At 32.4% G+C, this 144,179-nt stretch overlaps 8 protein-coding genes, 5 long non-coding RNA genes and 1 other non-coding gene across 17 annotated transcripts in view; 8 read left to right on the plus strand and 6 right to left on the minus strand.

Annotated features, from left to right (window-relative positions):
* Positions 1-2,951, plus strand: part of LOC123888001 (expansin-A4-like) — a 3,741-nt gene extending 790 nt beyond the window's left edge. Inside the window, exons 2-3 of the mRNA XM_045936933.1 lie at positions 1-249; positions 2,143-2,951. The exon at positions 1-249 is cut by the window's left edge and continues 70 nt beyond it. Of these exons, the coding sequence (XP_045792889.1) occupies positions 1-249; positions 2,143-2,452 (559 nt within the window). The 3' untranslated portion in view covers positions 2,453-2,951. The remainder of the gene's footprint in view (positions 250-2,142) is intronic.
* Positions 2,952-14,319: 11,368 nt separating this feature from the next.
* Positions 14,320-18,173, minus strand: LOC123888002 (probable serine/threonine-protein kinase PBL11). The gene is made up of 7 exons (XM_045936934.1): positions 17,925-18,173; positions 17,729-17,795; positions 16,615-16,937; positions 15,994-16,129; positions 15,724-15,866; positions 15,502-15,625; positions 14,320-15,006 (listed from the first exon to the last, which is right to left on the minus strand). Exons 2-7 carry the CDS (start codon positions 17,778-17,780, stop codon positions 14,561-14,563), a joined length of 1,224 nt encoding a protein of 407 aa, XP_045792890.1. The 5' UTR covers positions 17,781-17,795; positions 17,925-18,173; the 3' UTR covers positions 14,320-14,560.
* A 6,551-nt stretch (positions 18,174-24,724) lies between these two features.
* LOC123888003 lies at positions 24,725-25,388 on the minus strand. The gene is made up of 2 exons (XR_006801912.1): positions 25,280-25,388; positions 24,725-25,166 (listed from the first exon to the last, which is right to left on the minus strand). It is a non-coding gene; the product is annotated as an uncharacterized LOC123888003 (long non-coding RNA).
* A 4,927-nt stretch (positions 25,389-30,315) lies between these two features.
* LOC123888004 lies at positions 30,316-31,433 on the minus strand. The gene is made up of 3 exons (XR_006801913.1): positions 31,194-31,433; positions 31,007-31,109; positions 30,316-30,498 (listed from the first exon to the last, which is right to left on the minus strand). It is a non-coding gene; the product is annotated as an uncharacterized LOC123888004 (long non-coding RNA).
* Positions 31,434-36,076: 4,643 nt separating this feature from the next.
* On the minus strand, positions 36,077-36,606 carry LOC123888005. The gene is made up of 2 exons (XR_006801914.1): positions 36,474-36,606; positions 36,077-36,377 (listed from the first exon to the last, which is right to left on the minus strand). It is a non-coding gene; the product is annotated as an uncharacterized LOC123888005 (long non-coding RNA).
* Positions 36,607-48,014: 11,408 nt separating this feature from the next.
* On the minus strand, positions 48,015-50,369 carry LOC123892323. Its single transcript, XM_045942114.1, has one exon. It carries the CDS (start codon positions 50,367-50,369, stop codon positions 48,015-48,017), a length of 2,355 nt encoding a protein of 784 aa, XP_045798070.1.
* On the plus strand, positions 49,768-49,874 carry LOC123893315. The gene has a single exon (XR_006803423.1). It is a non-coding gene; the product is annotated as a small nucleolar RNA R71 (small nucleolar RNA).
* An 18,336-nt stretch (positions 50,370-68,705) lies between the features above and the next one.
* On the plus strand, positions 68,706-71,642 carry LOC123888006 (transcription factor AS1). 2 transcript variants are annotated; one of them, XM_045936936.1, is made up of 2 exons: positions 68,706-68,978; positions 70,117-71,642. In XM_045936936.1, the coding sequence occupies exon 2, from the start codon at positions 70,152-70,154 to the stop codon at positions 71,241-71,243; it is 1,092 nt and encodes a 363-aa protein (XP_045792892.1). In that variant the 5' UTR covers positions 68,706-68,978; positions 70,117-70,151; the 3' UTR covers positions 71,244-71,642. The 2 variants fall into 2 exon arrangements, with proteins under 2 accessions (XP_045792892.1, XP_045792893.1); XM_045936937.1 differs by having other exon boundaries at positions 68,840-68,978; positions 70,082-71,642.
* Positions 71,643-81,240: 9,598 nt separating this feature from the next.
* On the plus strand, positions 81,241-82,565 carry LOC123888007. 2 transcript variants are annotated; one of them, XR_006801915.1, is made up of 4 exons: positions 81,241-81,314; positions 81,435-81,511; positions 82,200-82,269; positions 82,481-82,565. It is a non-coding gene; the product is annotated as an uncharacterized LOC123888007 (long non-coding RNA). The 2 variants fall into 2 exon arrangements; XR_006801916.1 differs by lacking the exons at positions 81,241-81,314; positions 81,435-81,511 and adding an exon at positions 81,781-81,873.
* Positions 82,566-83,513: 948 nt separating this feature from the next.
* Positions 83,514-84,298, plus strand: LOC123888008. Its single transcript, XR_006801917.1, has 3 exons — positions 83,514-83,606; positions 83,933-84,002; positions 84,214-84,298. It is a non-coding gene; the product is annotated as an uncharacterized LOC123888008 (long non-coding RNA).
* Positions 84,299-87,063: 2,765 nt separating this feature from the next.
* Positions 87,064-101,812, plus strand: LOC123888009 (E3 ubiquitin-protein ligase PRT6). The gene is made up of 19 exons (XM_045936938.1): positions 87,064-87,470; positions 87,737-88,786; positions 89,017-90,104; positions 90,194-90,334; positions 91,655-91,898; positions 91,977-92,693; positions 93,034-93,222; positions 93,361-94,043; positions 95,473-95,524; positions 95,658-96,285; positions 97,148-97,356; positions 97,436-97,977; positions 98,478-98,582; positions 99,014-99,080; positions 99,275-99,352; positions 99,617-99,685; positions 99,774-99,880; positions 99,974-100,117; positions 101,411-101,812. The coding sequence occupies exons 1-17, from the start codon at positions 87,399-87,401 to the stop codon at positions 99,846-99,848; spliced, it is 6,009 nt and encodes a 2,002-aa protein (XP_045792894.1). The 5' UTR covers positions 87,064-87,398; the 3' UTR covers positions 99,849-99,880; positions 99,974-100,117; positions 101,411-101,812.
* Positions 101,813-105,542: 3,730 nt separating this feature from the next.
* On the minus strand, positions 105,543-114,532 carry LOC123888010 (transcription factor MYB3R-5). The gene is made up of 9 exons (XM_045936939.1): positions 114,204-114,532; positions 113,656-113,823; positions 113,409-113,460; positions 113,128-113,185; positions 110,817-110,911; positions 110,632-110,735; positions 110,286-110,414; positions 108,851-109,989; positions 105,543-105,920 (listed from the first exon to the last, which is right to left on the minus strand). Exons 2-8 carry the CDS (start codon positions 113,808-113,810, stop codon positions 108,861-108,863), a joined length of 1,722 nt encoding a protein of 573 aa, XP_045792895.1. The 5' UTR covers positions 113,811-113,823; positions 114,204-114,532; the 3' UTR covers positions 105,543-105,920; positions 108,851-108,860.
* Positions 114,533-122,842: 8,310 nt separating this feature from the next.
* LOC123888011 (heat shock cognate 70 kDa protein-like) lies at positions 122,843-124,840 on the plus strand. Its single transcript, XM_045936940.1, has 2 exons — positions 122,843-123,062; positions 123,160-124,840. Exons 1-2 carry the CDS (start codon positions 122,843-122,845, stop codon positions 124,794-124,796), a joined length of 1,857 nt encoding a protein of 618 aa, XP_045792896.1. The 3' UTR covers positions 124,797-124,840.
* Positions 124,841-126,559: 1,719 nt separating this feature from the next.
* On the plus strand, positions 126,560-132,349 carry LOC123888012 (kinesin-like protein KIN-10B). Of its 2 annotated transcripts, XM_045936942.1 has the most exons (13): positions 126,570-126,916; positions 127,024-127,192; positions 128,344-128,737; positions 128,819-129,024; positions 129,454-129,773; positions 129,866-129,929; positions 130,088-130,157; positions 130,495-130,733; positions 130,815-130,861; positions 130,965-130,986; positions 131,477-131,539; positions 131,629-131,667; positions 132,052-132,346. In XM_045936942.1, exons 1-13 carry the CDS (start codon positions 126,699-126,701, stop codon positions 132,121-132,123), a joined length of 1,923 nt encoding a protein of 640 aa, XP_045792898.1. In that variant the 5' UTR covers positions 126,570-126,698; the 3' UTR covers positions 132,124-132,346. The 2 variants fall into 2 exon arrangements, with proteins under 2 accessions (XP_045792897.1, XP_045792898.1); XM_045936941.1 differs by having other exon boundaries at positions 126,560-126,916; positions 128,344-129,024; positions 132,052-132,349.
* The last annotated feature ends 11,830 nt before the right edge of the window (positions 132,350-144,179 follow it).

Raw genomic sequence — 144,179 nt, forward strand, 5'->3', positions numbered from 1 at the left:
ACTATTCAACAATGGCTTAAGTTGTGGTGCATGTTTTGAGCTTAAGTGTGACCAAGATCCACGTTGGTGTAACCCAGGAAACCCATCAATCTTAATAACTGCTACAAACTTTTGTCCTCCAAATTTTGCTGAACCAAGTGACAATGGTGGTTGGTGTAATCCACCTAGAGAACATTTTGATCTTGCTATGCCTATGTTTCTTAAGATTGCTCAGTACCGTGCCGGAATTGTCCCCGTCGCTTACCGCCGGTGAGTTAAAGTTACCCTTTGTTTGTGTTTTGGTTTTGCTTTAATGGGTTTGTTTCAAGTTTTCATCTTTTTGAGTTTTTCACTGTTTGGTAGCACAAAAAATAAGAGAAAAACATGTGAAGAATTGAGGTTCTTTTTTTCCTTAATAGTGTTGTCTGTCTAAATATATAAATTTTAGGCCTAAATTTTATATTTAACAATAAAAAAATTATTCATTTACTTATTTTTTTAAAAAATTGAACATACAAATTTTTAGAAAATAATTTTACTTTTTTTTTTAGAAAGGAAAGTATTTTTACATTTATCTTCTTTAGTATGTACTTGCATTTTCCTTAAAAATATTACTAGTAAATAAGCTATTATTTAAATTTAATATATTTAAATATAATTTTTTTATATGTAATAATAATAATATAAAAAATGTTTTTTTTACAAAATATAAAAAAAAATTGTTTAAAGATTAAAGTTTACACTTTTATACAAGTTTTTTTAGATAAACACTTTTATACAAGTTGAATGCACATGTAAGCATTTGTCTTATATTTATTTATTTATTTATTTTTGGTGTTATATTTATTATTTTATCATGTATATAAATTAAAGTTTGACACATTTATACATTAAAAGTTATTAAATAATTCTATTAAATGCACTACTAGTTTTACATTTATCAATGAATGAACAAATGACTTGTAATAAATTAATAGTAATTTTTTTTTGGAATTTTCTGAAATTATGAGCTTGCACACTTATGGCACCTCCCCCACATATTCAAGTATATTGTTGATTTCACACACACAAATAGGAACCGAGATCCATTTTTCCTTCTAGCCATGTTAAGTAATGTATATTTTCATAATTTTGTTTTGTAGTAAAATTATCATGAGAAACCATTAAGGTTACTAATACTTCAATTATATGCATATTTCATTTATAGACATTAAGCTAATTTGGTGAAAGTCGATTTTAATTTGATCCATATGTGTGAAATTAATGTGTTACCAAAATTCATTTATCGCTTTTGTGCTCTTTATCACTTTTGTGTTCTTTCGGTGTTTTGGTACATATGCTTTAGTTTTGGTGGTCAGTGCCAAATGACTAAAATAACATCAAATTAGTAACAATAGTTCTTTTAGGGTATTATAGTCATTCTAACACTTTTTGGAAATTCCTTTGTACTTTGAGGGTATCCTAGTAATTATATACCATATAAAAATATTAAATTTCCGCAAGATCTGAAATTAAAGTCAGAAAAAACATCTTTCAGAGTTCCATGCTGATGTTAGGTCACACATCCTTAGAAAAAGGTTCATTTTTTGGGGCTTTGAAACAACAAATAAAAATTACAAGTACCTTTATTATTCAAATATTGTTTTTATACACTAGTCTCATATTTTTAATAGTCACTTATCAATAAAAAATATTAATTAATATATCATTTAATATATTAGTAGTTAGTTCTCAACATTTGAATTAACATAAGTATCCTTAAAAAAAAGTGACAAAAGTAGTAGATAATTGAGCCTCTTAAATATTTGGTCATGGGTTTAATCTCCGATTGATGGGTGTGGAAAAACATTTGAATTCTAATATTACTTTGAGAATTCAGTTCAATAAATATAATTTTTTTAATATAATTTTTGTATTATTGTACATTTTTTTGAGAAAAAATATTATTATACATTAATTGAACAGTATGGCACATGTCATATCAATATTTATGACTTTGTTTCAAAATGACTCAAATTTTAACTTGACACATTGCATTGGAACAAAATATTTCATATTTTTTTATTGAATTAACCGACTAAAACATCAAGAATAAAAAACATAAAATTGAAATTATTAAATTCAATAGTATTTTTATAACATTTTATTTGATTGAATTTGCAGGATACCATGCAGAAAGACAGGAGGCATCAGATTCACAATCAACGGTTTCCGTTACTTCAACTTGGTTTTAATCACCAACGTCGCGGGTGCAGGTGATATAGTGCGCGTGAGTGTAAAAGGAACCAACACTGCATGGATGACAATGAGCCGTAACTGGGGGCAAAATTGGCAATCCAATGCAGTTTTTGTGGGCCAGGCTTTATCTTTTAGAGTTACCGGCAGTGACCGTCGTACATCAACGTCATGGAACGTGGCACCATCTAATTGGCAGTTTGGACAAACCTTCACCGGGAAGAATTTCCGTGTCTAAAAAGAAGGAAAAAAAAAAAGCAAAAATCAAATACTCTACTATATTTTTGACTTTTTTGTTTTTAAGTTTCCCTCCTTCAAATTTTCCTTTATTTTCCCGGGAAAATTTTGAAGTTAGGGGGGGTATAGTAGTAGTATTAGTAGGGTTTAAAAAGAAAAGTTGGGTAGTTTTAGGAAAAGTAAAGGTGAAAGTGAAAGTAAGTTTAATTATATTATTATTAGTAGTTAATTAATTAATTAATATATGAATGGGGGAGGGGGGTGTTTGTATTAAAATATTAAATGTGAAAGTGTTACTACTAAAGTGTAATGTGATGGGTGATGCTGGTATATTAATTACCCAGCATAAGAGACCCATCTCTTTATGTTTTTTTTACTCAAAGTGTGTAGGGCTGAAGAGGTTGCAAGGGTAATGAACATGTAGCCCGCAGCTCTAGTTATTATTATTATCAACTAAAGTTTGCTACCATATAATTAATAATATATTTAAGTTATTATAATTGTTCTTTTTTGGTTATGATAGTTATTGAGTATTTTTACTGGTTGTTGCTTGTTAATTTTGACTTAATTGTTAAGTTTTCATTTATAAACTATAATGAAATAATATTCAAAGAGTGTTTGTATGAGATAATAATTGTCACTTCTAGTTACTAGTAATTGTGGTTCTGTACGGTTTGAGAGATTATCTAAACAACATTGATAAAAAGACTATTTTTAGTTGCATAGTTACACTCTTAAAGGTTTTACTTTTTGATAATAAGTTACACTTTAGGATATTGTGTGCTATAAATGTAAAATATGTGACTTAGAAGTTTCATATGGTTGGGATAGTCTTTACATAAGACCTTCATTTAAATAGTAAAAATACAATTTACTATAGTTGTTGGTTTATTTTGGAGACCGAGTGAGCGTCAAGAGTAACAATGAGTTAAACGACTCCAAGGTTTTTAAGAGATTTTAAAACGACATATTTATTCGAAATCTTAAAGACATTGGGTATAATATATACATGTTACCTTTCTTATGTATATAACATTTTTTAGTCCATATGAGACTAATCACTCAAACTTGAATTCCAACAATTCCTCCTCCTCAAGTATCCACTAAACCACAATACTAAACTACACTAGGCGATGGGTGGCCGTTGGTTCTACTTTGGTTTATGCTTACTTGACATACCGAATCTAGGTTTGTCGCAAAGTTTGGGATCATTCCTTTGTACACTTGGGTTTTAGCTTGGATTCGATTTTTTTTTTCTTTCGGAATTTAAGTGGTGTTTTGCTTTAACCGTTTTGTTGAACGGTTCAAGCTGGCTCTGTTTGATCTAGAGTTTCTACTTCTGAATTTATTGGCTTGAAATGGCTTGTGTTTCATTTTTGCAATTTGGTTTCGTACTCGTAAGCAGGGACGAACATAAGAAGGAGGCTATATGTGGGCTTGTGCCCCCACTTTGCTTTGATTTTTTATTTATTACTACTACTATACATACATATTATATTATATATAAAACAAATTAAATTAGAGGTAAATTTGATATTAGCCCACACTCACTTAATCGAAAACTTACTAGGTGAATTAGAGAAAGCTTTTAATTTACATCATTTTCGAGTTCAATTATTCTATGAAGTGATTGATCGATTTTAATATATTAAGTAAAGTAATAGATGAGTAACAAATTTGTTTTCAATCTCAACAGACTCAGTAATAACCTTATCACCAATAGTAAGAGCTAGACAATTTGTTTTACAATGGTGTGGAATAATTGTGTGTTCCTATCTCCTTCAACTGTTCAACATGTATTCTAGAGTTCTCATAACAAGTTAAGTTTGTATTGCTTCAAAATAAAAATTACAATTTAAATTATTTAAGCTCTTTCTTTATAAGAAAAAACAAAAGAAAAAGTTAGCATGAATAATATTAGTGAAACTATCGTTTTCTTGTGTGGTCATTCTCTATTTCCACAAACATGATCTATTGTGTTGCCACGCGATTTTTCAGTTAAAAAGCAAAGAACAAAGAATCTATGGGAAGCTATGTTTGTCCCAAATTTTGTACTAGCTAGAGCATGGTAATTAATGATATGATAATGGTAATGTTATCCATATTTTTGGCATTTATATATATATATATATATATATCTTTTTGAATTATGTACCAAAAAAAAAATATACTCCTATGAGACAAAAAAAATTGTGTTAAATGTTTATTAATTTTTTTCCGTCTTGAGGTATAGTAACAATCATCGTAAAAAATTGACACACACAATTGTAAGAATATGAATTCGAATTTAGATAAAAACGTCTAACTTATAGTAATATCAACATTGTTAGCTGGACACACGGAAAAAAGTGTCAAAGTCTCATTTTGTAAAATTCTTAACATGTACACCCAAATTAATTTTGTTCTCCCTTATTGCCATAATTCATTAAGCATGATAACTAATCATCTCAAGGAGACAAAAATATGTATAGCACCTACTCAAAGGAATAAAGAGAGAAAAATGTGCATGCATATAACTAGCTAGGCTATAGCCAATTGTTGTAAATGGTTGATGAGAATCACATACACATGGTGGTAGTGATGGTGAGGTTGAAAAATATCAAAGCACTTGTTCTTCAAAAAGAATTAATATGATAATCACTAAACGGCTAGACCAAAGTCCAAAGCATATATTAGTATAAAGTTATTATTATTTGTTTATCCACAAAAAAGTTATAAAGTTGTTACTAAAAAGTTTATGCAGCAAAAAAAGAAGAAGAGTTGCTTGTATAATACTCCTTTCCACAAATTAAACTGATTCATTCATCCTTTTCAAATATATCTATCTTGACGGTTGCTAAATGTGAATATGAATTAAAGTGGACAAGAAAGAATCGTGTGTGTGATATTTGGAAGTTAAAGTTAGAGGAATATTTGGGTAGTGTGTGTGACTCATGAATCTTTTACTTATCTAAGCTTTTTCACTGCATGGTCCTTGTTTCATTTCAAAATTTATTTATCTAGTTTGAAGTTTAGATGATTTATGACACTTATCCTATGTCATAGCTATCTATATGGTAAGTGTAACTTTTACAATTACAAAAAAGGTTGTTTTAATTTAATTAAATGAAAATTCAAAGGATAATATATTGTTAGGAAGCCGAGGGGACTATCGGGAAGAATTGGATTTGACGCAGTTACTACTGTCAGCCATCCGATTTAGATCGACAACTAAGATTGTATTGACTCTGTTATACAACAACAAATGAACGTTTGTGATTGAATACATCGTGAAACCGAGTGAATATGCTACAATAACAAATCCAAATCCCTATCGGAAGCAACAACAAATCAATAAATCAAGATCACAGAGAACAAGGCACCATATTTCCACTTGAAGTTAATTTTCTCAAGTTATTTGACATATAGGTAAAATTTAGTACGACTAATATTTAACTCATGTAGTTGATGCAACATTTAGCCAATTTATGTTCAATGTAAGACTCGCCACAACACTTGAAAGTTGAACGAACAAAATCCCCTCAATTGTGAGTTTCCTACATCCTATACAATTGGACTAACGTTACAACCAACATAATACACCTCCTAATTGACACGAAGACTTTCAATACAAAGAACCCACACATGAATTCACCCATGAACCAAGGCTCTTGTATTAATTCTTTGGTCTATTTTCTTTCCTTGCACATCTTGTGATAAATTAGAAGTTTAATATCAAATAAAAAACCATGCAAACGTATATACTTTATCAAATTTTCAAATATTTTGATAAAAAATTGACTTCAACGGATTCATATCAAAGAAAATTAATGGTATGGGATCGTATAATATCGTATTTGATTAGACTTTAGAGAAACCAAAATTGCACATAGCTAAAAAACTAGATGAATTAAAAAGTCTAATTAAACCTAGTAGTTAATTTTTAATTAACTTCTCATCACTTTTGTTTGAATATGATATCAATGTAAGCTTTGTGAGAGCTTTTTCTTTTTATCCATGCCTTGTTACATACATCTTAGGAACTTTCTTGTAAAGTTTATGTTAGTTTTACTGGTCCATCGAATAAAAGATTTACGCATAGAATACACTCACACTTGTTAGTATGTGGTCCAACTTAAAAGTAACACATATATAGGTATTTTGTATTTCTGCCTCTAAAGTTAGAGAATACTATGCAAATTTAATGTGTATGTATCAACTGTAAAATAGTTTAATCAGATTTTTAAATTTAAATATTTATGTGGATATTTTGATAAATGGTATTATGAAAGATCTAAATAATGAGGTTTCACAAAAAAAATCTAATAGTTAGGTTTGATTTTTTGGTTAAATAGTTTAGTGGTTGACTTGGTTGACTACACAAGTGTGAAAACTCAAAAATCTCCTACTTGAGTTTAAAACTTGAGGGATGTTTTACTTATTTTGAGTTCTAGAATTTACACCGGAGAAAAACACCATTCAAATCCATCTTCGATCCCAACCTAACCCCTCTAAAAACCCAAAAAAAAAATCGAGTCCTAAAACTTGAGCTAGGTATGTTGTGCTTATATTTTTCGATTTTCAAACGGTGAAAAACTTAAGCTCAATAATATTCAATTTAACCCTACTATTTTATTAAAAACTGCACCATTCCAATATTTACTAATTTGGACAGAAACAAATTTTAAGAAGCTCTCTAAAAAGTATGGTAAATGCGTCTTTATGAATTAAAAATCTCTTTTATGTAATTGTATATTTATTAATTTTATCAAACTCTTAAATTAATTGACCAGCTATTAACCTATAAGTTATCGATCATCAGCCATCAACGATAACTTACTTTGGACCTACATACGTGACTAATTCAAGACCAAGTCCGTTATTTTTACTAAATAGAATCTTATTTGAGAGGTGAACAAAAATTACTTTGGGCATACGTGACCAATTCAAGACCAACCCTTGAAATTATGTTCTAAATTGATACCAAAATGAAGAAAAAGATTTGGTATGCAAACCAACGCAATGAATTTTAGTATGCATTTGTTGTGTCCACAAGTTGCATGCATATTCTGTTCAATTCATTCCTATCAAAAAAACATGCTCCAACTTAACGGCTAATTTGTTGTTGCATAATCGGTTTGTGGGCCTTAAGTTTTATGTGAAGATATGTCTTTTTTTAGCATATGTGAAGATATATCTTGATTCCATATGAATATTAACACACCACTAATTTTGACCTAAGCATAATGATAATGAAATGGATGGTAAAGCATATAGTTTGTCATTCAACTTTGAAGTAAAAGTGATTTAATTTAGCAATGCTTAATTGGTTCAGAGGTGATTGACGCTAGATCACAGTTCGATCTCCGCAACTACGATCAGAAGAGATCTGAAACCACTTGATGTCAAACTAACACTCGAACATGAAAATGTTAAAATAAAATAAAATTAAGCACTGAAATAAAAAAAGTTATTATATTGTTATTAAAGTATTGCTACATGCATAATTTAATAACTTACTCTAAGAAATATTTCCTCCATCTCAAAATATAAGAATTTTTTTACTACTGCACGTATGTCGATACATACTTTTGATTACGAATATTTTTAATTCTCTATTAGTTAAAATTATAGAAATTTGATATTTTAAAAATATACATCGAAACAAATCAAACAAAATCTTATATGAAAATATTCACATTTATATACTTTAAAAAAAATACGGCCAAAAATATGTTTAACTGTGGTCATTTAAATTACAGCCCAATTAAGATTAGCCGTTGAAGTAACTTTGCATTGAGCCCAACCAATGTGTGCTATAGCTTTCTCACATCTAGAATCTCGTTTGTGCAACACACTTTTCCTCTCTCAAATAGCTTAAGTTGTACACAAGGAATTAGTCTCATGAGATTGAGACCCTAGATATGATATGATGCATGTACTAGTACTAGATAGCTTGATTCTGATCAGATAACGTACAAATTAAAGTACACAAGTGCATTAAGAATCCTCTCTTGTCTTTAAGGTGTGTTTGGATGAGAGTTTTAATATAGATGAATTATTAATTATTTTTATTAAATTTATGGTTCTTAGAGGGATGACACTCCAGTAATCTAGAGTTCGGCTGCGTGGTAAGTAAAGTCTGACCATAAAATTGTTCTACCCAGAAATCGAATTCGGGTTTTTCCGAACAATTTTTTCTTTGATGAAGTTCATTAACCACTTGAGTCCAATGACTTGATTGATTTTTAAAAAAAAAAAATGAAAGAAATATTAGTTCTATATTATTTTTTTTTTATAAATTAAGAGCATCTAGATATCAAGGTAGGAATAGACACTCAACTTTAGTGGCATCCCTATTCTTCCCCATCCTCCACCTATAGCTCATATTATTATTAAAAATAAAATAAAAATATATACATAAACTGGGGGACATAGACCTAACTCAGTGCGTCCACACAAAAGCGTGTAGGACAATAGGTTATACCAACTTCTAACTAATCCTAAAAGACAAACTATAAGTCTTAGAAAGTTAAGGCAAATGAACCAATTGTCAACACGAAACGGTCCACGTACCGCTACTCCCTGCAACAAGTAGCAAGCGATAATGACTTTTTCAAGCTAAACAGTCTAAAATCAATGAATGATCCAGATATTGTATTACACCCGACAACGTAGCTCGCTCTCAACCCTTTACAAAATAAGTCTTGTTGAAAACCCAAAATAACAAAGGTGAATATTATTATATATGAAATACAAATTAAGTTTAATGTCCCACTCTCGATCTTATATTATTTATTATCATACAATTCTTTAAGAAAGTTAAAAAATATTAATTCTCTATATATTATTTTTCTCAAAAATTAATTCGTCATCCAAACAAAGAAAAATAGGTGGCATTTTACTTGAGGCTGTGAACAAGTTGATTAATTTGCTAAGGAAAATATCTAGATCAAATATATGTTGGTATCAGAAACTCTGAATCTGATTTTTTATCAAGCACCAATCGTTCAAGAGGTGCTAATGTTTTCTTGGAACAAAAACGATCAAAGATGAATATATGCAAAGGCTTTTTGTTTGACCTCATTTTTGTTTTATGGCTTTGTATTCCACCTATGGGGAATGGGGAATTCATCAAAATATATCTATTATGTCATGGTGACAGAACATATACGTACTAACATACTAAAAGTTTTAGATTTGATTTTTATTCTTTTATTTATCAAGGGTATATTCTCAAAATTCTCATTTTTATCGCATATGTTACTTAAATAGCAGATATTATAAAAATCTTGAAATTCATGTGAAGGGAGTGTTTTTTTTCCTCAAATTTATCATTTTTATAACGTCTGCTATTTAAGTAGCTAACAGATTCACTACTTAAGTAGCAAACATGTAAAAATCTTGAATTTCATGTAGAGTGTTTTTTCTTCAAAATTTCTCATTTTTATAACTTCCGCTACTTAAATAGCAAAATGGTAAAAATGAAAACTGATAAGACACAAAAAAAACTAGTAGATGACAAAAGAAAATTTCATGAAAAATTAATTGAATGGTAAATAGCTTATCAAATCATATACTCCACATTGAGCTCCTTGATGGACCTAGAATAGTTGGCTTCAATTGGGCTTATTGGATCTTCATGATATTTTCACCATCCAACACTTGGAGATTTTCTTTTCGCCTCCTCCCCTCAATTGCTTCTCACACACTCTTTTACAAAAGAAAAAACATCTACTCGAGGACTAGGGTTCAAACATTGATAAAATAAATTTCACTAAACTGTCTTATCCCACTCCCCTGGATCCAAAACAATCCTCTATTTTTGGTGAAATGTTGCTCCTAACACCAAATCAAAGCATGTATTGGTCCTGCTCAAGTTTTAGGGAACAGGATTTCCTGCGGTAATATTTTCACACAGTTTCACGCTGTGTTAAATCAGGATCGTCCGATCTAATCTGAATGGTTCAGATTGATTTGGACTGATTTTGTATAGATGAAATATGAACTGACCGATCTGAAATGGACAGATGAGATCTAAAACATCGTGTAACTTTGTGATTTACAACTGCAGGGCATCTTGATCCAAGTTTTAGAACCATTCAAATATATATACCGCTAGAGTTTTTAGGTATATTTAAAGTCAAACTGTTCATTACCTTCTACTAGTTCAATGTGAGGAAAATACTCTCCTGAGGATACATTAAAGTCTTTTGTTTGGTAAAAATATGTTATAAGCTAGCTGATAATTGATAAGTTAGTTTATAGCTGGTAGCTTATAGTTGAAAAACAAGTAGAATAAAATTAAAGTGTTTTGCAATTTTAGCCGTCGTAAGTACAAGATGACATAAAAGTACATGGTTAGTGGTTTTTTTTTTTTTTTTGTAAGTGTTAGTGGGTATTTATTACATAAATTAAAAAAAAAACTAATAAGGGTTTTTTTTATATATAAAACACTAGTCCCGCACCCGTGCGATGCACGGGTGTTATGCGGTATTTTATATTATAATGTTGAAAAATCATTCGTATAAATTGAAACAATAAGTATTATAAAAATTATAATAATAACATCAACAACAACAAAATAATAATAATAATAATAATAATAATAATAATAATAATAATAATAATAATAATAACAATAATAACAATAATAATAATAATAATAATAATAATAATAATAATAATAATAATAAAAGTGATGTAAATATAAGATAGATATTTAAGATGTATTTATACATTTTGAAAATATTACAATGAATCCTATTGCATCTACCAAAATAAGTTGGTAATCCATAAATTGTCATGTCACTATGAAAACGGTTTGTGGTCATACTCATACACTGTGCATTTGATTCTTAATTGGACACTATAATTCAATATATAGTATAAAAGATTAATTAGTGCGTATAATTTAGTAAAAACTATTATTATTAGTTGAGTGAGTGTATAATGAAAAGTCATAGGTATATATAAATGTAGGCATATGAAAAAGTGTATATAAATGACAATGATGTAAGTAGAAGTGATGTGGCATTATTGAGTGATTTAATTGTATATAAGTGGCTGACGTGGATTAGGGTTAGATTAGTGGTTGCACAACTATCTAGGAATTATATATATAGATAGATATAGATAGATGTTTATACATTTAAAAAACTTATTTATACATCACATTTGAAGTTACTTTGGTATTTTCTTCATTAACATTGATTAGCAATATCTTTAACTCATTCTTCAAAATAACTATGAAAATGACAACATATAATTGACCATGAAAAACAATCGATGTTGAAACATAAGTTTTTATTTATATTATAAATCTCATTGGAGGATTCTGAGTTGGATAAACTACTTCATTATCTCTTACCAAAAAACTACTGTATTATCGAATTTGACATTTATATTAATTTGAAACTGATTGCAGCAAAGATAAACTAACTTAACTCATATTCAAATATCGAATATGATAAAAATCATACAGGGCATAACAACCATTAGTAAATTTTATTTTATCTATTTTTTTTTTTACTAACATTAGAAAGTAGTCCTGACAATCGACCAACTCCTTATATTTACAAAGATTAGACAAAAGATTATTAGCAAAAACATTAACTTTTTTGAAAAAAAAAAATAAAATACACAAAATAATAAAATGAACAAAAAAAATTAAAATGAATAACCCAAAACAATAATAATAATAATAATAATAATAATAATAATAATAATAATAATAATAATAATAATAATTAGATTTAGTACCCCACATTAAATGGATGTAAGTGGATGATGTGGCTAAATGAAAAGTTTTCATTGATTTGTGGATTAGGGTTTAGATAGGCAATTCCACAACTATCTAGGATTTATATATATAGATTAGCGTGCACAGGCATCACATGATAACTATAAAACTCTCTTCTCACTATCAAATGAACTAAGTTAAATATTTTTTAATAAGGGTAAATATGAAATAAAATAAAAAAGCTATAAGCTCATACGCTACTTGAAATAACATCTCAAAAAAAGCTATACGCTGGTTAGAGAAGCTCGTTACCAAACACTTCACATTTTTATCAAACAAGCTTATAAGCTACCTTATTGGACTTACCAAACAGTGTCTAAGTTGACGGAATAAATATATTCATAGAATTGTGAACATTATTGATAATTTCTCAAAAAAACAATAATACTGAGTTAGACTTTCTTTAAAGACATTATTAGTTCTTTCTTTTTTTATTATAATATATATTAATATGAAATTTCAGAAATTAAATTTCTGACAACTTGCTTAAAAAACCTAAATCTCTTATCATTTTAATCAATTTATTATTATTGGTGGAGACATTGGTTTTATTTTATGAATAAATTGACAATTCAAAAGATATTAATGGAAAAAAATAGATACTGTATAAGTTGCGACAAATGCCAACCACTAAGAAAAGCTTTATTATTTAAAAATTCAAAGGATAATGCAAAAAATGGTTGAACTGCACACGTCGAAGACCTACAGTGCTAACATGATTGATGAAAAAGCAGTATTTGGTATTTGAAATAGAACTTACTACTTAGTCAATAATTTTCATTATTTCATTTTTGAATCTTTTTGAATTTCTAAAATAGAAAAAGAAAGAAAAAAAAAGCAAATAATTTCCAGAAATTTTTGTAGGAACATAAAAGATAGGAGGGAAGTACTATTCAATTTATTTTTGATTTTTTCTAATATATCCCTCGATAAGTTGACATGTAAAATAAAAGTTGGTTACAAGTTAGGCGTGGGTATCACATATAAATCTACTTATGTGGCTTGTTTTCATTGGTTGTGTGATAAATACCACCAAATTATAAAATGGCAGAGTATGTGTCACATTTATTTATCTTTTTTCTTAAAAGAATTGTAGAAACATAGGAGATAGGAGTATTATTTGTTTATTTTAAGAAGAAAAAATTCAATTTTAAATCTTAACAAAAGAGATAGTAGAGGAGTATTATTAAATTTATATTTTTTGAGTAGATAAACGAAATGATAATAGTCATTGTAAACCCACACACAAAAATGAAAGAGTTTGAGTTTGTACTTCAACCTCAACATACAACCTAATAATTTCGTCATTTTTATCGGTTGAACTTGAACTGAAGTATTATTCAATGAATTATTCTTATATATGGTCATGTGACCAAATATAATTCTTTTAGTCGCACTCACAAAATTTACCTTTTATTTTATTCTTTTAATTATTTCATAAATAATCAAAATATCATGTAAATGTGTTTATATGATCACGTGACTATGAAAATCTTGCTCTTATTCAATTTATGTAAAACTATGGAATTTACTCTATAATGAAAGCAATTGATGTCAAATTATTTGCAAATAGAACCCTCTGACTTTCCCTCAGCCGCCAGACCCTCCACTTCATGAATGAATCATAATCATCTCACCCACCCTCACACAGTCACACCAAAACATTAACTTTCAAGAACCGTTAACATTTAAGAATAAAATTCATTCTATTCATCATCTATTGACTGAAATCCAATCCACCAATTGACAATTTTTTATGGATGGATATTCAATATATCCATAAATATTTAAATTTGTATAATTCTAAAAAAAATCAAATATAATAAATTATTTTAATCATTATAGGGTCTGCTAAATAGTGCTCCCGACCCTTGTTAATCATACTAAAAAAGGAAATTAAAGATAAAGTTAATACTAGAAAGATAACTTTTTATGTTTTTAATGTATTAAATGCACAAGTTTCAACAGAAAACTTTCATATTAGTATGCTTAATTAGTGTCCGTGACACTGTTTACCATTTTCCTAATTTAATTATCTACTAATTAAACCTTTAAATGATTTAATTACCACCACCTATGACTGAGTGTTAAAAGCAAGAACAAAAAGTAGAACATCATCAACATAGATCATGATGTAGTTTTATACATACATGGTTCAAAAGGAATAAACAACTTAAGGACCACAACAACTGAATTTTCTAATGTGTCTCAAGTTACAAACATACAAAACAACATAAACTATACATTGTTAATTACTTAAATAAATATGGTTTCATAGTAAAACATCTAAACCTCTGAACTTTTTTGCATTCATAGTACAAAACTCTCTCAAACATTAAGGAGAGAAGCAGAAGGTCTAGGATAAGCGGAAGCCTTTTTAGTAGCATTTGCATTACCTTTACCGGATGCATTGTGGCCCGGGTTGGAATTGCGAACGCGGTGATCAGAACCTTTCTTCTGTGTATCCTTTGATTCTTGAAGCTGCTCCAATGTTTTCACGACCTCATCCATAGTTGGCCTGACTCTAGGCTCTACTGAAAGACATTGTGAAGCAAGGGCTGCTGCAGCGTGAGCTCGGCTATGTGAATATTGACCTTCAAGTCGTGGATCCATCACGCGGAAAACTCTTCGTTTGTTGGATAGGTAAGGCTTGGCCCATTCGACTAGGTTGTGTTCTCCGGCCGGTAGGTTCTTGTCTATGGCTCGTCTTCCTGATATCATTTCCAGAAGAACTACTCCAAAACTATATACATCACTCTTTGCAGTAAGATGGCCTAGCAAAACAATAAAAATATTCCATGATTAAAGTTTAATTGGTATCACTTGTTTTCATATTAATTAATACGGAAATCTATTAAACAGCTCAAATGTAGTCAAATGCATGAGACTGCAAGAAATTCTAAGAAAACCATAAGGATTCAGGGCACTATTGTAAAAAAGCCTGCTGATAGAATAATGTGTAAAGTCCACGTTAGAAAATTTGAGCAAAAGACAAAAGTGATCATAAAAAAGTCTTTTGAAAATATTGTCTATCAATTAGAATGTTGTTAATGAACTCTGAAAAACCAATGCTTCTGATCGAAGGCCAACAAGTGTCAGTGTGTTCGACATGGCACATGTAATTATATTCAATTAATTTATTTCTTTTAAATTATTATCAATGTCAGTGTCCCTATCTGTGCTTTATAGTTTATGAGAGGAAACTTGTCGGGGAAACTCCACAAACTACATTGAGAATACATTATGTCAAACACCAGAGCTATTAATACCTGTTGCTAGATACTCTGGCGCTGCATATCCACGGGTTCCCATGACCCGTGTAGAGACATGACTTTTATCACCAGTTGGTCCATCTCTTGCCAACCCAAAATCAGAAAGTTTGGCATCATAGTTCTGCAAAGCACAAGTCATGAAGAAGCTCAGTAATCAACTACTAAATCCATCGTATTCAACCATAAAAGAACCATGCTAAAGTTTAAGTATGTACATACAGAATCAAGTAGTATATTCGAAGTTTTGAAGTCACGGTATATGACTTTAGGTTCTGTACTATGGAGAAAAGCAAGACCTTTTGCAGCACCAAGGGCTATTTTCATTCGCAAACTCCAAGAGAATGGCTGAAAATAAGAACCTCCTGTATTAAACATGATGATTTAAGGCGACATTAGTATTAGAACATGGAGGATTAACTCACTATTGACAGGGGCGAAAATTACAAGGAACAAGGAATTATAAATTCAACTGAAATAGAAGATACTCACGTCTGAAAAGATGATTCTCCATACTTCCCTTAGGCATAAACTCATAAACCAGAAGCCGGTGTTCATCCTCACAGCAGTATCCTATTAATTTGACAAGATTACGATGCTGAAATTGCCCGAGATAGTTGATTTCAGCCTGAACCAAACAACACAAAACATGAAGAATGTTAACTATATTGTACATTTCACAATCATTAATGGACATTGGACATCATCTGAACTTCAGTACGATAGTCAAATCCATCCATAAGAAATTGTTAAAGTTATTGCATTTGACCAATAGTGCCAATGAGATCAAAGGGAACAAATATAGAGTTCCACTGAAAAGTGATAATCCCCTAACAGTGTCAGATAGTGTAAGTGAAAAAGGATACTAAGACGTATGCAGTCTATGAAGCACTGACACAGACACCGGACACCGATAATAACTTGAAAAATGGAAGACATTGAATGTAACTGCATGTATCGGACACGTATTTAATCTGAAGTCTCGGCACTAAATAGCTTGTGGTTGCCTAGAATTCCGTTAATATACAAAGAATCAAAATATATAGCCAAAAGAATATGCATCTGCATCAGCATCAGAGAGAAAACAGTGTCTAGAGAAGAATTGATACTAACCAACCATTCTCTGTGACCCTGAAACCCCTCTTGATTAAGCCTCTTCACAGCAACAATAATACCCATTCCAGGTTTGGTTGCAGCATGTGATTGCTCATCAATCCAGCCCTTAAAAACTGAACCAAAACCACCCTCCCCCAAGACACTATCCGGCCGGAAATTTCTTGTTGCAGCTCTTAACTCATTATAGCTGAAGCTTTTCAAGTTGGAAGATTGCAAAATTTCACCCTCACTTCGAGAAGTGACCGATATGGAGGCTGATGAGTTCCTGCTAGTTGAGCTGATGTCATGGCCACTTCTGCTTACACTTCTAGAAGTGAACCCTACATCAAAGTCAAGAAAGAAAACAATTCTTACAAATATTCACTAATCATCATTGGCCTTAAATTAAACCAAACAAAATAATCATAATCACTCTTAATACCAAATTCACATGAACTCCAACAAAAATCCAAATCATCCTTATGTTGTCTCAACATGAATTTCCCTCACTCATATCACTGTGATTTCTTTCCCTAGAGGAATTTTTATTAAAATTCAAATGACACTAATGACTATTTTACAACTGTCTCTGACGGGATTGGAACTCAACACCTTGAGGCTACAAAGCTAAACTCTTACCACTGAGCTAACACCTAGAGGAATCATGTTGCAGAAAAGAAAAAAAATTTCTTCTAATTAGTTTCAAATAGGATTAAAATCCAAAGAAATGCATTTATTTATGGAATATTTGTAAAATTATTGGGAAATTATCCATAATTTTTTCACCCTCAAACCAAATTGACCTTGAGTAGGGTTTTAAAAAGGGGTAGAAAAGCTAAAATCCAAAAGGGTCTCTCAAAATCAAAATCATTTTTGCTAAAAAACCACAGATCACAAATTGAGAAAATCCATAGCAACCTAAATTTGCAAGGATCTCAAGAATATTCCATAAATTAAGGTACAAACATACATGAAAATGATTACAAAAGTATATCCCTAAAGTTAACAACTTTAAATCACTTTCTCTCTCTCTCTCTCTCTCTCTCAATCATTACAAAACCTCAACAGAATCAAAATCTAAAGAAAAATAATTTCATAATCATAATTCAAGTATAAGAAGAAGCTAACAAACCTGTGTTTGAAGGACTCACAGACTTAACCCTATTACTCAAGCAAGCACCCATCAACAAAAATCAAACCTTCCTATGATAAAAGGTTAAACCTTTTCAGATTCAATCATGCAAACAAAAAGATTTAAGGGTGAAAAAAGCAAAATTTATGAAATGGGGATAAAAGGGTAAACAAACACTATGTAGAAAATAGAAAACCTTTATTTTTTTATATATTTTTCTACTTTTGATGATTTGGGTTTTGATGAGAAGGATCTTGGAAGCAAGAAGAAAGGGTCAAAAGTGTGACTTTGGTAAGTTTGTTAATGGGGGCTTTAATAATTTTGTTTAGCCTTTTTGGACTTGTTTTGCTAACAAAGAGAGAAAAGTAGAAAAAGAATAGAAGATTGACTTCACTTTTTTCCTAAGTTTCTTTTCCTTTTGTCTTTTTTCTATCCAACAAACATGTTAACTTTAATTCATGAAATGTAATAATCATGTTTATGTGAAAAAATGACATCAATCTAGTTAACTATGTACGGGTTACCGACCATTTATTTGATTAACTAATTGGTAAGGGAGTTTACCACTTAAAAATAAGTAGTTAGTGGTTTAATTTTTATTTGTTGAAAGGGAAAACATATTTTATATGTGAGTGATTAGTCGAATATCCTCTTGAAATTTTTGAATTATCAAATATCTTTGAAATATTAAATTGTCTCTACATTTGTTTATTGTGTTTGTGTTGATAATGTGATTGTTAACTGCATACTCTCTCCGTGACAATATATAAGTAAAAATTATTTTTTTATGTTCATTTCATATTTCTGGTCTATAGGACAAATACATTAAATATGCAATGAACGTAAAAAGTTAATTTTTGCTTATATATTATCACAGAGGCTGTATGTGGTATTTGCAACTTTAATGATGTTATGTCATAGGAGGTAATTGACTAAAATTTGCAAAATCATTAAGTTAATTGACTGAAATTTAATTTGCATAAAAAAATGAGAGAGAGAGAGATAGGGAGATGGAGAGAGAGAGTTAGACACATGGAGTGTGAAAGACGGAAAGAGAGGGAGAACACGTTGCAAAAACAACAACAATAATCTTATAAAATATTTAAATTAGTCTAAAGGAGAAGAAGAGAGAAGGTTAGGAGGAGAGGGTGTCGCAGCAACAACAACAACAATGATAACCTTAAAAAAAATTAAATTATTGGCAAATTGCTCCCTCAACTCTTCTTTCTTCCCATTTCACCCCCTCTCTCTCCCTATCTCTCTTCGTCTCTCTCTTTCCCTGTCTTTCTCTCTCCCTAACCCTCTCTCTCTCAACTTCAGAGATAATTAAGATAATTATCTTATTTTGTATACTCTTTTAAAAGATAAAACTATAATCTAAAACAAAACAGAAAAGAAAATAAACTATAATCTAGACCAAATGAAATAAGATGTGCTATAATCCGTTAATTTTTTTTATTATAAAAAAAATCTGTTGATTTAAATATCTAAATATTTTTTTTGAATAATAATATTTAATTATATTTACTTTAATAGTTTGATCTTGTAGTAAAAATATATATTTTAGATTTGCTCTTGGCGTGCTATAATTTCCTGTATTGCACTGAGATATAATCTCTACCCAACTCCCGGCGCTTAAACATACTCTATCCGTTTTTTATGTGTCTTTTTAGAATAGTAATGCCAAATTAACAAAGGGTATTTTTGCACTTTATCTTCTTATTATACCCTTATTTTAATCCACCAATAAATTCTTACTCACTCTGTTCTTTTTTATTTGTCGTTTCAGAAAAAAAATTGTTAATTTAAGGTTATATGTTGTCTATTATAGACTCCTTTCAATAAAATTAATTAATGCTATATATTTGGAAAACTAAAGATTTTTTTAAAATTGTTTTGGTACATAACATATTAAATTTGTTTTTTTACATAATATATTAAATTTATTGGAAAGAGAAAGTTTGTGAAAAATAAATAAATTTATTGGTGGATTAAAATTAGGGTATAATAGGAAGATACAGTGCAAAAACACAATTTCTTAATTTTGGTTGTTTGGATTAGCTTATTTTTGAGCTTATGCAAACAGTTTATGCAATTTTTATATATTATTATAAGTTTGTCAAGGTAGTTTATGATAAAATAGCTTATAAAATTATAATTTTCACTAGTGTGAACTTATAAAATAGCATAAAACCTAATTTATATTGTATAAGTTGTTTGCATAAGCTCAAAAATAAGCAAATCCAAACGAGGCCTTGGTCTTTTTTTTTTTTTTTTTTTTTTCTAAAACGACAAATAAAAAGGAACGGATGGAGTATATGTTATTAAAGATAAAAAAAATCTCAAAGTCCAAGTGAGTACATAATATGTCTTTTTAAAAAATGTGAATACATACTATACTATGATGAACTAGCCTAATCAACTACGCGGATTCAATTTTTTTTTACGGCGAAAAACATCTAGATATTAGGATATAAAACATGTTTCCCTCATCCAATGTGTGTGAAGTGAGTTAAAGTCTTATATTGCTTAAAAAACTTGATGTTATATACTTTATAAGTGAGAGGGTCCATAAACTCAATGCCTTAAAATTTTGGGTAAAAACGTGGTGTCCAATTCACTTGTATAGTTGCTTTGAGCTCAATATGGATGATCTCTCGGCTACCCCTCGTGACCCTAGTGGTATCAGAGTCGATTGTTTGACGAAAGGTTCGACTGATTCCTTGTATCGAAAGTCCTCTTGACAAAATGTGGTCAAGAGGCATGTCCTGTTGAATGTGATCAACGACGGTGCAAGTGTATTGATGAAAAGAACGTTTCCACTTGAGAGGGGCATAAAGAATTGATGACTCATACTTGAGGGGAAGATTGTTATTATAAGTGTGAGGTGAGTTATAGTCTCACATTGCCTAAAAAAGTTAAGGTTGATCACTTTATAAGTGAGATGACTCATAAACCTTAATGCCTTAAAATTTTGGATAAAAATGTGATATCCCCAATTCACTTATATAATTATTCTGAAATCAATGTGAATTATCTCCGACTATCCCTTATCACAACCTCCGATATCATTCATTGTAAATATTCACTTAATTAAATTCAGGCAAATATTGTACTAAAAATATAACATAAAAGTCTGACCAATATACTTTGTTCACTAATATTGTTAATAGGAAAATCGATTGAATAGTATAATGCCAAAAAGTTAATTCTGTACCACTGGAGTCCCTTGATGTGTGTCTGAAATTCTTACTAGAATATTGAGCTGTCAATGATGTTGGACTTTTTATTATAAATGCTGCTTTTGGAGCCAGTCAAGTGAGCAGTATACATAATCATAATTTCTAATATAAAAATCTCAATTAATTATTTTTATAGTAATAGTGACATAATTAAATCTTTAAATGAATGATGGATTTGTTGAAAAATAAAAGGTGATGTATTTGATGTTAGAATTTTAGGCCACCCAAATATCATTCAATTCTCAAAACCTATCCAGTTACTGGTTGAAAAGATTCTGTCATGTGGGTTATTCATAAAATAAAATAAAAATTGTCATGTGGGTCAAAATGTTTAATTACAATATAGAACTTCAGTTATCTTAACCAAGATTCTGAGTTCGATCCGTGATTTGGGCATGTAACAGTGTTAAAATTTTTGTGGAGAGTTTGCCACTCATTTGAGTCTCACAAGGCTCGAAGAATTAGTCTCTACAGTTACGCGCAGATGATACCCAATTTATACCCAAAAAAATATACAACTCCAGTTAAAAAAATTGGAAAGAAAAAAAAAACTCCGGTTAAAAATAGTTTTACAATATTATAATATGGTATTAGGCACATGCATTGTCTGTTCCTGTTTTTATGATTAGAAGAAGTGAACAACTGATATATCAATGATTTGTCAAACTTGGCCATGCTTAACTTCAAAATTACATATCTAATAAACCCTATATTCAACGATGTAAAATATTTTTATATATAGACAGTGGCGGAGCCACACTAGGGGCAAGGGGTGGCCACAGTCCCCCCAACATTTCCAACTTTTTTTTACACTATATTGATATACTATTAAATTAGGCTTATGTACATTTTTTATTTGCCTGTATACATATTTTCTTTTTGCTGATAAAAAGCCATATCCTTGATCATATAAAAGAATATTAAAATAGACATATATGAAAGATTACTACTCCCATTTTATCATAGATTTAATTTGTATTTATGAATAGATAAAATAATTCTTACACCAACATTAATCATAAATGTTGAATTATTAAAATATGATTTTTTTTTACCGTGATATTTAGTTAGGTATCAATATCTCATAGACAAAAATGCATTTAAAATGACATTTTAATATAATTAATATAAAATATGACATGACATTCAATTTTACCTATGAGAGTATTCAACTAAATTCCGAAGTACCGAAATATTCACCTTATTAAAAAAATACTCATCGTTAATAATATCTTTCTAAAAGAGATACGTTTACTGGAAAAATATTGTATCAAAATGAATTTTTTTTACTATAATTTTTATAATCTCTTTTTAAGTGTGTTTTTGTCTTTTCACATGATATATTTCTTCGCACTGCTATATTCTAAATGTAATTGAAAAAATTAAGTTTAAAGATGGTTAGGTAAAAAATAATTCACTTATTTCATTTACTTATAAATTCTAAAATTATTTGTATATATTGAACACTTAAAATTTATTTTTTCTCTTCGAAATTAAACTTGTTGGACTTGGTCCCCCCAAGTTTTAATTCCTGGCTCCGCCCCTGTATATAGATATAATTAAATCACCTTATCGTATCACTTTTATGGATTTGTTTGTAAAATATCTCAATAAATATCAACATGTCGTGATTTAATTAATACACGTGTAAAAATATGTTACATGTATACAAATTAAATCCATTTATAAGCAAACAAAATTATATATAACAATCAATTAAAAATAAGGTCCGCTTACAAAGACAAAAAGTTTAAAGTTATGAGGGAAAAATCTTTAAAAATACAGAAAAAAAAATAACGACACATCAATCATATATAAAATCTAAATAAGATAGCAAATTAGCCCATCAAATATTCAAATCATATCTAAAATATTCATTTTTGCTTTCAACAATTAATTAGCATGAATTTTAGATTTTAACCAACAATTGCTCAATCGAAACATCTTATTACCGGACAATTTTTTATTTATTTATTTTTAATTCATACGAGAAGTTACAAGCTACTCAAATCATCTGAAACATTGACATGAATGTTCTTACCAAATAAATAATTACTACAAAATTGAAGAACATCAACCTCAACATCATTAGGTAAAACACAACCACTTCAGGAGAGCACTCCACACAATTTTTATCTTTTTCGCATCCACTTGTGCAAAGTAATGGGCGATAAATACCAGGACAAAACAGATCGTCTTTCATAGAAACGCTACACAATTAGAGAGACTTTAAAATGAACTAATTTTTTTGAACAAATTTTCTTATACACCGAAGTATCCACCTGAGTAGCTTTTGAGTAATGAAGTGATAAGCTCCAATAACAAAATGACCCTTGTCAAGGTCAAGGTTCCACACACATCCATCTGATACATCAACATACAAAACAAAAGAATCCAACAAAGAACAACACTCCACAACTTTTTTCTCCCCCGAATCAAATAATCGCCGATGCCACTTCCAACCACCACCATTAACTCCTCACCCCCAATCTATACATCTCAACCGCCATAATTTTACTAGATACATCTCATATCAATAGATGATCGAATATGTTTTGGTGGAGATTCTGATATCATTTTAAAAATTAAACTGACTTAACTTTATAAAAAATAATTTGTAAGTAATAATTACCTTTACTTATAAATTCAGGTTCAAACCATCTTACATTAAGTAAGAGACTGACTCTTAAATACTTTTTTTTTTTTACTAACTTAAATACTCCATTTAAAAACATGTATTTTTAATTAGCAGAGCTCACCCGCCTCATCGTCACGTTTTTTATATAACATCAACGTCAATAATCTTCTATCCAAAAAAAAATTATAGGACCTGCAATCTGTTATTTAGAATATATAAAACAAATTTAAAGAAGTGCATATTTCAGAAAAATATGAAGTTTCGCTGAAATTGTGTCTTAAAAAATGAAGTTTCGCTGAAATATAATTGAATTAGTCAAAATAGAATAGTAGTTGTTGTGAATAACCGGAACAAAGACTCGTAAAGGAAAATGAAATAGTCAAAATAATGTGCCAATTTTGGGAAAAGCAACTTTTACTTTTTAATTGAATACTATAGCATGTGTGTTTTGGACTTTGCCTTTGCCTTTGGAGATGCACCTCTTATAAAATTGACATTGACATAGAATTATTTTAAATACTATATTAAAGAGAAATATTAACACATATAAATTAGTGATCCAGCTGTAAATTTATCGATTCTTATGATTGATGTAAATATGGCCACCGACAAATTTTAACTGTCATTTTTCATGATCAATTCGGATAAAATTTACAAAAAAAAAAGACAAACGATAAAATAGTTTTAGATGTGTTAATTACATTATCCTCACGAATACTCTCATCCTTTCAGGGACGGATATAGAGGGGGCAGGCAGTGGCCAAGACCCCCCCTCCCTCTCACGTATCATTTATATGTATACATTACTCCGCTCCAATTATATATGTATGGAAAATAATGATATTGTGAATATACATATAAACTCTATATTAGCATATAATATATACATTAATTAAGTAAAGACAGTTTTATTTTGGTTTGAACTCTAAACTTTGCGATTATGTGTGAATTTCGGTAGTGTTTATTATTTTGTCTACTGTCTAAAAGGATATGATTATTTGTATTTGATCGACAAAAAAAATTTTACACCAACATCCAATGAAAATAAAAAAAAATTGTTTAAAGTGGGGTGTACTAGAGTGATTTGGCAAAATAAACGGTTGTTTTTTTTTTTTGATAAGCAAAGAATGAATTATAAGGAGTACAAGGGGTACCCAACCCTTACAATTCTAAAAGAAGCCATTAGATGCTAAAAATGCAAGATAATGGATCTTTACACCAATCTGAAAATACAAGAGAAGACTTAGAAGCTATTCTACCAACAAACCAAAACCAGGAGATATAAATAATTTGATTCATTAAGGATTGCAAGTTAATGACATCTCCTCTAAACATTATATTATTACGGGCTCGCCACAAGCTCCATGTGGTTGCCAACCAAATTACATGTCGAGCTTTTGCATAAGACTTATTCTTCACCAAAGCACCAAAGGATATAAAGTGCTGCCAACAAACTTCATAGGGGATAAAATCCACATTCAGCCAGACGAAAATTCCCTTCCAAATTTGTTGCGAAAAAGAACAGTTGAAAAACACATGGTCAATATCTTCCTCTTCTCTGAAACAAAAAGCACAACACAACTCACGCGGATTAACAATAACACCTTTTTTCGCCAACGCCATACGAGTTGGTAGTCTAGATAATAATAATCTCCATCCAAATATACTCACTTTAGATGGCATGTCATTTGTCCATAATTGATTCAAGGCTTCCACCACGTTCTCGTCAATTGCCAAAGTAACCACACGAGATAGTAGGAACACATACGTCGAATGGACTGAGAACTGGCCAGTTTGATGTATGTTCCATCTAACTCTATCTTTGTCATTCGGGTAAGGGAAAAATCCTGTCAACAAAGTGTCTAACTCTTGCGCTAATTCCTGCTCAGCTGCAGATAATACCGAACTCCAATCCATCTTCCACACCCAAGTGTGATCTTGCCACATACCACTAGCACCTACCACTATATTTGGATACAAAGCTTTATTGAACAAAATAGGGAATAAACTCTTAAAACAAACTGGTCCCAACCAAACATCATGCCAAAATCTCAAAGAAAGACCATCACCCAACACATTGCTCACGTTTTTTTTGAACCAATCCCCATTCACAACTCCCCCAATCTTCATGATATCGCGCCACCACAATGAGTGTCCTATTACATCGTTGGTTGATTGCGACATAAAATTATCTACCATATTCCCATATCTATACTTCAACAAAGTGGACCACAAAGCATTTTCATCACTAATTCCTCTCCATTTCCATTTACAAAGTAAAGATTGATTGAATAAATCAAGATTTTTAATACCCAACCCACCTCTGTCTTTTGGTAGGCAAATAGTGTCCCAACTAACCCAGCAAATCTTCTTTGTATTGGAACTTCCACCCCATAAAAACTTCCGTTGAATGTTAACCAATTCTTTTAAAACACATGACGGTGCCTTAAAAAAAGAGAAAAAATAAAGAGGTAGACTAGAAAGTACCGAATTGATAAGCGTTACTCTTCCACCAATAGATAAATGCCGACCATTCCAAGCATTTAGACGCTTCTTCATTGCTTCCACAATAGGATTCCAGGTTATCTTCCTCCTTGGGTTGGCACCCACCGGAATGCCTAAAAAACGGAAGGGAATAGAATCTACCTCACAATGTAGGAAAGAGGATGCGGCGGACAAAAAATTATCATCAAGATTAATTCCATAAAGCTTACTTTTGAAGAAATTAACCTTCAATCCGGACACCAATTCAAAACTTCTCAGCACCGTTTTAATGGACCATAAATTATCCCAATTTCCTTCACCGATCAATACAGTATCATCTGCGAATTGGAGTGTGTGAAAATGAAGATCATCTCTAACTTTAAACCCATGGAAACTACTATTATCAACAGCCTTTTGCATCAATCGAGTGAGTCCTTCCGCAGCTATCAAGAAAAGGAATGGAGATAGCGGGTCACCTTGTCTCAGCCCTTTGCCAACTAAGAAATCCTCTGTAGGACTACCATTTACTAGCACCGACATTGAGCTATTAAATATACAAGCTCTCATCCACTCCAGCCAATGCTGATCAAACCCCATACGACGCATCATATACTCCAGAAAATTCCAATTCACTGTATCATAAGCCCGTTCGAAATCTACTTTCAACATCAAGCACTTGTCTTTTCTTCTCTTAGCCAAATCAATCAGTTCGTTTACAACCAAAACACCATCCAAAATTTGACGATTAGGTAGAAAGGCTGTTTGACATTCAGAAATCAATTTTCCCATCACCTTTTTTAACCGAGCTGCCAAAACCTTAGAAAGAATTTTGTATAAGCAACCGACAAGACAAATAGGTCTATAATCAGACAGAACCTGAGGGTGGTCCTTCTTTGGTATTAACGCCAAAAAAGAAGCTGTGATCGCTTTTGGAAGAATGGCATTGCTATGAAATTCATTTAAGAACTCCATCACATCAGCTTGTAACACATCCCAACAAGTCTTCAAGAAATTAAAATTAAAACCATCAGGACCTGGACATTTATTCCCGTCACAGCTGCTCAGAATATCACGAACTTCCTCAACAGAAAAAGGTGCCAAAAGAGTATGGTTATCTGTATCTGATAAAGAGTTAAAAGAAATGCCATCAAGAAGGGGACGGTTGCTCCATTCCTCAGTGAAGTTCTTTTCAAAAAAATTCTTTACAAAGGACTTAACATCATCTACTCCTTGAACCCATTGATCGCCATCTTTCAGAGCCACTAATTGATTGCGTCTTCTTCTGCTTTTAATGGATTGGTGAAAATATTTAGAGTTTGAATCACCTTCTCTAATCCATGTTGTTCTCGACTTCTGTTTGAGTAGACTCTCCTTAAAATGAAGTTGCTTCCAAAATTCCTTATTCAGCCCCTCTAGCTTGAGATAATCTAAATCCCCATCGGAGTTTGCCAAAAGACCTTCAAACTCATTAATATCTCTAACTGTCTTCTCTATATTAAGATCAAGAAAGCCAAACACCTCTTTATTCCAATTCTTCAAGCTCTCCCTCAAAAGTTTAAATTTTTCTTTCAAAACGAAAGCTTTTTTGCCACTAATATTATAACTCTGCCAAGAAGCTTCCACAAAAGCCTTGAAATCCGGATGCTCTAGCCATCCGTTTACCACCCTGAAAGGCTTAGGACCCCAATTAATTTGCGAGCAAAGAAGCCAAACCGGACAATGATCGGAAATATCACGTTCCCCAATCCATTGACTTGTGACTCCACTCTTCTTCAAGAAACCGTCTGAAAGCAAGAACCTGTCTAGACGGCTCATAGCTTTACCATCTGAGCTAAACCAAGAAAACTTCTTCCCTAAAACAGGAACGTCAATAAGTTCCATCTCATCCACAAAATCTCTAAAAAGATTAATCTCACTCGACCTAGTGACTGTGCTTCCGCTTTTTCTTTCAGATGAGCGTAAAATAGCGTTAAAATCACCACCAACACACCATTCACTACTATCACCTCTTCTAATATGCAACAGGTCTTCCCATAGTTTTCTTTTTCCCGCTAAACTACATGGAGAATACACATTAACAATATTCACCCGCATACCATCCCAATCGACGCAAAGCCCTACAAAGCCAACTCCATAGAAAATATTTAATAAATTGAATAAACTAGAATTCCAAATTGTTAAAATACCACCAGATAATCCTTCTGCTTCCTTAGCTGCCCAAAGAACATCTTGGTGCCCCCATAAATTATGAATTATTGAATCATCAAAATGCATTCTCTTAGTTTCTTGTAACATACAAATATCAAACGAGCCTTTTTTAAGAAATTGACTTAATCTTCTTCTCTTAGCACTCCCTCCCCATCCTCTCATATTCAAAGAGACAATCTTCATTTAGGAACTTTCTTAAGTTGCTCCCTTTGACGTCTGCCTTCGACATCTCTACTTTCATTGTTATGAATCTGGCGGATACATTCTGCTTCATCTGCCCCTCCTTTTACTCCTAAGTCTTTGGCTCCGTTCCAAACTTTTGAGGTCACCTCCTTTTCTCTCTGTTTCAAGATCAAGTTGTTGCAATTCCTTATGTCTGATGAATGCAAAGAGCTGCAGCATAAGATAGCTCCTGCGGATGAAACAGAATTAGACATAATCCTTGATTTCTTAATCTTCCCTGCTGGATTGCGAGAACACACAGGCGGTTGGGTGGTTGCAGCCAATTTCGACCGAGAGGGGACAGATTTGACTGGTTCATCATGGGTTCCCCCTGTCCTATGTGATACACCCGTGTTTTGTCCACTAATATCGCTTAATTTTTTTAAAATTCGTTTGGGCTTCACGCAACCCATGTCATCCACTCCTACAGGCTTGCTAATGGCACCACTGTCCCCCTTATCTCTCCCTAAACTAGCAGTGGCTGGGCTAGTGGATGTAGGCCCTGTTCTACTTTCATTGCTTCGATCACACGTGGGGATAATGACCTTTGGATGTGATAATAGCATATTATCTTTAGCATTAAACTGATTTTCCCCTTCTTGTTGACTTCCATCATCAGTTTCCTCAACAATAGAATTGTTGCCATTTGAATTAAGATTTGCAAATAAGGCCAAAGAATGCCCTGCCTCTCCTACAATTTCTCTCACCTCTTCGTCGTGATCATGACCATCTAACGATTCTACAACCTCCTCGTATCCGGGCTCTTCTTCTTCATCTGAACTGCCAACAGAAGCATCACGTCCTTCATTAGTATTTACGGGAGGGATGAGAATACGCATGGGTCCGTAAGAGTCTTCAATAATTCTTAACGAATAAATTTCGCCATTAATAATAGCCTCAAAGACATCGTCAACAACCTTGTGGCCTTTAGTTCTCAACATCAATCTGGCCACGTCCATCGTATTCTTCTTGGTAGTACCAACATCAGCATTAATGAACGTACCGTAAGCTTTACAAATCAGTTCAAAAAAATCTACGTGCCAAGCGTGTACTGGAATACCATATACCCGAACCCACATCACTCTCTCATTATCCACCATACAAGGTTCCCATCCTATTTTCTTTTAATTTTATTATATATTACTACTATTTTTGGCCCCCGGTACGATAACTTTCTGGATCCGTCCCTGCATCCAGGAACGGATCCAGGAATCTATAAAACAGGGGGCCGGAATAATTAAATAATAAATATTAAATAAATAATAATTATAATAGTACTTAAATATACTTAATAAAAAAATACATCACATTGTTTATCTAAATTATACAAGACATTGCTCTATATCATAAAATTGATCAACAACTGAATCTGTATTAAATTTTTCAACAATTCTTCTCTCGGTGTAAGTAATCACATAATTAGTTTGAAATTCATTTTCTATCTTGTTTCTCAACCTTATCTCTCACTTGTAGCAAACAATCAGAACTAACTTAATTGAATTTGGACTTTAGTAGTGTATAATATATATTATCAAAATATTTTAAAGTAAATTGTTACAATTGTTATGTTGTGGGTGTATGTTTTGCACGAAACGATCGTTACTAATCTTTTAACACATTTCTCAAATATCAATTTATGTGTACATATATGTATTAAGAACAAGAATATCAAAAAACATATGACAAAAGGGAGGGCCTCAGCCCCTACTTGCCCCTCCTTATGTCCGTCCCTGCCTGCATCCTTTAAAAGATCAAATAAAATTAGTCAATAGCATTGTACCAACAAAAAAAAAATTAGTCAATAGCATATTATTAAACCCGACCTTAATGTTACAATATATATATATCCTTACAACCCAATTTAAATATAAAAACACTCCTACAAACTTTAAAGAACACGCTAGCATATATGCGAGAGAATAATAATCCACTTTATTCTCGTGAACAAACACTCAGTCTCGTCCTAGGGATTGTGCCTGCATATAATTCATAAAAGAGAGAAACACGTAGAAAAAAAATGGGGTGAGATAACAATTTCAATGAATAAAAACAAACACACAAATATACATTCAAAACACAAAACCATCAAAGGTGTACATATAAAATTGTACAAGAGGACGTGGCTAGCAAAAGAGCCACACAATTCTAGGTGAACTTAAGTACATCACACATTCACTAATATGATATTGTTGTTTCTAAATTCCTCCAACCATTAATTTATTAAGTCATTTTAATGCCCAAATTTGGGTTCCCACTCTTAATTAGAAATTTTCACATAATAACAGGAGCTACACCAAGGTTTTATTTTTAACTATCATTATATACCTTAAATTAAAGTGTAAAACTCAATCATTTACTCTCATCAATTGAATTCTATAACTCAATTATAAGAGTAATAATATTACGATGAACTAAGAAAATGGAAGGAAATTAATAATAGCAAAATATTAAAAATATTATAATAGAGATATAAGAGTAACAAACATTATGATGGTCTGACTTCTACAATAACCTTCAAAGCATATCATTGTTACAGGAACAGTAGACGGATATTTTTTATAGCATTCTTCATCTGTATCGCACTCTCCTATAATGTAAAATAAGAATAAAGAATTATTACTAAAAATGGGTGAAAGATTGTGTATAAAAAACATTACGAGAATGAACTTACTTTGACTAAGAGCTACGACGAGTAACAAAGAAACAAAAAGAATCACAATATAAACAAATTTCAGAGTTGCAACCATTTTTTTCACCTTTACATGTAAGAAATATAAAATGGTTTGATCGTTTTATATTGTAAAAACCTCTTTTCTATGTTTACCTCAGCTAAGTAGTTTTTAATGATTACATTGTTGCAACAAATCCGTCTTTAAAATTAGAATAATTTGTAGATGTCTCTAAAGAATAATGATGTATCATATTCGTTCTTTTGGCTCATAATATATAATAGATCTCATTTTTGTTTACCAACCTTTCATTATTATTTTTTTTCTTATCTAACCTTCAATAATAGAGAGAGAGGAAAACCAAAATCATATTATTTTGTGAAATTAGATAATAATATCTTTATGTATTAATCACAAGTATTGATAACTCTTCATCTTGTCTTATTTTTATTGTTTTTCATCTTAATTATCTAAGTTGTCTCTGGTCATCATTAGTTAATTTTAGGAGTTATTAGAATTTGGGAGGCCTACACTCAACCACAAAAGTTAGCTTTAGGGTTGAAGTTTGCACTACACTTATAAAGGCTATATATGTCATATCTCTAGCCAATGTGAGACTTCTAACACACCCCCTCACGTCCAGAACTGAACAAGCTGGAACGTGGAATCAACAACAACGGGTGGCCCAAATATGGGAGGTCTCCACGACAAACAACAAATGGATTTAGGATAGACTCTGATACCATATTAGAATTGAATATTAGGTCTAACTCAACCTTACAAAGCCGACTTGTAAGGTGAAGATTGCCTCTAGTATAAAACATTTAGTCAGGTCATCTCTCAACCGATGTGGGACTCTTAACACACCCCCTCACGCCTAGCACTATTGGGCTTGGTGCGTGGATATAAACGGTGGGTGGCCCGATAGCAGAAACCTAATAACATGTAGCCCAGCGGATCGTGGAGAGGCTCTGATACCATATTAGAATTTGGGTAATAGGAGTTATCTATCACCGTTTATTTTTAAGCGTTGTAGTTTGACTGTGTACACTATTCATATAATTTACTTTTAACATATTTTTTATTAATATATAAAAATAAATGTTAGCATATAAGTTATCGTTCAATTTGTCTCCACGAATATTTTTAAAATATAAACTTTTCATAATTATTTATAATAGATAATTATAGATATTAGTGATCAAAGTTGTGCATTGACCTGTGTGCATATTGGTTAAAAGTGACACTTAAAAATGAATGGAGAGAGTAAATAATATATTTTAATTAATATTAATTTTTTTTAAGAAGCTAAATTTGCCCACTAAAATTGACACTAGAGAGAATCGAACTTCAGACCTCAAGAGGAGCACACTCTCAAGTCCCAAGCCAATACCAATGCACATGTGAGTTGAATGAATATTAATTCTTGAATTTAATTAGGTGCTTTTATTTTCATTTCCTTGATTAAACTGACATTTTTTGTATAGCTTTGCTTTATTATTATTTTTTTTGAAAACTGCTTTGCTTTAATTCTTTGGTTTAACGCAATGGTGAGATTTGTTGACAAAGCAATGCGGCAATGTGAGCTACAAAACTTTTGTTTAGTGAAACCAAATATATTGTATTCTATAGCATACGTGAAAGTTTCATCTCTAAAGGTTATCTTTCTCATCTTCTCCCTCATTCTCTTTACACGAAACTTCTTCATAAACCTAGTCTCAGCAATCTTTCCTTATTTGAAACTCACCAAATCCTCCATTGATTCTTAGTACGTACGTAGTTCTTTTTAATTGGTGTCTCTTAGAAAGTCAAAATCCACCATTTGAGTTATCTACCTCACCATTTGTTATTCTCATTGGATAAGTTTTGTTCATTGTGTAATTTTAAGCCTTTTAGTTGTTTCATTATTACTTCTCTTGAAGGTTTACTATGTGATGTGCAAATTTTATGCCTAGGAGACTAAACCCTTCGACCAAGATCTTTTTGTGTCACTACGTCACATTCATGGGAAAAGATTGAGGTCTCCCAAATGCTGTCGGACAAAAAGTATGCAACAAACCATTTTTCAAAAATCGTTTTATTGACTAAGAGTAATAATAAGAGATGAATGGTGATGGGGATCAGGTCTTGATGGTTTTGGTGGACAATTTTACCAACTATTTTTTTTGGAAATTATAACTATTGATGTAGCATTTGGGTGAGATTGAGTCGAAAAAAATATCCACCAATTTTAGCATTGAGCCGGATTGGATAAACCCACTTAATTCTAGGTTGGATGAGTAGTGGTTATTCTAAATTTTTTAGCTTTAATATTAAATGATTAAATGACAAATCATTATATATTTTTTTATAAAAAATAACTCAACATTTTTATTTTCTTAAAAAATAGTGTAACCTATTTTCACTATTTCTTAGCATCATAAAATGATAATATCATTATATTTTTATTTTTATTATTCAAGTTGTGATTTGAGAAGTCATATATAGTCTATTCTTACATAGTAGGATTTATTGTTCACTATCATACATTCATCATAGACCTTAGAAAATTAGTACTAACATGCTTATAAATTCCCACTAACCACTATAATGACTTAGTGCACCACTAGGAAACATTTAGAGAGGCAATAAGGAATCTAAAAATCCCCCCAATACCAAAAACAAAAATTACAATAAAAATAAAGAAAATTGGACTTAATTATTTTTGATTTATTCCAATATTATTAGACCACAAACCAACTCGTAGATGCTTCTTATCATGTGAATTGAGCTTCAACTCGGGCTCAAAGCATCTTCATCCAAAATGTTTTAGTGCAATTTTTATAAGTTTTCTTCCACATGTTTAGTGAACATCATTCAGAGAAAGTGTTGTACCCACAGAGATTGTTGTACCCACTGAGAAAGTGTTGTACCCACAAAGATTGTTTAAGGGAACATCATTCCATTTAACATATAAAATAGTTTCTTAGCTTATGATCAACAAGATAACTAAATAACATTGTAGGATTTCAAAAGTTAACCGAAAATTAATTGTAACGGTTTCAAAATCGAAGTTGGAAACATGTTGGAATAGTGATTCATTCAACTATACAATCTAATGTTTGTGACTGATAAGTGGTGTCTTGACATATGTGAGCAAAGCTAAACCTTGTGGTGTATGTTTACAACGTACGACTATGAAAAACCAGATAAGTTGTTTCTATGTCTAGGTTGGCTTAATTCATTTCACTTCAGTTAAAACTCACCTTGTTCCTCATTATGGCCTTAATTCTTGTTTCTAAGATATTGAGTAAGAGAAATGTGTACATCCTCTACTTAACCATATTAGTTCTTAATTTCTATGTATTTTTTTTTTTTGTCAAGTAGCCTAGTGGGTAGAAAATTTACCTTAAAGGTGTATAAGTGGAGTGTCCCGGGTTCAAACCCGGGCTCCTGCAAATATAGCGCGATGTCCCTATCAACTGAGCTAAAATTCACCTTAATAATTTTCATGTATTACTAGATGTCTCATGATAATAAACTTGTGATTTAGATTTAAGTCGGTCAATCGTAGATTCAAACATATAGTGTAAACGGAAGAACTAAAAAGGTATAATCACACAATCATACATATATATATATATATATATATATATATATATATATATATATATATCACATGAATAAAATTATACTTTCATTGAACTTGTTAATCCTTTTTTCAATAAATTTGAACAACTGAATTAATCACAATTTTTATTTATTTATGGTTGTCTTCTTAAGTTTATGTTCTTGACCATGTTCTTAATTTTTTTAACCTTAAATTATCAGCAATTTTTTAACCTTTAATTATCAACAATTTTATTTAATAAGGTAACAAAATGATGTAGTTCCAAAATTATTAAAAAAAAAATATAAAATATATGGGTTCAAAATCAACCAAAATGATGAGGTTCCAAAATTATTAAAAATTTTGCTGATAATTAAAGGTTAAAAATTAGTTTTTCATTAAATCATTGAAATATATTTTTTGAGAAATTTGTGAAGTGTCTTTTAAACGTAGTATTTGTTTATGTATTTCTGAATAAGAGTTTTGATCTATTTTATTTTTATTTTGTCTAAGAATAATATTTTATTACTTGCAAGCTCGGTGTTTAGTAAAAAAAAAAATTGACTAAAGTTTAGTCAAATTTTGTTACATAATTGGTGAAGATAAAAATAAAACTTCCAATGTGTACCATAATATCTGCTAGATGAACATTTATCCAAATTTATTGTTGAACTAATGTTTAATGTTGCTCTACTTTTTTCATATAGCTTTTAGAATTAGAGCATCTCCAATGGTGATACCACTTTGGGTATCATACATTACTAATAAATGGTCACACAATGCCATGTAATACTTATACAACTGATACATATTTTGCTCTGATGGTGATACTACTTTGGGTATCATACATTATTAACAAGTGATCTTTATTATATTTGTTTATTTTTTAAAATTAAATTGGTGGTATTAAATTGATGATACAGTACATTAAATAAGATATTGTATCATCAATTTTGATACCATAGCCTCTATGTCACGTCATGGAACTCCAATGTTAAAAAATTTAAGGTACGGATCATTAGTCTATGAAACTCCCTATAATACTCTTATTGAAAATGCTTTTAAAATTTTTATATTTTATTTTCTATTGTTACATATTACAGCTAATTAGACTCATGCATCGAATGAATCAAAGTTTTAGTTTAAATATATATACCAAAATGCTTATATGATTTCTTATAATTTATTTGTAACGGACTTTGTCAATATGTGACCTTTAATAATATATCGAAACAGTTAACATATAAAATATAAATTATTTTTGGCATATAAATAACGAAATTAAATTGTAACACATAATTATAAAATATATTTTATTTAATATTTAATAAAAATTATCACATCATCAATGCATAAATGGAAAGTACACGCGTCGATATTGCATGAATAAGGTGTCATTTGTTAATAATATAGGATATAGGATAGGATATGATATAGGATATAGATATAAATCTCCAACATATTTTGAAAATTCAATTTCTTTTAACATTAAAGTTCATTGATGAATTTTTGAAATAACAATAACCTTCGTAGCATGTCATTGGTGCAGAAGCAAGTGGAAATTTTTTATGGCATTCTTCGTCAGTATTACACTCTCCTATAATACAAAATAAAAATATAAAAAATTATTACTAAAATGGAACAATGACTGTGTGTAAAATAAAGAAAAAAAAAATTATGAGAATGAGCTTACTTTGACCAAGAACTACAACGAGAAATAGAGAAACAAAAAGGGTCAAAATATAAACAAACTTGAGATTATCAGACATTTTTTTCAGCTTGCATGTAACAAATATAAAATGGTTTGATCATTTTATATAATAAAATCCTCATTAAGTAGTTTTTAATGATTATGTTGTTACAATATATTCATCTTTAAAATTAGAATAATTATTAAATGTCTCTAAAGTATAATGATGAATCATTAATATTTGTCCCTTTAGCTCATAGAGTAGATCTCATAGAATAATTTTGCTTATAATAAAGTTAATTTTATTTGCCAATAATTCATTATTATATTTTATTTCTTATTTAACCTTTCATAATAGAGAGAGGAAAATCAAAATTATATTATGTATTTGAATTAGTGGAACTCAACTCGTATCTTGAAGGTCTCGTGTTCGAATCTTGTGTTTAAATAAAGTTTTAATTGCATGTTTAATCGCTTTACGTTTATTTTAGGTTTCAATTTAGTCTCGTACGTTTAAAAAGTTTTAAGTTGGTCCCTCACATTATTGATTATTTAGTATGAAACCCTTGTTCGACTTAGATGCATGAGAAAATCATGGAACATTTTCATATCCGATTCAAACTTCAACGTTTTCATGTTGCTTTTATATTTTGTATCAAGAACAAATTATAGAGTATTGGCTCCATTTCTTGAACCCTTCCAGAACAATATCTTAAAAATTAGGGTTGTTATGTCATACCAATCTTGATTATTTCGATTGTTTTAAGTTCACATTTGGTTACTAGGGTTCTGAATGACTATCTTTGTTTTTCTCATGATGATCCGAAAAAATTTATTTTATTTTAAGCTAAATTGCACTATTGGAAACCTAACTTTCAAAATAGTAATTTTATTCCCTTTTGAAAAATATTTGTTTTTGATCAAACCAACACACATGTGGAAACTAACTTAAGTAACTTAAGTGATTTTGATCAAACCAACACACATGACATGGTTGTCACACCACATATGCTATTATTAATAATAATAATAACTCATCTTCCCCCAACTCCTCCACAAATATAACTCCCTCCGGCATTGACGTCTATCTTGTTAGTCATCTCTCCTTCACTGCCTCCCAATCATCCACCACAACTTCCTTCTTTTGTCGCAAACATCATTGTTTCTTCTTTCTTCTTCCAATAAACTTGCACTAGAAATAATTTCTAAGTTGCAATATTTCACAAACAACAACAACAACAACAATAATAATAATAATAATAATAATAATAATAATAATAATAATAATAATAATAATAATAATAATAATAATAATAATAATAATAATAATAATAATAATAATAATACAATGAAAATAAAGTCAAGAAAGGAGGTTACCTTCTTTATTTTGCCATTTTTCCTAACCTAGATTAAAAAATCAGAGGTAAAAAAATGTGACAAAATTAAAGTGACCGGAATATTATGCCTCCTGATTTTTATAATTATTTTGGTTTATTGTTATATCTTATATTTAAAACCTAATTTTTTTTAAAATACTTCAATATAATTATTCACTTATTTATTAATTTTTATTAATTCTTTATCTTTTAGGACTGTTTTCCATTTTAAAATTTTAACTATAAATAAAAGGATTTTTGTTAAACTTTCTCATTCTTCACTTCAATTACTATTTTCATGAACTTTATTGATATCATTCACTTTCTAATTATATTTTAAAGCATACTACTGGAAATGAAAGCAGTTTCCCATAAAGGTAGACTATTGCATTGGATATTCATCTCCCTTGTTATATTTATTTTTAAGATATTAATCGTAACTGTAAATTTAAATAATTTTATTCTAAGAGCATCTCCAATGGTGATATTATTTTGGGTATCATACATTACTAACAAGTGGTTCCTACAATGTCATGTAATATTTATGCAACTCATACATATTTTATTTACTCCAATGGTGATCCTACCTTTTGAGTATCATACATTAATGACAAACAGAAGCTATTAAATTGGATTTATATACTAAAAATAAAAATAGTATTAACATTAAATTGATGATACGGTACCTTATTTAAGGAACCAATATCATCAATTTTGATACCCTCTGTGTCACGTCATGGAACTCCAATGATAAAAAAGTTAAGGTATCGTATCATTAGTCTTTGAAACTCTTTTAGATACTCTTATTGAAGCCCTAATATTCTTACATGTACATTCATGTACACAAACAACCTTATTTAATGTTGGGTTAAATATGTTTTTTGTCCCTATAATTTTACAGAATTTTCGTTTTAGTCCATGAAGTTTGTTTTCGCACTTTTTAGTTCCTGAAGTTTCTTCACTCGAGGTTTTTAGTCCCTAATTTTAATTAAACTATTGTACACTTTCACATTTTTGAATGATCTTTTATATTCATGTTTATAATATTATAAGAACATCTCCGATAAAAATTTAAATTTTTTTAACATAAGATGAATTATTTATGAATTTTTATGTGCAAAAAACTAAAAAAATTCATATTTAATTCATCTCTTGTTAAAAAAAATTAAATTTTTGTAACAAAGATTCATATAATGTACTAAACATGACCGCAGAAAAAAAAATTAAAATTTCGAATGATATGCACGAATTGAATGAAAAGTAGGGACTTAAAACCTTGAGTGAAGAAACTTCAGGGACTAAAAAGTGTGAAAACAAACTTCAGGAACTAAAACGAAAATTATGTGAAACTATAGGGACCAAAAACATATTTAACCCTTTAATGTTTAACCAAACAACGCCATATATTATAAACTTTTTTCTATTTTATTTTCTTTGAGCATGGTCTATAAACTAGTATGAGATAGATTAATGATGTGATAGAAAGAGTTAGATAGAGATAAAATAAAATGTTGAATCATTGTTGAAAAATTAGAGGGTTTTTAAATATCATAATTCATAAAAAATAAAATAAAATCACCAAAAACAACGGATTGAAATATTTGATTTGCCTACATTGCAAGGTAGAATGGAAACAAAGGTAGAATTTTTTTTTTCTCGATGACAAACAAAAGGTAGAATATTTGATTTCACAAAAAAAGAAGAAAAAGAATACAATATTTGATATGCTTTTCATTGCCTTATCATTTCCTTTTCTTGAACCCTGCCACCAGAATGAGAACTAACATATTAGGGTTTCTAACTGATAGCACCCCCCATAACTTAGTCTATAAGTTCACGTTCGGTTATGATGCTTCAACGGGAACTTATAAGATTGTAGCGATTCCGAGAAAACTGAATTTGTTTTATGGCAGATGAAGGAGTACGGAGTTCAAGAGTCTTGGACACAATTATTTAAGATTAGTTACCAGAATCTTCAAATGGATATATATTCCAATGAATATAATCTTGCATTATGGTTTTCAATTGGTCTGCCTTTATATAAATGGTGATATGGTGATTTTTGCAGTTGAAATTCCCCTCAAATTTCGCAACCGAGCCTTTATCTATAATTTGAAAGATAATACAGTACAGAAGATTAAATGTGAAAACAGCATACAGTGGTTTGAGGAGGCAAAGGATTATGTAGAAAGTTTGGTTTTCAGTTCCTTGGGAGGAGTAAGTTTCTTCCAAGGAGAGCTTCACTAAAACGGTAATTAATCTCTCTCTGTAATTTCAAATTTAGTGGAGTTTGATTATGTGGAAAACTAACTCGATTGCGGTCGTTTCGGTATCAGTTTGGTGAATTATTGGTCCAAATTGAGTTCTGTGCAAAACTTTGAACTTGAGGCTCAGAAGTAGATTTTGTGCAGAATTTTGGTGAGTAGGCAAAATCCAACAAATTATAAAATAGGGGGGGTAAAATTCCGCATTTTTCAAAACAGAGGGTAAAACTGCATTTAAGCCTAAAATGTAAATATAAATTGTCACTACCACAAGCCTGAAAATAGACAAATAGCATGCTATAAGTTTAGACAAAATATGTGGCCATAACAACATATAAATAAACTGCTACAAGTCTAAACATAAGATGTAGCCATAACTACAAAATCAAATTGAACTAGAAATCAATGGTCCTCACTTTCCTTTATGTTAGACTCATCCTCATCATACTTTGGACGACAACATCGACGATTGGAGGACTCAGCCTGTATAGAAGCTATATTGTTGGTCAATACTAGCAACTGCCTCTGGAACTCAGCAGCACATTTCTTTGGCCTTTGAACTACCTCCTGCCGATGCTGCTCTGCTCGCCTAAGCTCCTCCCGTGCCTTTTGAACTTCAGCCTCTGCCACCTTTGCTCGCTGCTTGTATTAAGATGTTAGACATTAAGCTAGAATCTTTCATTAGTTAGTTAGTCTTTCCATTTAGTTAGTTAGAGTTGGTTAGTTGGTTAATGCCCAATTATGTTCTATATAAGAGAGCCACTATTGTACCAAACTCATTATCTTTTATCAATCAATATGATTACATATGAGTTTTTACCTCATGAGTATTCCTATGCTCTCTACCTCTCTTATGAGTATGATCTTTATCCCTCTCATCCCATGATTCTTAACAGCTTGAATGCCGATATTTGTGTTATCATCTCGTTAGAGTACTGAGACACAAACCTTGGCTGCAACCTGTTGATGGAAGAAAGGCCGGAGTGAAACGCCACACCTTGTGTGTAAAGTAATGACCGATCGCCAGCACCATTAAGATCTCTTTGGTTCTTTCCTAAAGCAGATTAATTGGACCCATATATTTAAACGAGCTTCAAAGTCAATGATTTGGTAGCGACTGCCAGATGCATTTCCTGTTGAGATGTGTGTAATTCATAGCTGGATATTAGTTGTAAGTAGTTAGGAAGTTTGTTACAATTAGTTGGTTGTAAGTTAGCTACTTTTGTGTGGTAACTTGTGTCACAAGTAATTGTACTACTCCTATAAATAAAGTCTTTGTAATTTGTGATTTATAACTAATAAAAATTATATTATCAACTATTAGTCTTAGAAATTGTATTCAATCCTTTACTTTTGCACAATTCATCATGTTCCTTGTCACGCTGCGAGCCTCACGAAGCCTGTGCACGCACATGGCCAATGATGCGCTAACATTTCCACCTTCTAATGCCTGGTAAAACTTATCCTAAAATGTGTTCTATTCAAAATAGAAAACATTGTATAAGACTATAAGTAGTAAATCACATTACTAATGATACAAGTAAAATCAAATTAAAGAATTAATGTTTTAATTTTCCTTACATAAGTTTTTTTCGATCTATCATCAACCCGAGAGGAGTCCTTTCCTTGTGTGAGTTCTAACAAAGACCTCATCCAATGTCAGATCTCTACCCAATTTTGCAGCCTTTCATAAACACAAAATTTTTAGCTTTAGGCAACGAAACTATATGCAACGGCTGAAAATCCGTTGCTACAAGGGTTCATAGGTAAAACCGTTGCCTGTTCATTATTACTTCTCTTGAAGGTTTACTATGTGATGTGCAAATTTTATGCCTAGGAGAATAAACCCTTCGACCAAGATCTTTTTGTGTCACTATTGTCACATTCATGGGAAAAGATTGAGTTCTCCCAAATGCTATCGGACAAAAAGTATGCAATAAACCATTTTTCAAAAATCGTTTTATTGACTAAGAGTGATAATAAGAGATGAATGGTGATGGGGATCAGGTCTTGATGGTTTTGGTGGACAATTTTACCATTTTTTTTTTTTTTGGAAATTATAACTATTGATGTAAGGGTGTATATGGATCGGATTGAGTCGAAAAAATATTCACCCCCATTTTAACATTGGGCCGGATTGGTTAAACCCATTTAATTCTGGGTTGGATGGGTAGTGAGTTATTAAAAAAAAAATCTTTAATAATAAATGACTAACTGACAAATCGTTATATGTTTTTTTATAAAAAATAACTCAAACTTTTTATTTTCTTAAAAAATAGTGTAACCTATTTTCACTATTTCTTAGCATAATAAAATGATATATCATACATGAGAGTCATATTTATAGTCTATCCTTACATAGTAAGATTTATTGTTCACTATCATACATTCATGATTCATCATAGGCCTTAGAAAATTAGCACTAACATGCTTATAAATTCTCACTAACCACTATAATGACTTAGTGCACCACTAGGAAACATTTAGAGAGGCTATAAGGAATCTAAATGACTTCTAAAAATCCCCCCAATCCCAAAAACTAAAATTACAATAAAGATAAAGAAAATTGGACTTAATTATTTTCGATTTATTCCAATATTATTAGACCACAAACCAACTCATGGATGCTTCTTATCATGTGAATTGGGCTTCAACTTGGGCTCAAAGCATCTTCATCCAAAATGTTTTAGTGCATTTTTTAAGTTTTCTTCCACATGTTTAGTGAACTCATGATCTCATCAGAAAAAATGTTGTACCCACAGAGATTGTTTAAGGGAATATCATTTCATTCAACATATAAAATAGTTTCTTAATTAGCTTATGATCAACAAGATAACCAAATAACATTGTAGGATTTCAAAAGTTAACCGAAAATTAATTGTAACGGTTTCGAAATCGAAGTTGGAAACATGTTGGAATAGTGATTCATTTAACTATAATCTAATGTTTGTGACTGATAAGTGGTGTCTTGACATATGTGAGCACAGCTAAACCTTGTGGTGTATGTTTATAACATAAGACTATGAAATAACGGATAAGTTGTTTCTATGTCTAGGTTGGCTTAATTCATTTCACTTCAGTTAAAACTCGCTTTGTTCCTCACTATGGCCTTAATGCTTGTTGTTTCAAGTCTATAAATAATATTCATGGGAATATATGTGTAGGAATAGATATACTCATGTTTGGTACAAAGTTGACATAAAATTATTCTTGGATATGAAGATTTCTTGGAATAAAATAACTTCCAATAACTTCTCTTATTCCCATTATTTTATTCCCAAGAAAATGGGTGGGAAAGAAAAGTTCTCATGAAAATGGGAATACGTTTTAAATAACTGCTTGTAACTTCTCTTTTTCCCATGTTTATCAATAATTCCTAGGAATGTGGTTAACATAAACCAAACATAATTTTTTTTAAATACCTGGGAATTTTATTCCCATTATTATTTCCTGGGAATATTATTCCTGGGAATAAAATTAACAACCTTGAAACAAACGTCAGTAATGTGTCCATCCTCTAATTAACCATATTAGTTCTTAATTTCCATGTTTTTTTTTGTCAAGTAGCCTAGTGGCTAGAAAATTCACCTTAAAGGTGAATAAGTGGAGTGTCCCGGATTCGATCCCCGAGCTCCTGCACATATAGTACGATGTCCCTACCAACTGAGTTAAAATTCACCTTAATTTCCATGTATTACTAGATGTTTCATGATAATAAACTTGTTATTTAGATCTACATCGTTCTAGTTTAAATATATATACCAAAATGCTTATATGAAAAGTTAACATATAAAATATAAATTATTGTTGGCATATAACTAACGAAATTAAATTGTAACACATAATTATAAAATATATTTTATTTAATATTTAATAAAAATTATCACATCATCAATGCATAAATATTGCATGAATAAGGTGTCATTTGTTAATAATATAGGATACATGATAGGATATGATATATGGTATAGATATAAATTTCCCATATATTTTGAAAATTCAATTTCTTTTAACATTAAACTTCATATATTTTTGAAATAACAATAACCTTCGTAGCATGTCATTGGTGCAGAAGCAAGTGGAAATTTTTTATGGCATTCTTCGTCAGTATTACACTCTCCTATAATACAAAATAAGAATATAAAAAATTATTACTAAAATGGAACAATGACTTTGTGTAAAATAAAGAAATTTTTTTATGAGAAAGAGCTTACTTTGACCAAAAACTACAACGAGAAATAGAGAAATAAAAAGGGTCAAAATATAAACAAACTTGAGATTATCAGACATTTTTTTCAGCTTGCATGTAACAAATATAAAATGGTTTGATCATTTTATATAATAAAATCCTCATGTATGTTTATGTCAATTAAGTAGTTTTTAATGGTTCTGTTGTTACAACATATCCATCTTTAAAATTAGAATAGTTATTAGATGTCTCTAAAGTATAATGATGAATCATAAATATTTGTCCCTTTAGCTCATAGAATAGATCTCAGAATAATTTTGCTTATAATAAAGTTCATTTTTGTTTACCAATAATTCATTATATATTATATTTTATTTCTTATTTAACCTTTCATAATAGAGAGAGGAAAACCAAAATTATATTATGTATTTGAAATAGTGGAACTCGACCCGTATCTTGAAGGTCTCGAGTTCGAATCTTGTGTTTAAATAAAGTTTTAACTGCATATTTAATCGCTTACGTTTATTTTAGATTTCAATTTGGTCTCGTATGTTAAGAAAGTTTAAAGTTGGTCCCTTACGTTATTGATTCTTTAATATGAAAACCCTTGTCCGACTTAGATGCATGAGAAAATCATGGAACATTTTCATATCCGATTCTATCAAGAACAAGTTATAGAGTTGTTGCGATATTTCTGCAAGTGCACAGACTTATCGTGTAGTTATAAAAGATTATCGATCCCACAGGGACTATTTGTTAAAATTTCGCTTATGTTTTTAATATAATGTAAGGTTAAGGCTTAATAATAATTAAAAAGGGGTTTGTAAAATAATTACCTAGAAATAAAATAATTAAATTAAATAACAGTGACTATTAAGAATTGGTTTTAAATAAGTTGGATTTTAACTAACTGGAATGTTACTTTAGGTACTTCAATGGGTTCGGTAATAAACACTATGTTTTGAAAAGTTTAGTCTTTTTTTTTAAAATTGATTTAAAAATACTCGTCTCACACTTTCGCGCTATTGAGTTATAATATATAATGATAAAATAAATGTATATCTTTCGCTATAACATTTACTTATAAAAATATTGTTTGGAAATCAATTAAATTTTACTAAAAGGGTCTAGTTTTCACAAAACGATACTAGTTTAAAAATATAGAACTCATGTCATCACACTGTTGGACTATATTATATTATATAAATAAGATGTTTTTGCTATCGCTCAATCATTAGTTCATAAAATACTTTTTGAAAACTAATATAATTTAATTAACCTTAAAGAGCTATCACGATATTAAAGTTAATGTTTAGTTTTTACTATCTAGTATAAATTTCAAACAATCGTTCTGTTAATTCATACTTTAATTAATTTTCACTATCGTGCAAAATTATAATCTATTGTTTAATTAAAAACTGAAACAGAAAACTAGACTTGAAAATTTAATTCACAGTTTAATTACCGAACTCATATCAGACACCTATTTCACATACCAGTTATATTAAATTAGTTGGACATAATTATAAATAAAGGCATAATATAATAGTAGTTACGGGAAAAAGAAAACATAGATATGGATTTAAAATAATTAAAGTGAGCAGTAATAGTAACTGGAATTTGGAAAATAAACTTAAATATATTGATTAATGTAAACTTACAGACAACCGAAACTGGAATTGAAACAGGAAACAAAGGACAAGCTGCAGCTCTCAACACGTAAAGCAGTAAACTTAAGTCTAAAAATTTAAAGTATGTGTTTTTTCTCTTCAGCTTGACGTAGTGAAAGATCCTCTTTAATTCATTCTGAATGCATCTATATATAGACTGAGGAGTCCTGCCTTTTCTGCTTTCAGTTACTTTAATTTCTCCCCACGATTCGCAACTGACTTGATAAGATGAGACTGATATTTTTGCTGAAGAATAGCTCACGACCGGCGCCATGTGTTGTTTAAATTTTGCACGTGTTCCTTTAAAATAGGTGACTGGCGCCACAATTTTCAAGGCTGGCGCCATATTTTGTGTAACAGAATTGTGTGACTGGCGCCTTAAATTCCACGGCTGGCACCTTAAATCTCACGGCCGGCACTTTAAATCTTGTGGCCAGCACCTTAAATCTTGTGGCTAGCACAAAATTTGTGTCCCTTAAATACATGGCTGGCGCCTTGTATTCATGTGGCTGGTGCCACTTGTTTTGCTTTGTTTCTTTGATATTTTTTTTGGTCTCGGCACATCTGTAGTTTCATAAAAAAAAAAACAATAATTATTTTATTAATACTAGGATAAATTAGATAAAATATTAAAATACTTAAAGAAATAATAATGATAAAATAGTGCATTTTTCGGTGTTATCAAACTCCCCTAAACTTGAACCATTGCTTGTCCTCAAGCAAAAAGATATAACATTTAGTGATAGAGAAAACACGACATAAGACATCCCTTTAGTCACCTATTTTAATCTTGACCAAATAAAACAAGTAAGTTCATTCTTCACACTAAAGATATCATAAAAACACAAATCACATACGATCATGAATTTCTTCCTTATATAGACCGTTCCGAACTATTTTGCCAATCCCGAACTTAACTTTAATCTCATCTTTCTTCATCCCTTTTAAACCTTTGGTAATCACATTAAGCCCGTTATCTATTCACACACACATGGTAGTGAGTCTGTTAGTGATTATGATCCGATTCTTTTTCATATTATTTATTGCCCTTTTTGACATAGGATAGCTTTATATCTTAGAGGTGATTCGCAGTTGGGCTAAATGACCGGGTGAGGGTCACCTGACTTAGAATGCGTAGTCCCCTTTTCAGATTTATACTACCTTTGTTATTATTTATCATCATCATTTTTTCGAAATCATTCACTTATATTCGTCGACTCTACCACTTAGATAGTGATCTTAGATGGTGCCGACTACCTAATGGTTTACTCAAGGATTAGTAAAGTCAAGAAATTTAAGCTCGGGTAAGGCAAATATCAAAATTGATCTACATAATTAAGAAATTTATGGTGTTGAAATGATATAGCTAGTATGAAAATATGCTCACAACTTAATTTTGTCAGTGACTTTTGGAAAATCAAAATTGTATTGCTTCTCAAAATTTTTGTTATGGCTCAAGATTTTGGAAAAAAATTTAAAATAACCCGAAAAAATTTATTTGCAAAAAGGAAAATTAGACTAAAATAAAATTAGACTGAAAAGTAGAAAATAAAAACAGTAAAGTCCTCCCCTAAACTTAAATCCAACATTGTCCCCAATGTTGCGACTATAGAGTAGAATTGGAGTGCACAACCTGGAGAATTACGCCTCAAGCGATCGATCTCGTTATTTCCTGCAAATTCAAATGAAAACATTAAATTAAAAACTCGTGGGTTGCCTCCCACGCAGCGCTTTGTTTAAAGTCGGTTAGCTCGACTTTGCACGACCCTTAAATCAAGAGGGCGCCTCTTTCAGACTGATATCCTTAACACTGTACTCAACATTCTTAGAGATCCATTTGAACACATCTAACCATCTCATAGGTGCTTTCCCTTTTGCTTTCTTTTTGGTGAGAGGAGGTGGGAGTTTCTTCTTTACGGCGTGAATCTTCCCGTGTGCCAGCATTTGGCATTCTTTAAAAATATGGTCATGAGTATCAGGAAATCCACCTAGCATATTCTCATAATCCTCACCCTCTTTGTGTTTCGTATTCTGGAAGATATCATTTACTGGTGGGATTTTAGTATGTCAGGAGGGACTTGTTCAGAGGTGCTTTTATCGATATGTCCTTCAACTATGTTGAGTCTACAACAAGAATTCTTAAAGGTGGGGCCTTTCATGAATTGAGATAGTATGAACTCGATTTTTTCATCCCCAACCTCAAAGGTAAGCTTCCCTTTCTTTACATTTATTATAGCGCCCGCAGTAGCTAAGAAAGGTCTACCTAATAGAATTGGAATATCAACGTCTTCCCTGATGTCCATGATCACAAAATCAGTAGGGATAAACAGTTGGCCGATCCTTACTGGAACATTTTCCAGTATTCCTAATGGGTATTTGATAGATCTGTCAGCCAACTGTAAGGACATCTTAGTAGGGTTTAACTCTCCAAGTCCGAGCCTCTTGCAGATAGATAGAGGCATCAAACTTACACTCGCTCCTAGATCGCAAAGGGCTTTATCTATGACATATCTACCAACAACGCAAGGAATAGAAAAGTTTCCCGGGTCCTCGAGTTTTGGGGCTAGCTTGTTTTCACTAATTGCATTGCATTCCACTTGCCCAATGTCTTCAATCTTTCGTTTGTTTGAAAGAATTTCTTTTAAGAATTTGGCATAGGAAGGTATTTGGGTTATAGCCTCAATGAAGGGTATGTCAATATGAAGCTTTTTGAGCATCTCGATAAACTTCTCAAACTGCCCCGGATTCTTAGATTTGGCAAGTCTTTGAGGATATGGGATAGGAGGCTTGTAAGGAGGAGGGGGTACATATGGTTTTTCTTGATCACTCTCAATCACCTCTTTGGCCTTCGGTGTTTGTCTATCCTTCACTGCTATCGGTTCTCTCTCAGTGTCCTTGTCAGTTACACTCTCTGAGTCATTCTCTACATTTTTTCCTAAGTCTCTCGCTCTAACTCTTTTAGCAACGGGATCTTCTAACTCTCTTCCGCTTCGCAGCGTTATAGCGTTAACGTGGCCCTTGGGATTTGTTTGCGGTTGGCCGAGTAGTGTTCCGGCTGGGGCAGCTGTAGCTGCCTGTTGTTGAGCCACTTGAGAAATCTGAGTTTCTAGCATCTTATTATGAGTGGAAATGGAATCGATTTTGTTAGCTAATTGCTTAATCAACTCATTAGTGTGAATATTTTGGTTCATGAATTCCTTATTTTGTTGAGTCTGAGCTAGGACAAAATTCTCCATCATAAGTTCAAAGTTTGACTTTTCAGGGGTAATGGGAGCAACAGGGGCTCCTATTTGGTTTTGGAAGCCTGGTGGAGTACTAGGCGCAAATAAAGCATTATTATTCTTATAGGAGAGGCTTGGATGATTTTTCCACCCGGGGTTGTACGTGTTGGGGTACGGGTTTCCTTGCACATAATTTACTTGGTCGAGTCCAGCCAGTAATTGACATTCAGAGGTTATGTGTCCAGGAACTCCACATAATTCGCAGTTCGGTTGTACTGCGGCTATGGTAGCAGCGGGAGATAGAGTTAAACTCTCTATCTTTTGAGAAAGGGCTTCTATTTTGGCATTGACATGGTCTATGCCGCTTACTTCGTACATACCGCCTTTCGTTTGGGATTTTTCTATGGCAGCGCGTTCGCTTCCCCATTGATAATGGTTTTGGGCCATGTTTTCTATAAGCTGGGTGGCTTCTTGGTAAGGTTTATCCATCAATGCTCCACCGGCGGCCGCATCTATGGTGAGTCTAGTGTTATATAGCAGCCCATTGTAGAAGGTATGGATTATAAGCCATTTTTCTAAACCATGGTGTGGACAGAGTCTCATCATATCCTTGTATCTTTCCCATGCTTCGAAAAGTGATTCTCCTTCTTTTTGCCTAAATCCGTTGATTTGGGCTCTTAACATAGCTGTCTTACTTGGCGGGAAATATCTGGCCAAGAACTGTTTCTTCAGTTCGTTCCATGTAGTGATGGAGTTCGAAGGTAGAGCTTGAAGCCAAGCTCTAGCTCTGTCTCTTAAAGAGAACGGGAAAAGACGGAGTCGTATTGCTTCGGGTTCGACACCATTGGCTTTTATTGTGTCTGCGTACTGCACAAACACTGAGAGGTGGAGGTTCGGATCCTCCGTGGGCGAACCAGAGAATTGGTTTTGTTGCACGATTTGCAACAGCGCGGGTTTCAATTCGAAGTTCCTTGCTTCGATGTTAGGGGGCGCGATACTCGAATGAGGTTCCTCTTCGGAGGGAACGGCATAGTCCTTGAGAGGACGTTCGCGTTGAGCCATCGGTATGAGGTTAAATTGTTTTTGAAATTCGCGGATTCGGCGTTGTAAATGAATATAACGCTCTATTTCTGGGATAGGTTGTTCTAATGATTCCTCGGAGGTACGAGTACTGGGCATACAACCTAAGTAAAAGGGTTGCCTTAATCGTTACAAATTAAAAACTAAGTAGCGAAAATTGACTAAATTAGTCCCCGGCAACGGCGCCAAAAACTTGTTGCGATATTTCTGCAAGTGCACAGACTTATCGTGTAGTTATAAAAGATTATCGATCCCACAGGGACTATTTGTTAAAATTTCGCTTATGTTTTTAATATAATGTAAGGTTAAGGCTTAATAATAATTAAAAAGGGGTTTGTAAAATAATTACCTAGAAATAAAATAATTAAATTAAATAACAGTGACTATTAAGAATTGGTTTTAAATAAGTTGGATTTTAACTAACTGGAATGTTACTTTAGGTACTTCAATGGGTTCGGTAATAAACACTATGTTTTGAAAAGTTTAGTCTTTTTTTTTAAAATTGATTTAAAAATACTCGTCTCACACTTTCGCGCTATTGAGTTATAATATATAATGATAAAATAAATGTATCACTTTCGCTATAACATTTACTTATAAAAATATTGTTTGGAAATCAATTAAATTTTACTAAAAGGGTCTAGTTTTCACAAAACGATACTAGTTTAAAAATATAGAACTCATGTCATCACACTGTTGGACTATATTATATTATATAAATAAGATGTTTTTGCTATCGCTCAATCATTAGTTCATAAAATACTTTTTGAAAACTAATATAATTTAATTAACCTTAAAGAGCTATCACGATATTAAAGTTAATGTTTAGTTTTTACTATCTAGTATAAATTTCAAACAATCGTTCTGTTAATTCATACTTTAATTAATTTTCACTATCGTGCAAAATTATAATCTATTGTTTAATTAAAAACTGAAACAGAAAACTAGACTTGAAAATTTAATTCACAGTTTAATTACCGAACTCATATCAGACACCTATTTCACATACCAGTTATATTAAATTAGTTGGACATAATTATAAATAAAGGCATAATATAATAGTAGTTACGGGAAAAAGAAAACATAGATATGGATTTAAAATAATTAAAGTGAGCAGTAATAGTAACTGGAATTTGGAAAATAAACTTAAATATATTGATTAATGTAAACTTACAGACAACCGAAACTGGAATTGAAACAGGAAACAAAGGACAAGCTGCAGCTCTCAACACGTAAAGCAGTAAACTTAAGTCTAAAAATTTAAAGTATGTGTTTTTTCTCTTCAGCTTGACGTAGTGAAAGATCCTCTTTAATTCATTCTGAATGCATCTATATATAGACTGAGGAGTCCTGCCTTTTCTGCTTTCAGTTACTTTAATTTCTCCCCACGATTCGCAACTGACTTGATAAGATGAGACTGATATTTTTGCTGAAGAATAGCTCACGACCGGCGCCATGTGTTGTTTAAATTTTGCACGTGTTCCTTTAAAATAGGTGACTGGCGCCACAATTTTCAAGGCTGGCGCCATATTTTGTGTAACAGAATTGTGTGACTGGCGCCTTAAATTCCACGGCTGGCACCTTAAATCTCACGGCCGGCACTTTAAATCTTGTGGCCAGCACCTTAAATCTTGTGGCTAGCACAAAATTTGTGTCCCTTAAATACATGGCTGGCGCCTTGTATTCATGTGGCTGGTGCCACTTGTTTTGCTTTGTTTCTTTGATATTTTTTTTGGTCTCGGCACATCTGTAGTTTCATAAAAAAAAAACAATAATTATTTTATTAATACTAGGATAAATTAGATAAAATATTAAAATACTTAAAGAAATAATAATGATAAAATAGTGCATTTTTCGGTGTTATCAAGAGTATTGGCTCCACTTCCTGAACCCTTCCGGAACAAGATCTTAAAAATTAGGGTTGTTATGTCGTACCAATCTTGATTATATCGGTTGTTTTAAGTTCACGTTTGGTTATTAGGGTTCTGAATGACTATCTTTGTTTTTCTCATGATGATCCAAAAAAATTTATTTTATTTTAAGCTAAATTGCCATGTTGGAAACCTAACTTTCAAAATAGTAATTTTATCCCTTTTTAAAAAATATTTGATTTTGATCAAACCAACACACATGTGAAAACTAACTTAAGTGACTTACAAGCCCCATGGTTGTCACACCACATATGCTATTATTAAAAAAAAAATTAAACAAATAATAATAAAACTCCACCCAGCGACGGAACTAAGTATATCACATATGGGGCGACCGCCACCCTTAAACTGTATGATGTTATAGTACCCCACCTTATGTGCATGATGTCCGCCCCTGTAAATTGAATCTAAGAAAAATAGTGTTCGCCACCGTAGAATAATTATCACATCATTACTGACTTGTTATAGTTTGTTTCATTCTTTGATTTTGTTCTGACTATAAAAGAAAAGTTGTCCACAAATTCTAGCTCAACCGGCTGGAAATGTCAAAATTGTTAGTGTCGGACGTCATGGCGGGGGTTCGAATCTCAGTCACTCCACTTTGTATGTGTGAGTTTTCAATGGCTTTGTTAATTCGGTCTTAAAGTTAATTTTTGGAATAGCGGGTTAATGGGTGTGAATGTTTCCGCGAATTTCTTGACGATGGCCTCAACCTTTCTAAATTGTCGTCTTAGTTCTATCCCATTTAAGTATCTTGGACTTTCGATAGGGGCGAATCCCAAAAGTGTGTCAACTTGGGCTTCCGATAGGGGCGAATCCCAAAAGTGTGTCAACTTGGGATCCTCTTTTGGACTATCTTCGGCAACGGTTGTTTTCTTGGCGAAATAAGCACATTAGCCTTGGTGGTAGGATAGTGTTGATTAATGCGGTGTTGAATGCAATCTCAATTTTTTATCTTTCTTTCTTGAAGATGCTGGTGAAAGTATGGAAGCAAGTGGTGCGTATCCAAAGGGAATTCTTATGGGGGGAGCTAGAGGAGGAAAGAAAGTAAGTTGGGTGAAGTGGTCGGTGATAAAATATAAAATAAGCACATAAACAAATATAGAAAAATTAGTCTGTGAAATTCCTTATAATACTCTTATTGAAGATGCTCTTAGAATTTTTATATTATATTTTTTATTGTTACATATTACAGCTAATTAGACCAATACATCGCATGGGTCAAAGTTCTAGTTGTAGTTAACTCTAGAATTCTCTGACTATAGTTTAATTTTCATATTTATCATCAAATTACCATAAATTGAGTTGTGTGATTTATCGGTTCCCACAAATAATTCACCAAGAGATGTTTTACATTGCAATGTCTTTATTCAAAATTCACCTATAAAATAAAGGGTTAATTATGTTTTAATCCCCGTAAATTCATAAACTTTTATGTTTAGTCCTTCATAAAAATTATTCACTTTTTATTCCATAAATTCACAAATTATTCACAAACTTAAGGACTAAAAATATCCATTTGTTGTAAATAATTTTAAAAATAGAGACTATTTTTACAAACTGTTATATTATGAAGAACTAAAGTTACCAATAAAATTCAAGAGAGACTAAATTTAAAAGAACGTTAGTTTATAGAGACTACAAACATATTTTATCCTAAAATAAATATCCTAATAATAATAATAATAATAATAATAATAATAATAATAATAATAATAATAATAATAATAATCTATAAGTTACATTCTCCATAAAGTCATCTTAACAAGTAGTAATAAGCATAAGTTACGGTCTCAGTGAGCATTCAGTTGGTAGGAATGACGCATAATTCCGTGAGCATAATTCAAGAAAAACATAAGTCACGTAAATAATAATAACATATAAAAACTCTAGTGTGTTTTTGAATGGAGGAATATTTTTCAAATTATTCTATCTAAATTCTCTTATTTGAATGTTTAATTTAACGAATTTTTTAAATAATGAGAATTTTAAAATATTTTATCCCAAAAAAATTAAGGAATTTTAAATCACATCTAAATATTAAATTACTTTTCTTTTGAAAACACCTACCAAGAGGAGTACTGGTAGATGAGTAAAGTGTGGCGGGTACAAATTTTAATTTCTTTCCAATGTTATAAGATGTTTTCTCTTCTCACCTCCCGTGAATCTTTTATACCCCCAATATTCCAATTTTGCCCTTGCAGAAAAATTCGGTTCGCAGAAACCGAATTTTTACTAGTGCAAATTCATAGTAAATTTCGGTTTTTAGAAACCGAAATTTGTTTTCAAGGCAAAAAAAAACTTCGGTTTCTACGAACCGAAATTTTTTCAAGAGCAAAATTGGAAATTCAAGGGGATAAAAGATTCACGGGGGGTGGGAAGAGAAAACTTCATGTTATAAACAACAAATAACTGGTCTAAGACTATCAGTTATATGTTGTGTTATTATGGGCTTGGGCCTTGTAATGTTACTTTTGGAATTTTTCTTTTCCACCCCTATCTTTCTCTTATCAGCGCCCCCAATTCTGTTTTTTCCTCCGAAAATAAAGTTCGGAAAGTTTGTATTCTAGAATCCGAACTTTTTCTAAAAAAATTTAAATTTTGGTTTGTGTTTTATTTTTGAATAAATTGAGGGTTGTATGTCTCATAGTAAAATCTACAACTCCTAGTCCCACAAATAAGAAAACTCTGGTCAAATCTACACCGATAGTCTCTCCTCCATCATTTTGAAATCAACCAAACAACCTCTAACACGTTCAACCCCATCAGCATGCCACACTCAAACATCCATTAGAACATTTTTAATGTGTAATTAATTTGATTAAAAATTTAATATTTTAATACTCATATCTTTATATAAAGTTAACATTAATCAAATGAAATAAATCGCACTCTTGATTCAGAGTTTTGGATCCGCCACTGCATGTAACCTGAGTCGGGAGATGGATAATTAACAACCTTGTATTTTATGGTGACACTGGTGGGGAGAATGTGAATGTAAAGGAGAAGGTAGCAGTATTTTGAGCGCTGAAACCAACGTATGAGTCTGTTTTGGTGCAGCTTTAGCATTTTTTTCTCTCTGGAGGGTAGGGGTCTCCCCAATGTGTTGTCCAATTCCAACTTTATTTTCCTCCCTCTGCTTCATTTCAGTGCTTTTGTCTTTACTCTTCTTTCATACGTACTATAGCTGGAGGTGCTGCCCATTTCCTAAGGTACCCTTTCATGTGTCAGAAAGAGACACAAACACAAACACCAAGCTCCTATAGCTAGTAGCAGTAAGTAGTGCTCCTAAAGTAGTTAGGCACTTTGTAAGCATCTTTCCATTGTGTTTTCGGCCACTTTTCCTTGCTTTATCATCAATATGATCAACCGATTTATAAGGCATCAACACTTTGTTGAAAATACTATGTACTCTGTCATTTAAAATGAACGTGTTTAAGAATATTGCATGAAGTACATATTATGAAGAAAATTTTGATAATTCAGAGTTTGGTAACTGGATAAGTAAAGTTTAGTTAAAAATTGTTCTTATCAAAAATTGGATTTGGATTCTTCCGAACGCTTTAACTTAGGGAGTGTTTATTAAAATTTGTGCATTTAACTTTTTAAAAATTTAATTTTTTTTATTGAATGCAAATTTTTATATTTAGATACTCTCTCATCTTTGCTCTTATAACATGACTCTTTTACTAAACCAACTCTCTTAACTATCTAATGTGTTTGCCATCATCATAAATGTAAAGAAATATAATACATTGAGAATAGTGTGTATAGAGTAATAAATAAAGGACATATTGGTATACCAAAAAAAAAAATAAAGGACATTGACAAAATTTAAATTGAAATTCATTTTAAACCAATGTTTTTTTACTATGACACTCTTGTTTAAATATATAAAAAAAAAAAAAAAGTATTATTAACCAATTTAAAGATTATTTTATATCAATATATTTAAACAAATACTATAACTTATGTTTGAGAATAGTGCGGTACTTTACCGGTGACATATGTTGTCACAACCCATCGACGGGGATAGTTAAGAGGAAATTTTGAGCATAAGATGCTTGCAAACACTCAAAAACTGTTTTATGTCTGATTGTCGTGTCAAAATTGACTTCCATATCCTGAACAATTTTACTAAAAAGGCCACTCACCAAAGCATGTTGCGCTTTATAGGGACGGTGTCCTTGCTAGCGAAACTGCTCAAGTCAAAAGTCAGAAGCATATTACGGAGACTATCCAAGGCAATGTCAAAATCAGATTTAATACCATATATTGCACTATCTCTCAATATGTGATCTTAACATGCCTCTCAATATCTGAAGGGAACAACCCTTCATGAAGTTTACTTCCATTGCACGAAGGCCAAAAGATGTCAGTCTTACGGATATTCAAAGTAAGGCTTAATTTTGGTCCGGTCTCTCGAATTATATATCTAGCGCTTTAGTCATTTCCCTTGAATCTCTTACGATAGTCCCATCATCAAGATACCAAGCATGGAGAAGAAGCTTGCAATTGTCTCGGGTCTTATGAACAAGAGGGTGTAAAACAAGGGCAAAAAGGAGCGGTCTCAGAGGGTCACCTTGTTGCACTCCAATGGATGACATAATATGATCATCTCCAATGTACAACCTCGCCGCCTGCCCATAAAGAAACTCAACCCACAAAAAAATAGAGGGACATTTCACCCCCACCTCGTGCGGTAGTGCTGACATATCTATCATGTTGAACGCCTTCGAGAAATTTACAGTGAGATAGCCAAAGAACCATCTTAATGTCGATGGCTCAACAGCCTGTTGGCACTGTGCAAAATGGCCTCTGCACCACCTGATATCCTGACCCCAAACTGAAAGTCGTTGAGGTATTTGGCCACATCTTTGCAGACTCCTTTCATAGCCACCTTAGATACAAAACGCCTCCAAATAGTGCCTACTACAATAGGACGTATCCCACCATCAGGTTTTAATAATGGTGTCAATGGTGTAGAGGCTATAAACTCATTGGACATCTTCCATCAAGCCATAAGTTAACCACTGGAGTGATAGCCCATACAAGATCTCTTGCCACTGTCGAACCTTCTCCGCATAGTGCATCTAATAAGTGTTAGGCCCTCAACACATCTCTACCACACGATGTCCCTTTTGGGAACAATTTAGTGCACTTTAAAACAATATTGACTTAGACCACAAGGGGAACATCAGAATACATGATGGTTGGCACATATGGAGGTGGCATGTACGGGTGCTTATCACCCAAAGCCTTCAAGGTGCCTCCATTACAGGGGGATACTCCAGATGATCCCAACACCTTCACAGCTGCTGTGAAATGTCCATCTGCAACCTTACGAAGACATTGCTTAATGTTAGCGCCCTTCTTCTTTTTTTCTCCTCACTGTTATCTTTTCCATAACCTTGACCCTCATGTCCATAATTGTCCAACATACTATCAACTAGTTTGGCGACACCATCTGTTTCTCTCCATCTAGCCAAATAGCATAAGATGTGATGTTGTTGCAATGACTTGATTCCTGTCCTGCAGTCCCGTCTAGTCTGAGGCTTGACCACCTGTAAACTGCATCGAGAAAGAAGCAACAATTGGACCCAATCGCCTACAGAACTTGGCTCAGCAACCACCTGATACAAAGCCTCTTTCAATGCATGGGAGAATGTAAGACGGCAAGAGGTATACTCTTGGAGGACTTTCTCTAATAAATAAAATTTTCTACCAAAAAAATAAAAGTTTAGTTTAGCTTGGGCCCGACAAAGTTACGTCGTGGGCTTATGTGAATATGGCCCGTTTCCACCACTCACTAATCCGAAAATTTCTCAACGCACCCACCCACTTTCTCCCGCACTCCCCAAAAAATTCGGAAAACGTTTTCCGAATTTTTTTTAGTGTAAATTTTCCGTATTTTCCGAATTTTTTTAGGTGCGCTAGGGAGTGCGGGAGAAATGTTGAGGTGCGTTGAGAAATTTTCCACTAATCCTCCCTTGATTTTTAAAGATTAGTGTTTGTGAAAGTTTCTATTACTTTTTATTTTCATTTTCATAATTTAAAGTAATATTAATTTTCGACCAAAAAAAAGTAATATTAATTAAAAATTAAATAATAACAAAATAATAAAAAGTTACTAGTATATACAATTATATTAAAAATAACTAATTTTATTAATTAGATTATGTAAATTAGCTTAAAACATTTTTTAAAAATTATGAGAGAGAGAGAGAGAGAATGAATGTAGTATTTTTGTAATAAATACGTTAAAGAGTTTTTTTTTTTTTACAAAATTAAAGAGTTATGTTAGTTTTTAGTGATTAATTAAAAATAGACCTCCGAAAAAGAAAAAGAAAAAATAGACCTCCGAATAAACTTACGGTGTAATTCAACTCATCAATTGAACTATTTACTTCGGACGGTTGTTTATACGTACTAATTATGTTGTCTTTTACAGGATTTATGAGTTTTCATTTTAGCTACAAAAAATTCTGTTATGTTTTGATAATTTTCGAGTTCAACCAATCCATTATACACATATAGTATTATATATTTTTGGACAAATACTGTACTTTTTGCTCTGCACACTCTCAATTTTACTCTAGTGATTTAACTCATATAGTACTAAGTACTAACTGTTAAGTACTTTTTTTTGTTACTTTATTTGTATATACTTTTTTTTTAACAAACCAAAATGATATATATATATATATATATATATATATATATATATATATATATCAGCACATATACTTATTGTGTGTATTGTTTTTCATTTAAAATTATTGTTGAGTGGTGATTTTAAGTATTAGTTTTCAAAGTGTAAATGTTTGTGATATACTAATTGCATGTTTGGTTACATGATGGGAGACATGAAAAGTGATATTTTTTCCCCAAACAAACAGGAATTTTGTATAAGAATTGATTTTTCTCGGAATGTTTGATTAATGAAAAATTCACAATGATAAGTTATCAAACTTTATATAGAAAAAACATAAAATAAAATCAACATAATGTTCACTTCAAATCAAACTCAATTTTATAAAAAGCAATTTCCTTCAAAATAACTTTTTTCGATGGCTCGTCTAATTCAAAACAATTTAGATTTCAGAATGCAAGACAAAAATCATTTTGAATGCGTTTGGATTTTCTTTGGATTCAAAAAATGCGGCGAGACTAGTACTGAGAACACTGGTACCCACCCTAAATTGCCCCTATTTTACAAGATTACCCTCTTAAATTAGAAAAAAATCAAATAAAGTATAATGTTATTATCTCCTACCTCCATATTTTCATCCTCCTAATGTGGTCGAAGAGGAAATTTTTTGCACTTTTTAAAAGATGAATGACATAAATGGAGAAAAAAGATAAATGATTATGTATAGCAAAAGGTTTTAGTCTATAGTTAAATTGCAGGTAACGATTATGGATACCAGTGTTTAGATACTTAGAATATGAGTATTTTTTTAAACGGCGAGTATAGAAAACTGAGTACCATATATAGTACAAGTAGTACCTACCCAAACATTATAATTTATTTAGAACTAGTTTCTTTTTACAAAAAATAAAAATAAAAATTGGGGAGAGGCCGGAGGGGAATTATTATTAATTTACAAAAAATATTCAAATAGATTTGAATTTTTTCCATAAAAATTACTAGTGAATGAAATAAAATAAAAAAAATTACATGATAATTTTGTTCTGATGAATCAGAACATAAATTCATGAATACAGATATAATGGTATAACTTGAATAATTTGAAGTTTGAACACTGACAAGCAAATAATTATGACATATATAGTGAGTTATAGTTATGTCATTGTACAAATAAGTACAAACAAAATATCTCTTGATAACAAATAAAGAGGAGCAGAGAAGCAGTGTGATGTCTTTTGCAATGAAATAATAATACATCCTTTTCACCAATGTCTTATCTCATATGGCTCCTTCCATTGGACCCTTTTGGCTATACACTTCATAGCTCCTCAATCACTTTTGTTACATTCCATGTTTTCAATCTCTCTTTTTCCCTCAGCAGTGATGTAATGTAATGCAATACTCCTCCTTGACTGCAAGTATTACTAATATAGGATAGGATATGACATTAATGCAATAATGCATGCATGCTTCTGTTGTTTTGTTCTGAGTTTTTGGTTAGTAATGTTTGACTTAAGGAGTAAAGGTTTCAATGACCTGATGTAAAAGGTTTAAGACATTGAAGAAGAATAATGAACATATGTTGAAAAATTATGCAGAAACAAAAGGGGATGAAAAGCACTTGTTTCTTAAGTTTCAAGAGCAGGTGTATAGGCGGCAGATCTAGGATTGCTGCTAGCTGATGTAAATAGAAGTTAGTATCTAGTTTTCTCTGATGTCTTTTATATATGGGAAAGGATTGGGTGACTTTAGTTTTCAGGGAGGAAGGAATTTAGTGTAATTTTATAGTGTTTTACGAAGAGTAAACTGGCTGAAATTTTAAAATTCGTCAAATACCCCGTAAAATTTGGAAATAGACAAATACCCCCTAAAATTATAAAAAGTTAATCAAATTGCCCTCTGACACTACCAGTCAAAGTCCACGTCATGGGGTAATTTGATTGATGTTTTATAATTTCAGGGAGGTATTTGCCTATTTTCAAATTCCGGGGCATTTGGCAGTTTACTTGTTTTATGAAATTGAAAGATTTGTCTATGTTTGTTATGCGTGCATATGTCAGAATCACGGCGATCCACCATAATTTTTCAAAAGCTACTCTTAGAATTGACAGTTGGGTCTAACTCAATCTTACAAAAACAGCTTGTAAGTTGAGGATTGCCCTCACTTATAAATACACATTCAAGCTATCTTGTAACTGATGTGGGACTTCTTAACACACACTCTCACGCCCAGCACTATTGGGTTTGGTGCGTGGATATAAACGGTAGATGGCCCGATAGTGTAAACCTGATAACAGGTGGCCCAACGGATCGTGAAGAGACTCTGATACCATCTTAAAGTTGGAAGTTGAGTCTAACTCACTACAAAAAACCTTAATTTCATGACCAAAATTATTGAGGGCTAGCCAATAAAGAAACATGGAACAAATAAACAAATAAATTAATGCATGAAAAGCTGGCAATGGTGCAGACTTGACATTATTGGCGCGGTTAGGGGCCGCCAATAATGCAAGAAAAGCTGCCAACGTTTTCAGGCCCGGCCCTGAGAATAGGCAAAATGAGTGTCATGGCTTAGGGCCCATTATTTTTAGGGGCCCAAATTCTTTTGTCATACCTACCTACTATTATTTTAAAAAAAAATCAATTATATTTAAAGAAAGAAAACATACTATTTGATGACGGTCAATTATATGATATTTTTAGTAGTAAATTAGGGTAGTTTTAATAGCAATTGAAGCCTAAAAGCAAGCATATACATGGAAAAGAGAAGTTACTTGGCCCAGAAGCAAGAAAAGTGGAAAAAGCATCAAAAAAGGGCAAAAACGTAATAAACAGCGCAACCATCGTACCTACGACGAGATCCGGCGTGGCGCGATGAGAAGGCGGTTTAGAATTGAAGACAATCTACAACAAATCTTTTCCATCGTACCACGATGACTTGTCATCGTGGCACGATGAGAGCGATTAAAGAACGCGGAAAATCTGGAGAAGATCTTCTATCGTACCACGATACGATCCATCGTGGCCACGATGAGGCAAAAATACACGCCATCGTGGCCACGATGGGTGCGATGGACGCGCAGAAAAAGCCCAAACTCATCTGAAAAACTATAAATAGAGTCTTCCTCTTTCACTATTATTCATTCAAAAATATTGAGAACTATTCAATATTCACAAGAAAGTTAGGAGAACTCTAAAGAGGAGGCAAAGAAGGCTCAGGTGCTCCAAGGGCATAAGGGTAATCTTTATGCTTTATTTTCCTTATTGTTTTATTATTGTCTTTAGTAGCTAAACCCATCAGGGTTAGGTCAAGTAAATGAACTCCCCTAGGAATGCTTGAAACATGTAATCTGGTTATATTCCAAGTCTATTTACAAATTGCTATTCATTTATTATTTGTTAGTATCTCTATTTATCGTTTTATACTGGATACCGTGACACGTCTAAGACTTCTGAATCAAAGAGATACTTTAACATACCTATATGATACCATTAAATTCAGTATCTGCGGTTAGGTTTGAGATTAAGAATCACACATAGTTAAATTATGTACTGATATTAGGGAACCAGTTATGCCAGTGAACTTGTGGGTAAGGACACGAAATAACGAAGGCTAAACCTAGTTTGATTGGTTCGACCTAAACAGATTACAATAGAAGTAAGTATAGTTATACTAGGCTTACTTTAATAGAAATTAATCTCCAGATAACACTTCGATAGTAAGCTGATATAGCGCCAGTTACCAAGCAGGAATAAGGGAGGAATTCGAAAGTACTTAACCACTAGTTCTCATCTGAAACTAAACTCTTTATTGCAATTGCTATTAACTTTAATTGTCATTTATTTCAAACTGTTTCAAAATCCCTTCAAACAAACAAAGCGAATGCAAAACCTTTTACTTTAATTTACCTTCAACATCTAATTCATAATCAAAAGTGGTAACTTTTGCACAATCTCTGTGGAGAACGATTACTTACTACTTTATTACTTGGTTGCAATTCTGTGCACTTGCAGAGCCACCATCACTATTATAAAAAAAATCAATATATTTAAAGAAAGAAAATATGATTAAGCCTAGAAATAGGTGTTATTTAAAATGTGATTGAGGTCCAATTTTTTTTATACCTAGTAAATAATTAGGCATAATGATAAGATTAAAATAGCACCCTACAAACTCTATAAAAAAAATAGAAAAGAACAACAAAAAGACGACACCACTTGTCTTTGTTCCTAATTTCTATTGAGTTTGTTTCGTTTTTTTTTTCTTTCTAATTCTTGCATTCTTGTAAGGTATGTATGAATGTTATAGGTTTTTCTTGTTTAGGTTTTGGCGTTGTTTTATTTTTTGTGTTTCTAATTTTATTAATAAGTTATTTAATTTATTTTCTACAAATTGTTGATACTTAACAGGTTATTTTTTGCATCCAATTTCAACCATTTGAATCTTACGATTTTTCAATTGTTCTTCGAAGTCAGCATTCTACTTCACATATTCTATTGTTCTCTACTTGAGTTTTTTTTGTTTCTATCTGAAGCTTAGAACATGTTGCCTAAGAAACATTTATCTGATAATGAAAAGCGAAAAGAAAACGAAAGGAAGAGCTAATAAAATCACAACAAAGGGCTGTTGAAAAATTCACAAGTAAATTTGACTAATAACAGCAATAAAAATTTGAATCAGTCAAACGAAAATTTGGATCATGAAAATGATGAAGTTGATGATAATTCAATTGTTCCTAATGATGTGCCAAATGTAACTAATATTGATAATCATGGTGGCGATTATGAACAAGAAAGTCATCGGTTTGATATTTATAAATGCTATTAAAAAAAAAATCTACCCCAATATTTATCCCTTTACCATAACATATTTTAAAATATTCTCATTCTACCCTTCAAACATAACGTTTTGGAACACTTTAATTTTTCGGTTTGTTAATTTTACCTAAACACTTTTCAAAAATGTTTCGGTATATTATTTTTTGATAATATTTATCGTAAAACTTAATTACCGAAACACTTGCAGAAAATCTTATTCACTTGAACACTTGAAAATGTGTTCCAGTGTATGAAAGAAAATTTTCAAATAATGTGAACAAAACAGAACAAACACGACAATCTCCACTAACAAGTCAGACAGAGTTGAGTATTGAGGAGTATCAACCTAACAACCACTAACAACTTTGTGCTTTTTGTGCCAACTTCAATAACCAAAAGTGTTACAACTTTCAAGGGTGAGAACAAAACAGATCTAGCTGAGTTGTGTTTTAGAGATATGAGATTGTGGAAGGAAATTAAGGCAATATAAAAATGGGTGTAAATTTGAATGTGGGAATTCTTTGTGTTTTTCTTGTGCTTTTCATGGCGATTCAAGCCATGAGAATTCTTTGTGTGTTTTCTCTATTCTCTGTCATTGTTACTTTATCTTTATTTATATACCGGAACACATTTTTAAGTGTTCAGGTGAATAAGGTTTTTTTTGCAATTTATACAAACCGGAACATTTACATAAAAGTGTGCCGTATGCATATTTATACCGGCAAACTCAAACCAAACTTTTCTGGTAATAATTTCAAACCGGCACACTTTTAAAAAGTGTACCGGTACCTATTTCGACACTTACTCTCTCTTTTTCCTTTTACTCACACCGGCAAACTTTTTCTGAATAGTGTAGAAAATGTTTTTTTTTTAGTTTTACCTTATATATGAGGGCATATTTGTCCATTCACTATTAATTGTTGGGATAAAGTGATAAATGTAGGGGTAGGAAAAAAATTTCTTATATCAAATGAAAGAATTTTTTTTATTTGGGCCTAGGGCCCATGAAATGTCAGGAACAGCACTGGACGTTTTCGACGGCTATGTAGGGCCGCCAATAATGGCTTAGAATTTTATTCGAGTGGTCTTAATATCATATTAGAGAATATATTGGATCTTATAGTAAAACTCCAATACATTGGTAGATGAACTCTTTTATCCTTGAAACATCGTAGTTGATAATTAACTTGCATAATTTTGAACAATGTCAAGAAACATCTTAAAGAGAAAAATAGAATGACACAGTAAATAATTCGCAATAATCTCATAGGTTGTTAAAATAAATATTTCAAACTATATATCCTAACTCTGATAACAACATATTATATTATTTTTTTATCATATAGTTTCTTTTTCATGAGTGAGCAACTGAGCATGACATTATACAGTTGATCCTAAAAAAGCACAGTAACGCTTACTCTCAAATTCCATGTGAGAGAGGCGTATGCAAATGGTATACTCTTGTGGGTTCCTTTTTTGTCATGTTTATTTATGGAATGTTGTTACACAATTATACACCGCCCTTTCATTAAGAAAATAGAAAAATACAAATTCATTTGTAAGAAAATTCTAAGTCTAATATGGATTACTTTATATCAAAAATGTAAAAAATAAAATTGGCTTAATTGTAGTTTTGCCTCCTATTTTCACCATTTTGTAGAATTAACTCCTTTATTTTAAAATTCGACATTTTGTAGATGATGCATGACACTCTAACCGGTTGAATTGAATGTGAAGTTTAGGGTTTACTTAATCCTCTCCATTGGATCACTAGTGCAAGTCTCCAAAATGTTATTTTTGAACTCGACCACAAACATGTTGTTGAATGTTGATATGTTTCATAATAAAATAATAAGATCTTTTATACCAAAAAATAAATAATAATAAATAATAAGATCTTTGTACCAAAAAATAATAATAAATAAAATCCGAATGTACCCAAAAAAAATATAATAATATTGAAATATAGTTCTATCATTGAGGAGTGTAGAACCATCTTAACAAGAGCCGTAAAAAATGGGTGAGATTGATGGGTTGGCTCATTAGTCCGCGGACTTGGGTGGATCGAACCTCAAAAACTTAGCCCAAATGAACCCAAGCATTTTTGGCCCAAACCCATGTAGCCCAAATGAAAATTGGGTTGGACCGGGCTAGCCCATTGAATTCGGGCCGACACATTAACGAAAAATTTATGTCATTTTTGTAAGAATAATATCAATTAAAACATAAAAAAATTACCATCTAATTGAAATTTTATTATAAAAAAATATAGTTAAATGTGTAAACATAATAAAAGGGTAATATTTGTCTAAAATTCCTTAAAAACTTAAGTTTATAATTTATTTATTTTATTTTATTTCTTTTATAAGAATCAAACTTGAGTTTAATTGACATTTAGTGCTAATGTAAAAATTATTTACACTTGCATAAAATTATATCTCAATAAAATTGATAATTATGAGAAACTAATACATCAAAGTCATATAAAAATAGAACGAATAAATGGAAGAAAAAAGATGAAATGGGTCGTACCAGGCCAGGCACATTAGCCCGCATGGCTTATACGGGCTGGGCCGGAGTCATAAATAATGTGTAGCCGAACAATAACTGGATCGGGCCAGGCTAGCCCATATATATTGTCTGACCCACTGGCCGAGCCTGGCTGGATCGGGCCAACCCATTTATCAGTTCTAATCTTAACTAGCCATAACAATTTTGTTCATTCTTTAACAATAGTGTCTACTATCTATTATGCTCCTTAGAATGATTTTTAATATCACTGATTGAATTTTTTTTAACAAGCCAAAATGATATATTAACTAAAACATCCTCCCCGCCACAAGACGTGTCGAGATAGACTACAAAAGTTTACAAAGAGTCAGAGAAAATAATCATAAAACAAATCATACAAAGCCCAAACACAGCAAAGGATTAGACCACCAGCTATGGTAGTTTGAAGTTAAAGTAACACTCGTCATCTTCAACCACCTGTACGAAAATAGCTTGATCTTGTCCAACAAATGGTGGGCAGTGCCTGCTAAGCCTCTAAACAGTCGATGATTTCTTTCCGTCCACATAACTCAAATGCAAGCAAGCCAAGTAAGCTACAAAATGAGACCTTCAAATGGAAACATTCAAATGGACCTGAGAGTGTCAAATAAGAGTATTTGTTCCATCCATAGTAGCCGAACCATGAGAAGTCAAGAGATGGTAAGCTCCCCGAACAGTGCAGCCTGTGTCAAGATCTGGCTGCCACTGCCACATATCTGTAATCTGAGCCTACAATAAGTGATTAAGAAGTAAAGACTGACACTCCCCGAACATCTCCTCCTCTCACGCCCTCAGCTGCCTCCGCCACTCTCAAGTCTCCCCGCCCACTCCCCACCCTAGTGAAAACATCTCAGCCACCGAACGCAGTTTGGTCTCCGCCAAATCAAACAGGCGCCCAAACCGCACACACAAAGGAATCTCATCCACCTAGGGATCGGTCCAGAAAAAAGTATCTGACACGTCCACCACCCTCCTCGAGATATGCTCCCCAAACCAACTACCCCAAAGCTCCCCACCATCGTTCCTAATACACATTATCTCCCTCCACCAAGAACACCCTTGCTGACCTCCATCTCGGAGTCTACCACCCTCCACCCTGTAACGAGCTGCCAACACTATAAATCACAATCTCTGTATATCCACCAGCATCCTCCAACACCGGTTCCCAAAATCCCAGACACCTTGGATCACCCCCAATCGAAAGACCCAGATAAAGAAAATGAACTTTTCCCACTTTACAACACAGAGCAGTCGCAACTTCACCTAACCAAGAATCAGGAATATTGATCTCAACCAGCATACTTTTATTAAAATTCACCTTCAGGCCCGACATAGTCTCAAACAGCACAAGAACAGCACGCAAAGCTCAGACATTTGCAAACTTTTAACCCCCAGCAGGAGTGTATCGTTAGCAAACTGGAGGTGCGTCACCGAAATAGGATCCCGCTCACCAATACTATACCCCGTAAATAAGTTTTGCGCTACCATGGCCTCCATCAGCACATTAAGCCCCTCAGCAGCCAAGAGAAAAAGGAAGGGAGACAGCGGGTCACCTTGCTATAGGCCTCGCTGAAGAGGGAATTCGTCAGTCAGACTACCATTAACTAAAACTGACGTCGTAGCCATACACACACATTCACTAATTCATTTCCTCCACATGGTTGGAAAAGACATTCTACCCATAACATCGTCCTTTTTAGATTTTCGCGCCTCGTCCACCACCTCATTAGCAATGAGAATACCATCGAAAATTTGCCTATCCTTCACAAACGCAGACTGAGACTCGAAAATCACATTACCAATCATCAGCCGCAATCTTTGCCGAGATTTTATAAATTCGCTGATTGAATGTTGAACTTTTACACAATAATTTAATGAGTTAAATTGATTTAAATCAAAACTAATACTATATTGTGTAAATATAATATCTACCTTTAATTTATGGGTATGCTAAAGAATGTTCAGGGCACTTGTTAAGCATACCAAAATAGAATATAAAAAATAAAATTAATATTAAAAAGATAATTTTTTATACTTTTAAAGTATTAAATGTACGAATTTCGAAACAGAAATTTTATTTTAATATGCTTAAGCAGTGTCTGGATTATTCTTTAGCATTTTGCTTAATTTATTAATCGTAACATCGTCACTTTATTCTCTAAAGATTTCTTTAGATGAGATAGTAGAGAAAATTAGTGTAAGAAGATGATTTTAGTTAGGGTTATGCTACCAGAAAAATAAACTTTTTAATTGAAAATAATACTTTAAAGAGTTGATCGCACAAATTTCGATATTATTTTGCTATATATGATTCCTTAAACAGTGTTTAGGAGTACTATTTAACATTTTCCTTAATTAAATACTACAGTTACTATAAAATGAAAAATGGGTTACAGCATTGATTTACCTACCTGCTACTATACTGCTATGAGTGAACTGATCATGTGTGTCCCTTATCACTCGCGTGCCCTTTCTTTCTTTCTCGCATAATAAGCGCTGAATCTGACGTACCCTCTCTCTCTCTTGTATTATCTCTCTCTTGTGGGGTCTTTCTCTTCATGTCTTGTCTTTTCACACTTTTTTCTCTCTCTGGTCCATCTCTCTCTCTCTACAAAAAACCATGATAAGGTACTGCTTACTCCTGCATTACACTGCACCTCGGTTTTCACTTCCTCTTTTTCTAACAACCCATTTCCAACTTTGCTATCTTTTCTTTCATGGCCCAGAATTTCTTACATTCTTGTTAGATACTCAAAGGTAAGGTTGTGTCCATTTTTTCAACAAAATTCATCTGGGTTGTTACTAAATATCTAAAAGATTCTTTTTTTCTTCTAAAAATGTGTTTTTTTTTTTAAGATTTTTGTTATGTGGGTTTGTTTTGGTGGATAAGATTCTTGTCATGTGTTTTTTAAGATTCTTGTTCTTTTTTCAAAAAAAAAAAAAGATTCTTGTTCTCGTGTTCTTCTTTTGTTCAATAGGTTGTTCTGTTATTTTGTTGCATTATACTTATATAAGCTCATGTGTTAGTATATATGCTGTTGTTATATTGTATAAATAATGTGTTTTATGTTACAATTTTTGTGTTCTTGTTTTGCTGTTACTTCAAATTGTTTCATAATGTTCATGAATTTAGAGATATTCATTGATTTTGTACATTCAATTACCAACAAGTATTGAAATTCAACCATTATATCTTTGTGTATGCTTTTAATTGTTGTGTTGAACATTCTCTGAGTCCCTTTTTTGTTCTGTTTTTGAGCTGATATGAGTGGTTATTACTTATTTGGATGCTAATCTAAAATTTCAATTATTCATTAAAATAAATTTTAAAAAAATCTTAAATTTAATCTAAGAATTTGCCCTGAAATGTTTTCTGTATAACCCTATGACACCATTCGCCATTCCTGAAGGTTTTTTTTATGCCTCTTTAACAAATTAAGGCCACAAATTTTGACTAAAATTTTCCCTTGTCTAATTGAAATTGTGAAATAGACTTGATACTAGAATCTATATTAGATTATGTGATTGCAATTTGACATATTGACTTCATACATTGATTTTGCTATGAAAACTTAGACATGAATCTTCTGATAGAAAGAATTGATGACATCATTAGTACTTTAGCTGAGAAATTTTAATGCTTTGAAGTCAAAGGGTATTGATTGATCCTGGAGAGTTTCTGTTGTTATCATGCATTCTTCTTAAATGTTTTGTATGCATTGTTTGTTTCTGTTAGATTCTTCATTGCATATATGAGTTTTCATTCTTGTGTTAGTTTGTTTGTTAACTTTTCTTATTGGATTAATCATTTTCTTATGTCTCCTCTGATCCTTCTTGATAGATACTACTTTGTTTCACAGTGAATTGATGCATTGAATTGTCATGAATTTTCCAGAGACATTATGAAGATTTCAAGTTTCAAGAAACCGGATGTCGGATATTCACTTGGAAATGAAGGATAGGCAACGGTGGAGAGCGGAAGAGGATGCATTATTACGCGCTTATGTCAAACAGTACGGTCCTAGGGAATGGAACCTTGTATCTCAGCGCATGAACACGCCTCTTAATAGGGACGCAAAATCGTGTTTAGAAAGGTGGAAGAATTATCTCAAGCCAGGTATTAAGAAAGGATCTCTCACTGAGGAAGAACAACGCCTTGTCATTAGCCTTCAAGCAACACACGGAAACAAATGGAAGAAAATCGCCGCGCAAGTCCCTGGTCGCACTGCTAAGAGGTTAGGGAAGTGGTGGGAAGTATTCAAAGAGAAGCAACAAAGAGAAACAAAAGGTAGTATTAACAGAACCGTCGACCCGATTAACGATAGCAAGTACGAACATATACTCGAAAGTTTTGCCGAGAAACTAGTAAAAGAGAGACCTTCACCTTCGTTTGTCATGGCTGCATCCAACAGTTCATATCTGCATACCGATGCACCACCAACACCGGGATTGCTTCCTTCATGGCTTTCGAATTCCAACAATGCCGCACCTGTTAGGCCAAATTCACCATCAGTGACATTAAGCCTCTCTCCATCGACAGTTACAGCGCCTCCTCCGTGGATGCAGCAGCCCGTACGAGGACCAGACAACACGCCTCTTGTCCTTGGAAACGTAGCTCCTCATGGAGCTGTTCTATCTTACGGTGAAAACATGGTAATGTCTGAGTTGGTGGATTGCTGTAAGGAGTTGGAAGAAGTGCATCATGCATTAGCAGCACATAAGAAAGAGGCGGCGTGGAGGTTAAGCCGAGTGGAGCTGCAGTTGGAATCGGAGAAAGCTAGTCGAAGAAGGGAGAAGATGGAGGAAATTGAAGCGAAGATAAAAGCTTTAAGGGAGGAACAAGCGGTTGCGTTGGATAGAATTGAAGGAGAATATAAGGAACAGTTAGCAGGATTGAGAAGAGATGCAGAAACCAAAGAGCAGAAACTGACCGAACAATGGGCTGCAAAGCATTTGCGCCTTACGAAGTTTCTAGAACAAGTAGGGTGTAGATCAAGGCTTGCTGAACAAAATGGAAGATAAAGAGAGACAGAAACATCATTTTCAGCATTGTGATCTAATCAAGGTTTTGTGTCTTTGAGTTATATGCAGTTTTATGGTACTTGTTAGTTTTGGTCTTATTCCTATTTGGAAAAAAAATGTTATTATAGATGCCTATTAATATCCTATATTTTCATACAAGTTGAGGAATTTTCATTTGCATTAGTGGTTGATGTAGTGCATAGTTACTACATTAATCTTTATGGAGATGAACAATCTTATATTCATATGCCTTAGTATGTTTATCTAATGGTTTTTTATTTTTGGGTTTCTTTTGTAATAATCAATCAACTTTGTGAAGAAGTGTTATGATATATGGTTTTATGCACTTTATTTCATAATTGAAGATGAACTTGTAAAATAAGTACTTGAAGATACCAATTTTTGCATGTCATGTTAAGAGTTTCACATTAGTTGAAATAAGGTTCGAACTTATTTCCATGTGATGGATAATCCTCAACTTACAAATCGATTTTTAAAAATACACTCAAATTTAAGATATTAGAAGAGAGGTCTTATAAAAAAAAACAAAGAAAAAAAGATATTAGAAGAGAGGTTGAGATTCAACATTAGTTGAAATATTTTAGAGATCATAAGACAAGATATCATTGAAAATAAATACAATCAAATAAACCACACAAAAGACAACTACCCTGGACCTGGATTAGCTAACTTTAGAGTGGAAAAGGTACATAGTTTTGGCTTAATGTTGACCGATTTTGACACCGTCGTGTTGTCGCATTGTAGGCTGCCGCCGTTCCGAACGCACTTCAAGTACGCACAGTGACAGACCTTCACATAGTAATGAAAATCAATGCTTATTGATATTTGAGTTATAAAAGAACTCCATTAGCTAAGGGAATCACACAATCTTCCTATTGCAATTCTTCTTTATGGAAATTATAACATTCTTTCAGTTCTTCATTAGTTCTGCAATTGGATGATGCTCTTACGTAGAAAATTTATGTTGGTACTTAGTCAGAAAATGCTCTGAATTTAAGTCTTAGAATACGTGAATATGTAAAAAGTAATAGATCCTTTGTATCATTAGGGTTTCCTATATATATATATATATAGACCCTAGGGTACTTGCCCTGGCGAGAATAGCTCGTGGACGTTGTGGGAGCGGCTAGCTCTGCCTTTCTCGAGTGAGGTATCCAACCCAATATCCATGTGACCTATTGTTTAGCCCATTCTATTTTTTGGGTCTCGCCCGAGTACAAATGAGAATTGCATAATTCTTGAAATTTGAAAGTATATTTAGTGGAAATCAATTTGGGGAAAGTACAATGACTATTAAAATGATGAATATGGGAAGTTGGATTTGGTTGGGCTGTAGTAATTCACTAGACATAGATGCAGAGATATTTCAGTGTGATCTAGAGCATGTTAGGATAAACAATTTATTTGGAACTTATAACATAAGTGTTTATCATAATAAGCACTTATGTATAAGTTGACAAAAGTTATTTTTATAGTAAAAGATAAAATAAAGATAAATTGATTTTATATATGCTACCAGTTGTTTTCATAAGTAATATTGAAGAATTTGTGAAAATAAGTTGAAAACAGACTTATGAAAATTGTCATGAACTACTTTTATAAGTTCTTCTAGATAGTCTCATAAAATTTATGGAAGTAGATAAGCTTAAATAAGTAAATCAAAATATGCCCTTAACACTATATGCAGGTAGATACCGAAAGAAGTTGTGGAAATATATCTCCATCTAGGTTTTTGTGCTACTCGAAGAATCTTGTGCAGTTACTGCGAGCAATATGGCGATGTATGGCTATGAAACATGAACACCTCCGAAATTAGGTATATTCATATGTTTGGCACATGTCTCATGTCTGATTGTTCAAACAAGTTTCTCAAACAAAAAAAAAGGGTTAAATATGTTTTTGGTCCCTATAGTTTTTCAGAATTTTCATTTTAGTCTCTGAAGATTTTTTACACACTTTTTAGTCCCTGAAGTTTTTTCCGTCAATGTTTTTAGTTCCTACTTTTCATTCAACTCGTGTATACTTTCACATTTTTGAATGATTTTTTGTATTCATGTTTATAATATTATAAGAACAGCTCCGATAAAAATTTAGCATTTTTAAACATAAGATGAATTATTTATGAATTTTTATGTGCAAAAAACAAAAAAAAAATCATATTTAATTCATCTTTTGTTAAAAAAATTTAAATTTTTGCAACAGAGATTCATATAATGTACTAAACATGATCGCGGAAAAAAAAATTAAAATGGTATGCACTAGTTGAATGAAAAGTACGGACTAAAAACATTAACGGAAAAAACTTCATGGACTAAAAAGTGTGAAAAAAATCTTCAGCAACTAAAATGAAAATTCTAGAAAACTATAGGGACCAAAAATATATTTAACCAAAAAAAATTATCTTAGACAATTTAAAGAGATTTCTACGAAGCTTAAAGATGTGTAACTCCTTGGGGAATTGACATGTACACATCCTCTTGTAATTCAACATGAAAAAATGCATTGTTTGTTGACATCCATTTAGTGAAGATGCCAAAATTTGATAGAGGCCAAAAGCAATTCTGACAGTGGTAATCTTAGCTATATAGGAGATAAACTGTATGAAAAATCTAAGCCCTCAACTTAATTATACCCCTTTGCAACCAGTCTTGCCTTATATCGTTTAATGGATCCATCTGCCTTATGTTTGATTTTATACACCCATTTGCTTCCTATAGACTCGAATTGTGGAACTTGACACTCTAACATGGACTCTATCGGTGTTTTTGAGTATCATAACGAATAAACTCTACATCTTGATTATCCATTTGAGGTATAAAACAAGTTGGTGTTTGTTGGTGGTGGTAAAAATTGAGAATTTTGAGAATTAGAATGTTGATAATTTTGCACAAGATTTCACATAGATTGTTGAAATTTATATTTATTTGGATCATTTGATTTGAAGAAATAAGATGAAAATTTGAGTAAAAAATAATTGTCAAATGAAACTCAAACGATGAAATTATGAGGTAAAAATTATGAGAAAAAAATGAGTGTAAAATTAGAAACAAAGAAATAAAAATTGTGTCTAGTAATTTCAAATGGCCATGATTTATAGTAAATTTTTTTATTAAAATTTAGTTATTTAATATTTTACTATGTGATGAAACAGTAATAAATTGCAACGGTCGTATTTATTTTTATTGTGACAAAATGGACCATGTGAAGACCATTTACAAAAATATTTTTGTTTTTACAGCAAATTTATTTGTTTTTAAGCAAATAATTTTCTCTAATAATTCTATTTTTACAGTTAGAAAAATAAATTTTATAGTGATTATGATTGTTGATTTAAGAACAGCAAATCACAACGACTTTGATTGTTGTGACAACTAAGATAAGACAACAACTTTTATGGTTATAACAACAAAACATTTGTTCAAATAGCAGCGACAATAGTTTTTGTAAAAATATAACGAACTAGAAGTAACTTGTTGATGTAGTTCATGACTACATGTTTTCAATTTTATGATCATTTTTGCAAGAGCTGGCCAGCTTAAATGTTAAATAATGAGTTTTAAAGGAAATTAGGTAGTGTAGTTTTGTTTATGATGCAAATAAACTTTCATGGTTAATTTGTAATCAAATGTGTAATCTTACTATTTGAGTTCTGCATAAATAAATACTACAAAAGGTTATAGAAACATATAACAGAAAATCAAGGTTATAAAGGAGAGACTACATACTATGTTTAATATTTGTTGCATAAATAAATAATACAAAAACATAAAGCATAAAATCAAGGTTACAAAGAAAGACGTGATGAGTTCATCATCTAAACAAGGGCTTCCATTTATCTTTCTGGTATTCACATATCTTCCAGGGCCAATTGTTGCAAAGACATTAACCGGCAAAGAACCTACATTATCGAATTTAAATTAACAGCATAACCAGAATCAAATATAACATCGAGAATAAACAAATATAGGTCTATGAAACTCACTATATGTATCTGAAACTTACAGTCATAGTCAGCTCATCCAATGCGTTGACCGTCTAGATCATAAACAACAATTTTATCTTTGAGTACTAGATCTGCCAAAACACAAAGTGATGTTGTTAGTAATAGTATAATACTAGTTCTCTTGAAGAAAAAATCTTTTGAAATCCAACCACACTACTGTACCATCGTGTAACATGCATCGGTTCATCATAGCAATTAGTAAGATGACGTATGGTATATAAAAACCGAACAAAGTGAAGCATAGGCTAAATATTGAAGCTTGAATACTTACAATAGGATTCTGGTGTATAAGGTAGTTTTGCGGTCTTAGATTCGGTGATGGACCGCCGGCAAAATTCAGACTCACTTGAGAGAAAATGTCAATAGTGAGGCACGATAATGAGAAATGAGTTAGAGAAAAAAAAAGCATAATTAACAATAAGAAATCTAGAAAAATAGAAGATGTATGAACTGTTCAGCCTAACCTGTTAGTAGTTAAAAAACACTGATTTTCCCCATATAAAACAGTGTGTATAGAATGTGGTATTGCAGTTGTAATCTACATGGAGTAAAATAATCATTTTGCCATGATTTTTAAGAAAAATACATCAAGCATATGTTTGACAATGGAATGAAACTCATCGCATTAAAAAAAGGATCATAAGCCTCTTCTGGAAGGTATGCCAAAGTTGTTCCAGAATCAACGATGGTACATTTGTCTTTCGACGTTGCAAAAACTGATACATCAATTTGCAATGCCTAGTCGTTGACAGATATGCTCTCTAGATTTAGGTTGTAATGACGCCTAAAATATGCATGAAGGGTGCAATTAGCTAATGTCACGACCCGACCTCATACATTAAATTCTATTAATCCAAATGTATCAAAGTATTTTTATCTTTAAGAGGATACAAATGTCTTAGGCGGAAACTCGTCTCACCCTTTTAGTCCTATGTTCTCTATGGAACAAAGTTTGATATCGAAGGAGGTTCATCAAAACAGCATTGAGGCGATCTTGCCGGATTCCTTAAAGGGAATAAGGAAACAACACAACTCTCACAATACCACCCCTATGCCTAGTAGCCTAGAGAAGATACGAAACATGTTTCGGCTTTTCTAATGACTCGTAAATTTATTAAACAACATTACAAAATCTTTACAATTCTAATAACAAGATATGTAACCTCAGATTCTAAAACAGCAAAACCAACTTTAAAACTCAAAACATATATTTACCAACAATCATATTCAACTATGATACCAGAAACAAATTTGAACATATTTAGTCTATAAAATTTATCTAAACTCCAACTTGGAATCATCATATTGTTATCAAGACAAACAATTGTTACAACTTAACTTCAAATTTCATCAAAAGAATTAATAAGTTTAAGCATTAGGAGAATCAAGACAATAGTTGTTGTAAAAATATAACGAAATACTTCCTTATAAACTACATTATAAGTTTTATTTGTATCTTTATCTTCCTTGTTGATAATCAGAATCTTTAATTCATCTCTAGAAATAACTCTTGAAGTCGCAATATACAACTGACTTAGTGATAATTGTCATATTGCCAATAGAATATAAATTGACTTTGTATGAATTAATATGGTATAGGTATACAACAACATAAATAATGACAGATACCAATAACATCAATGGTTGAAGGTGTCTTGAAAAAACGTGACAAAAAATACATCATTGGTGTATTTGTCTTCATTAATTATGAGATTTGGATTTAATGGTCCTATTATACCATAAAGAAAACAATTACTAAATGAAATGAATAAGAAAACAATGTAAGAAAAAAAAAGACGAAAATGCACCTCTCAAAATATCAAGATTTGTTTCAATTAAATCGTGAGACATGACCAAAATTTGCAAGAAAAATAAAGTCACTAGTGGAAAAAACACATTTTAAATCAGGGATTTTAAATCAGTCACAGGAAAGCTGATTTAAATACAAAACACGGTGGCAATTTTGTAAATAAGTGACCTGTTCTCAAATTGTAAATCGGCTAAAACGATTTAAAACTTTCATTTTTAATTTTTAATAAAAAAAAAATCCCTAAAACATACGCGTGCTCAATCTTCTTCTCTACAATTGATTTGAAACCCTAATTTTGCCTCACTTCCTTCACAGCCCTCTCACGATCCTTTTTCCTCTCCACCGGTAGAAACCTTCCTCTTCTTCTCTGATTTTCCTTTTCGTCTCTTCGCAGGCTACGATCTATTTCTCTTTTCCCAACTTCTCTACCGTTCGTCTTTCACGTCACCACAACCATTACAGTATCCCTCATCGCTCTCTGTATCAGTCCCTCGCCGCTTTCTTTGTGTGATTACAGCCGCGCAAGACCTACCTACTTCTCTTCCGTTGAGGTCTCTCACTGCCCAGGTTCGATTTTCAACCTTGAAACCTATATTTGCTTCTGCTGTGTTTGATTTTTTGGTTCATTTCCGCTTTCTTTCTTGTTGATTTGACAGTTATAGCTCATTTTGAGAATTCTAGATGCCTCTAATTCATGATAAAATTATATTGTACTCACAGATAATTAGAATTTGTAGAATTTGGTAGCATTTGAAAATGTGTATGCTTAGGGAATATTTATTGTTGATAGTTGTCTAATCAAATTATTCAATTTTTTAGATTGTTTGTGAATTGTGACGAAAAAAGAAAAAAAAACTTGAGAGGTGATTGTATACAATTTTTGTTTATTCGGTTGGATTCTTATGGTTTGTTTATGTTGTTTTATTTGGTTATTTTAATCTTGAAAATGTTCCATAGGTAAGTAAGATTTTATTTGGTTATTTGTGTATGTTATTTTCTATTTCTTAGACTTTCAACATTGAGTTGTGACGTTTGTATATTTTAATGTAAACAAGGTTTTTGCAGTTATGTGTTGGGCAACCAGAGAGTTCTTCTCAATTGTTTTTGCATTGCAATTTCGCGATCGACATTTGGTATGCAATGTTTAGATGTTGGGTCTGGTCTTCATCATTCCACCGAACTTATTCTTCCTATTTAGTTATGTGGTAATGTCTTGTGTTGGTAAGAAAATTCGTAGTGTTTTGCTCATTGGTTGCAGCGGATTTCACTTTGTTGGTCAAGTTAAGATGCTTTATGCTCTTGTTATCTGTTTGGCAATGCTGAACTTCTTTGTTTTTGCTGCAGGCATCTCTGGTGCCTTTTGATTTATATAATTTCATTTAGCTTTTTCTTTGATTCATTTATCGTATACTTTGTTATATTGATTGAGAATATGGTGCTCGTACTTCTATTATGTTTTATGATGGGGTACCTATATAATCATACATTCATACTCTGCATGATATTAAGTTGCTAATAGCTCTACTTTGAATTTTTAGATGCCTTTCTATGTTGCTTAATGCTCAGGAGGATACCGAGGTACCATTTCTATTTCTTTTTTTTCCTACTTAATTTTCAGTTTGTTTAACAAATGCATTTTATGATCCTATTTTTTGAGCATATATTGGGTGTCTTTGGTGGAGAATAGTTTAGCTGACTTCAATAGTTCAAAGTTCACTTTTAGATAGCTCTCCTTGTTCTTACCATTAACATTTTTGCATTAAATTTTGTAGCCCTGTTGTTGTAAACTTGTAGTGCTCATGGATCCGTTGCAAATTTTTTTCCCAAAACTGTTATTATATTTCTATAATTGAAGGACCAAATTGATAGTTTATCTGATGATAAGTTAGGTCTATTTTTCACTTTTTCTATATCTAGTGGATGATGAGATAACTTATTAGATGTCCAATGATTGTGAATTGGTCCCTTTTAGCATCTAGATTCAACACCAGAGTAGATCAAGAAGCTTACTACAATTGTATGAAATATTTCCACTCAGGTTTAAGTCAACGAAAAATCCAAGAGTCAAATATAAGGTTGGTGTTTATAACTGATTTGTGGATTTGTTTAATCAATTGGCTTTGAAAATCAAATGGATGTAAAGAGGCTCATTAGCCAACTAATGTTAATTAATATTAATATATTCTTTCATGTAGATTTTGGTTTATCGTGCAATGGCTAATGCAGCAATCACTAGTGGAAAAAACACATTTTAAATCAGGGATTTTAAATCAGTCACAGGAAAGCTGATTTAAATACAAAACACGGTGGCAATTTTGTAAATAAGTGACCTGTTCTCAAATTGTAAATCGGCTAAAACGATTTAAAACTTTCATTTTTAATTTTTAATAAAAAAAAAATCCCTAAAACATACGCGTGCTCAATCTTCTTCTCTACAATTGATTTGAAACCCTAATTTTGCCTCACTTCCTTCACAGCCCTCTCACGATCCTTTTTCCTCTCCACCGGTAGAAACCTTCCTCTTCTTCTCTGATTTTCCTTTTCGTCTCTTCGCAGGCTACGATCTATTTCTCTTTTCCCAACTTCTCTACCGTTCGTCTTTCACGTCACCACAACCATTACAGTATCCCTCATCGCTCTCTGTATCAGTCCCTCGCCGCTTTCTTTGTGTGATTACAGCCGCGCAAGACCTACCTACTTCTCTTCCGTTGAGGTCTCTCACTGCCCAGGTTCGATTTTCAACCTTGAAACCTATATTTGCTTCTGCTGTGTTTGATTTTTTGGTTCATTTCCGCTTTCTTTCTTGTTGATTTGACAGTTATAGCTCATTTTGAGAATTCTAGATGCCTCTAATTCATGATAAAATTATATTGTACTCACAGATAATTAGAATTTGTAGAATTTGGTAGCATTTGAAAATGTGTATGCTTAGGGAATATTTATTGTTGATAGTTGTCTAATCAAATTATTCAATTTTTTAGATTGTTTGTGAATTGTGACGAAAAAAGAAAAAAAAACTTGAGAGGTGATTGTATACAATTTTTGTTTATTCGGTTGGATTCTTATGGTTTGTTTATGTTGTTTTATTTGGTTATTTTAATCTTGAAAATGTTCCATAGGTAAGTAAGATTTTATTTGGTTATTTGTGTATGTTATTTTCTATTTCTTAGACTTTCAACATTGAGTTGTGACGTTTGTATATTTTAATGTAAACAAAGTTTTTGCAGTTATGTGTTGGGCAACCAGAGAGTTCTTCTCAGTTGTTTTTGCATTGCAATTTCGCGATCGACATTTGGTATGCAATGTTTAGATGTTGGGTCTGGTCTTCATCATTCCACCGAACTTATTCTTCCTATTTAGTTATGTGGTAATGTCTTGTGTTGGTAAGAAAATTCGTAGTGTTTTGCTCATTGGTTGCAGCGGATTTCACTTTGTTGGTCAAGTTAAGATGCTTTATGCTCTTGTTATCTGTTTGGCAATGCTGAACTTCTTTGTTTTTGCTGCAGGCATCTCTGGTGCCTTTTGATTTATATAATTTCATTTAGCTTTTTCTTTGATTCATTTATCGTATACTTTGTTATATTGATTGAGAATATGGTGCTCGTACTTCTATTATGTTTTATGATGGGGTACCTATATAATCATACATTCATACTCTGCATGATATTAAGTTGCTAATAGCTCTACTTTGAATTTTTAGATGCCTTTCTATGTTGCTTAATGCTCAGGAGGATACCGAGGTACCATTTCTATTTCTTTTTTTTCCTACTTAATTTTCAGTTTGTTTAACAAATGCATTTTATGATCCTATTTTTTGAGCATATATTGGGTGTCTTTGGTGGAGAATAGTTTAGCTGACTTCAATAGTTCAAAGTTCACTTTTAGATAGCTCTCCTTGTTCTTACCATTAACATTTTTGCATTAAATTTTGTAGCCCTGTTGTTGTAAACTTGTAGTGCTCATGGATCCGTTGCAAATTTTTTTCCCAAAACTGTTATTATATTTCTATAATTGAAGGACCAAATTGATAGTTTATCTGATGATAAGTTAGGTCTATTTTTCACTTTTTCTATATCTAGTGGATGATGAGATAACTTATTAGATGTCCAATGATTGTGAATTGGTCCCTTTTAGCATCTAGATTCAACACCAGAGTAGATCAAGAAGCTTACTACAATTGTATGAAATATTTCCACTCAGGTTTAAGTCAACGAAAAATCCAAGAGTCAAATATAAGGTTGGTGTTTATAACTGATTTGTGGATTTGTTTAATCAATTGGCTTTGAAAATCAAATGGATGTAAAGAGGCTCATTAGCCAACTAATGTTAATTAATATTAATATATTCTTTCATGTAGATTTTGGTTTATCGTGCAATGGCTAATGCAGCAATTGGGATTGGGTTTGATGATTTTATTGTAGATGCATTTGTGAGGTAACTTTCCCATTCCAAATAAAATGTTGAAAGGCTAAAACTAAAGTATAGATGCAATAACCATATTTATAGTGTTAATAAGAAACTACATTGGTTAAAGATATATGCCAAATATTACTAGATAAAATAAGTGTTCACAAGGTGCCTACTATATGACGGCTTTTAAGATTTAATAGTAGTACATATGTTTCTAGGATGAAATTATATTCTTTTTTTTTGTTTTGGGTACAGACGTCAATTTGTTTTGTTTTTGTGGTTGTTACAGGGCGATTTTCCCCATAATACTCACCATGTTTCTTTCTCTAAAGCATGGATATACATGATTGATCATTGTTGGTGGGAGGATAAAATTGCTACCACATGTATGTGTCATGTTTCTTGGTTTGTTATTCTTTTTTGACAAGTGATCTATAGGCTAATTGAAAACTTAAGTTGGTTATCATTGGACTAGTTTGGATTCCACAGTATCTTAATCTTGTGAATATGAATGGTCATGGGAACTAAGTTTATTAGATAATGCTGATGTGCATGCCCCTGTTGCTGTTGCTGATCGGTAGCTTCAAATTTTTTGAATTGTTTTGTGATTATTATAATAGTAATAATTTTAGGAGTTGTTTATCTCTAGTTTATCCAGTGTTGCTTATGTTGATTGCTTTCAGATTTTCATTAATGTGCCATGGTATTTCAGCATGTTGTATTCAGGGTTCAGCTCATTTGTGATCTCTATGGAAGGAAATGCTTCAGAAACACTTTACAAAGTAAGTTTAATACATTAATGATATTCATATCAACTCTTGTTTATAAAAGGAATTCAAAATGGCTCTGAAATTTTGATATGGTAAACAAGTAACCTTCTAATCAGCTTTAGTCAAAAACAAAAAAAAAACCCCTGTAATCAGCTTGGTTTGTTTGTTAGATATATGTGGCTGCAATGCTGGTTTTGCTCTAAGTGTTGATCAATTTTTTCAGATGCTCATTTTCATGCCATGAGTAGGTATTACATTAATCATGGAAGATTAAGAATGGTCTCCCGAAACCAACTTATGAGTTAACCGTTAGAGGAGACAAAGTTAAGCATACAAATAGAAGGAATCTAGGTTACAAGTATAAATTTGTAACTTTATGGTTTATAATTGATGATTCTAGGTATATGATATTAACTCTACTATTATGGAATGATTTTAGTATATATAAGTATAATTTATGCTATTAGGTGTATGGTACTCTATTATTATAGTATGATGATTTTAGTGTAGAAGTATAATTTTGTAACTTTATGTTATTAATGGATGATTTTGGATTTTTGGATTAAATAAATTTTGGTGTATGGTACTCGAGAAACAATAGTAAAAGAAATAAAAATTAAGAGAATTTAAATCGGGTGAGATATGAACAGATTTAAAATAACGTTTTTTAAATCGGTTGAGCCGATTTAATTTTGGATTTTAAATCGGGTCAAATAGATTTAAAAACTTCCAATGACTTTTTTAACATTTTTTAAATCGGGCAAACAGATTTAATAAACTCTTTGAAATCGGGCAACCCGATTTAATAAAATCTTTTAAATCGGTTCGAAACCCGATTTAAAAACGAAAAACTTACTAAATCGATGGAATTTAAATCGGTCCCGGAACCGATTTAAAAAGCCTTCCAGAACCGATTTAATAAGTGTTTTTTCCACTAGTGAATTGGGATTGGGTTTGATGATTTTATTGTAGATGCATTTGTGAGGTAACTTTCCCATTCCAAATAAAATGTTGAAAGGCTAAAACTAAAGTATAGATGCAATAACCATATTTATAGTGTTAATAAGAAACTACATTGGTTAAAGATATATGCCAAATATTACTAGATAAAATAAGTGTTCACAAGGTGCCTACTATATGACGGCTTTTAAGATTTAATAGTAGTACATATGTTTCTAGGATGAAATTATATTCTTTTTTTTTTTGTTTTGGGTACAGACGTCAATTTGTTTTGTTTTTGTGGTTGTTACAGGGCGATTTTCCCCATAATACTCACCATGTTTCTTTCTCTAAAGCATGGATATACATGATTGATCATTGTTGGTGGGAGGATAAAATTGCTACCACATGTATGTGTCATGTTTCTTGGTTTGTTATTCTTTTTTGACAAGTGATCTATAGGCTAATTGAAAACTTAAGTTGGTTATCATTGGACTAGTTTGGATTCCACAGTATCTTAATCTTGTGAATATGAATGGTCATGGGAACTAAGTTTATTAGATAATGCTGATGTGCATGCCCCTGTTGCTGTTGCTGATCGGTAGCTTCAAATTTTTTGAATTGTTTTGTGATTATTATAATAGTAATAATTTTAGGAGTTGTTTATCTCTAGTTTATCCAGTGTTGCTTATGTTGATTGCTTTCAGATTTTCATTAATGTGCCATGGTATTTCAGCATGTTGTATTCAGGGTTCAGCTCATTTGTGATCTCTATGGAAGGAAATGCTTCAGAAACACTTTACAAAGTAAGTTTAATACATTAATGATATTCATATCAACTCTTGTTTATAAAAGGAATTCAAAATGGCTCTGAAATTTTGATATGGTAAACAAGTAACCTTCTAATCAGCTTTAGTCAAAAACAAAAAAAAAACCCCTGTAATCAGCTTGGTTTGTTTGTTAGATATATGTGGCTGCAATGCTGGTTTTGCTCTAAGTGTTGATCAATTTTTTCAGATGCTCATTTTCATGCCATGAGTAGGTATTACATTAATCATGGAAGATTAAGAATGGTCTCCCGAAACCAACTTATGAGTTAACCGTTAGAGGAGACAAAGTTAAGCATACAAATAGAAGGAATCTAGGTTACAAGTATAAATTTGTAACTTTATGGTTTATAATTGATGATTCTAGGTATATGATATTAACTCTACTATTATGGAATGATTTTAGTATATATAAGTATAATTTATGCTATTAGGTGTATGGTACTCTATTATTATAGTATGATGATTTTAGTGTAGAAGTATAATTTTGTAACTTTATGTTATTAATGGATGATTTTGGATTTTTGGATTAAATAAATTTTGGTGTATGGTACTCGAGAAACAATAGTAAAAGAAATAAAAATTAAGAGAATTTAAATCGGGTGAGATATGAACAGATTTAAAATAACGTTTTTTAAATCGGTTGAGCCGATTTAATTTTGGATTTTAAATCGGGTCAAATAGATTTAAAAACTTCCAATGACTTTTTTAACATTTTTTAAATCGGGCAAACAGATTTAATAAACTCTTTGAAATCGGGCAACCCGATTTAATAAAATCTTTTAAATCGGTTCGAAACCCGATTTAAAAACGAAAAACTTACTAAATCGATGGAATTTAAATCGGTCCCGGAACCGATTTAAAAAGCCTTCCAGAACCGATTTAATAAGTGTTTTTTCCACTAGTGAGTGTATGACTGGAAAGAGTTGAAGTTGAGATGATTACAATGAATAAAATGAATGGAAGAGATTAATATATCTAGGCATAATTTAAATGAAAATATATACTCATCTTATCTTATTTAAATTAATTTGGAATTGAATATTGAGAGAATCTAGTGGGCAAAATTAATGTAAAAAATGGGAGGGAAGAAATTAGGTTTAGAGTTAGCTAAATATAATTTGCTTATAATTAAGGATTAAGGATAAGGATAAAAGTTAGAATATATAAAAGAGAAAATAAAACAATAAAGATCTCTTAAACAACACAACGCAAGTTGAGTTTCAATATTTTGATCAATCATAATAGCAATGTAAACACAAATTGGGGAAAAAACAAGGCATATACGATGAATACTCATAGCATATATTTATATGCCCTTAATAATTGATTTCTATTTAACAAAAAAAAGGATTTTGTATAAAAAAATTGAATGTGTATTACATAAAAAAATTGGAATTGTATAAACATAAAGATTGAATTTGTATTGTATAAAAAAGTGGGGTTGATTTCTATTTAAATAAAATTAGACATTGATTTCATATTTATTACATTTTGGTTATCAAATTGAATGATGTAGCCTCGTGGCAAATGCAACAACTTATTTTTCAATGACACTTTTGCAATGACACTTATTCCAATGACATGCAATTTTTCCTCGAGAAAAATATCTTTGCCATCAACTTTATGATTTTGACAACAACAAAAGTCGCTACAAAATATCTTTATCTAGTAGTGACATTGATAGCTTTTCCAGAGGTTTGTTCATAAGTGAATAACATATTTTTAATAACTCAACCTCTCATCATTAGTTCGGAAAATTAGTAAAATTATTTTTGTGGCATTCAAGTGTGTCGAATGTGTATTGATTACTAAATCTTATATATTTAAACGGTGTTTAAATGTAAATATATTTAAATATTACAGTTTTTAAATCTGTGAAAAAATATGTCTATAATTTACTTCATAAGATAAAAAATGGAGTATATTTCAATATTGAAACCATAACTTTTCAATTTCTAACAATGTTGTTATTGTTATAAATAATAGTTTTTTTTTTTATTAAGTTTTATAAGAAATAATTATGATGGTGACAACAACTTTTGAGTGGAAAGATAACACCGGAGAATGTGACGTCAACTTTCAACTACTTTTATAAGATAGAGATCAATTTATAAAATTACAAATTTTGATTTATGGTGAATGGTTGTGTGAGTTCTCTAAGTTTTTCGAAGTTGTTGTGCCTGCATTGCGAAGTTTTGAGGTGTGTTTTAGGGTTTGTTGTCGACTTGTGTTAGAGGATCCAGGTTGATGGAACTCCATGAAGGTGACATGAACTTCCGGTTACTTTTATAAGACCCATTTATAAAATTTCAAAATTTTCTTCGTGGTTTAGATGGTGAATGGTTGTGTGGGTTCTCTAAGTTATTCAGAGTTTTAGTGCATGCATTGCGAATTTATGAGGTGTGATTTAGGGTTTGCAGATGGCTCGTACTAGAGAGTTCAGGTAGATGGAACTCCATGAAGGTGACGTCAACTTTTAGTTAATTTTATAAGTTAGAGATCCATTTATAAATTTATAAAATCTGCTTCATGGTTCAGATGATGAATGGTTGTGCGAGTTCTCTAAATTTTCAGAAGTTGTAGTGTCAACATTGCGAAGTTATGAGGTGTGTTCTTATCGTTAGCTCATGTCAAAAGGTTCATGTTGGTGGAGCTCCATGTGGATTAAACGATTATTATCCATAACCCAGTCGACTAGTGTGGTATCCGTGCTATTAGGTCGAGTCTTGTGCAAAGAACAAGGAGATTGCCAATGGATTGGAAAGTGAAATTGTTTCATTCTTAATACGAGACTAATAATTGCGTTGATACTTTACAATCTCTCATATATGATTCAGGTAGTCGATTGATTTTGTACAACACCATATAACTCTCTGGATTGGTCACTTAATTGATCCAGACCGCCTCAAAGTGGTAATCCAATGCTACCACAATTTTTCTTTTTTCCAACTTCGGCCCATCTGAATTAAAAAAAAATAAAAAAAAAATAAAAAAAAATATTACCAAATTGAGTTATATATAAATGAAAGCAATAAGCACGAGAAAATAGTGTCTGTTTGTTGAGTGTTAGTAGCTTGATTCCATAGTCTAAAATATATAAGCATCATCATCATCGTCTTAATCAATTTCATAATAGCATTAAATTAATCGTTTCACAGTGAGATTCGATAAACGAATTTCACACCAAATTGGGGATTTTCGGAAATCCAATTAGGGTTTTCGAACTACGCGACTTTGTCGCTTAAGCTATTCACTTCTTCACGGAATTGAAGAGTGGAGTTTCATTTATCAGAATCAAACCTGGGGAGCGAAACTTCTGGTTTTGATCCTCGCTCCTTGTGTTGTTCTCTCGTTCGTTTCTTGCGTTCCTTCATGGCGGTTAACATGGAAATTGATCCTCCCGCTGAATCTCAACCCCTCAGAGCCCGAGATCGAATCATTCGGGTAAAATTTCGATTTTTTCGATCCTCAATGTTTCTTATTGAGAATTTACACTCTCCCTTACTTGATCACTGTAAATTATTGACTTTGCATATGACAATGTAAAATTATTGATCTTGTTGGTTGATTTAGCTGTTTTGAATTGTTTCCCCCATTTTGGTTTGAGTGAAATTTCGATTTTTTAAAAATCTTTTTTGGTTTTAGGGTTTGGATTTTTTATATTGAAATTGAAATGCATGTTTGATTTGCGGTTTTGGTATGGTTTTCAGAGGCTTGTGCAATATGGGGTTCCTGAAGAGTATCTTGATCAACCTGGTTTGGTTGCTTTTGTTAAAGAGAAGAAGGCGACGATAGAGGATATAGTGTCTGTTATATTGCCTGCTGATCCTGAACTGGCAGGAGTATCTCAAGATTCAAAATTGGGTAAGAAGAAGACGATGTTTCAAGAGTGTTTGGTGTGGTTGCAGTGGTTGATGTTTGAGGGTGATCCGGTTGCTGCTCTGAGAGGCCTTGCTAATATGTCTGTTGGTCAGAGGGGTGTATGTGGGGCTGTTTGGGGACGTACTGATATAGCTTACAGGTGTAAGACTTGTGAACATGACCCGACTTGCGCAATCTGTGTTCCTTGTTTTCAGAACGGGGATCACACAGGACATGATTACAATGTCATATACACCGGTGGTGGTTGTTGTGATTGTGGGGACGTGACAGCGTGGAAGCGAGAGGGGTTCTGCTCATTGCATAAGGGTGCTGAGAATGTACAACCACTTCCGGAGGAAGTTGCAAACACTGTTTCTCCTGTGCTTGGTTCTCTTTTCAACTGTTGGAAAGATAGACTAATAGTTGTGAGTGATCCTGTTCCAAAAAGAAAGAAGGCCGCAAATGATCTAACTTTTGCTATGGCTGACATGCTTTTAGAATTTTGCAAGCACAGTGAGAGTTTACTCAGTTTTATCGCTAAGTTGTTGTATTCGTCTACTGGTTTATTGAGCATCCTGGTGAGAGCTGAGAGGTTTTCACCTACTGATGTTGTAAAGAAACTCCATGAGCTGTTCCTGAAATTGTTGGGAGAACCTACTTTTAAGTATGAGTTTGCTAAAGTTTTTCTCGCTTACTATCCAAGTGTTATAAAGGAGGCCATTAAAGAGGGCAGCGACCATGCCCTAAAGAGATATCCCCTACTATCCATGTTCTCTGTGCAGATACTTACAGTGCCCACTCTCACCCCACGTCTTGTGAAAGAAATCAACCTACTGACCATGCTGTTGGGATGTTTGGAAAATATTTTCATTTCTTGTGCTGAAAATGGACGTTTACAGGTAATGAGCGATTACATCTCTTTTAAAGTTTACAACTTCGGTAGATGTGATGTCTGAGATATGCCAAGAATACCGCGTCTTTTATACTTGTAGATAATTTTGAGTGGATCTAGATGTCAAAATGGTTAAGACGTTTCTATAAATGAAATGCTGTTATACTTTTTATAATAATCATGTTTTCAATCTTCTTTCATGATGTTTTGATAAAGAAATATATGATCCTTTTACAGGTTTCCAGGTGGGTTCATTTGTATGAGGCAACAATACGCGTTGTTGAAGATATTCGATTTGTTATGAGCCATGTGGTGGTGTCCAAATATGTAACAAATAACCATCAAGATATTTCAAGAACTTGGTTGAAACTTCTGTCCTATGTGCAGGGAATGAACCCTCAAAAGAGAGAAACGGGTCAACATATAGAAGAAGAAAATGATAATGTGCATTTGCCTTTTGTTTTAGGTCACTTTATAGCCAATATTCACGTTCTATTTGTGGATGGGGCGTTTTCTGATGCTAGCAAGGGAGAGGTGGACGATGAAACTGTTTGGGGCTCGAATAGGAATGAATCGGATGATGGAGATGATCTAAGATATGCTAAGGTTGGCCGACTATCCCAGGAAAGCTCGGCATGTAATGTGACTAGTAGAAGTAGTGCCTTTGCTTCACCAAAGGTTCTTGAGATAAAATCTGATGCCTCTTCTCATCTGCTTCCATATTCTGTCACTTGGTTGATACATGAGTGTTTAAGGGCTTTTGAAAATTGGTTGGGAGTTGAGAATGCACCTGGGGTACTTCCTACCGGTATTGGCAATTTTTTAGCATTTAAAAGAACAATATCTAATCTCCGAAGGGGTAAATTGAAAACAAATGATGAAATTGGTTCTGAAAAATATCTTCTCACATCATCAGATGATAGTGCCATGGAAGAAGATTTTCCTGTGGAATCAGATGGGCTACGTTTTCTATCATCATCTGATTGGCCACAGATAGTCTATGATGTTAGTTCACAAGATATATCTGTTCACATTCCTTTTCATAGATTCCTTTCAATGCTCTTACAAAAGGCACTAAGAAGATATTTTGGTGAATCTGAAGTGCTAGATGTGACTGACATTTGTGCTGCAAATTCATCGTCAACAATCTACGAGGACTTCTTTGGACATGCTTTACGAGGAAGTCATCCATATGGTTTCTCTGCCTTTATAATGGAGAATCCATTGCGTATTAGGGTCTTTTGTGCTGAAGTCCATGCTGGAATGTGGCGTAAAAATGGAGACGCTGCTGTACTATCATGTGAATGCTATAGATCAATGCGCTGGTGAGTCGATTTTTTTATTGATATAGTTTGTATTTAAGGACTGAAACATATCCATTATACTATGCTATATCAGTCTTTTACTTTTACAGGTCTGAACAAGGTCTGGAGCTTGATCTATTTCTTCTACAATGTTGTGCTGCACTTGCTCCAGAAGATCTTTTTGTTCGTAGAGTTTTAGAGCGCTTTGGACTATCAAACTACTTATCCCTGAATCTTGAACAGTCTAGCGAGTATGTCTTTTCCTGCAACACAGAAAGCTTTTAAATTTTCATAAATCTACAGTGTTTTGGAAATGCTTAAACATGCTGTATAATGGCAAGTTAATGTCTTAATAATTGGTTTTCTCAAATGGGCTATTTTTGTTGTGTTGATTTAGCAGCCTCTGTGGGCTTCTCTACATTCAGGCCCAAAAGTATAAACATTATTCTACTACAACTCAAACTAATGCAGCAGACAATGCACACTAAAAATTGCTATAATACAATGAGTAAACATATACAAATGTATCAGGTGTACAAATAATTTAAACAATAAGCTTCACCATTATATCAGTTTCAGCATGATGTAATGAAGAGTGCATGGATTATAAGAGTTCATTTTATTTTAGTGTTCTTCTCTGTAAAACATAAATTCATAAAAGTCAGAAATTAGTTCAGAAGAAAATGATAAGATATCCTCCTAAAAAATAGAACATAAACAATAAGTAACAATAAGTGTGCCTTCAATTCTTACTGTTCTTTTTTATCTTGATCTTATTATTCTCCTTAACAAGATAATACAGGACAGGACAAAACTGTACCGGAGAGAGATAGAGCGATAATATTTTTATATTCGAAAATAAAATGGGTATTTGCGTATTTTTATAGTTGTACTGTGGACAAAAAGTTGTTATGTGGTTCAGTGAGGGACAAAAATTCTTGTTTTTGTCCTTTCCCTTGCTACCTAATTTGTCCGGTCCCATAATCAGTTTCAAATCAAACAGGATCCAAAAAAAGTTGTCTTAGCAGATCAAACACACCATAAGATGTAGTCAATTAAATTGTAACCTCATCACTCATGGCTACTCCATGTTCTTGCCACTTGGAATTTATAGTCATATTTTCTCCTGGACATACGCATCGGGTCAGTGACAAAAATAAGTGTCTCATTTTGTAATAACTTGTCCAATTGTTTGTTATTGTCTTCCCATTGGACTGTTTAATTTAGCATAGGACCCACTCTCTTATAAAATCAAGATTTTATGTAAAGTCATGTTATATCTTTGACATTCCCCTTAAATAATGTAAAAGTCCTTAGGGCTTGAAGCATGGACAATGCACAAAGGACTGAACTTCTGACCTAACAAATATTGGGTGTTTTGGTCGTCTGCATTTATCATAGTCTGTTCTGATCAGGATCTCATTTTCATCATCTTATGATGTGTGTTAATCATAATTTCATATTTTGTTGTGTTTTATGTAGCACTCAATCCATTTTATGTCATTTAATTTTTTTCTCCATATATTTTATGTAATTTCTTACTAATAATTTTATTTCATTCTTATTTTCAGATATGAACCTGTTTTAGTCCAAGAAATGCTTATTCTTATTATTCAGATAGTAAAAGAACGGCGCTTTTGTGGGCTAACCACTGTAGAAAGTTTGAAAAGAGAACTAATATATAAGCTATCCATTGGAGATGCTACTCATAGTCAATTGGTGAAGTCTCTTCCTCGGGATCTCTCCAAGTTTGATAAGCTTCAAGATGTTTTAGATACTGTTGCTGCATATTCCAATCCATCTGGCTTTAATCAGGTATTGTGGACTCTTGGTGAAATTTATGACTTTCTTTTGTTCCCCTGTATTTATTGTGATTTTCTTTTGTTATATCAGGGTATGTATTCTCTGCGATGGCCATTTTGGAAAGAATTGGATTTGTATCATCCACGTTGGAATTCAAAGGATTTACAAGTTGCTGAAGAAAGATACTTGCGTTTCTGCAGTGTCTCTGCACTGGCTACTCAGCTGCCCAAGTGGTCCAACATTTATCCTCCCCTGAAGGGGATAGCCAGAATAGGCACTTGCAAAGTTGTCCTGGAGATTATCCGCGCTGTGCTATTTTATGCCGTTGTTACTTTTAAATCTGCTGAATCTCGTGCTCCTGATAGTGTTCTTCTGCCGGCGCTACATTTGCTATCATTATCATTAGATATCTGCTCTCAGCAGAAAGAGAATAGTGATAATGTATTTAATAATATGGCACAAATTCCCGTTATAGAATTCTCTGGAGAAATAATTGATGAGAATTCATCTTATGGTGTTGGGGAACAAAGCTTGTTGTCACTTCTTGTTTTATTGATGGAAATGAACAAAAAGGAAAATGGTGACAGCAGCGTAGAAGTTGGTGGTTTATCTTCTCTAGTTGAAAGTTTACTGAAAAAATTTGCTGAGCTTGATGATAGCTGCATGATTAAGTTGCAAAAACTTGCCCCTGGATTGGTGAATCATATTCCTGAATGTGTTCCAACTGGAGACCCTAGTGTCTCTTTGTCAGCTTCTGACAGCGAGAAACGCAAGGCAAAAGCTCGAGAGAGGCAAGCTGCAATAATGGTTGGTTGCTGTGTACTCTATTTTAGTCACTGATATTAAATAAGTGTTATAATGTTTCTGTTTGATAACCTTAATGTGTTTTTCTTGAATAAAAACACTTACTATACTATTAATTATTAAAATATTTATGTTCTTGAATATTTAAGAAATATATGCTTTCCATATATTCAGGTTGGTATTTTATAGGCTAAGGAAAGCATTTGGTTGCAAATATTGTTTATTTTGCTAGACATGATTTATTTACTTTTAGATCAGGATGGGGTTGACCTGTTCTACTAAGCCTATTTAATTGCCTTCACAATTTGAATTTTGTCTCTTGGCTTACTTGGTTTTAATGTAGGAAAAGATGAGAGCCCAACAGACAAAATTTATGGCTAGCATTGAATCAAATGTTGATGATGGTTCTCAACTTTGTCATGAAGGTGACGTAGATGCTGAACATGATTCTGAAGAAACTAAACAAGTTGTTTGCTGTCTTTGCCACGATCATAGTTCAAGACATCCAATTTCATTTTTGATTCTTCTTCAGGTATTAGGCAGCATTACTGTACATCGGCTATTAGCTAGATCGTGTATAGGTTGTAGTTATTTGCACTGCATTTTTGAAATTTTGTTTACACTTATTTTATCCTGTGCTCTTATTCATGCCTTTTTTCCTATGTACAAGAAATCTAGGCTTGTTAGTTCTGTTGACAATGGTCCCCCATCATGGACCCAACTTCAACGATCAGATAAAGAACACATGCCTGTTGCTAACACCAAGGAGATAGACATAATTGCTATTAATCAGAATTCAGGTAGTTCGGAATCAACTTCATCTTCCGACTTAGCTCAGTCAGCTCAGAATGCTGCCAATGAAATAGCTTCTAGTGGGCAACCTGGGGAAGTTAATCCTTTTCTACAATATATCAAGAATCATTTCCCAACACTGGGAAATTATCAACTCCCAGACATGTCTTGTGATGAAAAAGAAAAATCACCATATACTTTCGAGACATTAGAGCAGGTTATGTATGGCTCGATTCGTGATGAAATGAATGATCTTCTGTTATCTTCAAATTTGATGAATGAGGATGAGAAGGTTTCATCTGATGAAGGGAACTCAAATGTTAAAACTACTGGATCTGCATTGCTTGGGAAATATGCAGCTGATGTTGTGAGAGAGATATCAGCGGTTTCTTCTGCATCTGGAAATGCTTGTAATGAGAATGCTTCTGTGGAATCAACATCACATCATCTAGCAAATGATGGATTTGGCCCAACAGATTGCGATGGAGTTCATCTTTCTTCTTGTGGGCATGCTGTACATCAAGGATGTCTTAGCCGATATTTGTCTTCATTAAAAGAAAGGTACGTTTCTATTAGCTTTATCCACACAGCTCGCCATTTCTTATGTATATGATCTTTATGCATATAAGTGTCTATTTAGTTTCACAAATTGTTTTTTTTCCAGTCAATTTTCCCCCAGAATTTCTTGTACTTTTATTTGAAAACAGAAAAAATGTGTCATTTTTGTAATTAAAACTAAAAATATATTTTGTCAAAGCAACTATGCATTAACATTATTGAGCTTTTCCTTTTTAGTTATAACTCCACTATTATATCCTGTAGTTTTGAGATCAAGAAACCACTAATACGCGATTTCTTCATTCATACCTGATTCATGACAATGAGCATTCCTCTCGGTAGAAATGTATGTTACTATGTTCAGGTTCACAGTTCAGTGTAGTTGTTAGGATTCTTTGAGGCAACAAGAGCAGAAAGGGAATTATTCGTCCCTGGATTTTACTTATGAACAACGAAAAGATACACAAGTGAATTGCGATTAGCCAAAACAAATTAACTAACCCCAACCAACTAATTAACTTAACTGAAAGTAACAAGCAGAATTAACAGCCTGCATAAAGGCTATTTGGGTTTGACCCCTTCTTTCTAATATAGACACTTAAACTTAAATTCTTATCTGAAGGGGATACTTCCTTGTCTGTCCTAACAGTAGATTTCTAGGTTCAGTATATCATGTGGAATGTAGATAAAGGAAAACAGCCAAAGCCTTTTCCCATTAGGTGGGATCGACTACATTGATAAGTGATGGCATTGGCAGTGTCATATCATATCTTACAAATACAATAATTTGGAAAATTTATCTTTGTATTTCTTACATTCATAACATAAATATCGGGAATGTGGTGTAGTTGCAAAACAGATTCCTCTATTTTATCTCTCTTCACATGTTATCTAGATCCTAGAGAGATAAACTTAGAACCATGCTTACTTAGTAGACCCACTGTTATGATGTTAGGGCCCAACAGAATATGGATAAGAGTTGGAAGACGTTTCTTCAAAAAGTTGGAACATGTATTCTCAAAAAAATACAAAAGTTGAACATTGGAATGGTCGGTTAGTGGCTGCGTTTGTTGGCTAGGATACAAGGGGCGTAGGGTTCCGTAGATCACTAAAAATAAGGTGCAGAGTTTCTCTGTTTTGTATATATTGTGTTAGAAGAGGAAGAAGGCAAGCATTTTTCAAAGAATTGAATATTACAATGATTTAGGACTTTTTGTGTACATTAATAGCACTTGGATAGCCGGGACAACAGTTTCTAACTGCCAATGAACCTTTATGCAAACCCTCGCATATTCACAACGCATGGATAGTTAAAAACTTAAATGCTATCAATAGATAGTTAAGTTTGTTTTGCAGCGGAGGGATTATTATTATATTGTTATTTTGACTGAGTTTATAAGATGCTCTGATATGCTATATACTGCTTGGACAGATCTGTCAGAAGAATTGTTTTTGAAGGAGGACACATTGTTGACCCAGATCAGGTTTAAGTCTTTTTTTATATATATAAATTTCTTTTGTCAATTTGGAATGGTTGATGGATACTATCTGTTGATGTCATGATTTTTCAATACTTATATTTTCTTTTTTCTGTTTTGAACTGTTATTGTTTTGAAGGGGGAGATTCTCTGCCCAGTGTGTCGCCGACTTGTAAATTGTGTCTTGCCAACTTTACATGGAGAATTACACAATCCTCTGGTCTTCAGTACGAGTTCAATACATAATACAACCCCCTTTGCTGATTCAAATGACGTGACTTATTCACTTCGCCTTCAACAAGCCCTTAACCTCTTGAAGTCTGCTGCCAATGCTGTTGGGAAAGATAAATTTCTAAAAGCTATTCCTTTGCATCATATTGATAAAACTAGACCAAATGTTGAAAATTTTTCATTTGTGCTTTCTAAAATGTATTTCCCTGGAAAACAAGATAAGTTATCGAGATTTTCCAAAATTAACCACTCACTACTGATGTGGGACACTCTCAAGTACTCGTTGACCTCAATGGAGATTGTTACACGTTGTGGAAAGACTTCTTTCACTCCAAACTTTGCTCTTAGTGCCATGTATGAAGAACTCAAATCTTCAAGCGGCTTTATATTATACATGTTGCTGAAACTTGTTCAAAAGACACGAAGTAAGAATTCAATTCATGTACTTCAAAGATTTAGAGGTGTTGAACTCTTTGCAGAATCAATTTGCTCTGGGGTTTCCCTGAGTTATGCAGATAATGTCATTTCTGGAAGAGGTATTATTCTTCTTCTCCTATTTCTATTTCTTCAAACACATAAGTTCTTACTAATTTGTTCACTATTTTAATTTCCAACCGTTTTCTTTTCTATTAATAACTTGATAGAAAAAGAAAATTTGTATTTTTGAACTAATACATAAAATTAAATTACCAAGTTCTCTCTTTTAGAAGAAGTAGGAGGTGAATCATAGGTAGTTATATATTTATTTACATCCCTAAAAAGTAGGAAACTACATTTATCTTGTCGATATTTATTAGTATAGTATCTACCTTAATATCCGATTCTGAAGTCTTATCTATGTCCTGGAATTTGAAATTTCTTTACTCTTTCAACAGAATGATAGCCTTTCATATACATTGTTTTTCTTGATCTGCTGTTGTCATACAGATTCCAGTTGAAATCCTTTTCACATTTGACTGGAGTACTTTTTTAATGCTTTCAAATCCATTGGCCTAAGGGAAAGTGTTTGCTGTTGCTGTTGTTGTTTCAAATTTATTGGTTTCATAGGACAAATTTTTTACTGTTCGAAACTTGATAGGCTTAAAGTTTAGTTGTTTTCTTCGCTTGTTTCAAATAAAAGGCTTCTCCTTGGATATTTCTAGAATAAATTTATGGAATTGTATTTCATTTCGTCAAACCCAAAATGACAAGTTATCAAAGTAACTTTAAATGAGGGCTTTTGCATCTGAACTCCTAATATAATTATTTAATTAACAATAATAATGATGTTTCAGTTAGTTGTATGCACATCTGCATACAAAGAATTTGTTTGAATTCATTCTCTGGTGTGTTTTTTTTAAGTGTTTCACTGTTTATCTGCTACTATTGTACTATTTTGTAACCGCTAAATATTCACAGGTGATATGTTATCTGTCTTAAAGCATATTGAAATGGACCCGTCGAGCACTGATATATGCTTTTGGAATCAGGCTTCAGATCCTGTACTTGCCCATGACCCTTTCTCAACATTGATGTGGGTTCTCTTTTGTCTACCACAACCATTTTTAACATGTGAAGAATCTTTGTTATCGCTAGTGCATGCTTTCTATATGGTAGCTGTAACCCAGGTTGGTACTTTATAACTTCATCTTTGATGTGTTCTTTGATTGTGTTTGTATTTTCTAATCCATTTTCCTCTGGATACAGGCTGTAATTTTGTATTCTGAGAAATCTCAGGATAAATCATCAACCGAATCAGCTCTTTCAGATTGCATGATTACTGACATAAATAAAATAATGGGAGAGTCTGGATGTGCTTCACAGTATTTTGTGTCAAACTATTTCGACCCTAATGTTGACATTAAAGATGCAATTAGGAGATTTAGTTTTCCCTACTTGCGAAGATGTGCATTGTTGTGGAAGATACTCTATTCTTCTATCCCACCACCATTCTGTGACGAGGAGAATACGTCAAATAGATCATGGAATATTCCAAGGGACACAATGGACAGCGTTGATATTAACATGTTTGAGATTACTAACATTCAAGAGCTTGAGAATATGTTTAAAATTCCCCCTCTAGACGTGGTTCTCAAGGATGAACTTTCAAGATCTTCAGTCTCTAATTGGTGTCGTCATTTTTGCAAGGAATATGAATCACAGAGAATTCAACGTAATATTCATGTAACTCCTGCAGTTCCATTTGAGTTGATGAGATTACCGAAGGTTTATCAGGATCTCTTACAGAGGTATTTTAATTATTATATTTTATGCGTGCCATGCGATGTAAGATATCATGTTACTATTCAGCTGTGTTATTCAAACACAGCAAGTGAACACAAATATGGAGGGATATTGTTATAACACAAATACAGGTTCATCTCATTAGCCACTTAGATTACTTAATTAACCACTGATTTAACATATATCTCATTAACCACTTAAGAGTACTTATTATAGTTATAAAGTGACTGAAGTGACATCTCATTAATCACAAGTACTTTATTAACCACTAAAATGTAAGTCATTAGTCACTTAAAGTACTTATTTTAGTGGTTAATGAAGTACTCTAAATGGTTAATGACTTACATTTTAGTGGTTTATAAGTACTCTAAGCGACTAATGACACATTTAATTTTGTTGTTGTTACAACCCCCTGGTGAACAGTGCTATACTGTGTCCCGTATTTGTGTCAACTTCTGTGCTTAAATAACATTTTATATGATTAACTACATGTATAAATAAACAGGTGTATCAAACAGCGCTGCCCTGAGTGCAAATCACGTCTTGATGAGCCTGCATTGTGCCTGCTGTGTGGTAGATTGTGCTCCCCAAGTTGGAAACCATGCTGCAGGTTCATTTTCTACCAATTTCCTTTGGTTTTACCATTTATGCTAAGAAAATCATTTGAACATCTAAGTTGTCTTAGATTCTTAAGCTGTACTAATGTATTACAAGGGTGGTTGTAATTATTCTTTCTTGGGTTCATATTCAACAGAATTTACTCACAAGCTTATTTTTAGCTGCTAAATTGATAATTTGAACCTCTAGCTTGAGTTTGTAAATTTAACGTGTTTGTAAACTTGCACATAGTTACATGAACATTCAAATTAGGCGGGTTAACTGATGCACAACTATTTTTCTTATGTTCAGATATTTCTTATTGGTCATATTTTTTTGTTTTCAGGCCATTTCAATTGGCCGTGGTTTATTTATGTACTATTGCATTTGCTTATTGATGAGAATTTGAAAGAATCCATTTTTGTTCCTTTACAATTTTTTAAGGGAAAGTGGATGCCAAACTCATTCTGCAACTTGTGGAGCTGGTACTGGAGTGTTTCTGTTGACTAAGGTATTGCCTTCTTTATTAAACTTACATATCAAATTACTAGGAGCTGGTACTCCCTTTGCTCATTTTTGGTATATCTTTATCTAGCCCATTGAATTTCCTTTCCAGCCATTTTTTTTTCCTCTTTACTCTTTAAGTAACTAGTTACTCATTTACATGGATACCTTGGGAGTAATGAGTTGCGTTTGTATCCACAGAGAACTACAATCCTACTACAGAGATCTGCACGTCAGGCCCCCTGGCCTTCTCCTTACTTGGATGCTTTTGGTGAGGAGGTCAGTTTCCCTTTCACATCTTTATAACGGCATCAGTTATTTAGACTGTCTCTTCTTTATTTTCCATCAGATTGCTACACTTTTAGTGAAGTGATTAACTTCACATGCGTTATTACTTTTTTTGGAATTCTATTTGTTAGGATTTAGGCCTTTAATGTGTTACTGAAGTTAGAAGTTCAAATTTATCAAGTCAAATTTATGTTGTGAGTTGTGATTCTTGTCTTCATTTCTTAAAAATAACTCTCGTTTTGTAATATACTTCAGGATTTTGAAATGAGTAGAGGCAAGCCACTCTTCCTGAATGAGGAGCGTTATGCTGCTTTGACATATATGGTGAGGAAATTTTCTATACTCACATCACACTTTGTGTTTTATTTTAATACCAATTGCCATTCAATCTATGGTTGTTTTCTTGTCTTAGGTTGCTTCTCATGGTATGGACCGGAGTTCCAAGGTTCTTGGCCAGACAACTATTGGTTCCTTCTTCCTGGTTTAGTTCAAATATACTTGTTTAGTTGCAATATTAAGGTCTGACATGTGAATAAGCTATCTTCTGTCTTTGCTTTATTTTCTTCCTTTCTTGGCTGCTGAAACGCTATGTTGGTGATCTTGTGAATACAGATTTTTTGGCTGGATAAAACTCTGCAGGGTGGAAATCGGTTCTCAATATGCTAATATGTCATGATGTTTTAACCTCCCCCTGGTTAATTGAAAGGTGCTTTAGTCCATGCTATGTCTTCTGTGGAAATTGTACAGCTCTTTCAGGTTTGCATGCTTTAATTGAGTTTTTGTTCTTATCAATTAAAATGCCATTACTTGATTACTATGTCTATGGTAGTATGCTTTCTTCTTCTTGGATGATCGGATTTCCCCTATTCATTTCTAAACTTATTAAATCTTCGTTGCTATGAATCAAATAATTGAGAAAAATGATATACTAGTATCTTCTTTTTTTGGGCTGGTATGGGCAAAACATAAAATATAGATCTCCTTTTGTACTGGGAGAGATCTGTTGAAAACCTGAATTGGGTCTTGGACATTTGATCTAAGGGAAAATTACATTGACCTCCCCTGAAGTCTCCTTAAATAACACTCACACCCCCTCTAGTTTTAATAAAACAATCACCTCCCCTCTTTTTTAACGCCGTTTAAATATCTGTTAACTCAAACAAAACAAAAATCCAAGCTAACCACCCGCCGCTTTTCTGGAAAATAAACTATTTCCTTTAGTTTTGTCTTCAGAATTTGAATCTCCGTATTAAAGTTTGTAATGGAAAAAGGAGTATTCAGTACCATTTCATTACTTTAATCTTTATGATTCATTGCTGAATGCCATGGTTAGCAATTGGGTCAACGGATGATGGCCACACGTTGATGAATGATGGCAGGAATTCGTTGCTCTAAGGCATGGTTTGACTTTGGAAAATGAGTCGGTGTAAATTCCATTTCTACAATTAAGACAACCAAAAAGTTGCAGCCATGAAACCACTGGATGTATGACTGATAGGAGGAAGAGAGAGGGGGAGGGAGGGAGAGGGAGGTGCACTGCTTTTGTTTTGAACTCCTACTGGACACTACTAGCAAGGAAGATGGCATTGATCTTTTAGTGTCCGACTGGTTTGCAGTTTCTGTTGATGACTTTTAATGTTAACACCAATGTGGCTCCGCAATTAGTGGACATTGGCTGTTGTGGTTGAAACCATATCCCCTTTTGTTATATATTAAAACCGTCAAAAGGGTTCATGTTAGGAGAACCCAGACAGGCCCTTATTTTGATCAGAGTCATGATTGGTTATTATAGTAACAGTTTATAGAGAGCTTTTTACTTAAATTCCCCCTTCATATCCTTTAGCCTTGTATGCAATTACCTAAACAACCACCTGTATGATATATGCAGCTGTCCACATTGACTGTGTTAGCATACTGGTTGTAGCTTCCATAGTTTCCTTTTCATTTATTTTTTTTAAACGTCATGCTTATTATGTGTAACAATCTAAATTAGTTTATGAATAACTTTATACTTGTAATAATAATGGCTTCTCTCTTTTGGCATGTCAGTTGAATGATATACTTGCTGTGTAAAGCTTTAGAACTTAGCTCCTGTGAGGAGAATCTACCTGCTGGTCGTGGCTGTACAGAATTTCCAGCTAACAGAATTCCAAGCTTACTTCTACTTCATGCTTTAGCATAAAGTAGATCTTTGCTACAAAGGTTTACTTGTGTACATATATCATCAGACTATCATATGTATAATTTGCGGAATTATGGGCTTATCTCTCGTCATCAGTGGTTTAGTATGTCTGAGAAGACTATGTTGCTTATCTCTAGTCATCAGTGGTTTAGTATGTCTGAGAAGACTATGTTGACTCCAGGGTGTTTGGTTGGGTCATCCTCTCTTCCACAGTTGCAAAAGCAAAACCAAGATAATTTCCTATTTATGGGCATATTGGATACAAGGAGATATATATATATATATATATATATATATATATATATATATATATATATATTATATATATATATATATATATATGTCGATATGTTAGTTTGGTTGTAGAATATTTGAGGAATGATGCTTTTATACCAACAGCAAATTTTCGGCTGTTTTCACTCTCCAAAGTGATGAACTTTGAATGATTTTATCATATTTTAGAAAATTAAAGGGAAAGTAATTTTATTGGAAGTTTGAAACTTTGTATGGTCATTTGTTGGAATGTCATTTAAATTATGTTAGTATTTGTTGATGAAGGTCGCGAGGCGATGTGTTTTCAGTTTGAGCTTTGCTTGTGAAAATGCTTTTAGATTAACAATATGACCTACATTGCCAACGAAGCTATAATATGAAGTTGTTAGTCATGAATTGCGGAACTATTGTTATCTGTATTTTGTTTTCAAATATTACCTACCTGAAGATTGAACTGGATGATAACATGTCAATAGCTACTATTTTCTTACACCAGCTTGTGCTTATCAATAGGTTTTTGAGTGTAAACTTTAAAAAAGGAGGTTTGAAAACGTGTAGTTCAGGAATGCATGTGTTCATATTCTTCTTCAAATTTTGTTTCGGTCTTTTTTTCTGGTCAGATTTGCATCAGTCCATGGGTGAGTTGAACACCTTAAAATCAAAGGATATAAAGGCTCTTCAATTGTTAATATTTCAAATTTGCGTTTTTGGTTTCAAAAGTTCAACTTTAATAATGAACAATTAACTCTATTCTGATTTCTGAAGGTTTTCCATCCTTACCATATTAAATGTTATAATCAATATGTATTTTATGCCAGAATAGACAATTAAAGAGACTTTTGATTCTCTTGTACTTAACTTATGATGCAAGGACAAAGGAAAACATTCACAAAAAATAAAATAGGAATAAAGTAAACAAAAATAATATAAAAAATTAGATAGAGGAAAAGAGTGATCGAACTACCACAAAAAGATTCAATCCAACTTTGCATTGATATTCAACTAATCAAGGGCTCAAAAATAAAAAAATTAAACTAATCATCAAGATGTTACAAAAGGTCAATCATTCTTTAAAGCCATGTAAGATGAAGTAAATCTTCTCCCCTATGATAACCTTACCAATCCTCAGTAACTCAATGTTTAATGTTTAACAAAGTTATCAAGTCTTAAGTTATCAAGTCCTAAATTATTGAACTCCAAATATGCATAGTATATGCTCTTAGCAAGAAAGTGAGGCTGATAAAATAAATAGTAAATAGTCTTGAGACTGCAGAAAAAATCTGGAATGCCTTGGAAGTTAACTATGGAGGAACTAACCAAGTAAAAAAGAGGCAAAGATCAACTCACTCTTTATTCAGAATGAAATGTTTAAGATGGTAGAAACTGTTGAACAAATCATTAACAGATTTATTGTCATTATCAATTATTTGAAGGTAAAAGATGTCCGACTCATGAATGAGCTACATCCAAGAAGGTAAAAGATTGCTAAAAAAACCACTTAGAAGGATGTTATGTCAATTTCTTCAAGATTATAAAACTTTGCTTTGAACACATTAGAAGAAAGTGAATTTTTGCAATTTATCTTCCTATTATACCCTTATTTTAATTCACCAATAATTTTTATTTTTTTTCACACACTTTTTCTTTCCAATAAATTTAATATATTATGTAAAAAAAAATAAATTAATATGTTACTTTATGCATCAAACTTTTTTTTTTAAAAAAAAACTTTAATTTTCCAAATATATATTAAATCTTCTACGGTTTCAACAACTGCTCCTAAATATTTGAAATTTACACGAGGTATAATAGACAAAATATAACCTTAAATTATCAAAACGACAAGTAAAAAGGAACGGAAGGAGTAAGAAATAGAGAGGTCCATCTAAGTCCCCGTGACCATAACTTAGTTGATAGAGACATTACCAGACCATTAGGTTGTGCAAGATGTGCTACCGGGCTGGGCCTCCATTTTTTAGGGGCCTCTTATATATATATATATATATATATATATATATATATATATATATATATATATATATATATATAGTAGTAAGTCTCTAAAAAAATATATTAAAATGATGATTATTTTTTATATTATTAAGATTATTTTGTCTGATTAGAATATAAGTATTTTGATATGTGAACATAGTCCAGTTGGTAAGTACATCATATTATATATGTAGGGTTTGGGGTACGAAATCAGATTTTCTGATTTATTCACCTCAAAGGTTGAATTTCTATCTACTAAACTACTTGACAAAAAAAAATATTTTGTGTTTTTTTATGAAAGAATATTTTTTGTTAGTTTTTTTTTTAGATGAATTTTATGTTAGTTACATGAATGACTATTTTTTATTTTATTAATGTTATTTATAATTTAAATAAGATTATTCTTTTTAATTTTTTTACATTTTTTACTAAAGGGTTAATTTTTAAAATTCTAGATGGGCCTCAAAATAGTCGGGACCGACCCTGGACATTACAATATGCAAGAGCCGGAATTCAAACTCGAGATTCCCCACTTTTTCATCTCAAGGGATGAAATTCTAATCAGGGGTGTAATTTTATTACGGGAGACCGATTTAAACGTTTCTTATTTCAAACAATACATTCATCATTCATCATGTGGATTCCATTGTATCATTTTTTTGGTTCTAATCCTTGATATCATTTTTTCAAAATTATCAATTTTTTATGAAAAGTATTTCATACTCTATTTTTAAAACAACTTCAAATTAAATAAATTTATAAAACATACTCAAAATAAAATAAACTAACATAATTCAATTTTCTTATTTTATTAGACAATATTTTATAATACAAATCCAAATAAACTAAAATAATTTCATTTTCATGTTAAAAAAAAAAAAACTATCCATTTCGAGCAACTATTACTGCAAACCACTTAATTACGAATGAGATCCATAATTACATCATATCATATAGTTTTTTTTTTTTTGGTATTATCATATAGTTTAATAATAAAAGAAAGAAGATAATTCTACCAAAAAAAAAGAAGAAAGAAGATAATTTTACTTCTCTTCATGCTCAATTACTACTGGGATAACACGATTAAGAATTCAAGGAGAAATAGTTACCAGTAGGTTGTACGTATTGCAATTAATTCTCTCTTGTTACCATCTTAGACTCGAGTTCTTCTAACCGACTACAAGTATATCTATCCCTAATCCGAGTTCTTCTAACCGACTACAAGTATATTTATCCGTAACAGACCTCTCGCCACTTGCCTCACAGGCTAGATATCCTCCCAATATTTTACCGTATTATTTCATCTAATATTTATAAAAATAATATTAGTGAGATGTTCTGTCCTGAGATCAATTAATTTTCAAAATTAAAATCCGAGAAACTAGCTTGGTTTTCTTCTGGAAAATGCAATATAAATCATGAATAAATCAATAAACAATAAATAAATCAATGAAAATTCATAGAAGTATTCATTAGCCATTGCACTCATTATTCTAACTTTCTATCATTTGTCTTGAGTTCTCATTTTCTTCCTCTCAATTGTGCAATAATATCATGAATTGTATTTCTACACATTCATCATCAATATGGCTCTTGCTACAATAATCTTATTGGATAGCCTCACAAAATTGAGAATAGTCTCAACTCTCAAAATGAGGACAATCTCATGATAAACATAACATGTTCTAATTCTAGTTTGAAATAGTAATAACTTAGTTTGATTGTGACACGGTATATTTCTGTGTAAAGTTTGCACTAAACTTACACTCATTGCAGTGAATTATTTGTTAAGGGTTTGAATAAATCTTAAAACAATGATCAAACTTAAGAAGATTTACCTTTCTAAGATGTAACTGTACAAAAATAATAAATATATCTATAAACATGTAAATGGAATTTATCAATCCTTATTCTACACATAGTAGACATCTAATTTTGCTGAATTATGTTGATGTGTGATGGAAACAAAAGCGCCAAAGCTCAAGTAGATAAGTGCCAAGTCATTTTGACTCTGCAATCTGATGAATTAACTTGGTAAAAAGTGGTAAAACTGTGTCTTATCAATTTAGAGAAACAATCAGCCAGCTTCAAGAGCATGACCAGCCTTAATCCCTGCATCAAATCAGAACATAGTTATTAGGATTCGTAAATCGTAACAGCTTAAGCCATAAATTTATCAGGAAACAAAAACTGCAATGACTAATACATTATCTCATGCTGAATTAAATAAACGTAAACTTGAGAGAAAACCGTGTCAGCAATCAATAATACAACTCAAAATATATATCTCCTAACTAAACCTATCATCTAAAAGAGATAATGGAACTTTGTTATTTAAAACTTTTGATGAGATTCCATTAATGAAGTAACTATCAGCAAGAACAGTAACACCCAATAATTTTAAAGTAACTAGCTATTGATGAATGTGTAGAACAGTAACTTCACCATCGCTACCACTACCACCTCCTAAGCATTATCCATCGTTGCAGCCTTCGCTTGATACATTATAGCAAACAGCATAAGAATGCAAGTATTTTTAACAGTTTTGCAGTACTGGCATTTCGCTCTCATCGATGGAACTACTTCAACGAAAAGATTTAGTTGACTGAATGACTGGTCTAGGGTGAGAATAGCATGTGTTCTATTCAAACTAGGTTTTCATGGGCGGGCTATTGAGAAGAATGAGGTTCTCATGTCAGAATCCCCATATTCAAACGAGGGGAGAACTCCGGAGAAGGAACTATTAAGGAACTAATGGGAACATGTAGATCGGTAAGTCATATTACAAGATGCCATTAAGGAATTAAATGGAGCTGAAAAACATTCTTTTGCATTATCCACTGTGAATAGAATGGCCAAATTGAATTTTTTAATTCAACACAAGCTTTTATAAATAAAAGACAATTCTGAATGATCTTTCATATTCATGAGATTATTCGGTAGTATGTTTTATTACATTGTTCTCTATCCTCAACAGTAATGTCATATCTTTTTCGTTGGGTTAATCGGGGTAGCTTACTTGTCAAGAACTTTTGCCATTTAGTTTCTTAGACTTAATGAAGAGTACAGAGAAATGCAAAATAAATCATCCCCTTAATGGGATTTTGAGTCAGTAACTCGGTATCCATGGGATCGATAAACTAGTTTTCTGTTTACAGTTTTTTAAAACTACTACTACTATATTGTTTTGGTTTTCACTTTTTTTCTTTTTAATATTCTTATCTACTGTTACCTGACGCTACATCATTGTTTTTAACTACTACTACTATCGTTACCACTTCACCATCGCTACCACTACCACCTCCGCTTGATACCTTTTGTCACCATCACCGCCTTGCACTGTCTGTTGTTATTAAACACCTTCCACTGTTGCCAATTTGTCATCACCATCTAGCACCTTCTTATCCCCATAACATAACACCCTCCACCATCACTGCAGCCGACAACCTCCACTATCGTTGTCATTGCTTAGCCCTTTCACCAACACTGTCCCCAACACTGTCCACCACTGCCACATGTTCCACCACCATTGTCGTCATAACTGCAACAACCCAACACCCTCCACTACCACTGTCACAACTCGATACTCCACCATTGCCACCTAACACCCGTCACAGTAGTTGTTTCCGCCACGATGGTCGTTGCTCGACACCACCACCTATCGCTATTGCATCTCAAAACAGCACCATTTCCACTAGCACCCTCCTCCATAATTGCCGCTACACAGCACTCTGTTGCCACACCAAACTCAGTACCCTCCACTGTAGTTGTTTCCGCCATTGTTGTGGTTTCTTAACACCCTCAAATCGATTGGTCCCAATGTTGTCGATGGCCACCCAAAAACCCTCCACGACTGCTATTGTCACTCAACACTCTCTGCCGCAGCAATAAGACACTCTTCACTGTTGTTGCCGCAATATTGGCCGCCAACATCATCACCAACCATCACTCTCCACTTTAAAGTTTCAAATATGTTCCCACGACAAAGTTATCACGCAGATTTTCTTGTATTATCATCTCTGTTTTCAAATTAATATAATCACACCTTTTTTGGTTTTTTTTTCTTTTCCAAATTGTTTTATAGAATAATTTTTCAAAACTAAAATAAACACAACAGCACGATCAAACAAGCCCTAATTTTTTAAACTTTTGGATTCTGTTTTTCTTTAAGGGAACATGCCTATTGGAATGGAGATAATAAAGAATGACTAGGCAGTTTGAAAAAATTTCCAGCGCAAGTGCGCAACTTTCATGAGCTGCAGAAGCAATACACTTTTCGCAGCACAAGGGAGCATGTGGAGTCAGATGGACATAGGACTTTCAGTAATGGGTCAGAGAACACTCTCCAAGTCTAATGGACGTGCTTTGTCAGCGTAGGTCATGATGGATAGAGATTTCTGGATATTTTTCATCACAGCTATGGCCTATCGGAGCTGTCACGACAATTATGGCCAGCAACATTGACGAGTTAAGCACTAAGGTTTTATAAGCCAACTCAAATTAGTTGGATTGCATGCGGGAAACCCCCAGAAGCAGTAGCACTCAATTATGTAAGTACTTACAATTCATTGCAACCCACATTATCTAATCTAACTTGACCATAATTCCTGTCAAATTTTCATGGGGTTGATCAACAATATTAGCAAAAGATTCATGTTTAAATTCTAGCTTCGTTTTAGTTTCTTATTGCATCGAATTTTAAAGCTATATGGGCAAATAAAAGAAAATAGACTAGTGCTCAAGCAAATAATTGCAAGTTTCACAAACACACATTCCAAATGTTGAAAAAAAAACAAGGTTGAATGATACCACTGTAATAGGTTGTAATAGGACTATGACTCTCGGCCAAAAGAAGTTATGCAATACAAAAGATATTGTGTTGTCTATTACCACAACCATCATTGATAATTTCATATATACAAATAAAATATTTTAAGTAAACAGAATGTTATAATCATATCAAATAATAACAATATGATACCATATAGCTTAAGCAGAAAACAATATGATAAATTTAAAAAGCAATATTAACAAAAACTTACAATTTGTGCACTACGTCACTACCAATTTTCTTTCATGAAGACAATCCTCAGTCATAGCATTGCTCCTCTTTGCAGATTTTTCCATTGCGTTCATACTGTCATCATTCTTCTCTTTGTCAAACGCAAATTCAAGTTGTTTCTCCACAGACTTGACAACTGCTGTTCGTTTGGTTCTTAATCGGTATGGTGGAGATGCATTGAATGCCTTATTATTGAGATTAACACTCTTATTGTCAAGGCTTGCAGGACTGTCAGACAACGTCCGAGCTTCAGAATCAGAATTATTCTTGGTTCTATCCGGTTCATTAGAAGCATGTGAATCATTGTGGACTTTTAAAACTTTACTAGGAGAAGTAAGTGGTTGGTCTCCAGTTCTTCTCCGCCTATATATGGAAGGAGTATTTGGATAAGTATTAGCAGCCTTTCTCAATATTGATTCAGGGGTCTCCGTACATAATTCACTATCCCTCGCGCGAGGTGGAGTGATGTAACCCAAGGGTGACATCTTAGAACAGTAATCATTCTGCATGGAGAGAATACTTAAGTGAAGAGAATCTAAAGGAACTGAACCAGGTAAAAGTGGTGGCTCATAATACAAAGAACCAAAAGTATGATTTTCTTGTGCTGATGTCCCGATTAACCTGCTATCGCTATTGCTCATTTTACCATTGTTTAAACAATGCTCAGTTATTGGGTTTCCATTGAGTGCAGAATTCTCAGATTTTGGCCCATAAGTTGTTCCAAAATTGACTCTTGATATATGTTCTGAATTTCCACAGCCAAGATCAACATTGGATGGTCCCGGCTCGCATTCTACACAGTCAAAATCAGCAGATTCATTTGTCGGTACACTTGAAGAATCGCCTACGTCTCTAGCTGTCCCTGAGGACTCAAACTGGTTCTTGCCGCTGTCATCTGGCTTACTAATGGCTGTGGTTTCAGACGATGTGTCGACAGCGACATTTAATTCTTTATTAGATGAAACAAGTATTGGTTTAGTAGCAGAACGTTTAATTGTATCTTTGGCAGCAACTAGTGGATTGCTTTTTGGAACTGGGGGAAGTTTTCCTGTAGCTAAGTAAAAATCCAACTTCTTCTTCAAAGAACTATTCCAGTGGTTCTTTATTGCATTATCAGTCCTGCAGAAGAAAATTTGCAAAGATAAATCTTAGCACTTGTCATAAATATACATAAAATGGCATGCCATTTCACATCACAAAATATATCTTACAACTTGTTCTCAGATGTTGTACACTCAACATGTTGTCCTATCTTTTCTGGTTCAAGCATAACGTATAGATCTCATTCCATCACAATTATAACGCAGTACTTTTCTGGACACTAACTTTTTTTATCTTTATTTCACATCACAATTATAACGTAGAGATCTCATTCCATGATTTTAGCACAACTAACGAATAAAAAGAAAGCATACCTTCCAGGAAGGACCTTAGCTATTTCAGCCCATTTGTTCCCATGTATACGATGAGCATTCATCAAGGCTAGTTCCTCTTCCAAAGTCCAGGCATCCTTCTTTATGTCAGGATTAAGATGATTGTGCCACCTGAGAACAGTAGAAAAGGAAACACCAGTATGATTTGAGTTGTAAATACTGAAAGCAAGTTATACTAATGAAGTCATCAATTTAAAAGTTGATGGTAATGTCCAAGTAATCGATCTAAAATTTATATTTCAATGATACGGAAAATAACATTTATCAATAAAAATTATTTAAAAAGATGCAAAAATAAATACAATGACACAAACTTCGGTTAACCTACCTCTCTCGACACTGCTTCCCTATTCGACCAGGCAAAGACTTGGCAATCAAGGACCATTTTGTAGGCCCATATTTTGACACCAGTTCAACAATTTTGTCATCCTCCTGTAAAGCCAAGAAAGAGAAGTTAGAGTTTGAACAGAACTGTAAAACAATTTGAGAAGAAGAAAAGGACTAGGTTTCAACCTCCTGTGTCCACGGTCCTTTAACAAGCTCTGGATTAAGAACTTTTTGCCATCTGTGCAGACATTGAACTTCGGATCTATCTTTAAAAAACTCAGCTGCATTCCACATTTAAAACCAGTGTCATAAAATGAGCATATGCTTTCATTAAGCATTTGGTAGAGGCACATGAACAAATTACTATGTTCAAACACATTATGATTCTTCATCGCAGAACAAATTAAAAGAAATATTATAATGAACAATGTGAAAAAAGTTTGAAGTTCTAGTTTTAGTGGTTTTCCTTCTACGTTTTCTGTATCATGAACAATTTAAACTAACAAAAAGTATTGTTCAAGCTTATATCTTTTGAATTATAATATTGTGTTTTAACTGCAATATAACCTCTGGCTCTACCATAGTACAAAGAAAACTAATAAATAATAATCAAATAATTTTTAAATAACAGCATGGATCTATTTTCATTTCCTTGAAGACTAAAATGTCTGCTGAATTTTCTATTTTAAAACAGATGACGAATGGATCTATTCTACAAATTGAAAGCATGTGTCAAGGTACTTTTCTATCACAAATAACAATTGAAATATGTGAAATATGTGACATACATCTCTTTCCATCATTTTATATGACAGACTAACGATATTAAAATTGTGTGATTTGTTGTGTGTTATATTTTCTTCAACTGCTAAGAAAGAATTAGTATGTCTCTTGCTAAACTGTAGTTCATATATTATGTTTTATGTCTTATTTACATTTATAAAGTAAGTTTACATTTATTATTTATAATGTAAGTTGTGTGCTTTCAGATCTTGTATGCACATTTCTAGTTTACCATTTATTTCTTCTTTCAACTTTCCAAATATGATTACATTATCCGTGAAAAGTATACTCTCCACTTGTCGAGATTTATCTCAGACTTATAATCTCATTAACAAATTAGTGATCCACTTTTTCTCTCCGAGACTCTTCCATAACTTTATTATCCAATTCAATTTGTTTACCATTATGCATCCTTTCTAATGCTTCACACACCTTAGATTTTTTAATTCTGCAATAGAAGCTAGAATTTTGGTCCTTAATTTTAGTGTTTAAGGATCGTGTTCATTAACACACCCTTCCAAAATTAACCTTATGTTATTGTTACATGCTTGTCCAACACCACCATGAAATTTTACCCTTTGGTATAAAAATTGATTCGCCGAGTGTCTCTTGCTACCTTCCTTATCCTTCTAGTTCTAGTTAGCCCGTTCCACTTATTTTTGTCCTTTTTTAGCCCACAACCATTATTAAATGCTTCTTTTTTCATAATCAATTTCCATCATTTGATCCTGGAAACCCTGTCTTGATCATTTATATCTACTATTATCTTGACTCAAATCCAAAATGAAGACCTCGTGGTGTTATGCAATCTTTTTCCCGGGATATGTTTACAATACATGATGATAAGGAACTTTGCAAAACAAAGCTTATTGTGTGCTCTTGATGTATTTTAGTTAGTTAAAACAAAGCTTATTGTGTGCCTTAACAATTCAAATATACACTTCAATTGTAAATTGTTAAGGCAAAACTTAAGTGTGTCGACCCCTGTTGTATACTTGTGCATTTCAGTGAAATTAAAATCAAACAAAATCAGTACTGAAAATCTTCAAGAAACCACAAAACATTAAAAGCAGTCCAAGAAACCACAAAGTATATGATCTACGAGCATCCTCATTTTCATGATACTCAACATAAGATGAATCAGGATCATCATCCTCTTTTTCACATTGAGAAGATAAGTATGGTTAAAGTATAATATGCATGAGTTAGCTTTGAATGAAAAAATCGCAAGTGGAAGAAGCCCACCGAGGCTGAATAAAGAATTTAGTTTGTGCAAACAGTTTGGTTTGTTAGGTGTAGCCAAGAGGTGGTTAAAGTAATGTTACTTGAAACTCCTTGATACACTAATGGAAAATCTCACAGGCGGTGATGACTATAGATGTAGCCCAATTATTTTGGGTGAAGTAGTAGAAAAAACTGCAGTGTTTATGCTATCCCTATACCTCTGTATAAAAATGTATTTTCTGCATTATTACTCACAAGTCAACCTCATCTTCAGAAGGTTCTATCGTAGCCACACATTTAAAAAGTACTACTTTTTTCTTGCAGGATTTAAAACTACTTTTCAACATTAAATCTGATTCAAGTTTTATCACATACGAAGTTCATTATCACATAATTATTGAACTAGATGTATCCATGGAAAAAACAACATAGCAATAATAAGTGATGTCAAATGCATTAACTCAGGTAAATACTAAATATAAATACTTACCTATTTTCTTCCAATGCTTTCCCTTAAAAGCTGCAACAGCATTCCTCAATGTCTCATCCTACAATACATTGAAGAACAATTAATATTAAGTTATTAACTTATATACAGACAGTAGCAAATGGTAATTGCCAATGACAAATGTAACGCCTTTCATAGACATTAAATCAAATGAGCTGAATTCCCAATTCAATCAGATTTTCCAACAAGGAAGAACATATATCTAAACCAAAAAATGAGGGGAAGGGAAAACAAAACAGATTCTTCGATAAGAAAAGACTAACCTCCTCTGCTGTCCAACCACCCTTAGCTCGCCTTATAGGACCTGTCGTCCTCCTGTACAAACATATCATCATAGGGTGTAAATCAACACTTGATCGGCACAGCAACGATTTCTCAAAATGCATAAATTCTCAACAGGTATAAAAGGGAATCAGCTACTATTGCAGAATGTGTGAAATTAAGCCAATAAAAGTTTGAATTATCCATGATTAGCATATCAATCTAAAAAGTAAAGAACTTGAATGTTACCGATGTGAGGGCGATGTCGAAGTAGCCGTGGGGCTACATATCCCAGGCGACTTTTGAATTGCACTGCCACAGCCACTGTCTTCAGAAGACGAGCAAGAAGCAACTGTCGATTGCTTATTCTCCAAACAACACATCTCCTCTGAATACACCTCCATATCCTTCACAAACCTTCACCAAAACCCAAAATCCTAATTAACAAATCCTCTAGAACCCCATCAATTACCAACCATCAAAAACCCTAAAAACTAAGCTCAAATTACAAAATTTCAAAACTTTCACCCTTCAATACAAATTTAAACAAAACCCAGATCTCAGAATCTATCATCAGATCAAAACCTTCATCCAAGACCAAAACAAAAACCAAAACAAACAAACAAAAAAAAACGGTTTTTTCCAATACCAAATCGAAACCCTATATTCTAAATAACAATAAACACAAAAACTCAATCAAATCAAAAAGAAAAACCCTTAATTTCAAAGAGTAAAATTACATAAACAAAACAACAAAAAAAAACATAAATCATGAAATTCTCCGAACAGTGAAGTACCTATGCTTTAACAGAAGTGGCGGGAATTGAACTGAAGCTCATAGAACAGAACAAAGAGAGCAAGAATTGTTCTTTCTCTCTCGCGAAGCTAAGGTTTCGAAAAAACCTCGAACGTTGAATCAATGAAAAATTGAATATTTAATTTAATAAAAATAAATAAAAAAACGATATTTAGTTTTTATATATTTGTGAATTGCGTATAACGTATACACGGATTAGCACCGACGTCGCCGTTACTTACCGTTACAAGTGTGTGGCGTTGTTTTAATGTTCCGTCAATTAACGGAGACGTTAGGGGAATCAAAGTTTGAACCTCAAACGGCACTTAAGGCGTGACGGCGATAATTGTCGAACAAGTTTTTTAAGGAAAGATTTGGATCTTTGGATGATTTTTAGCCGTTGGATTTAGGAGAAAGATGTTGTTTTTGAGGGTTTTTTTTGAAAGATGTTGGGTCTTGGAAGGAAACGTTTTAACTAATTTGGTGGTTTAAAAAGATGTAATTATTAGGGTTTTAAAAAGAAAACAAATCTTTCCTTCAAAAAAAAAAGAAAACAAATCTTGGAGAATAAGTTTTTATTAATTAATTAATAATTACATACTTGATTTAATTATGTATGTTTTTCTTACGGAAACTCAAAATATCTTATAATTTGATATTTTTGATATAATTTGAATGTATTTAAATTTTTTTGAATAATTTATTATTTTTTTTTGACAATTTGTTTAATTTATTTTTAGTCCCTATAAAATTATTAAATTTTGTTTTTGATTATCCTATAAAAAAAAGTGATATATGTTTTAGTCCCTATGAAATTTTTAGGTATATCGCTTTGGTCTTGATTTTTTATTTATTACAATGAGCTGTGAATCGAACCTATGATCTATTGTGTTGTTACTTGTAAACCCTCCCTGAAATATAATAATTTATTTTAAGAGTTTAATGATCACTTGAATATAATCACTTGAATAAAATCATTGATCATTAATGAATTACTCCACTTTAAATGCAATCAACTTACTCAATATAAAGGTTAAATCACAAAGGTTAGGCGAGGTTTCGTTAAAGTAGGATTAAGAGCACCAACAATGAATTAGTCCAAGTGGTAAGGGTCTTGGTCCCCTTAAGCATGTGGTCAGGGGTTCGATTTTTGGCTCATGTGTATGGAAAAAATTCGGTTGGAAAGGGAGAACTCACCTTGTGTGACCCACAGAATCCCCGATGGAGATTAGTGATCGCTAATGACTATGGAAATTTTGTATCAATATCATGGTAACAAAAAAAAAAGTAGGATTATGAGTGGTTGATTCAGATATATATATTAACTAGGAGGGAACCAAATCCTATCGTTTTGGGAATCCTTGTTTCGGGGGGGGGGGGGGGGGGGGGGGGGGGGGGGGTATCAATAGTAACTGGAATAGTTTTAGGACCTATTCTTTATTTAATGTAAGGAAATCGGGTAATAGGGGAGATCGGGTAATAGGATATGGAAGTTTCTTTTGACCGCCTACATTATCTTGTGCACCTTGCTGATTTACCAAAATACTCTGAATCGCTATTTAGGCGGCGAACTTAATCTGCTAGATAAGTAGCGGATGAGAAAAAAATTCAAAGTCAACAATCTTTTAAGATTTCACACCCTTATAATATTATTTGCTTATAAAAAAAAAAATTACACCCTCATAAACCCTTGAGAAAGTTTTGAATTTTTTTATCATCCGCTACCTAAGTAGCAAAACCGTGGTATATCGTTGGACCAGTTCGCGACTTCCTTCAATTGTTCATTCTACCTCCAAGATTTTGGCTTCTAATTTTTGCTCACATTCTATTCCCAAGACTTTCTTAAATGCCTTCCAAAAGTTCAAAGGGAACCTTGTATCTCTATCAGACACAATGTTTACCGGTACTCCATGCAACTTCATTATCTCTAAGATGAACAACTTTGCATGCTGAGGGGTTTTGTAGGTAGTCTTTACTGGTATGGAATAGGCAGATTTGGTCAAACAGTCCATAATAACCCAAATTGAATCATATTCACCTTGGGTGCGAGGTAATCCTCCTACAAATCCATGGTGATATGCTCTCATTTCCACTACAGGATTTATAATGGCTAGATCAATCTTGTCGGCCTTTGATGCTCTATCTTTACTTGTATACACATAATACATCTCGACACAAATTCAGGAATTTCTTTCTTCATGTTTAGCCAATAATATTTTTCTTATCATGGTACATTTTGGTGGAACCACGGTGGATAGAGAAGCCACTGTTGTGTGCTTCTTCTAAAATCAACCTCTTCACTTCAAAATCATCTAGTATACATATCCTGCCATCATAAAGAATTACTCCATCAATAGCTATGGATATTTCCAGTCTGCCAACCATCTTTCGCACTTTCGAGTCAGACTCTTGGACTTGTGTTATCCTTGATTGTAAGTCACAAGACAATTCTATTATGTTCACTACAACTCTACCTTTCCAATAAGTGACGTTAAGGTCAAGGTCTCTGAACTTATAGAGGTTACACTGGTGCATCAATAATTCTGACGCATGCAACACCTTTCTGCTCAAAGCATTTGCCACAACATTTGTCTTGCCCAGATGATACTTCAAATAAAAGTCAAAATCTTCTAGATATTTTATCCATCTTCTCTACCTTATGTTTAGATCTCTGTGACCAATTGCAAACAAGTATTTCAAACTTTTGTGATCATTAAACAAGTCGCATTGCCCACCATATAAGCGGCGTAATCATATTTTTAGAGCAAAAATAATAGCCGCCAACTCAGTAGCATGAGTGGGATACTTCTCCTCATGGTGCTTGAGTTGTCTGGATGCGTAAGCCACAACCACGCCATCTTGCATAAATACACATCAAAGTCCCTTGGATGAAGCATCACAATACACCATATATCTTCGGGTTGGGTTCAAAATAGTCAACACATGTGCTTTAGTTAATTTCTTCTTCAATGTCCTGAAACTTTGTTCACATTCATCGTTGTATTCAAAATGAATTTCCTTTCTTGTCAGTCGAGTCAGAGCTAGAGCGATTTGGGAAAACATTGAGATGAATCTCCAGTAATAACCCGCTAAACCTTAAAAACTTCGGATGTCTGAAACATTTATAGGTCTTTCCCATTTCAATATATCTTCTGGAGCATTAGTCACGCCAAATGACATAACAAGAAATTCATAATGCCTGTATTGGATTCTGAAAGCAATTTGCGACATATCAAAGGACTTAATGTGAATCTGGTGATAACCGGATCTAAGATCAATTTTGGAAAAGATTGTTGTTCCTTTTAGTTGGTATAATAGATCATATATACGAGGTAGGGATTTTTGTTCTTAATAGTAACTTTATTAAGCTGACGGTAGTCAATGCATAATCACATTCCACAATCCTTCTTCTTCACTAATAATATTGGTGCACCCCACATGGACACAATAGGCCTGATGAAATATTTATGTAGCAACTCTTCTAATTGAGATTTCAATTCTTTTAGCTCAACTAGTGACATCCTATAAAGTGCCACAGATACCGATTCAACTCCAGGACTAAATCAATTGAGAATTCAATTTCTCGTTCTGGAGGCAAGATAGTGATATCATCTGGAAAGACATCATGATATTCATTAATAACCGGAATGTCGTTGGGACTAAGTTTTTGGCTCTGATCATTAGCAAATATATACTAAATAATATTATGAGTGTGGTTTAACAATGCTATGAGTACCACACCTTCAACCACATTTTCCGTGCTCACGGATATCCGTATACATTCATAAATAAGAAAAGGGTCTTGTTAACATGTGCCATAAGGGCACATGTTAAGATATCCCAATATAGAAAATCAACATTTAATGATACAAGAAATTTAATGCTTCAAAAGTTAAAATACACAAGTTAGCATTTAATAATTTTCATTTTTGCTTCCTTAACATGTGCCTTAAGGGCACATGTTAACATTCTCCATAAGAAAATTACTTAAATATTTTTAGTTATTAAATATAAAAGAGACTTTTATATTCGGTAGAACTTTGTTATGAACTTTAATTAAGTTAGAAATGTATGTATATTACCTTTTTAAGGAGAAATATATGGATATTATATTAAGTTTTGGTAAAAAGAAGGAAAATGAACATGGTGACTTTTGTTTTTAAATTGAAAGTAAAATGTATGAATATTATTATGTGTTAATATTTTTTGTTACTTCTTTAAAAGAAGTAGAATTTTTTGGTAAATAGGAAAAAGTAATTTTTTTTTTTATAATTATCATCCATGGATATTTTTTAATATCCACAAATTTCTAAAATGCATGGATTACCCACTTAGTTAATACACACACAAATATGGAGCGGATATGGATATTATATTTATCCAACATAATGGACACATATATCATACTTTTCGCCCCAATGAATATCCATTTACATTCATAGTTTTGTTTGCCGGAACAAAAGAGATAAATGGCGAGTTGGTTTCCTTTTTTTTTTCTCTCTCTTATTGCAAATAAATGGTTCTTAAATTTGTCACTCCAATTATCATCTCACCCTTAATCTTCTAATTTTAATTAATTACAATCATATTATTGGCATTTACTACATTTTCCTGGAGGCAAACTATTTAGATTTTTAACCCACTATTATTCCTTAATATATTTAGGCCGTTTGGTTGAGCGGAAAAAAAGAAGAAGAAAAGAAAATTACGGATTCCAATGAATGAATGTGGACTAACTTTTGTCCAAGTTCATCCATTTAAATCCGTAATTTTCTTTCCTTCCTATTTCTTTCCGTTCAACCAAACAGAGCATTAAGGATTTTCTCAATTAGGTACTAATTGGTTTCCGAAACCCTGAATGTTCCCGTCCAATATTTTCAAGTGTATTGCACACTAAACAAACTCTTATGGTAAAAAATATATTATTATTTCTCTCTCTCTCTCTCTCTCTCTCTCTTTTTTTTTTTTTTTTTTTTTTTTTTACAAAATCATTATTTCTCTTTTACTTTTACACGTGGCATTTTACATGAACTACCATGTCAAATATGTTTTTTTTTTCCAATTTCTTTTAAAATTTGTTTGGGCAAGAATAAAAAGTATATTATTATTTCTCTTTCTTTTTTTTTTGACAAAATCATTATTTCTCTTTTATTTTCACACGTGGCATTCTACATGAACTGTCATGTCAAATATGTTTTTTTTTTCAATTTCTTTTAAATTTTGTTTGGGCAAGAATAAAAAACATTTTCTATTTAAAATAAAAATAAAAATTATTTTTGCTGTTATTTTTTTTTAAGATAAAGACTTGTTATGAAAGATACACATTTGGACATAACAATTACTTATCTTAAAAAAAAAAAGAGTAAAAATAATATTTAAATCATATATATTTTTATTTTAAATAAACAATTGATCTAATACTAGAGACGACAACTAAAACAGAAAATTAATCGGGGACGAGAAATAATGATTTAAAGTATAGGGATGAAAACTAAAATTCGCTATAAACGTAAGAACTTAAAACATATTTTACCCAAAAATTTATTTAGTTGTCATTTCATTACAAATGTACTTACAATATTTTAGCAACGTACTTACAATATTTTGGATTGAGATCAGCGATTTATCACACAGTTCGATGTTGTATTTTACAATGTTTTTATTCTTTTTTTGTTGTCAAACTTTTCACATTTCTTTTTCAATACACGTGGCAAATTTTAATATTATCGATAATATATGTTGATGTATGAAAGTATAATTTAATAGTTATTTTCATTTTTATAATTGAAATAATGACTCAGTTGATATCAGTTTGATTAAAATAACATATAGTAAATATGTAATTCGTACTGAATTGACGTTAATAATGTCATTTTTTTAGCTGTAAAAACGAGAAAAGTATTAACTTTTATTTTTGGGTAAAATATGTTTTCAGTCCTTACTTTTATAGTGAATTTTAATTTTTGTCCATGTAAAATAAAATCATTTGTTTTCATCCCTACAAAACATTTTCTTTTGTTTTTAGTCCATAATGAACAAAATTTTGACATGTTAATGCCAATATTTTGACTTTTTTATGTTCAAAAGTGTCTATATTATGTATATATATCATGTTAAACTTATATAAGTCCATATTATGTTAAAACAATACAACAAAAAATGTCAAAATTAAGAGTACAACCGATAGGAGTGTGTTCTTGGTTGTTATAATTCAGGTTTAGATAATTTTTTTTTTCTTTGAGAAAGTTGGATTTGGACATAGAGCAAGTTATAATTTATCTTTTTCTATATATAAAGAGGATATAAATTTTTTTGTTGTGTCCCCTTGACCATAACTCAGTTGGTAGAGACATCAACATTTTATATGTAGGAGCTGGGGTTCGAACCCCGGACACTCTACGACAAATTTTTTTTTTGTGGACTTTTCATAATACCAACAATACTCTTGACTTTTTTTGAGCAGCAAAAATGCTTAAATATGAAAACGGTCTCTGCAATTACGGCTTGTTTTGATTTTAGTCTTTGCTAAAAAAAAAGTTTGATTTTAGTCCCTGCAAAATATCAAAACTTTTAAAAACGTCCTTGAGGTGAATTTTTGACTAACATGTCAAGTAGTTGATGATTTGGTAGATTGTGACTAGGATTTTTGATGACGTGAAATTAACATGTCATTTTCATTTAAAAATAAAAAAAAAATGAAAAATAACATGTCCGTTTTTTTTTAATAAAAAAAACAAAATAAATTGAAAAATAGAAATAGAAAATTAATACACTTACAAAAAAAAAAGTTAATATATTAGATTTTTAAAAAAATCGAAATAGAAGAAAGAAATCACGCAAAGAAGAAAAACACATTTCTATTCATCTTCTTCAAACCGGAGAGTGGTTAATTGAAATTGAACGTTAAGATAACAAAGAGTTTTTGTTAATCCTCTTCAAATCGCCAGAGTTCTTCTTCCTCAATTTCATTTTTGTAATTTCGTTTGTTGGCTTTGTACATCACCATGAGTATTTGACACCCATACAAAGGAAGCTTTTTTGCAACAAAAACTCAAGAAGACGAACCACCTTTGCTACTCGACATCTTCTTTCTTTTTTGCATGATTTGTCCTTCAATCGCAGGTTTGATTCAGGAACTCTAATTTTTGCCCATTTCTTCTTTGCGTTTTTCTTCTTTGCGTGATTTCTTTCTTCTATTTTGATAATTTATTTATTTTTTGAAATCTAATATATTTTTAAATCTAATATATTAATTTTTTTAAGTGTATTAATTTTCTATTTCTATTTTCAATTTATTTTTATTTTTTTTAAAAAATATGACATGTTATTTTCCATTTTTTCTTTTTAAATGAAAATGACATTTTAATTCTACGTCATCAAAAATCGTAGTCAGCATTTGCTAAATCATCAACTACTTGACATGTCAGCCAAAAATTCACCTCAAGAACCTTTTTAAAAGTTTTGGTATTTTGCAGGGACTAAAATCAAACTTTTTTTGCAGGGGCTAAAATCAAAACAAGCCGTAATTGCAGAGACTGTTTTCATATTTAAGCCAAACAAAAATTTTTTATTAACAAACTCACCATAACTATTTTTTTTATACATTAGTTTGCATAATAGAAAATATGAATCACACATACAGGTCACGTGCCAACCCGCAAACCCGTGAATTTAAATCGCATAACCCGCAGTTTTAACGATGCAACCCACACCGACAAAAATATAAATGGACAAAAAAATTTGGTGGAGAGTGCGGGTTAAACGGGTCGACCCAGTGACCTTGGTGTATACCCTGCTCTAAGCACCGCACAGTAGAGACGTTTGAGTTTTCGAAAACATAAACTTATGCTCTCGATCAACATATGTTCCCTGTGAAAATAAAAGGAGCTATTTGAGTGTGAGAAGAAAACGTAAAGGTTCTTGAGTTATTGAGTGTGACAAGAAAATCTAAAGGTTAATTACTTCTTGCCTCTTCTTATAATCCTAAGTTCTGTATGTCAAATTTTGATGTCATAGCTTACAACTTATAAGTTCATGTGAACAAAAAATACTTGTTTGGTACACATTTTAAAAAAAAAGCTTATAGCTTATTTTTCAAACAATATTTCTTGGAGTTTATGAACTTATCTCTTATCATATGTTCTTCCAATTTTAGCATAACCATCTTATTTGAAAAAAATTACTATGAATTAAACATCTTTTTTATGTTCAACCCTAATTTTACCAAACACTTCAAAGAGTTCGTTTGAATTTGATTTATTTTTTAGATTATAAAAATAAGTTATGCAAATAGATAAACTACTATGTCATTTCATAAATTTTGACTAGTTTGACTAGCCAAAATTGTGTTTTTATAGGTTTTTTTTTTATAAACTACCTTGAAAAACTGATAATAATACATAAAATTTTATTTATTTCCATTAGCTGTTTTACATAAGCTCAAAATAAATCAATTCAAACAGGTCCAAATTTAATCGGCTAGCTTATTTGCCGTAAGGTAAAACTAGATTATAAGCTATTCGTTATAAGTTCATCCGCTATAAACCATCAGATCAGCTATCTACTATTTTTTACCAAACAAATCTTAGTGAGTTTTCTTCTTCTTTTTCTTCTAATCTTCTGTTGTTTACTTGAAAGATCATGGCAAGAAAACACGAAGGTCGTGCCGTGGGAATAGACCTTGGAACCACATACTCTTGTGTTGCAGTGTGGCAGGAGCAACACAGTAGAGTGGAGATAATCCATAATGATCAAGGAAACAGGACCACTCCTTCATTTGTTGCTTTTACCGATGATCAAAGGTTGATTGGTGATGCTGCTAAGAATCAAACTTCCGCCAACCCCGGAAACACCGTCTTTGGTAAATTTATTTATTGTTATTATTGCATTGCATTTCTATATATGTTAGTTGGACTAGTGAAATGAATGATCAGTATTTACAATCATTTTTCTTTCAGATGCTAAGAGATTAATTGGTAGGAAATTTAGTGATCCTCTTGTTCAGAAAGATATAATGTTGTGGCCATTCAAGGTCGTTGCCGGTGTAAATGACAAACCTATGATTACCCTCAAGTATAAGGGTCAAGAGAAGCAATTTTGTGCTGAGGAAATATCATCTATGATCCTTACAAAGATGCGAGAAGTTGCTGAGGCATATCTGCAGTCTCCTGTCAAGAATGCTGTTGTTACTGTGCCAGCTTACTTCAATGATGCTCAGCGAAAAGCCACTATTGATGCCGGTGCCATTGCTGGCATTAATGTCATTCGGATAATCAATGAACCTACTGCTGCTGCTATTGCTTATGGTCTTGATAAGAGAAGTGACTGTGATAGTAAACGGAATATTTTTGTCTTTGACCTTGGTGGTGGTACTTTTGATGTATCTATTCTCACTATTAAAGGTGATGTCATTGAAGTAAAAGCCATTGCTGGAAACACTCACCTAGGGGGAGAAGACTTTGATAATAGAATGGTGAACTACTTTGTAGAAGAGTTTAAAAAGAAGAATAAATTGGATATTAGTGGTAACACAAGAGCCTTAAGGAGGTTAAGAACTACTTGTGAAAGGGCAAAAAGGATACTCTCCTTTGCTTTTGTAACCACAGTTGAGGTAGAATCTTTATTTAATGGAATTGACTTCTTTTCATCAATAACTCGTGCCAAGTTTGAGGAAATTAATATGGACCTTTTCAATGAGTGTATGAGAACTGTCGAGAGTTGTCTTAGTGATTCAAAGATATACAAGAGTGATATTGATGAAGTTGTTCTTGTTGGCGGTTCGTCTAGGATTCCCAAAGTGCAGGATCTATTGCTAGAATTTTTCAAGGGGAAGGATTTGTGCAAGAGTATCAATTTGGATGAGGCTGTTGCTTATGGTGCGGCTGTTCAAGCTGCTATTTTGAGTGAAGGGTTTAAGAATGTACCAAACTTGGTGGTGCGAGATGTTACCCCATTGTCACTTGGTATTGCAGTAAATCTTGAAGATATCATGGATGTGGTGATTCCTAGAAACACTTCCGTACCTGTCAAGAAGACCAAACAATATTCTACCGGTAAAGATGGTTGCGTTGTCTCGATTAAGGTTTATGAAGGCGAGAGAGCAAGAGCCACAGACAACAATCTGCTTGGTAGGTTCAGCCTTTCTTGTCTTCCAAGTGCTCCTCGAGGCCAGCCCTTGAAAGTTTGCTTTACCATCGATGAAAATGGTACCCTAACAGTTTCTGCTAAGGAAATATCTACAGGAAATATGAACGAGATTACCATAACCAATGACAAAGAAAGGTTGTCAACATTCGAAATTAAAAAAATGATTGAAGAAGCTGAGAGATACCACGTGGAAGATAAGAAATTTTTAAGGAAGGCTGAAGTAATAAGTGCATTGGATTCTTGTATTTACAATATTAATAATGCTTTAAAGAAGAATGATGTTTATTCAATGCTCACCTCTCAAGAAAGTGCAAAGATCAACAATGCAATTATTGTTGGCATGAATTTGCTTGATAAGAATAACCAACAGAAAGAAATTGATGTTCTTGAGGGTCATCTGAAGCTGCTGGATAGCATATTTGAAAACCTTAAAGCCAAGACCGGCTAGTTTTATTTTTCTTTATTTAGATTTCAAGTGATGTCTTTCTTTTGTGCGCGCTGAAATGCAAACCTTTAGTTTGGTTATCTAAGTATTATTCTTTTTTTGACAATCATCTAAGTAGTATTCTAGTTTATGGTAAATTTTGCATTGAACTTAATACTTAAATTGTTCCTGTTTCTAGTTTAGCAGTATCTTTGCAACCTTGCTTCGAGATCCCTCTCCTGATCTTGTGCTCTTTTTAATATTTTTTTGTTCTTAAGTTGAGTGAGTAATCTTTGTGCTTCGAGTTGATATGTAGTTGAAACTGTAGTAGAGCTTGACATCTTAAGAATTAAATTCACTTCATCATGTTTATATGCATAATAAGAAAATACATCAAAATACATCGAGTTGAAGTGAAGTTATAATTATTCATGTTAATCTAATTCAATGCATGATCATGAGCAATACCTTTTCCCATATTTTGACATGATGAATACTTTGTTTGTTTAGACACTTGATTACAGGACAGTGAAAATTGGTTTTCATTATAAAGCCATGTATGCTTTGCTTGCATTCTTCTCTTTCAGTCAAGAAAGACAAAGTAATTTGAGAATCTCTTAACCATTACTTAATAATGTTCTGCTCTTGTAGACAGAAACTGCTCTTTTGATCTGCTGGTTCATCCTAATTTTATCAGAAAGTTCGGTAGTGTAATTCTCTTCACATTTCAAAATAAAGTCTTCAAACACGTTCAAGAATTGTAAAGGGAGTATTAAATTTAACCATTTGCTTCATACATTGAGTTTGATGAAAGTGAAGTAATAAATCTTTAATCTATTTTTCTGAAGGAGCTGGAGAGCATGTTGGTACACATTAAATCCAAAAGTGGCTGGCTAGTTTGTTTTTCTTTATTTAGATTTTAATGATCTCTTGATTTTGTAAGTTCTCAAACCTTTAGACTCGAGTTCGTTTGAATAGATGTTTTGAGGTAAAGTAACTTTTTAAATCTAAATTTCTTCGTTTAAATAATTAATTTGGAGAATTTTTAAAATGATAATTTTTTTGAAATAATTTGTTCAAATTAAATTTAAGCAATTTTAAATGACACCTAAAAGTTAGAAATTCGAATTTCCTTCTTCCCATATGTTTCAAAATTTTCAAATTGACTCTTCTAAATATTTTTAAAATTGCATATTGACCCTGATTTATTTTCTTCATAAATTGCAAACTGACCCCAAATAAATTTCAAATTGATCCTTTAATTTTTTTTAAAATTGCAAATTGGTCCCTATTTTTAAAATTTTAAATTTGACCCAAATTTTTTTAAATTTATAAAAGTGACCAACAAATGTTTACAATGAAATTTTTCCCTATTTTTTCAATTTTTTTTTAATGGAATTCAAATGTAAAGAATCCCCAATATCTTGTTGTATCATATCATCTATCATCGTTTAATTTAATTAATTAAAAATTAAAAGAAGGAAAACATAAAAAATAGTTTGACCAATCTAAAGCTTTTTTTATTTTATTTTTCACCACCAGTTTAATCTGGTTCGAGGTCAGTTCTGATATCAAGTAATTTCAACTCCCTCCCGATCACAGTTGCGGAGAATCGAATCGCAATTTTCCTTACCAAGTTCAGCGTTAATCATCTCACCACTGAACCAACTTGACGATTGGTTGACCAATCTAAATTTCACATTACAATATTTTACTTTCAAAAAATTGTGGGTCCCACCTAAGAGACCATTGACCACACACCAAATAGACAAATTCAAACCAAAATCAAACGGTCAAGTATTTTCAAAAACATCTCCCACTCTTAACTCTCACTTCTCATCAATCTCAATCATCAATTTCAACATCGTTTTCATAAACCTGTCTCAAAAATCGAATCTTTGTTCCATTTTCTTCATCAATCAATCAATGGCTTCTGCTACTCCAAAAACCCCCAACAAAATCTCCAACAATTACAACCCAATTTCAGTTTCCAAGGTGAGGGTCATAGTTAGGGTAAGACCCTTCCTTCCTCATGAAATCACACCAAGAAATGGTGGTGACCCAGTTTCTTGTATCTCCCTTTTGGATCAAGATTTTCAATCTCGTGATGAAGTAGCGGTTTATCTCAAAGACCCACATACCAGGTTTCAAAAAGTTCAATTTTTTATTATTACTGTGAATGATTATGAAGTATTTGAATTTTGGGTTTGATGATTATGGTTTTTAATTTTGTTTCCTTGTTTGATTTTAGTCGTAATGAGTGTTACCAATTGGACTCATTCTTTGATCAAGAGGACAATAATGTGGGTCAGATATTTCATACTGAAGTAAACCCTATGATTCCTGCTATCTTCAATGGCTGTAATGCTACTGTGTTTGCTTATGGTGCTACTGGAAGTGGAAAGACATACACTATGCAGGTGAGAGTTTGATCTATATATGTGAATTAGTTTAATTTTTTTTGTGAAATTTTGTTGTATTTTTATATGTTCCTGATAATATTTTTTGATTTAGCTCCTAGTAGAGAGTAACAATTATGCTGTTATTTGAGTGTGATCTATATATGTGAATTAGTTTAATTTTTGGGGGATTTTTTTGTTTTTGTTTTTAGTACTTTTCTTTTTTAGCTCCTAGAGAGTAACAATTATGTGATTAGGCGAGGGATTAGAAAAGTGAGTGATTCCGCGGTTATTTTTCTCAAGTTTGCGGTATTTGGTTGTAAATGTGAGTTTAGAGTTTAGAGGGTGGTGAGGAATAGTACTCTTTTTCATGTTTAACCATGACATAGGTTATGGTTATTCTTTATGAATCTGTACCTTGTGAGAGAGTTTTAGAGGTAAATGATCCATTTTTGCAGTTAGTGTATGTTATATGATAGGGAATTATGTCATCATTCATAAATTGAATCGTATATAGTGCAATAAAGGTTGAGCTGTTGGAGTTGAATACGGGTAATGCACATAAAATTTGTGTAATTGAGGGAAGTCATAGTGGAGGGGGTGGGGGGATAAATTGCGTTGCTGTCATAGACTTCTGGTTTTATGGTAAAGGATTGGTGAGGGAGGCAATAGATCGACCGATCGAAGAAGAAGATTCAGACTGTGAAGGCTCGTGTATGGCGTTAGTTCCTTTGGTTAGGCACAATTTGGTTCTGCATAATTTGGTTCAGCTCATTTGGTAACAGGTTGTACAAACTTCTATGGTATTAATGCCATCGTTAAATGAAGATTACCACAATTTTGTTGGAATTTGGGAGGAGTAATTTATCTAGTATATTTCTTAATTGCTATTGCAAGGATGCTATCTCAAGGTTCCGGAAGGAACAACTTCAATACATGTAGCTTTTGATGTTTAGACTAAATCCTAATCTTGTATATTAGTGATGTAGTAGTTCTGGGGTGTAATTGGTGTTTTGTCTTCTTCTAGAGTCTTCTTGGTTCTACTGATCCACTCTAGAATTCTTGAAATTGGTAGTACTAACTAGTTAATTTTTAGGCATGTGTTTAATTTTTTAGTAGTTTCTTACTTTTTTGTGTTGTGTAGTTGAAGTAACCGATGGTTGGTGTTGCAGGGAACTGAAGAACAACCTGGCTTGATGCCACTGGCAATGTCCACTATCCTGTCTATTTGTCAAAACACTGGCAGCACGACACATATTTCATACTATGAGGTCTACATGGACCGATGTTACGATCTCTTAGAAGTAAAAGCGAATGAGATTTCAGTTTTGGATGACAAAGACGGTCAAATTCACCTCAGGGGACTATCTCAAGTTCCAGTACACACAATGTCTGAATTTCAAGAGATTTTCTCCAGTGGTGTTCAGAGACGCAAAACTGCACACACCGGCCTCAACGATGTATCTAGTAGAAGTCATGGAGTGCTTGTGATATCTGTAGTATCGACTCCTCTTGATGGAAGTGGAAGTCCTGTATGTGGAAAGCTGAATCTCATAGACTTGGCAGGTTACCGTCCTCTCAATTGGGGGAATGGGTTTGATGTATTGCAAGCAACAGAAGGATGTAATGCGTTTAAAGTTGATGCAGGTAATGAAGACAACAGAAGGAGCTGCAATGAAGGGATTCGTCTTCAAGAGAGTGCTAAGATAAATCAATCCTTGTTTGCGCTGTCAAATGTGATATACGCGTTGAACAACAGCAAACCAAGAATTCCCTATAGAGAGAGCAAATTGACCCGTATATTACAGGACTCTCTAGGGGGAGCGAGTCGTGCACTGATGGTTGCTTGCCTGGTAAAGCTAGAGATTTTATCAATCTTTTCTTCTCCTTTTATGTTGGTCCACCGGATAGACGGTCATTTATAAGTTGTAGATTACTTGTTCAACCATTGAAGTGACCAAGAGAATTGTATTTTAGATAAATTCATCTATTAATTATGATTAGTGTAGAGATTTCTGTTATTCCTCCCGTATTAGACTAGATATCTGAAATGTGAACAAATGTGGATAGAATAACACATATCTAGGTCCAATAACAGAAGTAGTATATACTCTGATTTCATATCTTAGAATATGGACTTAAGGCCTGATTCAATTGCATCAAAACAGCTTAGAAAGCGATGGCTGCTTAAGCATTACTTCATGTCATATCTCTAGACGATATGAGACTAATAACAATTAGATTCAGTGGTTAATTATACCCCTTTTTTTTATTTATTTCAGAATCCAGGAGAATACCAGGAATCTGTTCATACCGTTAGTTTGGCTGCTCGATCAAGGCACATATCTAATTTTGTAACCTCAGCTCATAAACTAGAGACGCCAAAAGTTAAAGTTGACATGGAAGCCAAATTGAGAGCTTGGCTAGAATCAAAAGGCAAGACAAATAGCTCACAACAAAAACTTGGACCGTTTAATTCCCCACATGTGAAAAAAACTCCTGGTTCCATCATTACATCTGCTAAGAGATCGGTTAATTTCAATACTTCAGTGAAGGAGGCAAGAACTTCCACCAACAAAGATGCTAAACAAACTGCTGAAAGGTCACTAGTAGTGTTCCTATACTTGCATATAAAATTATGGATTATGATTATGGCATTGACTGTTACTGATATTTGTCTTAATGTGTAAGCAGGAACTTATCTGTTTCTTTTAGAAATTTACTAGATGGTGAAGTTGCTTTTGGTTCTTGGAAGGAGGTAAGTGAGTGTCACAAATATCGAAAAAGACAGGCATTGTCAAAAGTACTAAGGAAGTAGGAACAGTTTTTGTCTTCATGAATATTAAATCTTTCATGCATTGTCAATAGTTGCATTTTTCTTGAATATAATAACATTTAATATTTATTGCTACACAGGACAATGATAAGAGAGAGATTGAGCATGAGACCAATAATGTTGCATGTGAACCTTACAATAACCTAACTGGTAAGTCACTACTTTGTGTGATTCCTGCACTTCACATTTATTCGACATTATAATGCAAATGGATTCCTTGCAGTTGAAATATCACATTGAATTAACTGTTGTCGGTTCAAGTTGCTTTGAAAACTCAATGTAATGAGCTTAGAATATGAATTACTGATCTTCATCCAACATTTTCGAATTACTGATTGCGGTGAATGTGTAGTACTGTTATTGCAGACAATTCGGATCACAATATGACACAAAACTTTTAGATATTTTGTATGTCACGTGGATTAATAATCGGTAGAATCTAATCTTATCGCGCTATCTAAAGCTTTAAGCACGTTTTTGTATGCAGATGAAACATTAAGCAAAGTTGCGAACTTGCAAATTACAAATGAGAGTAACGAGGCAACAGTACTACAAAGTCCATTAAGAAAAGCCCTCTCTCCCATCAACATCAATGGTAATCAAAAGCATCATGAGGCTTCGCATTTGACACAAACACCTTTCTCTGCTACTTGCTCCACTAAAAAAGTATTGCTGAAAAATTCCACTCCACTTGAAAAATTCAGTGCACAAAGTTCCACATTGAAGGTACTGCTAGTTGTTTTGATTCCACTAGCAAAATGTACTTTGTGAGCCTCATTTCTCACGATAACTTTTTTCATTATGCAGAACTGCTTAGTTCAAGAATACATCGATTTGTTAAATAATGCAAGCAGGTAAAGTAAACAACTCACCCTTGTATTTTGCATAATTTGTAAAGCACAATTAGTGAACTTTGTTTCAATGTGCCGTAACATTTTGTTCAAATTTTAAATGCAGAGAGGAACTACTCGAGTTAAAGGTACATGCACAGTTGCTTGCCACATAAATGTCTAATATGAATAGTCTCTTTATCTGACAGTTTTCCTTTATTCATTATTGTACCATTCTTTAGGGTCAATTTTGTTCTGAGAAAACTTTTTTTTTTGTTTCACTTTTAATTACAAAATAACCACGTGCATGTTTGAATTGACGATGAGATTGACTGAATCACGACGAACTACATCAACTTTTGCAAAAGCTACACTTTCAAGCTTCAACAAAATCAAGATATTTCCAAACTCACCTCTCATCCAAACACACACCAAATTATTTTCACTATGTTTCTTGTTTTCAGATATCTCGTGCACCAATCTTTGAAAACAGGAAGCATTGTGAAAATATTGTGGCGACTTTGTAATTATAAGTAAAAATTAGGAAATGAAAGTACAAAATGTTTTCTCAAATCAAAATATGCCATAATTTTTCTTCATTTTCTAATATTTGGGATTATAATAATTTTATTCCTTCAGGGCATAGGAGGGAAAATGGCAGAATACATAATAGAACTCAGAGAAGAAAGTCCACTAAAATCGGTTAGTATAACGATCTCATTCATAACTCGTAAGAGATAGATACAATTAATTAATTCATCATGATGCTTTTTGTTTTTGGTATTTTGCAGTTAAGTGATTTGGAGAAGATTGGTCTCTCTTTGAAGCAGGTATACTATACTATACTATACTATACTATACTATACTATACTATACTATACTATACTATACTATACTATACTATACTATACTATACTATACTATACTATACTATACTATACTATACTATACTATACTATACTATACTATACTATACTATACTATACTATACTATACTATACTATACTATACTATACTATACTATACTATACTATACTATACTATACTATACTATACTATACTATACTATACTATACTATACTATACTATACTATACTATACTATACTATACTATACTATACTATACTATACTATACTATACAAGCATAATAACTTAAATTTAGTTTACTTCTTAAAATGTGAACAAAATTCTAACTTGAACCACTTTATGGCAGGCTCATAACTTGTTTACTAAGGCTGCAAAGAAACTCTTTGAAGATAAAGCAGAAGATTCAATAATCAATTGATTTTCCATTGTTAAATAGTTGTTACATTGTGTGTGATTTAGATTCTTAAATAGTTTCTTATGCTTTTCAATTTAGTATTTGTAGCATTGTTGCCACTAGCAACATATTTCAGCTTGTTGTGTGTGTATTAATATTCTCCTAACAAGACAAGGCACAAATCATTTTACTATGCATTAACAAAAAAGTGTGATTCTTTCTTTCAATATAGTATCAATTATTTTACTCCTTGTCTCTTTGTTAGCATTATTCATGATAAATTGGCAATGACTTTATAGTTATTATTCCAATGAAATAACTGTTTGTTCAGTTGACAATGATGCAGGAGTCGGGGATTAAACCCAGGACATTCCACTTATTTACCTTAAAGGTGAAATTTCTAAGCACTAGACTACATAACTAAAAATGAAGCACAGACACATACCGGACACAATACGAACACTGATAATAATTTTAAAAAATAACATAATTCAATGTAATCATAAGTGTCAGTATTATGTCGGTATCGAACACTAACGTGTATCCAATAGGAAAACACGTCTAATATAAGAAGTATCCTGATATAAGAAGTGTCCGTGCTTCAATAATCAATAGCTAAAAAGGAAACATGGAATTTCTATACACCTTCCATCACCACTATGATTTCATTGTCAATTGGACTATTTATCATTGTCATCAATCTAAGTATAGGGAACAAGTTTTTCTTGCCAACCATGCCACCATAAGTCATAACCCATGATGCTTGATGATGCTGGTGCATTCAATTCCAACCAATGGAGGAAGGGTCAAAGATACATTAAGTATTTTCACAATTTACAAAAAAAATTAAGAAAAATAACTCTTTTAATATTTTAAGCCAAGAAATTTACTCATACAAATGGAGGGGAAGTGATTCTCCACGTAGTTGTTTGTCAACACATGTAGACCATCAATTGCCATCCATTGCTGTCCTTTTCAAACGAAGGATTAATCATTGCACATTTCAATGTGCAGTTATTTTCCCTCTTTTTTCTTTTCTGGTTGATAAGAAGTGTGCACTTTATATTGAAAAAAGAAGGTATAGAAAGAGTTTGCACAATTTAGCATTTTTTTAAATAAAAAAATTTAATTATAGTTTTAGTGTCCTATTTTAGCACACTTATAAACTCCGTGAATTTAGCTTAGTTAGTAGAAATATTACATTATATATGCAGAAGTCGGTGTTCAAACTCCAGAATCTCATTTCTTCAATTTGAAGGTAGAATTTTTAGTCATTAAATTTGACAAAAAAAAGGTCTTATTTTAAAATTCTTCAAATTTAGTTCCTCCTTCAATTTTTTAAACTTAAAAATGGTGATATAACATTTTAAATGACGTAACACATATGTTGATATATAAACTATTAACACCAAACTACAAGAAAACCCCATAAAAATTTCAATTTTTATTTGTAATTTAAAAATGACGTAACACATATGTTGATATATAAACTATTAACACCAAACTACAAGAAAACCCCATAAAAATTTCAATTTTTATTTGTAATTTAAAAAATGGGACTATATGATTTTATATCATTTCAAATGTATCATATCACTATTTTTTAAGTCTAAAAATCATAGAGAAAAACTGCAAATGAGTGACTTTTAAATAAGAAAACCAATTTGATGGGTTTTTTAGGAATTAGACATATATTAGTATAGGAAAGTAACCTCTATCAAGCCACAATTTAGCAGCCGTGAATACATCATCACCACTCATGCTCCAAAAGTGTTGAAAAAAGGCCGGATTCAAACCATCGGGTCCTGGTTCCTTACCCGGGTGCATATGAAAGAGTGCATCCTTCAGCTCCTCTCTAGTTATTGGGGCCGTGAGCCTCTCGTTATCATCTGGTGATATTTTATTGCGGATAAGACGCAACACCGATTCATGTGTACCATTACTAGGCTTAAACAACCCATCAAAGTATTTTTTAGATGAATAAGCTGGGGAATCTGAGTTTGAACATAATTAAAACCACTAAAAATGATATTTCTTTTAGTTTAATTATGATTTTAGTTCCTGAAAATATAGCGTTTGTTTTTTTGTTTGCGTTTAGTCTGTGCAAATTCATAAAAATGTTGTTTTTAGTCCTTGATGTGTGACTTAATATAATCATGACACTTGGCACCATGTAGCTCAATAAGGCGAATGACTATAGGGACTAAAACTGTTTTTGAATTTGTAGGTACTGAGTGTATGTTTGGTATCGCGGTGGGTCACCGTAATTCTGAAATATCCACCGTGATACCAAACATAGGCTAAAACCAAAAAACACTATATAGTTGCATGGACTAATATCATATTTAAACTTGTTTTGTTTGTTTGTAATAAAGGGGATTATGATAAGTGAACTCTGAATCATGCTTCCTTGATCAAGCAATTATGATAAGTCTAAACTCTTTACAGAAGTATGAGTTGAATTCTTAGCATCTTGATAAATTGTTTTAAAATAAAAGACTAATTCAATGAATGAATAAAAATAGAGCACTAAAACTATGTGATTAAACTTAAATAATATTTTCAACTAGAAAAGTAAAAATTCAAAGCATGTATAATGGCCGATAATGTTGTAAAACAACATTTATCATTTTATATTATTGATTGATATGAAATAATACACAATATTTATTATAATGGTATACATGATAAGTCATGTATTCTATTGGTATTTATTATCTTCTTCTTTCGCCTCTTTAGATGGTGGGCGTCGACAACGCGTTATATAACTGCAACCTCTTGTATACGGATTAGCAGGAATCCGGGGACCAGGAGGCGGTCTGATTTGTGGTGGAAACACTAAATATTTGTCGATAGTTGAGGCCTCTCCATCACGAGTGAAGGTAGAGCAAATCAATAGAGCACTAAGGAACATACTCAATATTAACTTTGACATTGTATGATCAATTTGTTAGTGATAACTTAACCAATGAGAATTCTGGTGCAAGATTGATAGTGTTGAGACTACAATAATACATATAAATAGTGTCATTATATGAATTAATAGAATTCTTTTATAAATTAACTACCTAAATTGTTTTAAGTAACAAAGTCTATCTTTGTGTCTTGATTCAAATGGAGCATTGAATATGGAAACTTTTTGTATCAATACATTTTTGTAAATTGTTTGTAATTAAACTAATTCCTTAAAAAAAAGTCAATTTCAAAATTCAAATTACATTTACAAGTTTCTGTTGACCAAAATTAAATTACAACTTCTAACAATGAATGTGGACAAGTGGTAAGGTATTGGCCCCCTTAAGCATGTGGTCAGGGATTCAACTCTTGGTTCATGCGTATGGAGAAAATTCAATTGAAAGGGGAGAACCCATTTTATGTACCCTACATGTTCCCAAAGGGATCACCTTGCCGGATGCCACATTGCGGTGAGAAAAACTCTGATCTAGTACCATTCCATAACACATTACTTTTGACAGAAGTGACACAATGCATAATAACATTCACCATTGTCTCCGGGATACCGACTCCTACCATCACCTTATAGAGAAAGTTCAAATTTATGCCATCACAGGTCTTTGAGAGATCCACTTTAATTGCAAAAAAACCTACTTTACTCCACATCTTCGACATAGTATGCAGCATTTCTTGCGCAATGACTATATTTTCTGTGATATTCCGTCCCGATACAAACCCGGTTTAATTATGATTTTAGTTCCTGCAAATATAGCATTTTTTACGATTAATCCCTGTTTGTTTTTTGTTTGGATTTAGTTCCTCCTTCAATTTTTTAAACTTAAAAATGGTGATATAACATTTTAAATGACATAACACATAGGTTGATATATAAACTATTAACACCAAACTATAAGAAAACCCCATAAAAATTTCAATTTTTATTTGTAATTTAAAAAATGGGACTGTATGATTTTATATAATTTAAAATGTATCATATCACTATTTTTTAAGTCTAAAAATCATAGAGAAAAACTGCAAATGAGTGACTTTTAAATAAGAAAACCAATTTGATGGGTTTTTTAGGAATTAGACATATATTAGTATAGGAAAGTAACCTCTATCAAGCCACAATTTAGCAGCCGTGAATACATCATCACCACTCATGCTCCAAAAGTGTTGAAAAAAGGCCGGATTCAAACCATCGGGTCCTGGTTCCTTACCCGGGTGCATATGAAAGAGTGCATCCTTCAGCTCCTCTCTAGTTATTGGGGCCGTGAGCCTCTCGTTATCATCTGGTGATATTTTATTGCGGATAAGACGCAACACCGATTCATGTGTACCATTACTAGGCTTAAACAACCCATCAAAGTATTTTTTAGATGAATAAGCTGGGGAATCTGAGTTTGAACATAACTAAAACCACTAAAAATGATATTTCTTTTAGTTTAATTATGATTTTAGTTCCTGAAAATATAGCGTTTGTTTTTTTGTTTGCGTTTAGTCTGTGCAAATTCATAAAAATGTTGTTTTTAGTCCTTGATGTGTGACTTAATATAATCATGACACTTGGCACCATGTAGCTCAATAAGGCGAATGACTATAGGGACTAAAACTGTTTTTGAATTTGTAGGGAGTGAGTGTATGTTTGATATCGCGGTGGGTCACCGTAATTCTGAAATATCCACTGTGATACCAAACATAGGCTAAAACCAAAAAACACTATATAGTTGCATGGACTAATATCATATTTAAACTTGTTTTGTTTGTTTGTAATAAAGGGGATTATGATAACTGAACTCTGAATCATGCTTCCTTCATCAAGCAATTATGATAACTCTAAACTCTTTACAGAAGTATGAGTTGAATTCTTAGCATCTTGATAAATTGTTTTAAAATAAAAGACTAATTCAATGAATGAATAAAAATAGCGCACTAAAACTATGTGATTAAACTTAAATAATATTTTCAACTAGAAAAGTAAAAATTCAAAGCATGTATAATGGCCGATAATGTTGTAAAACAACATTTATCATTTTATATTATTGATTGATATGAAATAATACACAATATTTATTATAATGGTATACATGATAAGTCATGTATTCTATTGGTATTTATTATCTTCTTCTTTCGCCTCTTTAGATGGTGGGCGTCGACAACGCGTTATATAACTGCAACCTCTTGTATACGGATTAGCAGGAATCCGGGGACCAGGAGGCGGTCTGATTTGTGGTGGAAACACTAAATATTTGTCGATAGTTGAGGCCTCTCCATCACGAGTGAAGGTAGAGCAAATCAATAGAGCACTAAGGAACATACTCAATATTAACTTTGACATTGTATGATCAATTTGTTAGTGATAACTTAACCAATGAGAATTCTGGTGCAACATTGATAGTGTTGAGACTACAATAATACATATAAATAGTGTCATTATATGAATTAATAGAATTCTTTTATAAATTAACTACCTAAATTGTTTTAAGTAACAAAGTCTATCTTTGTGTCTTGATTCAAATGGAGCATTGAATATGGAAACTTTTTGTATCAATACATTTCTGTAAATTGTTTGTAATTAAACTAATTCCTTAAAAAAAAGTCAATTTCAAAATTCAAATTACATTTACAAGTTTGTGTTGACCAAAATTAAATTACAACTTCTAACAATGAATGTGGACAAGTGGTAAGGTATTGGCCCCCTTAAGCATGTGGTCAGGGATTCAACTCTTGGTTCATGCGTATGGAGAAAATTCTATTGAAAGGGGAGAACCCATTTTATGTACCCTACATGTTCCCAAAGGGATCACCTTGCCGGATGCCACATTGCGGTGAGAAAAACTCTGATCTAGTACCATTCCATAACACATTACTTTTGACAGAAGTGACACAATGCATAATAACATTCACCATTGTCTCCGGGATACCGACTCCTACCATCACCTTATAGAGAAAGTTCAAATTTATGCCATCACAGGTCTTTGAGAGATCCACTTTAATTGCAAAAAAACCTACTTTACTCCACATCTTCGACATAGTATGCAACATTTCTTGCGCAATGACTATATTTTCTGTGATATTCCGTCCCGATACAAACCCGGTTTAATTATGATTTTAGTTCCTGCAAATATAGCATTTTTTACGATTAATCCCTGTTTGTTTTTTGTTTGGATTTAGTTCCTCCTTCAATTTTTTAAACTTAAAAATGGTGATATAACATTTTAAATGACGTAACACATAGGTTGATATATAAACTATTAACACCAAACTATAAGAAAACCCCATAAAAATTTCAATTTTTATTTGTAATTTAAAAAATGGGACTGTATGATTTTATATAATTTAAAATGTACCATATCACTATTTTTTAAGTCTAAAAATCATAGAGAAAAACTGCAAATGAGTGACTTTTAAATAAGAAAACCAATTTGATGGGTTTTTTAGGAATTAGACATATATTAGTATAGGAAAGTAACCTCTATCAAGCCACAATTTAGCAGCCGTGAATACATCATCACCACTCATGCTCCAAAAGTGTTGAAAAAAGGCCGGATTCAAACCATCGGGTCCTGGTTCCTTACCCGGGTGCATATGAAAGAGTGCATCCTTCAGCTCCTCTCTAGTTATTGGGGCCGTGAGCCTCTCGTTATCATCTGGTGATATTTTATTGCGGATAAGACGCAACACCGATTCATGTGTACCATTACTAGGCTTAAACAACCCATCAAAGTATTTTTTAGATGAATAAGCTGGGGAATCTGAGTTTGAACATAATTAAAACCACTAAAAATGATATTTCTTTTAGTTTAATTATGATTTTAGTTCCTGAAAATATAGCGTTTGTTTTTTTGTTTGCGTTTAGTCTGTGCAAATTCATAAAAATGTTGTTTTTAGTCCTTGATGTGTGACTTAATATAATCATGACACTTGGCACCATGTAGCTCAATAAGGCGAATGACTATAGGGACTAAAACTGTTTTTAATTTGAATTTGTAGGGAGTGAGTGTATGTTTGATATCGCGGTGGGTCACCGTAATTCTGAAATATCCACCGTGATACCAAACATAGGCTAAAACCAAAAAACACTATATAGTTGCATGGACTAATATCATATTTAAACTTGTTTTGTTTGTTTGTAATAAAGGGGATTATGATAAGTGAACTCTGAATCATGCTTCCTTCATCAAGCAATTATGATAACTCTAAACTCTTTACAGAAGTATGAGTTGAATTCTTAGCATCTTGATAAATTGTTTTAAAATAAAAGACTAATTCAATGAATGAATAAAAATAGAGCACTAAAACTATGTGATTAAACTTAAATAATATTTTCAACTAGAAAAGTAAAAATTCAAAGCATGTATAATGGCTGATAATGTTGTAAAACAACATTTATCATTTTATATTATTGATTGATATGAAATAATACGCAATATTTATTATAATGGTATACATGATAAGTCATGTATTCTATTGGTATTTATTATCTTCTTCTTTCGCCTCTTTAGATGGTGGGCGTCGACAACGCGTTATATAACTGCAACCTCTTGTATACGGATTAGCAGGAATCCGGGGACCAGGAGGCGGTCTGATTTGTGGTGGAAACACTAAATATTTGTCGATAGTTGAGGCCTCTCCATCACGAGTGAATGTAGAGCAAATCAATAGAGCACTAAGGAACATACTCAATATTAACTTTGACATTGTATGATCAATTTGTTAGTGATAACTTAACCAATGAGAATTCTGGTGCAACATTGATAGTGTTGAGACTACAATAATACATATAAATAGTGTCATTATATGAATTAATAGAATTCTTATAAATTAACTACCTAAATTGTTTTAAGTAACGAAGTCTATCTTTGTGTCTTGATTCAAATAGAGCATTGAATATGGAAACTTTTTGTATCAATACATTTTTGTAAATTGTTTGTAATTAAACTAATTCCTTAAAAAAAAGTCAATTTCAAAATTCAAATTACATTTACAAGTTTGTGTTGACCAAAATTAAATTACAACTTCTAACAATGAATGTGGACAAGTGGTAAGGTATTGGCCCCCTTAAGCATGTGGTCAGGGATTCAACTCTTGGTTCATGCGTATGGAGAAAATTCTATTGAAAGGGGAGAACCCATTTTATGTACCCTACATGTTCCCAAAGGGATCACCTTGCCGGATGCCACATTGCGGTGAGAAAAACTCTGATCTAGTACCATTCCATAACACATTACTTTTGACAGAAGTGACACAATGCATAATAACATTCACCATTGTCTCCGGGATACCGACTCCTACCATCACCTTATAGAGAAAGTTCAAATTTATGCCATCACAGGTCTTTGAGAGATCCACTTTAATTGCAAAAAAACCTACTTTACTCCACATCTTCGACATAGTATGCAACATTTCTTGCGCAATGACTATATTTTCTGTGATATTCCGTCCCGATACAAACCCGGTTTAATTATGATTTTAGTTCCTGCAAATATAGCATTTTTTACGATTAATCCCTGTTTGTTTTTTGTTTGGATTTAGTTCCTCCTTCAATTTTTTAAACTTAAAAATGGTGATATAACATTTTAAATGACGTAACACATAGGTTGATATATAAACTATTAACACCAAACTATAAGAAAACCCCATAAAAATTTCAATTTTTATTTGTAATTTAAAAAATGGGACTGTATGATTTTATATAATTTAAAATGTACCATATCACTATTTTTTAAGTCTAAAAATCATAGAGAAAAACTGCAAATGAGTGACTTTTAAATAAGAAAACCAATTTGATGGGTTTTTTTAGGAATTAGACATATATTAGTATAGGAAAGTAACCTCTATCAAGCCACAATTTAGCAGCCGTGAATACATCATCACCACTCATGCTCCAAAAGTGTTGAAAAAAGGCCGGATTCAAACCATCGGGTCCTGGTTCCTTACCCGGGTGCATATGAAAGAGTGCATCCTTCAGCTCCTCTCTAGTTATTGGGGCCGTGAGCCTCTCGTTATCATCTGGTGATATTTTATTGCGGATAAGACGCAACACCGATTCATGTGTACCATTACTAGGCTTAAACAACCCATCAAAGTATTTTTTAGATGAATAAGCTGGGGAATCTGAGTTTGAACATAATTAAAACCACTAAAAATGATATTGCTTTTAGTTTAATTATGATTTTAGTTCCTGAAAATATAGCGTTTGTTTTTTTGTTTGCGTTTAGTCTGTGCAAATTCATAAAAATGTTGTTTTTAGTCCTTTATGTGTGACTTAATATAATCATGACACTTGGCACCATGTAGCTCAATAAGGCGAATGACTATAGGGACTAAAACTGTTTTTGAATTTGTAGGGAGTGAGTGTATGTTTGATATCGCGGTGGGTCACCGTAATTCTGAAATATCCACCGTGATACCAAACATAGGCTAAAACCAAAAAACACTATATAGTTGCATGGACTAATATCATATTTAAACTTGTTTTGTTTGTTTGTAATAAAGGGGATTATGATAAGTGAACTCTGAATCATGCTTCCTTCATCAAGCAATTATGATAACTCTAAACTCTTTACAGAAGTATGAGTTGAATTCTTAGCATCTTGATAAATTGTTTTAAAATAAAAGACTAATTCAATGAATGAATAAAAATAGAGCACTAAAACTATGTGATTAAACTTAAATAATATTTTCAACTAGAAAAGTAAAAATTCAAAGCATGTATAATGGCCGATAATGTTGTAAAACAACATTTATTTTTTTATATTATTGATTGATATGAAATAATACACAATATTTATTAAAATTGTATACATGATAAGTCATGTATTCTATTGGTGTTTATTATCTTCTTCTTTCGCCTCTTTAGATGGTGGGCGTCGACAACGCGTTATATAACTGCAACCTCTTGTATACGGATGAGCAGGAATCCGAGGACCAGGAGGCGGTCTGATTTGCGGTGGAAACACTAAATATTTGTCGATAGTTGAGGCCTCTCCATCACGAGTGAAGGTAGAGCAAATCAATAGAGCACTAAGGAACATACTCAATATTAACTTTGACATTGTATGATCAATTTGTTAGTGATAACTTAACCAATGAGAATTCTGGTGCAAGATTGATAGTGTTGAGACTACAATAATACATATAAATAGTGTCATTATATGAATTAATAGAATTCTTTTATAAATTAACTACCTAAATTGTTTTAAGTAACAAAGTCTATCTTTGTGTCTTGATTCAAATGGAGCATTGAATATGGAAACTTTTTGTATCAATACATTTTTGTAAATTGTTTGTAATTAAACTAATTCCTTAAAAAAAAGTCAATTTCAAAATTCAAATTACATTTACAAGTTTGTGTTGACCAAAATTAAATTACAACTTCTAACAATGAATGTGGACAAGTGGTAAGGTATTGGCCCCCTTAAGCATGTGGTCAGGGATTCAACTCTTGGTTCATGCGTATGGAGAAAATTCTATTGAAAGGGGAGAACCCATTTTATGTACCCTACATGTTCCCAAAGGGATCACCTTGCCGGATGCCACATTGCGGTGAGAAAAACTCTGATCTAGTACCATTCCATAACACATTACTTTTGACAGAAGTGACACAATGCATAATAACATTCACCATTGTCTCCGGGATACCGACTCCTACCATCACCTTATAGAGAAAGTTCAAATTTATGCCATCACAGGTCTTTGAGAGATCCACTTTAATTGCAAAAAAACCTACTTTACTCCACATCTTCGACATAGTATGCAACATTTCTTGCGCAATGACTATATTTTCTGTGATATTCCGTCCCGATACAAACCCGGTTTAATTATGATTTTAGTTCCTGCAAATATTGCATTTTTTACGATTAATCCCCGTATGTTTTTTGTTTGGATTTAGTTCCTCCAATTTTTTAAACTTAAAAATGGTGATATAACATTTTAAATGACGTAACACATAGGTTGATATATAAACTATTAACACCAAACTACAAGAAAACCCCATAAAAATTTCAATTTTTATTTGTAATTTAAAAAATGGGACTGTATGATTTTATATCATTTAAAATGTATCATATCACTATTTTTTAAGTCTAAAAATCATAGAGAAAAATTGCAAATGAGTGACTTTTAAATAAGAAAACCAATTTGATGGGTTTTTTAGGAATTAGACATATATTAGTATAGGAAAGTAACCTCTATCAAGCCACAATTTAGCAGCCGTGAATACATCATCACCACTCATGCTCCAAAAGTGTTGAAAAAAGGCCGGATTCAAACCATCGGGTCCTGGTTCCTTACCCGGGTGCATATGAAAGAGTGCATCCTTCAGCTCCTCTCTAGTTATTGGGGCCGTGAGCCTCTCGTTATCATCTGGTGATATTTTATTGCGGATAAGACGCAACACCGATTCATGTGTACCATTACTAGGCTTAAACAACCCATCAAAGTATTTTTTAGATGAATAAGCTGGGGAATCTGAGTTTGAACATAATTAAAACCACTAAAAATGATATTTCTTTTAGTTTAATTATGATTTTAGTTCCTGAAAATATAGCGTTTGTTTTTTTGTTTGCGTTTAGTCTGTGCAAATTCATAAAAATGTTGTTTTTAGTCCTTTATGTGTGACTTAATATAATCATGACACTTGGCACCATGTAGCTCAATAAGGCGAATGACTATAGGGACTAAAACTGTTTTTGAATTTGTAGGGAGTGAGTGTATGTTTGATATCGCGGTGGGTCACCGTAATTCTGAAATATCCACCGTGATACCAAACATAGGCTAAAACCAAAAAACACTATATAGTTGCATGGACTAATATCATATTTAAACTTGTTTTGTTTGTTTGCAATAAAGGGGATTATGATAAGTGAACTCTGAATCATGCTTCCTTCATCAAGCAATTATGATAACTCTAAACTCTTTACAGAAGTATGAGTTGAATTCTTAGCATCTTGATAAATTGTTTTAAAATAAAAGACTAATTCAATGAATGAATAAAAATAGAGCACTAAAACTATGTGATTAAACTTAAATAATATTTTCAACTAGAAAAGTAAAAATTCAAAGCATGTATAATGGCCGATAATGTTGTAAAACAACATTTATCATTTTATATTATTGATTGA

This window comes from Trifolium pratense, linkage group LG6 (assembly GCF_020283565.1).
Source record: "Trifolium pratense cultivar HEN17-A07 linkage group LG6, ARS_RC_1.1, whole genome shotgun sequence".
NCBI classification, from domain to species: Eukaryota; Viridiplantae; Streptophyta; class Magnoliopsida; order Fabales; family Fabaceae; genus Trifolium; species Trifolium pratense.

Coding starts and splice junctions, on each gene's coding strand:
- LOC123888006 (XM_045936936.1), top strand. CDS start 70,152: ATGTCGGATATTCACTTGGAAATGAAGGATAGGCAACGGTGGAGAGCG.
- LOC123888009 (XM_045936938.1), top strand. CDS start 87,399: ATGGCGGTTAACATGGAAATTGATCCTCCCGCTGAATCTCAACCCCTC. Junction 96,286..97,147: donor TAATGTCATTTCTGGAAGAG/GTATTATTCTTC, acceptor AAATATTCACAG/GTGATATGTTATCTGTCTTA. Junction 97,978..98,477: donor TATCAGGATCTCTTACAGAG/GTATTTTAATTA, acceptor ATAAATAAACAG/GTGTATCAAACAGCGCTGCC.
- LOC123892323 (XM_045942114.1), bottom strand. CDS start 50,369: ATGCCCAGTACTCGTACCTCCGAGGAATCATTAGAACAACCTATCCCA.
- LOC123888010 (XM_045936939.1), bottom strand. CDS start 113,810: ATGGAGGTGTATTCAGAGGAGATGTGTTGTTTGGAGAATAAGCAATCG. Junction 113,186..113,408: donor GTGGTTGGACAGCAGAGGAG/GTTAGTCTTTTC, acceptor AATGTATTGTAG/GATGAGACATTGAGGAATGC. Junction 110,736..110,816: donor AAGGACCGTGGACACAGGAG/GTTGAAACCTAG, acceptor TTGGCTTTACAG/GAGGATGACAAAATTGTTGA.
- LOC123888002 (XM_045936934.1), bottom strand. CDS start 17,780: ATGGGTGCTTGCTTGAGTAATAGGGTTAAGTCTGTGAGTCCTTCAAAC. Junction 16,938..17,728: donor TGTGAGTCCTTCAAACACAG/GTTTGTTAGCTT, acceptor ACTTTGATGTAG/GGTTCACTTCTAGAAGTGTA. Junction 15,867..15,993: donor GGAGAATCATCTTTTCAGAC/GTGAGTATCTTC, acceptor TGTTTAATACAG/GAGGTTCTTATTTTCAGCCA.
- LOC123888011 (XM_045936940.1), top strand. CDS start 122,843: ATGGCAAGAAAACACGAAGGTCGTGCCGTGGGAATAGACCTTGGAACC. Junction 123,063..123,159: donor CCCCGGAAACACCGTCTTTG/GTAAATTTATTT, acceptor TTTTTCTTTCAG/ATGCTAAGAGATTAATTGGT.
- LOC123888012 (XM_045936941.1), top strand. CDS start 126,699: ATGGCTTCTGCTACTCCAAAAACCCCCAACAAAATCTCCAACAATTAC. Junction 130,987..131,476: donor AGGAACTACTCGAGTTAAAG/GTACATGCACAG, acceptor TTATTCCTTCAG/GGCATAGGAGGGAAAATGGC. Junction 131,540..131,628: donor AAGAAAGTCCACTAAAATCG/GTTAGTATAACG, acceptor GGTATTTTGCAG/TTAAGTGATTTGGAGAAGAT.